The sequence below is a fragment of the Pinus tabuliformis genome, chromosome 9, assembly GCF_031772625.1.
Source record: "Pinus tabuliformis cultivar Carrire ecotype Pingquan chromosome 9, CPIR1, whole genome shotgun sequence".
NCBI lineage: Eukaryota > Viridiplantae > Streptophyta > Pinopsida > Pinales > Pinaceae > Pinus > Pinus tabuliformis.
The window spans coordinates 1678646872-1678791050 of record NC_142307.1 but is presented as its reverse complement, the minus strand read 5'-3'; the positions used below and the strand labels follow the sequence as shown (position 1 = coordinate 1678791050).

Below are 144179 nucleotides of genomic sequence, written 5' to 3'. Positions count from 1 at the left end.
GATGAAGGAGATGCAAGACAAAGGAAGTTGGAAGACCGTAGAGAAAAGAAAGAAAGCTACAACACCAATCTCGCCAAGAAAGACGAGGAGCCAGACAAGTAAAAATTAAGAAAATTGTAGGTCCGATAGACCAATTTGGTCTCAGTGGACGTTAACCATCATCATCATCATCATCATCATCATCATCATATATATATATATATATATATATATATATATGTGGTATTATTAAAAATTATGGTATTATCTATCTATATATATATAAATAAATAATGTTATATCATTTTGATTATGTTTTTAATTAAATTTTAAAGCTTACATTAAAATATAATGAATATTTAAAATTAAAATCTAAAACTTAAAGGTATATCTTTGAGATTTTATTTGTATAGAACTAATGGTGAATGGAAAATGTGCAGGTATGAGTTTAACATGGAAAAACATTGAAAGGGGAATTATTCAAAGTTTATATTGAAATGGGATTATAGAATTTATTATATATTTATTTCTGATTTCATTTCAACTTGGGATTTTATTTCTAATGGGTGAGTATGCATTATTTTTATTTATCATATATATATTTTTACTAATCTTTACGTTTCTTTATTCATGTAGAAATTTTACCATGGGAAATTTAATAATTAATTGATTGAAGATTTGAATGAGAGATTAATGGGAGAAATAAATATATGTTTCATTTAGTTATAATAATAATTATTAATGTAATTTTACTAGAAGTTACGGGAACTAAAATTTAATAATTAATTAATTGAATATTTGAACGGGAGATTAATGAGAGAAATAAATATACATTTCATTTAATTATGATAATAATTATTAATCTAATTTTACTAGAAGTTACGAGATCAAAAAATAAAACGACCTTTCCGACATTCAAAAGATGAGGTAGAAGATTGTTCCAAGGACTTTTTTGGGCACATTAAAGGATGATGGTGCATTGGAGATGAAGACTTATTCATTTTAAGGCCATCATGTACTTGTTATAGTGGTGTTGTTCATTGTGGTTATGAGGATTTTTATAAAATAATATCAATTTCTTTCTTTTCTTTCTGTGTGTTATTTTCATGTGAGGTTTTATTCACTGGTTCATAGTGCATGTTATTGATATAACATAATTATTCAATAATATTGCATGAAATAATGATTAAATACTTTAATACTTATTATTTAAAGTTTTTAATTATATTTGAATTTATTGTTGCAAAATGAAACTTTAAAAATACATATTATTTAGGGTTTTATTTCCACATAAATTTAAATACCATAAAACCTGTACTCTTATTTGTTTTTTATTGTTAATTTATTTTTCATTTTTTATTTCTTTATTTTACTGGTAATATGTGGTGATTAACAATGTTTTGACATGATCAACTTGGTTAATCTCCTACATAGTAAAATGGGTTTAGTTTTTCCAATATTTACTATTTAGAAAAATTAAATCAAATAATTTAATTGTTTTGTTGCAAAATGAATCATAATGGCACTTGATGTCATATTGTTTCAACTACAACATTTATATTAAATGCAGTTAAATCGGTTTTTCCTAACTTCTATCTTTTCATTTTATTTTTATTTTTAATTTTTACAAACATTTATGACTTGTGAGAAATATGATACCCTAATTTAAACCTCATTTAGTTATAATGATATTTTATTTTTAATAAATTTTCAAATGTTATATGCCTACCACCTCTATTTCATAAAAAACATTATTTATTTAAAATATTCTTTATTCTATAATCTAGCCTATTTGTTTGTTAATTAGAAAATCTATTTAATTTATGTTATTCTAAAACGACTATTCAATTTTGATTATCACCAGGGATTACCCCCTCTGGTGGATGGGACGACATTCCTTATAACCTAGAGCAATAGGATCTAGGATCCTCAGTGATGTGGTCTTAGGTTTTCCTCAGTTACCGAGACAAATTGAGCACCAACATGCCCCGATGCATACACAATATAGCACACTGTTGTAGATATTTTAACTTAAAAATAGCAGTGCCATTATTATATTATAAGCATTGGTGTCATCAATTGAACTGAAATCCCTAGTGCTTAATAGAGAGTGGTGCACTATCGTAGCATTATTTTTTATACAAATAAAACAATGATGCACCGCCTATATATGATGCACTAGTGCTTACGCTACTCGATAGCACATGACAAAGGTTAAATTTAAAAAAATTCAGTCATAAAATTATTTTCACCATTTCTGTGTTATATTCACATGAGGCATCAATGTTGTTCATGTATTCAAATGCCTTGGTATGTAAATACCAAGGCATTAGTGCTTATACTACTTGATATCACCAGACAAAGGTTAAATTTAAAAAATATTGGTCATAAAATTATTTCACATTTTCGGTGTTATATTCCCGTGACACATCGGTGTTATTTATATATTCAAATGCCTTGGTGCATACATACCAAGAGCGCGGATATAGGGTTTTATTTATTTTTTAAATAGTGCACTTGGAAATAGTATGCGTCGATGTTGTTACAAGAACACACCAGAACAAGGTTAAATAAATAACTACCAATTGTAAATTTCATTTTTATCAGTTGCAGTATTATAGAAATCTCAAGCACTGGTGTTACTCTTGCCTCACTCAAGCATCCTATCGTCGTTGCTTCTCTTTCTCACCATCCTTTCATCCTGTGCCCAAGGCATGGCCTTTGAATTCTCTCAAACGGTGGTGAATTTTTTTTCATTTACATGTCAACTATGCCTCCCTAACAAGGAAATGCCCAGGTAATGTTTATGTTTCTCTCTAATTTAATTTTCTAGTGGATTAGAATTGCAAATTAGATCCAAAAAACCATTATTTTAAAAAAAAACATGTACGGTGTGTTTGACAAGTTTGGCTCACACTAGTAGCGATGCATCCTGTAAATTTGCAGGGTGCCCCGCCATCCAATGTATGAACTTAACACATTGCATTGTTATCAATGTATTTGGTAAATTAAAATGTACCAAGAAAAGCTATAATTTTTATGTCAATGCATACCGTAAATTTTACTCCCGAAGTGTTTATATTTATGAAATGCACCACACGCATAGTGTTAAAAAAATATAGCTCGATGTGTTTGATAACCTGAATGTCCCATTTCAATGTGAAAAATTTATATGTACTCACCGGAGTGCAATGTTGTCTCGATGCACCACATTGAAAATAAAAATAACCAATGTGTTTGTATGTAGGTAATGTCTATGTTTCTCTAATTTAATTTTATAGTGGATTAGAATTTCAAATTAGATCCAAAAATCCATTGTTTTTAATTTTGTTTTTTTCATGTGTGGCTCATTTAACAAGTTTTTCTTGCACTAGTAGCAGTGCACCCTGTAAATTTAGAAGGTGCACAACAATACGGCGCATGACTTTAATGCACCGCAGTGTTGTCGGTGTCTTTGGTAAATTAAAATGCACTGGGAAAATCTATAATTTTTATGTCAGTGTGTATGGTAAAAGTTACTTCTGGTGTGTTTATGTTTACCAAATTCATTGCACGCATAATATTAAAAAAATATAGCTCAGTGTGTTAGATAACATTAACGCCTTGTTTCTGCGTGAAAATATTATACATACGCACTGGTGCATAAGGTTGTCCTGATGCAACGCATTGGAAATAAAAATAACCAATATGTTGGTATGTATGTGAACCAACAGTGGTGTGTCATATGGATGTATGCACCGTGGTTGGTGCTTTCCTATTAGGTGGCACACGGATGCTGATGCATTTTTATTTTTTTGGCACACAGGGGATGAATTTTTTGGTTTCAATTGAAAGTTATATGTCCATATTTATAAATACATATTTCATTTAATAAAATAAATTATGTTTTATGTATGAGGCTGATGTATTTTATATGTCAATCATGTAACAGAGACATCAATAAAGGGAGCAACAACAGGAGCAGGAGCAAATGGCAGACCAATATAATGTGGTCTGACCATGGGAGGAATGAGAGAGGGAGAGAGATTTATACCCTCGCCCTATTATCACAGCGACCCAAGAGCTCTTGAAGAATGTAGGCCTCCTTAAGTACTATGAGGAGGCTTGTTGGCATAGTTGATCTGTCGATGGGATGTCCACTAACAGTCTAACCATACAAACAAATTTCCCTCAAGCAAGCTAAGAAGGATAATAAATAATCACCCAAGTATAGAAGTTATATATATATATATATATATATATATATAGATACATTGCATTTTTGTTGTTCATGTATATGTACTTAATTTATATGTTGGCGTTAATGTGTATATTGTTAGGTCATGTTAGATATGTTCATTTAAGGATCTTGGAGATATATGCGTATGTGACAACAGTTATTTGACATGAGATGTATATTTGAGCCTAGTGTGTGTGGTGATGATGTTAGATGACAATGCTTGTGTTTTGTTAGATGTGATCACGATGATGATGCCCTAATAGATTATTATATTTGTGTGCTAGCTAATGACGTTTATATGTGTTAAAGGTGTATATAATTAGATGATGTTAGCGAATTTGAATGTGTATTTTAGATGATGTTTATGCTTATTAGATGGTTATCATCATGACTTTTATTTTTATGAAATAGTATTTATTATAGATTATGTATTGGTGAAGTTATATCAAATTTTTATATATGAAATTACATGCAAAACGACTTACTTTAAAAACAAATGCAAAGATATTTTTATAAATTATAGAGTTTAATATGGTTGAAACTATAATTGTACAATTACCATAAATATGTATCTATTGCATAGATAGTTCATATATATTCATTCTAACTTAATTAGTAAAATATTTCAATACTCGCAAGGAAAAAATAATTAAAGGTGAAATAATTTAGTTAGTTCTTAATAAGATGAAAACATGTAATTCATTCATTGTTTAATATAAAATATTAATAATAATAAATTATTCAAAAATATAATTTAAACAATAAAAAATTACACTATGGGTGATCTATATGTAGAGATAGAAAACCAATATAGATCCATCTTAATCACAGTTTTATGAAACACTAAAAGAGATTAAATATTTTGACATGTACATATTTTTTCAAGTTTTGCATTCTAAAAAGAGATTTTCATACAATGGGATTTGATCCTTCTTGGCTCTTAGTAGATCCATTGTTAAGATGGATCTATATAATTCAATCTATTGTTAAATTTAAAAACTTAAGTCAAAAATTTTTATAATTAATTTAGATTTAATATAACTTGAAAAATTATATTTTAATAAAATTTATTTTATCAGTAAAGTTATGAGAGTTTCAAGAAATTTAAATTGAATATTTATAACAACTCTTACCAATTTAAATTATAAATTTCTCTCTCTAAAGATGAGGATCAAGAAATGTAAAATAAGGCTTGTGAAGTTTCTTGTAGTTGGGGATTTGTTCTACTGGAAGTTCTCCGTCAAAGAGGCAAGTGAACTTTCTTCTAGTAATAAAGATATAGCATTTTGGAGTTATTTTGGTTCTTTAGTTGCTATTGTGGTTTAAATTTTTTTTTTTTAAATAATAAATATGAATTAAATAATACAAAATCATGCTATGTTAGATTTAACTTTTTGACAAATAATATATTTGATTATTTTTAATGAACAACTCAAGGAATGCTATTTTCTCCACATACTTATCTAGTCACTAAAATTCATGTTTTCAGATTTCTTCAAGTTAATATTACATAATGTTTACAATGATAACACATGTCTACTTTAACTAATTTACTTATAAATGCATAAAAATAGAAATTTGTTTTACATCGTCTAAATAGGAAAGAAAAATGCATCACCAAGTCTATTAGAAAGTCAAACAAATGCCTCTTAATCACCATCACATTATTTATCATTTAATTCTTAGCCATATTAATTCAACTTTTATTTATAATTACTATTGAAAAGAAAATCCAAAACTCTTCCATTATCTATGAAGAAAAAATTAAAACCTCTCATGCATCCATGTAAGCACATTTGTTTCTCTTATGGTCCATAAAAAGATGTAATCAATAATTTATACATACATAAGACCTCCTTTTAGCTTACATAATGTTGCAAGGACTGGAATTTCAATATAGTAAACATGACTTTACCTCCCATGTCAATAATTTAATCTTACATATTAATACACAGTTTTTTTATTGTTAAAGCCCTCATATATTTATCATTACATGATTTATATTGATAAACCTAAAGAAAAAACATGTGAACTGATTAATAAACCAATAAGTATCTAAATCTAGAATAAATCTTCAATGTTGTTTCCAAATTCCCCATTTTCTCATTTTAGTTATATTCTTCTCATTTTCCTATTTGATAAGGATTTTCACCTTGAATCCTTATTATCATAGATATTATACACCATGTTTTAAACAACATTTATATTTATGGAGATATGTTGTATAGTGAAAATAAGGGAGGTTATTTTACTATATTTAAAAACTTTGACGATGGTTGTAGTAGGCCTTTTAGTACACATATATAACACAAATATGATTTTCCTTCTCCATTTTCTATCACTTTGTGAGTTATTTTAGATTGATACTCCCAATGTCATTTGAGAAAGGAGATAATATGAGTATATTTAGATTGATATCTTAATCAAATATACTTATAAATTGACAACTCATGCTTATAATTACAATCTTTTGATCTATCTTGATGTATATCCAAAGACTATAGAAGAAGTCTACTCTTAATTAGATTTAAACCCATAAAACAAATATGTTAAAATCAGGGAGACCCTCTCTCCCCTTTCCTCTTCGTTATCATGGCAGAAGGTCTTGGCCGAAGCATTAAAAATGCTCTACAATCCCAGCATCTAAGAGACCTTTACTTTCCTAACATACCTGCTTTCACCCATCAGCAATTCATGGATGACAACATGCTGTTTGGTCATCCTTCAGTCCAAGAAGCATGTCAATTCAAATGTCTTTTGATGGACTTCTCGGATGCCTCTAGAGCTAGAATAAATAAAGCCAAATCCCAAATTTTCCTTTTTCATACCCCTGTTGTTACCAAGCTTCCATTGCCTGCATTCTTAGATTCACAATTGTTGCTCTCCCTTCCAAATATCTTGGTGCCCACATGACTAACTCTGCACTGAAACACTCATCTTGGAGATTTCCCTTAGAAAAAATGGAGGAGCGCCTCTCCTCCTAGACTCATAGGGCCCTCAATATAGCCAGTCGTCTAGTTCTAATTAAGGTGGTTCTCTAATCCATGTCGTTGTATCTCTTCTCGATCCTGGCTGCACCCAAATGGGTTCTCAAAGAAATCAAACATCTCCAGCAATCTTTTCTGTGGGGAAATTTGGGACAAAATCATAAATGGGCTCTGGTTAAATGGGACACAGTTTGTCTACCGAAGCTTGCAGGAGGAACTAGACTTCGTGATCCTTATCATAGTAATGTGGTCATGGGTGCTCGCATTTGGTGGAAGTGGCTTACCTTGTCGTTCACCCCCTAGGCCACCCTCTGGATAGCAAAATATGCCAGTAATCGACCTACATAAGAACTAATCCGAATTTCTGAATTCAATTCGAGTTCCTTAATCTGGAATGCAGCCAAGCAACACAAGATCTTAATCCAACAACACAGTTTCTAGGAAGTTAAGGATGGCAACACAGCAAGATTCTCAGAAGATTCCTGGCAGCAGTAACCCAAATTAAAGGACATGATCTTACCTCTTCAAATCCCGAAGCAGGTAATGCAGACATCTAACAAAGTCAATATTTTCTGGCACTCTTTCACAAAACAGGGTTACAGGGAATGGCTTCGCACGGACCACATCTTAAGACATGGAACGGCTTCAGCTCAATAGACTCTTGGTACAAAACTAAAGAAAAGAAGAATACAATATTCAGATAAAAAGGATGTTCTTAGATGGGGATATGAAGAGAAGATCCACTCTAGAACAAACCATCATCATAAAGGAACAAACCATCAAAGGTCCACTCTGGAACAAAGTATGGGACCCCAGTCTCTGGCCGAAAGTTTCTACTTTTCTATGGCTTTTATGTCAAAACAAAATCCTTACGTGGGACAATCTCCGGAAGAGAAACTTCCACGGCCCCTCCAACTGTCCTAACTGTAAACAAGAAGAGGAATCCACTAAGCATCTTATGCATTCTTGTCCTCTAGCACTCAAGCTCTAGGAAAAAGCCAGTTTTAGATGTCAAAAGGATGGACAGATCCAAGGAGATATCATATCCACTATTCACAACTGGGCTCGGAACCCATTTAAAAGAAATATTTTAAACTCCTTATGGAAGCTTATTCCGGGTTTTCTCATGTGGACAATATGGAAGGAGAGAAACCGGCAAATCTTCAAGGACCAATCCTGCCCTTGGAAACTCTTTGGAATACTGTATGTCAAAACATCAAGGAAACTCTATTACTTCAAACATGGCATGAGGAGGACTTTCCCTGCCTCCCTCAGGAATAAAAAATATGGGCAAACTAAAACCTTCAGTGGAATCAAGAGATGATAATCAAAGGTAAAAATCTAGAAAAGAGCAGGACACCAGATAAGTGGCTTCCTCCTCCCCGTCACATGATCTAGCTAAAATTTGATGGAGCCTCTAAAGGGAATCCTGGCAAAACGGGATTCGAGGGGATATTTAGGGATCATAAGGGAGCTCCCCTTCTATCCTACTTAGGCTCAAGTGGATGGGATACTAATAACTCAGCAGAATTAGAAGGATTATGGCAGGGACTCCTTCTAGCTCAAAATCATGGTTTTTTCTCGCTTGTTATAGAAGGCGATTCACAGATCCTCATAAATATGGTCAATAAAATTCTGCAGGAAACACCATCAAGCAAAGTAAGTAACAGTTGGAGATTGGCGAGTTGACTAGAACTGATTGAAATCTAGCTCTCTTCCAATAGAGCGGTCAATCTCAAGAACATACGGCAGGATGGAAATAAAGTGGCTGACCTATTGGCTAATATAAGAGTGGAAAGTGGGAGTATCTCCATACAGGTTTGCTTTCTATGCTAGCCATTGAACACCAAATATTGGAATACAAGGAACTGGTGAAGAATGAAATGGCATAGGAAGAAGAAGCGCACCCGGATGCGGGTGGCCACCGAGGCAATTAATGAAGACTGGACGGAATGGTGGAATTCGGACTAGACATATGGTGGCTAGCGCACCATCCCAAATCCATCTGAAATGAGAGCAGGCCAGCCTGCATGATGCATTTAATGGTCGCTCAAGCCGAGACCCAGACACTATTCGCCTTAACATGGAGCCCTTCAACCCTTCAGCTTTCCCTCCTTCCCTCACCATTTGCCCGCCCCTTGTTGGAGATCCCCATAGTAGAACTGTTACAGGAAGACGTTGTTGGCTACTATGCTGTATCGACCTTGGTAATGGGCATCATTATTCCCATTCTAGGCTTTGCCCTCTGAATCCCGCCCAGTCGCCTTCTGTTCATACTCTGCTATCCTTCCAGACTTTCTCTCCTGCTGAATTCTAGACCTACCACACTAATATGGTCCATCACAAAATGAGGAGCCGTAGAGGTGGTACCCGCGGTGGCAAAAATCGCCCACAGGTAGCACAGAGCTTGGAACCTACCTCTCCACATCCTCCCCATGAAAATTCTCCCCCTTCCAGCTCGTCGCACAGACATTATCCTCAAACACGCAGTGGCCGGGGTCGTGTGCAGGTTTCATCTAACAAGCACAGAGATTTCAGGCTTCATACAGCCACTTTTCCTCTGCACCCCAGTTCGGTCCCTCATTCGACTCAATTCAGGTTCCAAAGCAACCTGAATAGGCCTATCATCATGGCCAATGTCACCATTATCTTCTCGAAAGAGAACGTGCAGTACAACACTCCTATGAGAAACTTTGAAATGCAGCGTCAGGAGGAACATAGTCAGGGAATTGGACGTGACTCTGGGCAGCTCCTGACGGAAGAAGGCAGGGGAATTCAGAGTGGCAGATTGCATGCAGGAGGAGAACACACTGGAGACATTCGACAACCAGGTGGTAGCTTAGTTGGTGCTTCTGTTCTGGTAGCTATGACCAACAGTTCAAGCAACACTCATCCTACGAGGGAGCCACCGGGTGGCGTGGAGGAAGGCGGCATGGCGGAGGCGGACAAAGTTTGGTATCAGTACGCTTGTTGTGTTGTCAAGGAGACCCCTGACCAGGATGAGCCCAAGTGAAGCCATGTGGCATTCGCTGCCACCCACGCGCCAACTCAGGTCTTTGCTGCTGACTGGTGTGGTCCAGTCACTTGATATTTTTGTTTTTTGTCTAATCGATAAGCGGGTTTGTCATACTTTCAGCTGTGTCATGTTATGCTATGTCAAAACTTCTTCTGGTTTCTTTGGTGATTGGGTCCAGGTTATTTGTATGGTTTTTAGTCATGGCAAACTAGTTTCCCCAAATATGGGGTAGTTCAGATACTCCTGATGAACTATGATGATAACGACTGAGGCTGTGGCCTCCTTGTAATTATATTTTTTGTTTCTTTTAATAGAATTAGCCTTACACAAAAAAAAAAAAAATTATAGATATATATATATATATATATATATATGTGTGTGTGTGTGTGTGTGTGTGTGTGTGTGTGTATGTTAAAATTTTAATTTTTAAATTATAAATTACACAATTGGAAATACTTAGTTTTTAAGTGTAAAAATGTTTCCATTGGGAAAAAAACTGTAAAAACATTTTTGAATCTTACTGATTATAAAAATCCAATAAGACAAATAAAAAATAATATTAAAGAAAAAAAATACATAGAACAATAGTATAAATGATGAAATAACACAAGTAAATATCACTCTTTGTTGTCATCACCTTGATTATCTTCCTCGCTTCGCATGATAATACCATTGTTCTCAAAAATATGTTTTGATCTAGGGTCGTGTTTTAATGTGAACCACCAATCCCTATCCAACACATTTTGTAAACAAACACCTGGTTGCATTGTTTGGGAAAACAAAAGGCTCCCTACTTCATGCCACATCTTTCCAAAATTGATATATATCACCCCACTATCCTAAAAACAACACATTAGAACAAAGAGAAGTCCACTTGAATGATCTCTTGTATCTTTCTGACGTAACTTAACATCCCCTAAATTAGGTTTTGATCGTGGTGGCTAGCACAACTAGATTGGTCGAACTCGACTTCACTCCACAGCCTTGTGTCATGCATCCATCATCGACATCCTTCGTGCGAAAATGACATCCATATGTCCACATAGATGGGAACAAATGCACCTATAAAAAATGAAACAATCACAGTGTCATGTATCTAATAACCTAAATAGAATTAAAATATATAATATAGATGTTACAATTTAAAGGTGCACTATGAATTTTAAAAATGTACAGAAAGAGATTATCACTGAGTTGTTGCACCCAATCACTATGTTTAGCGCATCCTCTTCAACACCTAGGTAATGACACATGCACTATATTTCTCTCTAAATTGATCAACAACCTAACTGTTAGGGCATGTTATTGGCATATTTTCTTTTAAATGATCAGTATAAGGCATGATTCTACCATTCAACTGTCTCAATTATTTCTCGTCACTATCCCATTTCCTCCTCTTATGTTTGTACAATGTGACCCACAACTATGTCATTCCCAAATTGTAAAGAATGAATTTGTTTATGGCTTCAATTTCTGAATTCATTGATGAAATAAAACCAACATATATAGTACATATGAGATCAAAGTATGCATTAATATGAAGTTTAATGTGAATAGTTACTGTGTATAAATTTGACAAATAATAAGTCACTTACTCTTTATCATGCACCTTTTTCCATTCATTTGGAGAAGCTTCTCTTCTCCTTTGTCTGCATCCCTTTTGTCGTCCCAATCACCGCACTTGATATTTTTTTATCTTCTTGACTTACTCACTGGAATAATAGAAAGACTCATATGATATGTACCCCTCTGCCATAGACCCCTCAGGTTTTTCCCTTTTTCAAACAAAACCTTTTAGTTTCTTCATGTACCTCTCTAAGAATAAAATCCACTGACAAGAAACCATCCCAACTAATTCAAATTCATCTACTAGGTGAATTAGAAGATGAACCTGCAAGTCCATGAAAATTGTCAACAATCATTTTTCAAAGATACAAACAATCTCAGCTATCTCTTGACGCCACCGTGGAATGGTAGGCATATGAATCTCCTCTCATGTAATCCAATGTACAAATACATATAATTTATATATGGCACGTCGTAGGTCTTAGGGGAAGTCATGGTTCACACATCCATGCACAAGTAGAGGATAATGACATTGCAAAGTAAATAGTACATACAAAAATTAATTATAAAACATCCCTCTGCATAAAAATAATAACAAATAACAAAATAATGTTTTTGACATACGTACTCTTAAAATGTTCGAATGGTCATGTGATATCAACCCCAACAAATGGGCTTCCACAGTGAAGCAACGTTGTAGTTAAGGCCTATATAAAGAAGGAACCCTCACATCCAGTATAAATTCCTTTTCCAAAGAAATATCATCTTTCTTTAAAATCTATGGTGCATCACCTTCCTTGAAATACCAAGAGGGACAAGCCCCTCTTCTAGTTTTTTATCTTGGCCAATGTTTCTTTTTAGTTTTTGAAGAAATAAGATCTCTTATAATAGCAAATGTGTCATTCTCTTTGACAACATGCTTTTTGCTCACCCCTCAGTCCAAGAAGCTCGCCTTATAAAAACCCTTCTTTCCACTTTCTCTGATGCATCCGGAGCCCTCATCAACCAAGTTAAATCCCAAATCTATTTCTTCAACACCCCCGTCACCACTCAAAGAGCAATTAAGCGCATTCTGGGTTTCACCTCCGCCTCCCTGCCCTCCAAGTACTTAGGCGCCCCTCTTACAAGCTCTGCTCTCAAGCACTCCTCATGGAAGCATCTCTTAGAAAAACTAGAAGAACGTCTGTTCCTATGGACCACTCGCTCTCTGAACATGGCAGGCAGAATAATCTTAATAAAAGCAGTACTCCAATCTATGCCTTTGTATCTCTTCTCCATTCTAGCGGCCCCCAAGTGGGTCCTAAAAGAAATCAAGAATCTACAGCGAAGATTTCTATGGGGAGGTTCAGGACAGAATCGAAAATGGGCCCTTCTAAAGTGGGAAAAAGTGTGTTTACCAAAAGATGCAGGAGGAATAGGCCTGCGAGACCCCGAACACAGCAACAAGGCAATGGGAGCCAAAATCTGGTGGCGATGGCTGGCGAATCCTAGTACACCATGGGCATCCCTCTGGACAGCCAAGTACGCCAACAACCATCCATTGGAGGAAAGACTACGCATGACTGAGACAAACTCGGGATCTGCAATCTGGAATGCGGCAATACAAAACAAATCTCTTATCCAGGAACACTGCTTCTGGGAAATCAAAAATGGGAGTACTGCACGCTTTTGGGATGATTCGTGGCAGCAGATGCCAAAAATCAATGACATTCTTCAAGGCATTCCTGACAACGAAAGAGGAATACATCATCAAGCCAAAGTCAATCAATGCTGGACCTCCGAAGCACCTCAGGATTACAAGAAATGGAAAGACAAACATCTGATCCTCCCAAACGGCTCAGAACAAACACATATGCTCCTCGAAACCGAGCTACAAAAAAGACAGATAAGAGTCTCGGATGAACCGGACATCTTGAGATGGGGCCACGGAGAGAAAGGAGTTTTCACAACCAAGGAAGCTTATAACATAATCATACAAGGGCATATGTACAAAGATAGATTATGGGGGAAAGTCTGGCATAAATCAACCTGGCCGAAAATATCCACATTTCTTTGGCTCCTCTGTCATAACAGAGTCTTAACTTGGGACAATCTTAGAAAAAGAAATTTCTCAGGTCCTTCCATGTGCTATATGTGCCGACAGGAGGAAGAAACAGCAATACATTTAATGCAGAACTGTGCAATGGGAAAAAAACTATGGGAGAAGATAGCATTCCGCTGTCAAAAAGAAAGAAGAGTGCAAGACGATCTCAGAGGAACCATAGACAAGGGAAGTCAAGCCCCCTATCAAAGTCCCATTCTCAATGAATTATGGACACTCCTCCCAGGTTTTCTAATGTGGAATTTGTGGAAAGAGCGCAACCGAAGAATATTCAAAGATCAAACGCTGTCGTTGGAAAAACTGTGGAATATAGTCCATCATAACATTAAAGAAACCCTCTCACTCAAGGAATGGCACCCCGAAGACCTTCCGACGCTTCATCAAGAAAAAGCCATATGGGCCAACTGGAAAATGAGCATAAACAATTATTCAACTAAAGACAGATCTCCTAACAAGCACAGGCAGGAAATAAGTTCTTGGAATCCTCCTCCAGCAGGCATGATTCTACTAAACTTCGACGGGGCCTCTAAGGGAAACCCTGGACAAGCAGGGTATTGTGGTGTATTCCGGGATCACATAGGCCATCCTCTAAGCATCTTCATGGGCTCGATAGGCTGGGATACTTACAACTCTGCGGAACTGGAAGGTCTATGGAGAGGACTCAATATAGCACACAGGACAAATCTCTTCCCCCTCATTGTAGAAGGGGACTCGCAGATAATAATCAGAATGGCCACAAAGTTACAGCATGGCTCCCCGGTACATAAAATAAGCAGCAGTTGGAGAATGTCCCAGAGGCTTGAGATGATCAACCTCTGGATATCCAGGCATCAAGCTATAATTTTTAAGCACATCAGGAGGGAAGGAAACAAGTTGGCAGATCTACTAGCCAATCTCAGAGTGGAGGCAAAAGAGCACCACTTTGAAGGCGCTGTAAACAACATTCCGTCCAAAGATCATTTAGGCACATTGAGGGCAATGATCTCTCAGGAAATCGCTCAAATTCCCACTTCGCACCCGGATGCGGGTGTCTCTACTAGCTATTAAGGATGGCATGCGCCATGACACATGGAGGCTGGGAGGACCGCCGACGAATGTACATGGAGGCCGGTACAAAACGCAGTGAATTAATGCAGCAAGTTAATGTTTTTGGTCTGCGGCAAGGGAAGAGGGAAGCAGCATTGATGCCAAGCATGGCTGCTCAGGCTATGATGCGAAAGGGGCAAGGAGGCCAAGGCCTTTCCCCCGTGTTGAGACAGAAGGTAATGCATTATAACGACTTTGACAGACCAGTTATGGCACAGAACGGTTCCATAGTCGCCTTCAGTGCTCGGAGAGAGGGCTTTCAGTTTGCAGGCATCCAAGGGATTACTGCGTGTTTGGGAGCGCTAAGTCTTCAAGCAATGCCACGCAGTCGTGGGGTTCCTGTGCGGGGAGGGAGGTCTGGCACCCGCGTGGTCTTGGAAGACCTTTACCCGGTTGAGCCCATCGCTGCTGAGCCACCATCGTCGCCCAGTTCTGAACAGGAATGCCTGCTCCCACAGGGCACCTACCAGACGTTTAGATTCCGTTTTCCAAGCCACCTTGTGAGACCAGAGGTGGTTGTCACCTTTACAGTATTCATATCTGAAGAAGAGCCCGACCTGTCAAATTCAAGTTCCCCAACTGCTGAATTGGTCCATGAAAGCGATATCCTCCTGGGGGATATGGAAGGATTGGTGCATTGCACTCGTCGACATGTGGTTGCCCCAATTCAATCAGCCCCGGTCCAGCCTGCTCCACAGGATTCTTCGGGTTATGAAGTCTCGGTGCAAGAGATCTTGCCACAGCCCAATTCCAATATGGAGATGGATGTCTTTAGCTCCTGTGCTCCGATACAGGGTATTTCTGGATACGCTGCCTCTGTGCAAGAAGTCTTGCCGCCGCCCAACTCAAACATGGAAGTGGACATCTTCAACGCTTGTGCCCCGGCAAATCAGGGAGAACAGCATCAGAACGAGGACGGGCTGGTGATTTGGCTCGACTCGCCAAGCCCAGACAAAGGCAAGCAGGAGGCTTCTTCAGACCATCCAATCTAGCTCTCGGGTGCTCTGCTCTGCTTTTTCTTTTTGTCATGTTGTTGCAATACTTGTTATGTTTTAGAGTCTATGTTTATGTCCAATTCAGTCCTGAGACTCGGTACAGGCGTCGCTGCAAGTCTCAGGCTTCAGATTTTTGTTCTTTTTGTCAAAAGGTCACTGATGTAAGCTGGCTTGGTTCTGCCAGCCACCATGATTTTTTTGTCAGATTGAGTCTAGGCTGCTTTATGTCCAGGAACTATAATGGACTGTGTCTCATGGCTTGGTTAAAGCTTTTCAGATGGAGGACTGGCTTCGGTCTCCTCGCGGGATGTAAACATCTGTAAATATTTTTCTTTCTTAATTTAGCAGTAGTCTTAACTTAGAAAAAAAAAAAATGTGTCATTCTCTTTCGATGATATGTGCCTCCATAAATAAGATGAAACATTTTTATATATGCATGGGATATAGTAAGTGGGAAATCTTAAGATGATCCCAATATGGGAACTCATAAAAACAGATTTTCTTTTCATCCCAATGGGCAATTTTTCAACATATCTGTTGAAGAATTTTGGATCATCGAACATAGGCTCCCCATTTGAATCTGACATTTATGTAAACTCTTTCTCCTTCACTCTCTCATAAGCTCTAATTCAATTGGTTGGTGTCATTATTGCAGGCCTTTGGGTTCCCCCTGGTTTACCATTGAAAGCGGATGTTTCTCTTTTGTAAGGGTGTCCTTATTGGAGGAATACCCCAGAGAAGTCACAAACTAGCTTTCGTAGGTGGTTGGACCACCTAGCCTTCAACAAAAGTCCACAACATTTACATCCATGATACCCTTTTGTTACATGACTTGCAGAATTATTGTATATAGGGCACATTAGCGATCATGAAGATCAGAACAATTGCAGCAAATTAAATTAATATGCGAAAAAATATTGTTACATATATAAATAAAACAATAAACTTGTAATTTACGATAGCAAACTCCTAATCCTGGATAATCATGTATGGTGCAAGCACATATGCCATACAACGTAAAACTCCTCTTTGTTGCTATGGGTCTTGATACAACGTATACATATATCCATTCCCATAATTCCTTCAATTCGTCTACTAATGGTTGTAAGTATGCATCCATAATTTTCACTTGTCTTCTACTAGGGACTATGAGAGCCAACACAAGATGTTCATTCTTCATGGACAAACATGGGGGGATATTGTTATTGTTCGCTACTACAGGCCAAATAGAATAGTTCATGTTTCAGATGGAATATAGCTTAATGCCATCCATGGTTATGCTGAGTTGTAGACTTCATACTTCATCCTTGAATTTTTCAGGGCATGTATAATCTATATGCTTCATGGCTATTGAATCTATTGGGATTCACATAACTCCCGACTCACTTATGTGTGACACATGTCATCCCTGTAACATAGCTACTTCTTTGCAATGAAATAGCCTTTAAATCATTGGGATTATAGGCATGTGCCTCAATGTCTTATGATGAGGACCATGTGATTTACCCATTTTTTTTATTTATGGTACCTGTCATGACCATATTTCGGACATATCTCTTTGTTTTCATTTTCTCCTCTATATAGAATACAATAATTCAGACATGCATGATATGATATGTACTCAGAACCCAACATTTTCAACAATTTTTTTGCCTCTTCACAGCTACCCACCAAGACATTATCACTCAGAAGAACCTTATCTTTCAATAACCTATATTTGGTGGGAAATATAAATGTACAATGTCAATATTTAACGTTCATAAAATCGATCATTTTTAATGTTGATTGTGTGACAAGATTTCTCAAAATATAAGGGACTTGATCAATTAAGCAAGTCAATTACGTCAATATTGTTGAGAAACATACATTCGACATACCAAACTTTGCTTTCAAGTTGTACACTAACATCATTGTCCTCAGCTGGGTAGACTTTGATTGGCCACTAGGTCCAAAGAGAGGGTTGGTGGAAGCAGATTCCAGACTTTCAAATAAGGTATCAGTGATATGAGCATCATGCCTTAGATTATTGTTTTAGAATGCATATAACAACATTGCCTCCATGGAAATTGTATCTCGTAAGTAATCATCCATACCAACCTCTATTTGATTGCCTCCATTGAAAACTTGTGATGAAGAAATAGTGTTGTTGTATTCATTCCTAATTGGTGAATCTAGACATAGTGGGAATTGAATAAGTGGTTTCTTCAACCATTCTTTGTATGCTTCCTCTCTAATTCTTGTTCTTAATGCAACCTTCTCTCGATTTGACATTCGCAAAAGATGGTAGGTGGGTTGCTCATCATCACTAGAATCCTAATTTCAAAAAATATTGAACATTAGTACATTGATGATACTAGTAACCACAATGCAATTGGTTTTTTGAAATTACATTATACCAAACAATTATTACCATCATTGACCTAGGATGACAGCTGGAAGATGTCATGCTCCAATTGGCAGGGTGAAGCAGTTGTCCATTTTTATCTACCAACTACTTGTGATATGTTTCTCTTGATAAGAGCTTCTAACATTTTTGAAATGGTGGAATATTTTTTGTATCTAAAATTGATTATGAATCAGAATCCTGCAAATTTGGATATATTTTTAGTCAAATTGACATGGATTAAAAAAAAAATGAAATATAAATAAAATTTGAACTCACTGGAGATGGAAAGTGAGAACTCTGCAAAGAAATTTGAGCAATATGGAGTGAGCTAGAATTTGAAGAATTGGCCATGTGATATTATGAAATTTTCTCCCTACATTTGAGAAAAATAAACAATAGCTTTTTGTGTACATACCTAAAATTAATTTCAAGAACCATATAACCATAATTTCAATTTCAATATAGTTTTTAAGCCATTTTTCAATAATAAGGAAACTTTAAACGGAAAATGTATACTATGAACTATTGTAACTGATGTGGATGTGTCCTAAAGGATAATTTGCGATGAATATGTCATTTTGTATGAAAATAAAAATTCAGATATCTTTTAAATACTAATCACAATGATGCATTTAAATACTAAAAGCACCAATGCGTTAAAATATTAACTGCACTAGTTTCTAGGATTTTGAAAACATAAAAAGGAATTCTCTCATATTGGTGATTTTATAAAACCAAGCACATCAATGCGTTTAAATAAAAACTACATCAATCCATCAAAATAATAAACGCACCAATTTCTTGGATTTTGAGAATTAAAAAAAGGAATTCTATCATATCGGTGGTCTTCTAAAAATAACGGCACCAATGTGTTTAAGTAAAAACCACACCAGGGAGTTAAAATAATAACCACATCATTTTCTAGGATTTCAATTTTTTTTTTTTAAATAATATATATATATATATATATATATATATATATATATATATATATATATATATATATATATATATATATATATATATATATATCGGTCCTCTTCTAAAAAATTTAACACCAACAATTTTAAATAAAAACAACATTGATTCACACTTGTTTCCGAGATTTCAAAAATAAAAAAGGAATTCTATCATGTTAGTGCCCTTATAACAATTATTTCACCGACGCATTTAAATAAAAACCGTACCGTTGTGTTAAAGTAATAACTGCACTATTTCTGGGATTTCGAAAATGAAAAAACAAATTCTATCATGTTGGTGCGTTTAAAAAATTTAGTGCACCATTAATTTATCGTAATCGGTGTGTGTTACTTGTAAACTCATTGGTGTTGTTTACTATCTAACACACCAATGTTCAAAGAAAAAAACCAACAACAACAATAACAACGCAAGTTTTTTTTTCAAATTGAAAAATGAGCAGTAATTGATTCTAAGAAATCTAATTTCATAAATTCTTTTAAATAGTAATAAATTATTCGTTATTTCATTACTTTTCCCAAAATTGCAAGGGAGGGATTTGCAAGAGAGACATACCTGGAGCACTATGAAGCTGCAACATACTTTGGAACACCAAAACTATTCAGAAAATTAGAAGTTGAAAGATTTGTTGATTCCATAGAAACCTTTCATAGTAAAAAATTTAAATTTTATTGTTAATTTTACTAATAAAAAAATTGCAATTTCTATTAGCTTTAATTAAAATAGAGTTCATTTGCGACAGAGACATATTGGGTGCACTGTGGAGCAAAAAGATATTATTGAATCGTAGAAAGAACAGAATTTGAAATATATGGTGATCCATTCAAAACCATGCATAGGAGATATTTTAAATTTCACTGTTGATTTTACTATTAAAAATTGTTACAAATTGTGTTAGATTTATTCAAAATTTTGCAAAAGAAAAAAAAAAAACAACAACAACATGAGTTTTTTTTCAAATTGAAAACTGAGCAGTAATTGATGCTTTGAAATATAATTTCATTAAGTCTTTTAAATAGTAATAAGTTATTAATTATTTCATTATTTTCCCAAAATTGCAAGGGAGGGAATTGCAAGAGACACATACCTAGAGCATTGTGCAGCCGCAAAATACTTTGGAACAACAAAACTATTCAGAATATTAGAAGTTGAAGGGTTTGTTGATTCACTAGAAACCTTGCATAGTAAAAAAATTAAATTTTATTGTTGATTTTACTAATAAAAAAATCTACAATTTATGTTAGGTCTAAATAAAATAGAAAAGACATATTAGGCACACTGTGGAGCAGAAAAATATTGTGGAACTATAGAAAGAACAGAATTTGAAAGGTATGGTAATTCATTCAAAATCGTGCATAGAAAAATTTTTTAATTTTACTGTTGATTTTACTATTAAAAATTGTTACAATTTATGTTAGATTTATTCAAAAAAAAAAACGTGAATTTTTTTTTTCAAATTGAAAAATGAATAGTAATTGATTTTTCGAAATCTAATTTCATAAATTATTTTAGATAGTAATAAGTTATTCATTATTTCATTATTTTCCCCAAAATTTCAAGGGAGGGATTTGTAAGAGAGACATACCTGGAGCACTGTGCAGCTGAAAAATACTTTGGAACAACAAAACTATTTAGAAGATTGGAAGATGAAAGGTTTTTTTATTCACTAGAAACCTTGCATAGTAAAAAATTTAAATTTTATTGTAGATTTTACTAATAAAAAAATCTGCAATCTCTGTTAGGTTTAATTAAAATAGAGTTCATTTGCAACAGAGACATATTGGGAGCACTGTGGAGCAGCGAAATATTTTGGTATCATAGAAAGATTAGAATTTGAAAGGTATGGTGATTCATTCAAAATCGTGCATAGCGAAAATTTTAAATTTTACTGTTGATTTTACTGTTAAAAATTGTTACAATTTATGTTAGATTTATTCAAAATTCAGAAAAATAAAAGAATAATATATATAGAAACCTTGCCTAATAGAAATTTTAGTATTTAATTTAATAGTAATTTTGTTTACGATCTCTGTTCCTATTTAGATTTAATTAAAATTCAGGAAAAAAACAAAAAAAATCAAGACTTACCTCAAACCGTTGCTTATTCTTGCTTAAGTGACTACAATATTTCACCTTAGGATTTAACTCCCTCTACCACTTAAAAATTAGGGTTTTTCATTTTAGGCATTTTAGATTTAATGGTTTTGTGTACTTACTATGTATACGGTGTTTAACATGTAAAGTAGGGGGACCACTTATTGAATCGGATCCAAACCCTGTCAGCCCTATCCTTTTTTTTTAAATGATGTCTATTTATTGGTGCACCCTCTATAATAAAATGCACCAGTGATGGTGGTGCCTTTATCGATACATATCTCACTGAATCTTGTCGGTTCTGTACATTTTTTAAAAACAATGCCTATTTATTGGTGTGCTTTGTGTAATACAACGCAACAATGGCATTATTTTTATCATTACATATCACATTGAATCTTTTGGCCTTGTCTTTTTTTTATTTAAACAACATTTGTTTTATAGGTGCACTTTGTGTAATATAACGCATCAGCACGCCTCTACCAAATAGCACCATTAAGTGACTTGTATTTAGTTTTTTATGTTTTTATTATTTCATTATGATGGTTCTTTTGTTAGGCCCCTATACTACTAGTGTAACCCCTTATTGTTATTAGTACAACCCCCTTATTATATTGTTGTACCCATGTAGTCCCCATATTGTTATTATTGTGCCCCATAGAAACCCACTATTGTTATTATTGTGCCCTTACATTATTGTTATGTCGGCTCTGATTATATTATGACCCCTTAGACTCATATATATAGAAAGGAGGTCTTGTCATTTGTATCATCCAAGAATTGTTCATTTGTGTAATCTAAAAGAGGTTGCCCCCTCGAAGACGTTGAATTCTAAGGCATTTATCTTTCTTTTCTATCTTTTTGTGAGCTGGTTTCATAACATTTAGTATCAGAGCTTCGGATTCTAGGGCTTCGCTGTTCCAAATAAGTAGTCGTGGAATTTTCGCTATAATTCTTTTTTTTCTACGACGTTTCAGAAGAGAAAAAAAACCAATTTGAGGCAAAATCGCGTTGAACCTCGGGTCTGAATTTCAAATCTTTTCATGCAATATTTGTGGAGATATGATCTAAGGAAGTTGGTCTTTTTGCAGACTCCTGAATTTCATTCCAAACAGGTGACCTTGGGAAAATCATCATAACTATCTCTCTGGGCATCAGATTGCAATTTTGTAAGAAGTTACAGAAAGAGGACAGACTGTAGTTTCCTATGTATAATTTTCAGATCCTAAGGTAAAAACAATGACACGTGGCACTTCATACAAGTTCGCTCTTCTGAAATGGTATATAATTAGGTCATGTTGGGAGATTGTGCATAACTCTTTCTTGGAGAATCTAAATTCGATAAGACTGGTGACATTGGAAAGAGGATGCAGAGGGATACTGCAAGTCACAATTTCAGAACTTAAAGATCTGAGAGTATAGAGTTATAGTGGTTTCAAGATCAAGCTCCTAAAATCAAGAAAAAGCGAGATGAGGAAGTTTGATGGCAAGGATCCAGTAAATTGGATACTACAGATGGAGAAATATTTCGATCTACATGAGGTGCAACTATTACAAAAGTTACGTATTGCATCTTCATATTTAGAACCAGATCAATTTTTATGGTATAAAGGCCTTTGTTCTCGTAAACCACTTGTTACGTGGTCAATTTTCACAGAGGAAATGATAGCACATTATGAGAATACAAAGAGAAACTCCTTCTTTAGCCAATTGATAAATCTCAAACAAAAGGGTTCAATAGAAAAGAACATTGAGGACTTTAAAAAATTGAATAGAAGGGTAAATTATATTCCAGAGAAACAAATGATTGATGTCTTCATAGGGACTTTAAAGGATAACATTCAAAATGAGGTTCATTTTTGGGAACCTGATTCATTGGAGGAGGCATTCGAGTTGGCAAGAAAAATTGAAAGCGAAATTATGGAAACAAGGAATCCCACCACTCATGACTATAATTATGAAAGTGTTTCTTCTCCTAGCCTTCCACAACCTGCAAGGATTACACCACAACAATTGGAAGAGAAAAGAGAAAAGGGGCTTTGTTATAATTGTGATAGCAAATCCACTAAAGGTCATAAGTCTGTTGAGAAGAAATTATTTTACGTAGAGTATGAAGAGGAGGAAGAAAAGTATCAAGAAACATCAAAATAAGAGGATTTACGCCAAAAACAAACCCCAAAGAAACAAGAAATGAATCCGACCATATCTTATAAAGCATTGACAAGAATTACCACTCCTCAAACTCTCAAGATAGAAGGACATATCAAGAAGAAAAAGGTTCAAGAAGTGAAAGATCATATCGAGAAAGCAGAAATGAATCCAACCATATCTTGTAATGCATTGGCTGGAATTACCACTCCTCAAACTATCAATATAGAAGGACATATCTAGAAGAAAAATGTTCAAGAAGTGAAAGATCACATCAAGCATCAAGAAATGAATCCGACCATATCTTGTAGAGCATTGGAAGAAATTATCACCCCTCAAACTCTTAAGATAGAAGGACATATCAAGAAGAAAAAGGTTCAAGCAGTGAAAGATCACATCGAGCATCAACGACAAGTTCTCCAACTTTTAAAGGATAATGCCACTTTGGTGCAGAATCGAATGAAACAACAAGTAGATCAACATCACAATGAAAAACGTTTTGATGTAGGTGATTGGGTATTTTTACGGCTACATCTCAAGCAAGATATTTATGAGAAGGAAATGTTGGAAATACTACACGCACTTAAGAAATGGCAACCTTACCCAATGGGAAGACACTTAAAGGTAGAAATGGATCATGATAATCTTAAATACTTGTTAGAACAAATATTATCTTTAGAAGAATAGAAAAATGGGTCACAAATATGTTGGGTTATGACTTTGACATCATCTACAGAAAAGGGAAGAAAAATTTTGTTGCAAATGCACTCTCAAGAAAGAATGAGGATGTGGAAGCATTGTTTTGTGCTATTTCTATTATCCAACCAAATTGGATAAACGAAGCAAGGGATGAATGGAAGAAGGATAAAGAAGTGTGGTCACTCATTCAAAAGTTGTAGAATATCCCAATTCAAACAATATTGCCAGAACTTGAAGAGTAAGGAAAAATCATATTGGAACCTCGAGCAGTCACAAAAACAAGAACCCGACAACTAGGAAATAGATCAATTTCAGAGTATCTCATCAAGTGGAAGAACTTGCCCGCTGAATATTCCACATGGGAGGACAAGAATTTTATACAGAAGCATCAAGAACTACTCAAGCATTGAGGACAACACTTTTTGAAGGAGAGGGGCATGTTAGGCCCCTATACTACTAGTGTAACCCCTTATTATTATCAGTACAACCCCCTTATTATATTGTTGTACCCATGTAGTCCCCATATTGTTATTATTGTGCCCCATAGAAGCCCACTATTGTTATTATTGTGCCCTTACATTATTATTGTTATGTCGGCTTTAATTATATTATGACCCCTTAGACTCCTATATATAGAAAGGAGGTCTTGTCATTTGTATCATCCAAGAATTGTTCATTTGTGTAATGTAAAGGAGGTTGCCCCCTTGAAGAGGCTGAATTCTAAGGCGTTCAACTATCTTTTCTATCTTTTTGTGAGTTGGTTTCATAACAGCTTTTATCATTACAAATTGCACTGTCATAATTTAAAGTAATTTCAAAAAATTAATTTTCGTTGTCTATGCTGAACAATTAAAATCTCGGTGTGTTTAATAGGTCAAATGTAGTGGGTCGTTTATGCAAATAACCACACCGGTTAACAGAATAGTTTTTGGCTGAAAATTATTTAATTTATGTATAAAATATATTTATTGGATTTTGTATTGGATGGTACAGGTTGCATATTCATAAAAAGTGTATGAGAAGTTGTCAAGTAACAAAAATACTCATTGGCACAATGATAACACATCCAAAAAAGCATGAAAGGAAAATTCTTTGTAAATTATTTACAAAATTAATATGTTTGAACTATATGTAAGTTTAACTAATATGTTTTGGTTAATGTGTGTCATGTAAAGCCACAAAATGAGTAATTTAGATAAGATTATTTCTAATCTAAGTGCAGAAGAGCGTAAAATACTGATCGAAAAAATGCAGAAGGATGAATCAAGTGAATGGAAAAATACTATTCAATATGAGTTTTTTTTTTGAATTTTCATTAATAATATACTTGAGAATATTACATAGCATACTTCAAACAATATATTAATTCATATATTTTGAAAGTTCTATAGGGAGAAATAATGAAGGAAAAAATCAATGTCATTCTAAGAAAAGAAAAAATATAAAAGATGTAAATGACGGTGAATTGGTCCTTAGCTCATCTAGAGTGGTGTTGGAGGTTAATGAAAGGGGTAAAAAATTTACAAAACAATGAAGTATATAGTGCAATGCACATATAGACGTACTTTCCACTTATAATACAAAAATCAATCCAATGATTCCAAGAATAAAGTTATATCTAAACTACAGGAATTGTTTCTAGAGAAATGGTTAATGAGACCTATTAGGCTTGCAATACAAAAAACATACAATACCAAAAAAGAATCATTCAAAATGTAATATTCCTAATTAAAATAATTTTCTAGAACTACATGTATATATTACTACAAACCATTCATTTATTAATTTCAATTTTGTTATATTTAGTTTTCATAAATCATTATAAAAATAGTGTATTACTTTTTCAGGAAGATTATGAAAATTCTCAAATGATCAACGAGTTGATATGTGAATTATGCTAGTAGGAATGTCCAAAAAAGTGTACAAGGAGATGGTAAAATAAATGGACATAATTACATCACAAGAGGAGCCATCTCAACAACAACATGCTTCAAATGTATGTAATCATTGAATTTGTAGATATAAACAAATAATTTAGCATTAAACACATGGAACTCATTCAACACATAAAACAAGACAACAAGGAAGAAAAGGGTTGATATCAAAGTTTGTGAGTAATTGTTAATATTTCCTTATAACAACTCAAGGTTTCATTTTTGTATATTTTAAGTTGTTTTACAACAACCATCTTTGAATGTCTTCCAATAGGTGCTAACATACAAAGAAGATCCATCAAAAGAATTGATTGACATTGCGTTAAATATGGGTTTTGAGTATATGTTGGCATATCAAAAATTAATTATGGAAATTGTAAGTATTTATGTTGTTTTACTTCTCTGAGCTTACAATTAATAGAACAAAAAAATCCTTTATATTAAATCTATGATTTATAATGGTATATAAAACTTGCAGGAAAAAAGGTATGGAACTATGCCAACAAAAGAGTTGTTGCGACATGGCATGAGACTTGGTTTTCAATCCATGTGTACATTTCATGAGTCACTTCTTGTTATGGCACATTGTTATTCGATTTACATTGATGTATATTATTTATTTCAATTTTCAGTATTCTCACCAATGTAGATACACTCATTACACTTTATTTTCATCTTTGTAGATGGAACATGATCAAGAAGATGAAAATAATCGATGCAATCAACAAAACATTCTTCCAATAACCCAAGTCATGGAAGTAGCTCAAACACTGACAGCAGTTCCAGTGAAGAATGATGATTTATTTGGATATAAATGCAGTTGTATTTTTTGAAATAATTGTCTCTGAAATTCACACATTTTGTTTACTGTAATGGACATAGTGTCCCAATTGAAAGACAAGGGGTTACCAATAATTATCCCATTTTATATGACAAAGATCCTCTTATTCATATATAATAAAATACATTTTAATTTATTTTATTGCATTGTCCAATGTCATTGTGAAATATTACACCACTAATTAAATATATGGATGATTAAATATTGTAATGAAGAGATGTAAAATCTGATGATATAAGAAATTAATCCAAACATCATATACAATTGCACTGATCAAAATTTAATTTATATGAATATTGTTATAAGATATATGTCAATTTCTTGATGAATAACAAATTTTAAAAATCACAATAATTGCACTATCACAGGTCGATGTTTCTAAAACAATAAAATCTCATAAAAAATACCAGTGCATATGTAAAATAAACATGCATTGGTGCGTTAGTTTATCTACAATACCATTACGGAAAGATTTTTGCCTAGTTGGTGCCTTTTCTGAAAACTACAACACTAGGGCTTTCAAAAAATTGTGAGCACTGGGGCATTTAATTCTTCAAACACCGATGGTGTTTACACTTAATGCCCTGGTGCATTGTAATTCTTAAAGCACCAGTGCTTTCATAGAACTAATGCCTCGGTGCTACAAAATATTGTTTCCAACCCCAGTGCATTATTCAAAATAAAAACATTGGTTATTTTCTATTAGTAGTGCATCAGTGCTTTTATACAAATCATAAGCATTGGCACTGCGACTTTAAATAAAATAATGGGGTCTACAATATTATTTTTCTTGCCTTGTCGTTATTGAAAAGTACGACCCGATGCATTTGTTTTATATATATGCACTGGGGTGGTATAAATTTCAGGCACCAGTTTTCTTTGCATTCAACATCATGGTGCTTTATTTAAGTATATAGCCACAATGCTTTTATAGATTTAGTGCATCGGTTCTATTTTTCCATTAAGTGCGCCGCTAAAAAAACTCTCGCTAAAACCTTTGTTCGCCCAGATTTTTTTAGTGGTGATGAAGTTTTGTTATCATCTATACTAAAATATCTGCTACCACCAACGAATGTTGTAGTGGAGGTATTTTTGAGATTTTGTTTCAATTTTATAACACTAAAAACCTTTGTTATAACCTCCGCTAGAAGAAATTTTCCTTGTAGTGATAGGAATTGTATGCCTGCTGGAAATTATTTTCTAATTTGAAAAAAAACATATCATTTTTTTTAATGTGTAGTCACATGATAAGCTAAAATCGTAGACTAAGAGATTAATAAATAGAATGGGGATACATGAAAACTTGGGTAATTGAGGTATGTCTATTATGTTGTATAATTACAGATGAAATGGTTAATTTGTTTATTGAAATAACCTTGAAAATTAATATATACTAATGGAAACTACAATTACTTCTCTTTTATAGTTTAACTTAGTCATCTTTTCAAACAAATGGAGCTACAGTTTCTCAAAACAAACTGTAGATTACATTGTAGAGTAATGATAGTATGATATAATACATATTCATACCATATTATTAAATATGAAAATCTATATGTATGTGTGTGTGTGTGTCTAACAAAGATATAAGGGAAATTATATTACTAAAAGTGAATGTTTACACTATGAAAAACTTTTGAATACCTAGTTAACTAAAAACTATCCAAAATAGAATAATTAATGTCATTGTGTGTAAAATGGAACAAAACAGTTGTATATGAAAAAGTTGAAAACATTTACAAAATCAAGGCACATCTTTATTAATATTTTAGATTAATAGAAATATAACTTTATTTATTGAATAATGTAGGTCTAAGATGACCTCATTAAGTTATAGTTGGTAAAATTTCTAGGTTAAAAGAACCCATAAATAAATTGCATTAATAAGCATGCAAGCCTGAAGTCAAACATATTCCCTAATAAGGAAGAGAATCCTAACAATTTCATCAATATAAAAAACATTACAAACTTGGAGAGTCACTTTAAATATTACAATTTTGGTCAGGAATAACCATAAAGTCAATAAACAAACATTCAACTATATCTGAGGTATGGGATAAATTTTCCCAACCATTCAAATACAACAAAGGCTTAAAGCCTTTTAATGTAGACATCCAAAATAGGAAGTGTGACTAGAGGAAATAAATGAACAAGTGGAAATTAACAACTAAAGACCCTGGATTCTTGTCCTCACATATAGAAGTCATGCTTAAGCAGATAAAAGAATCCAAGGTTTCAGTCCATCTGCCCTGGAAGATGAAATTTGAGAATCCTCGTGATTTGAGAGAGCCTTAAATATTCCCCTTAAAAGAAAAAGTTTCAAAATATCATTTGAGAATGTCGATACCTTAAAGGAACAAGAAAGAAAATATGAATTAGTCCTTATACAATAATTTGTAAAAGAAATAGAATGACCCATGTGAATGTGAGTAATATTCGAAATATGGCTTTTACCTGTAAAGGTTTTCTTCCCAATGGAATCCAAATTCCTGTACAATGTAGGAAGACTATTAATTTCTGGAAATATACTTAGTTTAGATGCAACCCAAAATATTTTTTTTTTCTCGATAAGACTAATTCTATTAAGCAGTAAAATATTGTACAAGAGGATACATTCCAGAGATGCAGGATACCGGCAACCGGAAATGATAGGACTATCAACCTCGGTTCCGGGAAATGAGATAAGCAAACAAGGAGCTACAACTAGTCACTGAAAGCTTAAGAAGCATTGAATGCTACCCAGAAAGAGTAGGGGTTTCAACACGAAGCTTTTTCCCTTTCCTTTTTTTAACTTCAACCCAACCACTTTGGGGTGGATGGGCGATTACAACTTGCAGATTGGGTTCCTCCACAGGGGAACCCTCCTTTTCTGAGTCCGAGGAAGAGGACAAATGGACAAGTTTCTGAGCAATGGCTGAATCAGAGGAAGGTGCCAGGCCCTTGATGGAAGGGGCCACAGAATGAGGGGCCTGATTCAATTCTTCATCGCTATCTGATGCAACCCAAAATATAATATGAAAGAGATATTTAAATAATTGAATTGTAATATAGACCATGTGTAAATTCGTACAATAAAAACTGAAGGAGGAAAATAAATACATGAATATGTACATATACTATATACATATATAACTAAATTTAGAAGATTTGAAAACTATAACGATGACTATTTAACCTTGTGTGAACCTACGATATGCAGAGGGTTACTCAATGTTCATAATATGACATACAATGAGTTGAAAACATAGTTTTAGTGGGAATCAAAGTATTTCAAGTAATGAGAAATATCTACAGTCATATTGAAGGGTTAGGGTTTTTTATAATTTGAAAAACCTTGAACACAGTAATGGTATAAAAGGAAAGAGAGAAAACACAAAAGTTAACCTAATTAAAGAACAAATTATTACTCAAGGAGTTAGTTAGAAAACAAGAATCAAAGATAATGTTATTCATAATTGATATAACCATATATTCTAACTTTTGCAAGGAGTTACATGCCAAGTTAAGCCATGAAAATGGCCACAAGGAATTCCTATGAGAATACCTAAAAAAGAGTAATAAAACAAAACAAAACAAATTCTGGAAAATGAATGAATAGAAACATTTTTTAAGAAAATTTCAGGCAGGAAAAAAATATCAATTTTTTATTACCTTACAATTAGCAACAAGAACACTAAATACTCTCATAGAGTGAACACAACTAACGAGTTTTGTTGGATGAATAAAACCTTAGACAAAATCAGGAAAAACCCCAAATCTACCTATTATCACTCTATAATTTCCTTAGGTTGAGGAGAGAAACCCAAAGGTAACAACAAACCACTTTCAAAGTTGGGATCTAGCCCTTCCATCTTCAAAGAGGGCTCTCTCTGTATGATTTAGATTTCTATTTTTAAGATCTTATGCTAGTTATTTAAGTTGGAGTTGTGCTTTTTTAAAATTTTGGTTGAAAGATGCAGGAAAATTCCATTGGGCATGGAGTCATAAGACTTGTCAGTAATCAACTACAAATTTATAGAGTATTTGTAACAGGGCAGGGTAGGAAAACTCTTGGATCCTTTAAGACATTTATGGTGTGAATGAGATGAATCAGATTTAGGATCAATTTAAATATAGAGCATACACAGATGAATTCTATACTTAAATCTTAGAAGAAAACATTAAGATTGTTCATTAATAAGACAAAGTTGGTTACATTTAAGTAAATTCAACTCTTAATCTTATTGAAACAATCATGGAAGAGAAATTCATATGGAAACTGAGAAAGGAAAACAACTTATGATAAGAGATCACATCACCATTTGTTTGACACAAGAATCCTGGAACAAAACTACCTTTGTATTTCTAAAAATTGATCACTTTGAATACAATCCACAACTTACATTAATGCAGATCTCTTTTCTTTATACATAATCTAACCCTTACTAAGTCTTATTACAAAATATCTATAGACTGTCCCAAATAAATTCGGACTTCAAATCAAACTCATTACGAAAATAATATCTACTAAAAACATGTAGATATTTCTAAAATAGAACTAAATATTAGGAATTCTGGACAAATTTGTTGTTCTGTTGAATATTTAAAGGAAATTTGTTGTTGAATATTTGGAAAAAATAACTAACAATACAATAAAAACTAAAAATAATCATGGGAAAAGTGCAAGAAATCGGAAACTGTTGGGAAAATCTTTAGCCATCAAATCAAGAAATTGGCTCATTAACATTGATCCTATGCCTTGGAATATGGAGTGGTTGTAGTTGTTTTTGCACAAATTTGTTAGTTGTCGATTCCAACTACAACCCCTCTTTTTCTATGATTCAATAGTTTTGACTCATACACATTCAATTCTCTGTATGGTCTTATCGGAGAAGTCTTTGCCTTATTATTTCATGGATACTCAGCCCATTGCACTTTTCTCCTTTGGCTTTTGTTTGTTATATAATCGAGCCAATGACTATCGTGTTAATTCCATATCAGAAGCCCTTTATAACATAACTTAATGTGATTTATGATTTTTTCCTGGCTCCTTTTTCTTTAGCCCCTCCTGCATTTCTTCACCATAGGACCAAGCGCTGTGACCTACCGCTTGGCCTTAAGGTGCTAAGGAATTTTTTTCGCTTCCAAGAGCTATTATTCCTTTGTTAAGTGCTTTAGTGCCTGAGGTTATTTGAAATCTAACGACCATATGCCAGCCCCAATATCGAAGCCCCTCTCATCGGAATATTTACTTTGGAGTTGCAATATTCCTCAACCTTCGATATGTGACCTCCAATATGACATCATTAGTCCACATGGCACCTCGTGAGTGATGACACATGTCACCCAGATTTTCCCCCTTAGTACCCCTCAAAACACCAAATTTGCCTACCACGTGTCCTTCTGTACCGCCATGTCATGATGATGTCATATGCCATGTAGCTTTATCGAAACCAATCATACGTCGCCACACGTCCTGCTAGAGGGGAGAGAAAGGACCCATCCACCTTTGGTTTTGCGATGAAATCCTTGTTAAATTGTTTCAGTGTTCCCCAATGGTTTTAACACTATCAACGTTCCTCAGTGGCTTTAACATGATGTAGGTGCATTAGGTCGAGCACATAAAAATGATAAGTTATTAAGGTTAGACTAAGAGCCTAGCAATGTGATGGATTGATCACATGTCAAGGCTAGAACATTTAAAGTTTATTTGTGAAGAAAATTTGATATTTAGTTAATATTAGTTATGAATATCTAGTTAAAAGAAATGATTTTATAGCTAGTAGGTAGTTAGGGCTAAGGGAAATTGGTTCAGATCCATGAACTCATTTCTTGGATAGTTGTTTTTTAGTTTTTGGAGAGGGAGGGGTAACATTTTTGGGTGCTATAAGTTTTGGTGTGAGATTGAAGTGAATTGAACAACACTTCTAACACCAGTGGATTTTTATATCGGCAAATCGAATTTGTAAGTGTGTGTGAGCCAATTATTTTCATACGGGTTTGTGAGGTTTGTGAACCATAATATTAATATCTGGAGATTGAAATTGATTTGGTCTTTAAATTGTTGTGTTGAATGAGGAATGTTTGCAATGTATTTTCTATGTTATTTACATTTAAATGAAAATCTAGAGAATCATATTTCAGTTAATCTTCTAATCTAGTAATTTTTCATCCAAGATTGTGTATTGGAAAGAGGCATTTTACATTATAGATTTGAGAATACAGAGCACTATGTATCAAGCCAACAGAAGAAAGAAAATTCGTAAAGGAAAATCGTCATCAAATTGGCGTGTCAATTTCTAATCAAAAGTAGACGAAATTTAAAATTCTGGCATATGGGTTTTGTGCAGACCAAGGTATATTTGGTAACTTGCAAGTGATTTTCCAAAAATATCCTTGGTTGGGGAGTTACAAAGGGATCTTTAAACTATGTTTTTACAGACTATGTGGCTCAAAAAATTGATTTGTTGTTCCTCCTGTAACAACATTGTAGTTTGCTGTGAGAGAAATGATTTGTTGTTCCTCCTATAATAGAACTATAGTTTGTTGTGAGAGCAATGATTTGTTGTTCCTCTTGTAACAGCATTGTAGTTTGCTATGAGAGCAATGATTTGTTGTTCCTCCTGTAACAGCACTGCAGTTTTCTGTGAGAGAAATGATTTGTTGTTCTTCTTGTAACGACATTGTAGTTTGTCATGAGAGCAATGATTTGATGTTCCTCCTGTAACAACACTATAGTTTGCTAAGAGACCAATGATTGTTGTTCCTCCTGTAATAGCATTGTAAGTTGCTGAGATAGCAACCATAAATTTGTGTGCCATCAATTTGTGGTATCAGAGGCTTAGTGGTGTTTATCTTTATATTATAGAGAGATGAATAGGCAAGTAGGAAGGGCATGAGGTCATGGAGGCAGACCTGCAATTAATTTAGAACTCTGGGAAGAGATGAGGAGACTGCAAGTTTGGTTAGAAACCATGGAAGTAGGGAGACAACAAGATCCTGAAGGTGGAGATGTTAGTGAGGCCGAAGAGGAACTTGAAGAAGAAGGAGTAGCACTTGTTGAAGAAGCTGTTGAGATTAAGTTGTTGAGAGTAGTATTGGGCTCAAGTTCAAGGCAAAAGCTTGAAATCTCTATTTACAATGGCAATTTGAAAGATGAGAATCTACTAGATTGGATGAGTGAGATGGACAAGTATTTTGAATATGAGGAAATTGATGAGGATAAGAGAGTCAATTTTGTTGTGATAAGGTTGAAAGGCCATGCTGCACTATGGTGGGACAATATACAAGTTGAAAGAAGGAAGACGGACAAACCATTAATCAAGAACTGGGATAGAATGGTGGCAAAGATGAAGAGTAAGTTCTTGCCAAAGGATTACCATCTAACTCTTTACAAATAGATGCAAAATCTTAAACAAAAGAAAATTACAGTGAGAGAATACATCAAAGAGTTTTACAAGGCGAATTTGAGAGCAGGCTATGTAGAAGATACCCCCAAAAAGATAGCAAGGTATATCAATGGTTTGAGGCTAGATATTCAAGATGAAATCAACATACTTTCTCCAAGGACAATAGAGGAATCATACTAGTGCGCTTTGAAGGCAAAAGAAAGGATAGATAGGAAGCAAATCTCTAGCAGAGGACATGGTTTTTCCAAAAGGAAAGGATAGACAAATGGAAGAGGAAAGTTTCCTGCACAAAAGAATGGTGAAGGCAACTCAAATCAGCAAGGGAAAATAGAGAAAGAGGGTGGCAGCAGAGGAGGAAGAACTTACCAGAGAGGTAGAGGTAGAGGAAGATGCAGAGATACTTTCTATCGATGTTACATATGTAACAAATTGGGTCATGGATCTTTTGAATGTCCTGAGAATGACAATACGGGATAGCAAGGTGCATACATAGCTCAAACCAAAGTAGTAGAGGCACAAGTACCTGAGGTAGAGAATGTGCCAGAGATTGGAGAGGTGTTGATGATGCACAAAGTCCTGTTAAAACCAGAAAAGGAGATTGTTGAACTAGTCCAAAGGAAATCCTTATTCAACACAATGTGTAAGGAAAAAGGAAGATCCTACAAATTAGTCATTGACAGTGGAAGTACAGACAATCTAGTTTCCCAAGAAATGGTGGAAAATTTTGGATTGAAAAGATTAAGCACCCCACACCTTATAAGGTATCATGGTTTCAAAAAGGACACCAATTGTTGGTGCAAGAACAAAGTGAAGTTGAGTTTCAGATAGGCAGGTATAAAGACAAGGTGTTATGTGATGTAATGTCAATGGATGCTTGTCACATTCTTTTGGGTCACCCATGGCAGTTTGATAGGAAGGTGACACATGATGCAGAGAGAAATTGTTATAAGTTCAAAAAGGATGGCATCAAGCACACTCTTGTACCATTGATAGAGGAAGGTACAACTAAAACAAGTAGCCCAAAAGCGCAGCTACTTAGTGGAAAGGAATTTCTACAACATATGGAAGGAGATGAGGTAAGCTATGCAGTGATTTGCAATCCAAAGGTAGTAATTTTGCACACTGAAATTGTAGATTTACCTATTGAAGTTCAGGAATTGTTGCATGAGTTTCATGATATTGTAGTTGATGAACTGCCAAGTCAGTTTCCACCCAAAATAAGCATTAGTCATCACATAAACTTGATAACGGGAGCAAGTCTTCTGAACAAGGTTGCATATTGGATGACACCCAAAGAGAATGAGGAAGTGAGGAAGCAAGTCCAAGAATTTTTGGAAAGAGGATTAATAAGAGAAAGTTTGAGGCTGTGTGTTGTACCTATAGTATTAAGTCCAAAGAAGGGTGGATAATGGAGAATGAGCACTGACTCTAGAGAAATCAACAAGATCACCATTTGTTACAGGTTTCCATTGTCATGGATGGATGATATGATGGATTGCTTGCGTGGAGCAACTTACTTCTCAAAGATTGACCTGAAAAGTGGTTATCATCAAATTCGGATCAGAGAAGGAGATGAGTGGAAGATAGCTTTCAAGACCAATGAAAGCTTGTACGAGTGGATGGTCATGCCATTTGGCTTGTAAAATGCACCCAATACCTTTATACGGCTAATGAATGAAGTCTTGAAAGAGTTCATTGGTAAGTTTGTCATTGTTTACTTAGATGACATTTTAATTTTCAATCAAATTAAAGAAGAGCACTTAATACATTTGAAGTGTGTTTTAGAGAGATTGCAGAAAGAAAACTATTGATTAACATGAAGAAGTGTTATTTTATGAAGAGTGAGGTTGTGTACTTGGGTTTTTTCATTTCTAAGGATGCCTTGAAAATGGATCCGGATAATATAGAGGCAAATTGTAAATTGGCCCTCACCTAAGAACATTTTTGAGGTGAGAAGTTTTCATGGCTTAGCCAGCTTCTACAGAAAATTTATCAGGAATTTTAGTGGCATTTGTACACCTATCATTGACACCATCAAGAATAATAGGTAGCCATTTTATTGGATAGAAAAATAATAATAATAATAATAATTAAATTAAAATTAAAATTAAAAATTAACTATTAAAAAAATTAACAATTAAAAAATTAAAATAAAAAATAAATAAATAAAATAAAAAATAAAAAAATCAACTATTGAAGAAGAAGATCACTGAGAATTCGATGTTGAAGTTGTCATACTTTAATCAGCCCTTTCAAGTGAGATGTGATGCTAGTGGGACAACCATTGGAGCTGTACTGAGCCAAGAATATAAGCCCATTGCATATTTCAACGAGAATTTAAATGAGTCAAAACAGAAATACTCTTTCTACGACAAAGAATTTTATGTGATGGTTCAAGCTTTGAAGCATTGGAGGCATTACTTGATGCCTAAAAATTTTTTTCTATACATCGATAATTCTTCCTTACAATACATTATGCAGCAACATAAGTTAAATCATAAACATGCAAAGTGGGTGGAGTTCCTTCAAAATTTCTCTTTTGTTTTGAAGCACATTAGTGGGAAGGCAAATAAGGTTGTCGATGCCTTGAGTAGGAGATGCTTAATCATGCATGAAAATCAAATACAAAATTTAGGCTTTGATTATTTGAAGGACTTGTATGACATTGATGTTGATTTTAAAGAAGCTTTTGTAGCGTGTAAAAATCCAGTCAATAGGGACAATAGTCCACGGAAAGAGTTTATGTTGCAGGATGAGCTATTGTTCAAGAACAACTAGCTATGTATTCCCAATTGCTCAATGAGGGAAAACTTGGTCCAAGAAAAGCATAATGGTGGGCTGGTTAGACACTTTGGTGTTGATAAAACACTTGGGCAATTGAGTCACTTCTATTTTTGGCCTAAGACGAAGGTAGATGTACAAAGGTACGTGAATAAGTGCAGGGCATGTCAACATGCAAAAGGGAGAAGTTGAAATGTTGGACTATACATGCCATTACCCATTCCCAATAGACATTGGGATTCATTGAGTATGTACTTTTTGGTTTTACCAAGAACTCAACAAGGTAATGATTCAATCCTTGTAGTTGTGGGTAGATTTACTAAGATGGCTCATTTCAATCCGTGTTTCAAAACTAGTGATGCTACCCATGTGGCTAGTTTATTTTATGATGAGATTGTTCGATTGCATGGTTTACCAAAAAGTATAATCTCTGACAGGGACACAAGATTCACTAGAAATTTCTGGAGGACCTTGTGGAAGAAAATTGGATGTAAGCTAAATTTTAGCTCAACCTATCATCCATAGTCTAATGGGAAAACAGAGGTTGTAAACAGGAGTTTGGGTAATTTGTTAAGGAGTTTAGTAGGCGACCGACCAAAGTAGTAGGATCATGTGTTAGCCTAGGCTGAGTTTGCATATAATGACTCACCAAATAGGAGCACAGGAAACAGTCCATTTTAGATCTTGTATGGCATGAATCTGAGGGGAATTTGTGACCTAAGAGACTTGGGAAAGCTTAAGCATAGAAGTGTTGATGGAGAGGATTTTGCAATAGCCATGAGTGAGTTGCACGAGTAAGTAAAACAAAGATTACAAGATACAAGCAACGAGAAAATGTACACAAGAAAGAGGTAAACTTCAAATTGGGAGATGTGGTCCTAGCTCACCTAAGAAAGGAGAGGTTTCCAAGGGTAAAATATAACAAATTGAAAATGAAGCAGATAGGGCCCTTTAAGATCATCCACAAGTTTTTAGCGAATTCTTATGAGATGGAGTTATCTCCAGGAATTGGAATTTCACCCATTTTTAATGTAGCAGATTTTTATCCCTACAAAGTTGTTGATGCAGATCAAGCTTCTGGGAATCTTGACCAGGATGAAGGAAATTAACAATCGTGGTTGAAGCAAATACCTGTGGCAAAGAGTTTAGAGGCCAAACAAATTTTAGATACATTTGTTGCCAAGAAGACTAGAAGGAAAGAATACTTGGAATATCTTGTGAAGTGGAAAGATTGTCCGATGGAGGATTCTACTTGGATGGATGAAGCAGCACTATAGAGAGTAGGTCATTCTATAGAAGATCTTATGAGCAGGAGCTCATAAAATTTTCTTTCTTGGGGAGTCTAGTGCAGGTGCATTAGGTCGAGCACATAAAAATGATAAGTTATTAAAGTCATACCAAGAGCCTAGCAATGTGATGGATTGATCACATGTGAAGGCTAGAAAATTTAAAGTTTATTTGTGAAAAGTTTTTTATATTTAGTTAAGATTAGTTAGGAATATCTAGTTAAAAGAAATGATTTTATAGCTAGTAGGTAGTTAGGGCTAAGGGAGACTGGTTTACATCCATGAACTCATTTTGTGGACAGTGTTTTTTAGTTTTTGGAGAGGGAGGAGGAATATTTTTGGGTGCTGGAAGTTTTGGTGTGAGATTGAAGTGAATTGAACAACATTTCTTAGACTAGTGGATTTTTGTACCAGCAAATTGAATCTATAAGTGTGTGTGAGCCAATTATTTTCATATGTGTTTGCGAGGTTTGTGAACCATAATATTAATATATGGAGATTGAAATTGATTTAGTCTTTGAATTGTTGTGTTGAATGAGGAATTCCTGCACTGTATTTTCTCTATTATTTACATTTAAATGAACCTAGAGAATCATATTTCAGTTAATATTCTAATCCATACTTTTTCATCCAAGATTATGTATTGGAACGAGTCATTTTACATTACAGATTCGAGAATACATAGCACTTTGTATCAAGCCAACAGATAAAATAAAATTTGTAAAGGAATATCATCATCAAATTTGCAAGTCAATTTCTGATCAAAGGAAGACGAAATTCGAAATTCTGGCATCTAAGTTTTGTGCAAAACAGGGTCTATTTTGTAACTCGCAAGATATTTTCCAGAAAGATCCTTAGTTGGGGAGTTACAAAAGGATATTTAAACTATTTTTCTACAGACTACATGGCTGGAAAAAAACGATTTGTTGTTCCTCCTGTAACAACACTGTATTTTATTTTGAGAGCAACGATTTTTTGTTCCTCCTATAACAGCACTGTAGTTTACTATGAGAGCAACGATTTTTTGTTCCTCCTGTAACAGCACTATAGTTTACTGTGAGAGAAATGATTTGTTGTTCTTCCTATAACAACATTGTATATTGTTGTGAGAACAATGATTTGTTGTTCCTCTTGTAACAACACTGTAGTTTGTTGTGAGAGCAATGATTTGTTGTTCCTCCTGTAACAACACTATAGATTGCTGAGAGAGAAATGATTGTTGTTCCTCCTATAACATCACTATAAGTTGCTAAGATAACAACCATAAATTTGAGGGCCATCTTAACACTATCATCATTTATATATCGCAACATTTGTGATTCACCAATTGTCGATTGTCGATTCGTCAGTCGCCGATTTTCTGATTGTCGATTCGTCAATAACCAATCGCTGATATGCTTTGGACCAATGATATGCGATCATGATCACTGATTTTCGATTTGCCTCACACCTTTGATGTGCTGGTTCTCCAACATCCAATCGTCGATGTGCCCTGGAACTCTTTTTATGCCTTCCTGTCAAAGGCTTCAAACTCTTAAACTTCAACAGACCATATATTTTAATCCAGGAATCTATTTTTGGACGTCCACATATCATTGGAAAGCTTTTTCATAGCACTTTCTAATGTAGAGGGTTCGATGTAGGCTTTGAGTCCTTTTTCTAATTTGAATGTGACTGCAAACGTATCTGCTCATTTTCTCTTTGGACAGCTGAAATCACACCTAACATTGATGATCCTCTACTTGAAGCCTGTATCTACCATAGGAATCCTTCTGAGCCATGCACTATAGCACACATTCTTTCCATTATGGTTGAAATCAGTGCCATAATTCATGCACAATACTAGCACAACCACCATCAATTGTCCAACATTCATTCATGACAAGACACTCATGAAAACTCACTGATGACCCCTTAGGGACCTTACAATTCAAATCAATACTAATGGACCTCTTTTGACACACATATTTTAAATGAATTAAGAAATTTGAGACCTTAGTACAAAGATAATTTAGACTATAATACCTTGTGAATTTATAGGCTAAACTTTGCGAGCATATTCTCAAAATAAATAACTGGATAAACATACTTTGATTACCTATATTATAGGACCCTAACACTACATGCAACTAAAATAGTGAAAAACATAAACAACTTTTGAGGAATGTTCTAGATATATATATAGATATATATATAACACTTGATGAATCGAAGATAATTTACCTCAAAAGAGAACTCCATATGCACAAAGGAAGTTGCATTTTGTTCCATGTAGACAACGAAAGAAAGAATTGTTGGTCCAAATTACTCATTCCATATACAGATAGGGATATAGAAAAGAATTAAAGGAGGATTATAGAGCATTAAATCTCTTCTTAAGATCTTTCGGATGAGAAAAGGAATGAGTCATTAGTCGTAAGGTCATTTAAGCCACAAACAAAAACCTTAAATAATCACTATCATCGATTTCATAGGGTTTAATTTCCATCATTGATGTCAATGAGAAGGTTATGCTAAAGTGTTATCACCACATCGTAACACATAATCATATGAGATATGATTCATTGACATTGACAGTTCTGGTATCACAACCTAAGTATTATACCACATGATGCATTTAAACAAAGTTTATGGCATATATTATTAAATATGAATCAATGCAATAGTATAACGTGACACAAGTGTGTGTTATATGGTATCAAATGTTGAAGTAATGTAAGGTTATAATGTATCTTATATGTGGTTAGTATATATGTTTATATGTGTAAATATGTGCTAGGTGCAATAATTTTAAAAACATAATAAGTGATGTATTAATAAACCAACATAAACCATCTTTTGAAGTAAAGTAAGAGTATGTATATAAGTATAAAACAATATAGGATGAATGTATTATGAGTATAAAATATATTGATAACAAGGAGGCTTCCTTGAGAACATTAAATACAAAAATCATAATTGAATCAAGGGTATAGTATGTAAATGTATCAACTTTTGCAAATTCCACCATATGGAGAATAATAATTATAAATAAATCTACAAATTATTTCATGACTGGAAGGCAAGGGGTATGGACATAACTACCCAAGTAAGTAAATGAATTAAGAAATTATATATAAGATATCATTCTGTAGAAAATCCTTGAAACCTTGAAACTGCTAAAGAGAGCAAATTGATCTGCAAAAGACACAAGATTTCTCTGCAAAAATTTTGTGGAAAGGAAACAGTGAATAGAAACACAATCACACATAGAAATTTATCTAGGGAACCCAACTGGGAAAAACCCCTCTTGCTTGTATTATCAATTGATCAATATGATCTATTACAAAGAATTTTCTTCAAGCTTGAAGCCCCTACAATACTGATCAACTCCTCACAAGAACTGCCCAACACTTAGCCAAATAAACCTTATAGGAAGTTCTTATTTCCTAGCACAATTCAGTCCCTAAAAAATAGGAATTTATCCTATTTCCTTGTGCAATTCCCAGGAGAAATAGGCATTCTTAGTTCTTAAGCTTGTACATAAAACTTGTTGTACAATAATGAATTACAATTGTTCCTTCATCCAATCCCAATAGGAAATTTAAATTTCATGACTTTCTAGGGCTAATTTCAACTAGTTAATTGAGATTAAGTTGAGTTAACAGAAAGTAAACTACCCAACTAAACTCATAACTATCTCTATTCTAGAACTAGAGATCAGTTAACTGATAGACATTAGAGATAAATCCACTAGTTACATAATTTTAGCCATCAACTGGTCCACAACTCACTGAATGCCATCTAACTTGAATTAACTAGAAATAAACTAGTGATAGACCACATAAAACATGTTAACTGACAACTAACTCAAATTTCTATGATACTGAATCCAAAAAAAAAATCTTTGACTAAGGAACAAGTCAAAAGAAGCCCTTCCTTGCTACAATTTTAACACTCCCTCTTAAAGAGGAAGGAATTCTGGAGAAACCCAATCTTACCTTTTGTGGAACTCAAACTTGCCCCTTGATAGAGCCTTGGTCAAGATGGTTGCATCCTGCACCTTTCTAGGATGTACTGTAGCATCACAATCCTCCTCTCCACACAATCTCTAAGATGATGGTACATGTTGTGTATATGCTTGGATCTATCATGAAACATTGGATTCTTAAAGAGTTTTATGCAACTCTAAGTATCATAGTGGATCAATATAGGATCCATCCCCTGATTGAAGAGTCCTACTAGGATATTCCTCATCCAAATAGCCTTGCATGTTGCCTAACTAGGGCCTCTGTTGAACTGAGTGCAATTGATCTTTGCTTCCTATTGTACACCAAGAAACTACATCTGACCCAATACTAAATGTTGATCCTAAAGTGTTCTTCCTATCTAAGGGAATCCCTTCCAAATATGCATTTGTGAAGCCTTGAAGCCTCACTCCATCAGACTATCTATACCATAATCCAAAATATATTGTGCCTCTGAGGTATCTCAAAACATGTTTTGTAGTTCTCTAATGGACCTTGAAAGGATCCACCATGGATTGACTCAACTGGTTCACTACAAAACAAGGATAATTTTAGGGGCGAATGTTCGCCCTTTGGCGAAATTAAGAGGTTTTAAATTTTTAGTGGGCGAATATTTTGTATCATAGTACATTTTTACAAATCACCTCAAATAGCCCACCTTATTTTAAGGGAGAGTGTAAAAAAGGTAAATTTAGCCCTTGAAATTAGGACTTACAAACTTCCATTCGCCCATTTTCAAGAAATGGTTTTATTTAAGTGAATCCATTCGCCCATTTTCAAGAATAGGTTTTATTTAAGTGAATCCTATGGGCCAAATACCATATTTATAAAAGAGGTATGGTAAATTAATAAAAATATAAATAAATGAGAGGTATGGTAAATAAATAAAACATTTTTATATTTACTCCATAAGTCACCTTATATACATGTAACGGTGTAAACAAATAAAAATATAAGTAAAGTGGAGGTATGGTAAATAAATAAAACATCTTTTTATACTTACTCAAAAGATATGGTAAATAAATAAAAATATAAATAAACTAGACGTATCGTAAATAAATAAAACCTCTTTTTATATTTAGTCCATAACCCTCGTTCTATTTATGAAGGCTCAAGAAAGAGGTTTCATTTAAGTGAATCCTATGGGCCAAATACCATATTTGTAAAAGAGGTATGGTAAATTAATAAAAATATAAATAAACGAGAGGTATCGTAAACAAATAAAACATTTTTTTATATTTACTCCATAAGTCACCTTATATTTACGAACACTCAAAAAATGGGTTATATTTAGGTGAAACCTATGGCCAAAATACTATGGGACAAATACCATGGACTAGATTGTTATTAATACCATGCAAAAAACCATTATTAACCCTAATATTAGAATTAATAAAACTAAAAATGGCACATGGTATTGACCCATGGTATTCACCAAAATGGCACATGGTATTGACCCATGGTATTCACCTGGAATGTAGCCTATTTAAATGGGGGAATTAAACGACCATGTAACATATGCTAAGATATTTAAATGGGGGAATTAAACCACCATGTAGCCTATGCTAAGATTCACTATGACTTTACAAAGTTTTATTATTTAGTGAAAGACTCGCCAAGATCTTACAAGATTTTATAATTGAGTAAAATATTCGCCATGCCTAGTGAGAGATTCGCCTAAAAATTATATATACATATTATATTATTGATAAAATCGCCTTCCATTTTTCCTATATACCATGGAGATTCGCCCATTTATTATATTTATAAATTTAGGGGGGGTTCATAAAATTTTCCCTGCTACAAAATAAATATCATGTCTTTTGTTCACCAAGTACATCAAGGACCCAATCAAATGTTTATAGATTATGCCATCTAATTCATATGTTTTGGATGCAACAATGTAAACTTTGAAACGGGAACTATAAACTCAAAACGAGAACTCTGGCCCAAAAACCCCAAAAAAACCACAAAAACAGTGCTCAAAACGAAAAGTGTGTATACTGGAACGAAGGTTTTTTTTTTTAGGTGTCAATTTTGCGGTTGTTTTAAAAATGGCAGCGACTACGAAATTTTCTACGAAATTTTCCTGCAAAATATAGCTTCAGAAAAAAAGTGTTGATTCTGGAATAATGTTTTTTTTTTTAGGGGTCAATTTTCATACTTTTTAAACAATGCTAATAAAACCAATTTTTTATGTCTCAAACAAAGTTAACTTTTAAGGAAAAACACATTAATGTTTCTGGTAGAATATCATTTTTCTTTCTTAAGTATAAATTTAACATGTTTTCAACCACAAAACTAAAAAAACATGACATTATGAACAAATTATTTCACTGAATGAATTCAAAAGTCTTTATTTGTACACTGAATAAAAGAGACATTATATCTCTAATTTGATATTGCATTGTAGATATTTAAACAATAAGATTTATCATACTTAAGACATAATCCAACAACATAAAAATGCTTCATAACTTCTCATTTAACAAAATATGGAAAACATCCATTTTATTTGAAGATACGATGCATACATCAGTTATATAAACTGTCTTAAACAATTATTCAAAATCACTCATATTTTCTTGCACACCATCAGAATTCACATCTTCAGATGAGTGACTGGATGCTGACGAAGATGTTCCATATTCTTCTCTGTCATCAACTAGTGCCCCATCTGAGTCCACATGCATGCCCAAGATTCCAGGTTTCAAAAGTCTTCTAGATCTACGACTGGTTTCAGCAGAGTCCCATGTCAACACTGTTTCTTCTGGTAACAACCTTTTCAGAATCTCTGTCGTCTTGAAGCGAAGAGTTCCTCTCTTTGTTAAATTGAAGTCATAAACAAGTATGTCAACATCCTTCAATTGTAATATGTCTGTGCGACGGCGATTTATATTTGTACCCTTTCTTTTTCTTTTTCCACCATTTTTTTTGTCAACTACCATCTCTGGCTTATACACACCATTGAATGGGTGTGTATTTGTGGCATACCAATGTACTTCAACACCTGTAACATCCTCATTTTCTGTAAAGACCTTTAAAACTTTAGCAACCCAAAATGGATATCCATTAGGATCTCCATCTGCTAGCACTGCAATCATGCAACCCTCCTTAATATCCTGTACTGAACCCCTATAAAGGTCTTCCATGGCTTCACGTTGTGCACGAGATCTTCTGGAACCTATATACATCTCTCTTTCCTCTGCCTGTGAAGAATTAATAATACCCTGAGATTGTTGTTGTTCAACAATGTTTACTTCCTCATGTTCATTCGACACATTTTGTGGCCAAATAAATGGATTTTTCAAAGGTATATCTTCATTTATTGTTGTCGAAATGAGATCACTTTGATTATTGAAAAACGACTCCCACCAAACTGAATCAGCAATGTCAAAGTACTCATATGTATATCTAATACATTTTTTAATTTCTTCCAGGCAATCAGAATAATTTATAGCCCTGTTCTGTCTACGTGCATTCTGAACTTCACCAACTGATTGTAATGACAATATTTTTGATGCAAATATTGGATGATCTGGAATGAACTTCAAAAATTGCAATCCTGATGACGGTGCCCACTCTGTAGTAGTTGAATACTTCTTGCCCCATATTAGTGTTTTCCCATCAATTTTTTTGATACGAAATTGATGTTGGAAGCTAATGTCATTAAGTTGTTCAATGCATTTCCCCTCACCATATGATCCCAGAATAAACCTTCGCATGTCAACAGTTTCTTCCAACACTTTAAAAGCAGGCTCTGGCATGTATGATTTCTTAATACATTGAATTAGTGATGGCAAGCTCCCAACTTCCTTCCTCCTCAATGTGACTGAAAAACGACTGAACATCTGATCAATATGGTCATGAGTGTGCCCAACAAGAAGGAAACCAACCTTTACCTTTTGAAAAATTCTCAATTCAACAAGCATGTTCAGATACCCAAAAACAATCTGATTTTTGTTTTCACGGCAAGTGTTGTCCAATTGTAGATACAAAACTTCAGGAAGATTACCAGACCAATGAGAAATGACATCATGAATTATGGTTATGGTCAGATTTGCATCATTATGAATATTTGGAGCTGTGAAGTACACCCTTGGCAACATTTTCCCATTGAAGACCATACAACCGACCAAGTGAAACTGAATAAAATTTTCCTCTTGTAGATTTTTGGTGTGCGAACAAAATGTGGTAAAAGTGTTTTCTTCTGGTCCATACCATCAATTATCAAACCCAAATATTTATTTGGATTATCATAACACTTCTTTCGATGCTTGTACAACTTCTTCCTTTCATTTGTTTGTTGTTCGCGATGCTCCTGAAGTTCTTTGACAATTAAATCTACACAACATAAAAGAAATTCATTAAGAAATATGTTTTCATAGTTGATGACTATACAATTTTAAAAGTAAAAGTTATGAACACTTACCTTTTTCTGAGCCTTCACATTTGTCCCTTTTTGATTTAAGAGAAGCACATGTACTGCAAATCCCCATCCTTGTCTTCTTAGGAATACGGACATTATTGAATTCTTTCTTCCATAGCTTCACAAAATATTGATATGTAATAAAATGGCCCTGTCCCTCAGCACTTTCTGCATATTCTTTGTATAAGTTGTAGATTTCTCGTCTTGAAAAATTATCTGGAATATGTATTGTCTCTCTATTTGGCATACACTCTCCATGCTTTGAAAAGAAATCTTTCATCCATGACATTGCAGTATTTGATAATGGCCCAAAATGTCTTTTATAACGTACTTCTGAATAAAATGTGGGATCCTTTTCCAAATTTTCTTGAATTCTCGAGAGACGAAAATTCCCAAGTGAATGAAACATTTTGAAAGCTTTTCTACACAATAAAAAATTCCTAATATGATAATCATAACCTGACAATGTAGATTGCATGCAGCCAACTAAATATGAGTTTTGCATGCTTTTATTCATTGACAAATATCTCTTCCTGCTTTCTAATGCAAATGTGAAATCCATACGTTTCAAGCAATTTTTTTGGCAACATTCACTTGAAATGAGAGCGCTGATAGAACTTCTTCTCGTCAGATATTCTGCTCTACCCCTTGTATAACTAGAATAGTTTGCATTGATACGAAAAGGTCTACTCCTACTCCTTGATACAATATTTCTTGGCAACATCTCCATCATTGGATCTTCACTTTTATAAGGACTTTCATCATTAAGAGGAACGTTATCCACACTATGATCTGCTCTGATTTTCAAATTTTGACTGAGAGGATACCCTTCATCTTCCCCTTCTTCAGTGCTACTATCATAGTCCTTAGAATTCAGACTAAATGGAAAATCTGACTCGATGTTTAATGGATATTCTTCCTCATGTACATTATCAGTGCTGCTCTCATAGTCCATAGAATTAGGACTATGTTGAAAATGTGGCTGTTTACTTATTGAAGATGCTACATCCTGTCCTTTGTCACTGCTACCTTTATACTGATTAGAATTAGGACAAACTGCATCATCATGTTCTTCATCATTGTTGCTCTCATAGTCCTTAGAATCAGGACTAAGAGGACATTGTGATAATCCAATGTTTTGAGAATCATCATCCTGCGCTTCATCACCGCTGCTCTCATAGTCCTTAGAATCAGGACTAAGAGGACATTGTGATACTCCAATCTTTTGAAAATCATCATCCCGTGCTTCATCACCGCTGCTTTCATAGTCCTTAGAATTAGGACTAAGAGGACATTGTGATAATCCAATCTTTTGAAAATCATCATCCCGTGCTTCATCACCGCTGCTCTCATAGTCCTTAGAATCAGGGCTAAGAGGACATTGTGATACTCCAATCTTTTGAAAATCATCATCCCGTGCTTCATCACCGCTGCTTTCATAGTCCTTAGAATTAGGACTAAGAGGACATTGTGATAATCCAATCTTTTGAAAATCATCATCCCGTGCTTCATCACCGCTGCTCTCATAGTCCTTAGAATTAGGGCTAAGAGGACATTGTGATACTCCAATCTTTTGAAAATCATCATCCCGCGCTTCATCACCGCTGCTCTCATAGTCCTTAGAATTAGGAGTAAGAGGACATTGTGATACTCCAATCTTTTGAAAATTATCATCCCGCGCTTCATCACCGCTGCTCTCATAGTCCTTAGAATCAGGACTAACTGGACACTGTGACAATCCATACTTTTGAAATTCATCATCATGCTCATCATCACTGTTGCTCTCATAGTCCTTAGAATTAGGACTAAGTGGACACTTTGACACTCCATTATTTTGAAATTTTCCATCATGCACCTCAAAACTGCTGCTCTCATAGTCTTCAGAATTAGGACTGAGTGGACATTGTGACACCCCATTCTTTTGAACTTCACCATCAAGCTCCTCATCACCGCTGCTTTCATAGTCCTTAGAATTTGGACTAAGCGGAATCTGTGACTCTTTAAATTCTCCATCCCCTCTTTCATCAGTGTTGCTCTCGTAGTCCTTAGAATCGGGACTAAGTGGAAGAATTGACTTTCTATTCATAGTGGAAGGATTCCCACTATATTCATCAATATGAATAGAGTTGTTACGCGATGAAGATGTTGATGGTGTATAAACCGAAACTTCACCATCAGAGCAATCCATCACTTTCAAATAGAAAATGTTGAATGACACAAATGGAGTCTCCTGAGCGTATTATATAGCTTAAAGAATGAAATATTCCCTCCAAAATTATTCCCTCCAAAAATTTTCGCGAAAATATTTCCCTCCAAAAATTTTCGCGAAAATATTTCCCTCCAAAAGTTTGTTAGATTTATTTACCTTTATTATTTTATTCTACAATTGATTGAAAAACATAAACTAATTATCCCACATTAATCGTATGGAAAAACATCTTCGTAATTTTACTTATATAATAAATTTCGCTATCACTATTACTCGCCTCACATCTAGGTTTTCTGAAATTCCTTGAAAGACTCGTGAATTTGTGGAGCAGCGATATTGCTAGAACAATATATACAACGAAGAATTGTCGCAATTGAAAGGTAAGTACAATTATTTTTTTGAAATTTTCATATTAAATTACGCTAATGAAAAATATATTTTTTTTTAAAACCGAAAATTTTCCAAGCCAATTTTTTTTTTTTATACCACATGGTGAATCGGTAACTGTGAATCGGGCTGGGTGGGGCGGGCGGGCCGGGTGGGCTGGGTGGGCCGGGCGGGCCGAGTGGGCTGGGCTGGGCTGGGCGGGGCGGGCCGGCTGGGCTGGGCTGGGCTGGGCGGGCCGGGTGGGCGGGCCGGGTGTGCCGGGTGGGCCCGGGTGGGCGGGCCGGGCAGGCCGTGTGGGCGGGCCGGGTGGGTGGGCCGGGTGAGCCGGGTAGGCGGGCCGTGCGGGTCGGGTGGGCCGGGTGGGCGGGCCGGGTGGGCCGGGCGGGCGGGCCGGGCGGCCCGGTGGGCGGGTCGGGCGGGCCGGGTGGGTGGGCCGGGTGGGCCGGGCGGGCGGGCCGGGCGGGCCGGGTAGGTGGGCCGGGTGGGCGGGCCGGGTGGACGGGGTGGGCCGGGTGGGCGGGCCGGGTGGGCCGGGTGGGCGGGCCGGGTGGGGAGGGCGGGCGGGGTGGGCGAGGGGGGGTGGGCGCGGGGGGAGGGCGGGGTGGGCGGGGCGGGGGGGGTGGGGCGGGCGGGTGTGTGGGAGGACGGGCGGGCGGGGGTGGGCGGGGGGGGAGGGCGGGGTGGGCGGGGCGGGGGCCGTGTGTGGAGGGCGGGCGGGCGGGGGTGGGCGGGGGGGGAGGGCGGGGTGGGCGGGGCGGGTCGGGCGGGTGGGATGGGCGCGGGGGGGGTGGGCGGGGGGGGGAGGGCGGGGTGGGCGGGGCGGGGGCCGTGTGTGGAGGGCGGGCGGGCGGGGGTGGGCGGGGGGGGAGGGCGGGGTGGGCGGGGCGGGTCGGGCGGGTGGGATGGGCGCGCCCATCCCACCTGCCCGACCCGCCCCGCCCACCCCGCCCTCCCCCCCCGCCCACCCCCGCCCGCCCGCCCTCCCCACACGGCCGTGTGGGGAGGGCGGGCGGGCGGGGGTGGGCGGGGAGGGAGGGCGGGGTGGGCGGGGCGGGTCGGGCGGTGGGATGGGGCGGGGTGGGCGGGCGGGCCGGGTGGGGAGGGCGGCCGGGTGGGGAGGGGGGGCGGGGGTGGGCGGGCCGGGTGGGGAGGGCGGGCGGCCGGGTGGGGAGGGCGGGCGGGTGGGGTGGGCGGGCCGGGTGGGGCGGGTGGGGCGGGCGGGCCGGGTGGGAGGGCCGGGGGGGAGGGCGGGCGGGCCGGGTGGGAGGGCCGGGTGGGGGAGGGCGGGCGAGGGGGGTGGGCGGGCCGGGTGGGGAGGGCCGGGTGGGGAGGGCGGGCGGGCCGGGTGGGAGGGCCGGGTGGGAGGGCGGGCGGGCCGGGTGGGAGGGCGGGCGAGGGGGGTGCGCGGGCCGGGTGGGGAGGGCCGGGTGGGGAGGGCGGGAGGGCGGGCGAGGGGGGTGCGCGGGCCGGGTGGGGAGGGCCGGGTGGGGAGGGCGGGCGGGCCGGGTGGGGGAGGGCCGGGTGGGGAGGGCGGGCGGGCCGGGTGGGGAGGGCGGGCGGGCCGGGTGGGGGAGGGCCGGGTGGGCGGGGGTGTGGGAGGGCGGGCGGGCGGGGGTGGGCGGGGGGGGAGGGCGGGGTGGGCGGGGCGGGGCGGGCGGGTGGGATGCCCATCCCACCCGCCCGCCCCGCCCCGCCCATCCCGCCCTCCCCCCCCGCCCACCCCCGCCCGCCCGCCCTCCCACACCCCCGCCCACCCGGCCCTCCCCCACCCGGCCCGCCCGCCCTCCCCACCCGGCCCGCCCGCCCTCCCCACCCGGCCCTCCCCCACCCGGCCCGCCCGCCCTCCCCACCCGGCCCTCCCCACCCGGCCCGCGCACCCCCCTCGCCCGCCCTCCCGCCCTCCCCACCCGGCCCTCCCCACCCGGCCCGCGCACCCCCCTCGCCCGCCCTCCCACCCGGCCCGCCCGCCCTCCCCCCACCCGGCCCTCCCACCCGGCCCGCCCGCCCTCCCCACCCGGCCCTCCCCACCCGGCCCGCCCACCCCCCTCGCCCGCCCTCCCCCCACCCGGCCCTCCCACCCGGGCCCCCCCCCGCCGCCCTCCCCACCCGGCCCTCCCACCCGGCCCGCCCGCCCCCCCCGCCCACCCCCGCCCGCCCACCCCACCCGCCCGCCCTCCCCACCCGGCCCGCCCGCCCTCCCCACCCGGCCCGCCCACCCCCGCCCCCCCTCCCCACCCGGCCGCCCTCCCCACCCGCCCGCGCCCGCCCACCCCGCCCCATCCCACCCCCCCCCGACCCGCCCCGCCCACCCCGCCCTCCCCCCCCGCCCACCCCCCGCCCGCCCGCCCTCCCCACACGGCCGTGTGGGGAGGGCGGGCGGGCGGGGGTGGGCGGGGAGGGAGGGCGGGGTGGGCGGGGCGGGTCGGGCGGGTGGGATGAGCGCGCCCATCCCACCCCCCCCCGCCCGCCCCGCCCCCCCACCCCGCCCTCCCCCCCCGCCCACCCCCCCCCGCCCGCCCCCTCCCACACCCCCGCCCACCCGGCCCTCCCCCACCCGGCCCGCCCGCCCTCCCCACCCGGCCCGCCCCCCTCCCCACCCGGCCCTCCCCCACCCGGCCCGCCCCCCTCCCCACCCGGCCCTCCCCACCCGGCCCGCGCACCCCCCTCGCCCGCCCTCCCCGCCCTCCCCACCCGGCCCTCCCCACCCGGCCCGCGCACCCCCCTCGCCCCCCTCCCACCCGGCCCGCCCGCCCCACCCACCCGGCCCTCCCACCCGGCCCGCCCGCCCTCCCCACCCCCTCCCCACCCGCCCCGCCCACCCCCCTCGCCCGCCTCCCCCACCGGCCCTCCCACCCGGCCCGCCCGCCCTCCCCACCCGGCCCTCCCACCCGGCCCGCCCGCCCCACCCGCCCCACCCGGCCGCCACCCCACCCCGCCCGCCCTCCCCACCCGGCCCGCCCGCCCTCCCCACCCGGCCCGCCCACCCCCGCCCCCCCCCCCTCCCCACCCGGCCGCCCTCCCCACCCGGCCCGCCCGCCCTCCCCACCCGGCCCGCCCGCCCGCGCAGGGCCACCCCGGGCCGCCCCGCCCCGCCCGAGGGCGGAGCGTCGATTCCGGGAATCGACGCTCCGCCCTCGGGCGGGGCGGGGCGGCCCGGGGGGCCTGCGCGGGCGGGCGGGCCGGGTGGGGAGGGCGGGCGGGCCGGGTGGGCGGGCGGGCCGGGTGGGGAGGGCGGCCGGGTGGGGAGGGGGGGCGGGGTGGGCGGGCCGGGTGGGGAGGGCGGGCGGGTGGGGTGGGCGGGCCGGGTGGGGCGGGTGGGGCGGGCGGGCCGGGTGGGGAGGGCGGGCGGGCCGGGTGGGAGGGCCGGGTGGGGAGGGCGGGCGGGCCGGGTGGGGGGCCGGGTGGGGGAGGGCGGGCGAGGGGGGTGGGCGGCCGGGTGGGGAGGGCCGGGTGGGAGGGCGGGCGGGCCGGGTGGGAGGGCCGGGTGGGGAGGGCGGGCGGGCCGGGTGGGAGGGCCGGGTGGGGGAGGGCGGGCGAGGGGGGTGCGCGGGCCGGGTGGGGAGGGCCGGGTGGGGAGGGCGGGCGGGCCGGGTGGGGGAGGGCCGGGTGGGGAGGGGGGGAGGGCGGCCGGTGGGGAGGGCGGGCGGGCCGGGTGGGGGAGGGCCGGGTGGGCGGGGGTGTGGGAGGGCGGGCGGGCGGGGTGGGCGGGGGGGGAGGGCGGGGTGGGCGGGGGGGGCGGGGCGGGGGGGCGGGTGGGATGGGCGCGCCCATCCCACCCGCCCGACCCGCCCCGCCCACCCCCCCCTCCCCCCCCCGCCCACCCCCGCCCGCCCGCCCTCCCCACACGGCCGTGTGGGGAGGGCGGGCGGGGCGGGGGTGGGCGGGGGGGAGGGCGGGGTGGGCGGGGCGGGTCGGGCGGGTGGGATGGGCGCGCCCATCCCACCCGCCCGACCCGCCCCGCCCACCCGCCCTCCCCCCCCCCCACCCCCGCCCGCCCGCCCTCCACACACGGCCCCCGCCCCGCCCACCCCGCCCTCCCCCCCCGCCCACCCCCGCCCGCCCGCCCGTCCTCCCACACACCCGCCCGCCCACCCCACCCCCCCCCGCCCCCCCCCCGCCCCGCCCACCCCGCCCTCCCCCCGCGCCCACCCCCCCTCGCCCACCCCGCCCGCCCTCCCCACCCGGCCCGCCCACCCGGCCCACCCGGCCCACCCGGCCCGCCCACCCGGCCCACCCCGTCCACCCGGCCCGCCCACCCGGCCCGCCCGCCCGGCCCACCCGGCCCACCCACCCGGCCCGCCCGACCCGCCCACCCGGCCCGCCCGGCCCGCCCGCCCGGCCCACCCGGCCCACCCACCCGGCCCGCCCGCCCGGCCCACCCGGCCCACCCACCCGGCCCGCCCGACCCGCCCACCCGGCCCGCACGGCCCGCCCGCCCGGCCCACCCGGCCCGCCCACCCGGCCCGCACGGCCCGCCCACCCAGCCCGCACGGCCCGCCCACCCGGCTCACCCGGCCCACCCACCCGGCCCGCCCACACGGCCTGCCCGGCCCGCCCACCCGGCCGCACAGGGCCACCTCCGGGCCGCCCGCCCCGCCCAGCCCACCCCGCCCAGCCCCGCCTAGCAATTTTTTTTTTTACTGATTTAAGTGTTTTTTTTTTAGGAAAATGGCATCAAGAAAAATTTCTGTGAATCTTTCTGGAGCAAGGAGCCTTAAAGGTGTATCTTCAAAAAGCGTTGGTGAACGAACTCCACCTGAGCTCATACCTACAAAAAACGTTAGTGAACGAACTCCACCTGAGCTCATAGCTACAAATATGACAACTGTTTTAAATGATAAGAAGCTAATATCAGATTGGAAAAGTTCAAAAGAGGTGAAATTTCCATCAAGAGCCTGGTATGTGAAAGAAAGAGAGAGCACAACTGTGAATATATATCTATACATTGATACACGCAATAATACTGAAAATTTGGAGGTGATGGGAAAAGTCATGGATATGTGTTCGGTACCAAACACTGAAGTTGTTTACGTACTTACAAAAACTGCCAAGTCACATGAAAGGATTAAATACCGACTATCATATTCATTTTATGATAGGAGAGAGGTATCTACAAAGTTGTGTAAACAAATCGTAAATGATATGACACAAAACACGGTAAGTATTGTTATTTGTATTTTTATTTTGCGTTTTGAAAATGTCTCGCTATATTTTTTAACTTTGATTATATTAACATATGATATTTTGTTTGGCAGAATTTTGTTGAAAGCTGTTCAATTATGGTGGGAGGCATTCATTACATAGAGAATGATATCATGAACGTTGTCAGCCATTTTTACTCAGTGTCAGAGGAAGATATGCAAAACATGGAAAATGTAGTAATTGATGATGCTACAAAACTACATCCAAAGAATCAGAAAAAAAGGCATCTGGTGGATAAATCTAGCAAGGGTAAACAAGTTACTTTTGAAGACGATGAAGTTGACAATGAAGCATATGTTGCCATTACTGAAGATGACATTGAAATTGTGGAAGGTCGTAAAAGACCAAAAGTAACAATGGCCAAGAATAGATCTCTTCAGAATGTTAAGACGAAAAAAAGTAGAGTTGAAGATCTTGAAGTAGTCATTACCAGCAGTCAAGAACCTAGTGAAACTTCAAAAGAAAGCAGAGAAATCATTACACCAGGAGCTGATTTAGGTGATGGCATTATCAAAACAAAACAAAATGCCATTCGACAGAATATGACAAAGAGAAACCTAGTTGATGGTGGTCGTACATTTCAGTTAAATGTGACACAAACCTATAAGGCAAGTGAAGGACAATGCCAATATCAAGTCAGAAAGCCGCACCATCTGCATGTTCACAACTTGAAGACATTGATGAGGTACAATCCATATGCTCATGTGGTTAGTTATGTGCTTCTTGTTGATCCACTTCAAGTTCCCAACAAAGAAGCATTTGATAAGTCAAAATGTTTTGAATACAATTATTATGTGCTTGGGGGGAACCATTCTGTTGAAGCTCAAAGACAATTGATGGAGGAATATCCTAATAACCCACGTTTTGAAACGATGAAATGTATCATTTATGCTGGTTTAAATGAAACAGAAGCAAAGCTAGTGGCATGGGATCATAATTCAGATAATGAATATAGGATGTCTATGACTTTGGTCCAAAAGGTTAGATTTATTCATAGTGAATTCCTAGAAAAATGTGGTGGGGATAAGATCAATATTACTACAGATTTCCGAAAGGAATGTTGTATGGAAATAGGCTATCAAATCGAAGATAAAGGCAATTCAAAAAATGGAAAAGACAACAGATCTAGCGATTTATTCAGAGGTGTTGATAACATTTTCCAATTGGCATTTAGAACTGGAGATATTTGGAATTTGATTGATGACATTTTTAGCATGTGGGAAGACATTGGCATTAAAAACCAGAAGGTCAGAAAGTCTAAGCCATTGATATGTACCAACAATAAATCAGCGCCTGAACTGAAGCAACTTCCAGACGATATGACCATCACGCCTTGGAGGGCGATGCAAGGAGTGAAAGATGAAAAAATTGTCAAAACAATATTATCTCGTGTGAAGTCGGGGGAATTATCATTGGAAGAAATGTCTGAAGAATTTCAAAAGTAAGTTTGCTGAATTATTTTTACTTATTTCCAGGATTATAGTTATCTTTTAACTAAAACATGGTTATTGGTAGTATTCGTTATACATATCAGTATATTAACTTTTTCTTTATCTATGCAGTCACAAAGTATACATGAAAATTCAGGAACAAATGGTTAAATTGTTGAATGAAGATAGTTGGGATGATGTTGTACGCAACTATCCAGATTCAAGTTCTACATCAACATTGAAAGCTTTTTATCTTGCATTTAAAAAGGTAACTTGATTTATACATTTAGTTTTAATCATCTGTGTACTATTTTTAATTTAAATTAAAACTTACACATACATTTGTTTGTTTGGTAAAAGATGAGGAAAGAAGATAATGGAGCACCAGACAGTTTCAAGACTTTTATTGAAAAAATAAAGATTGAAAGACTGAGAAAGCAACGTATTAAGAATGTTGAACTTGATCCAACTCTTAATCATTTCATTTGGAATGGGCTAGACACTATTCAATATCAAGTAATACAAGGCGACTGTGAAGACATTACGAAACTCATACCAAAAAGGGATTATGCCCTTGTTATTGCAGATATTCCCCATGGTTTCAATATTCCAAACATTTGCTATGATAATGACCCTTATACTTATCAAGCTTTTAATAAAGTGGTGGCGGGATTTAAGGAAGTGACGTCATCACCATTATGGAGATTTGTGACATTTCATTCAGACACACAGTTGGCAATGTTATTGTCAAGCTTCAAGGGGAAAACAAATTCAAGGATGCAGCTTACATGGTAAGATGTTTAAAGGTATATTTGATTAATGTTGAAAAATTAATTTATGTACAAGTTAATTGAAATTTTACTATTTTATGTTACAGGCAAAAGTCAAATCTTCTTGACAATGAAGATCAACAATTTATAAATGACTGTGAGTTCATTCATATTGATAGTTGGGCAAAAGATGATAGCCATATGTCTATGATTTTTAATCGGGTGGACAAAAAGAGTCATAGCCAAATACTGTCTTATGATGCTGTTGTGAGAAAACTAACATATGAAGACAAAGAAATGAAAGGAGAGATAGTTAACATTTATCAGAAACCACAATTATTGATTAACTATCTTATAGACATATGTTCAAATGAAGGAGATTGGGTTCTGGATTTATTTTCTGGCTCAGGTACGTTTTGCCACATGGAATTGAATTTCAATATGTTCTTTTTTTTAATTAATATGTCATTGTACTAATTTACTTCATTATTTTTTTGTGCTTGATAATTAGGTACAACACTAGCATGCTGCCTTCAAAAAGGAAGAAATTGCATTGCAATTGAGAAAGATCCATTACAATGCAATTTCATTCAGCAAATAATTAATGCTCTCCAATTTCTTCCAGATGCAATGCAAGAAATTGGGTTGAAGAAAGGGGACTTTAGTGAATCACGTGTGGCAAAAAAGGCAAAGGAACCCCAACCACCATTACATGGAATGTATGGAAAGACACATATTGGGGGATTTGCAGACATGAAAGACCCATTAGAAGAGGAAAATGAGCAAAATGAGCAAAATGAAACAGAAAATATTGTGGAAGAGGACAATGATGAAACTCTAGAGGACGAAGAGTTTGGATTACGTGACATTCTTGATTAAATTTAAGTTGTGCTTGTAACTCAAGCTTTGCAATGTTTTGACTTTGACATTTTATGAGAAGAATAAACACTCAATTAGGGTTGTTATACGTTCAATATTGGTAATATGTGATTTTTGCATTGATTTTTAAGTTAATCATTTTTTTTGAAAAAAAAGTAGTTATTATTATCCTTTTGACATGAAATTCATAAAAAAAACTATTATTTGACCATTTTTAGTTAATATTTTTGTATAAAATTTGTGATTTTGACATGTTAATTCTAGCAAAAAATTATCAAAACGTTTAGTTTTTTTGTTATATTTATGTTAAAAATGGTTATTTTTTATGTCCATTGTTAAAAAATGTTGTTTTTTAGAAACAATTATTTCATGTCGATTGAAAAATTAGTTAAGGGGGTTGAAAAGATGTCTAAATATGTAGATTATCTAAAATTCAAACTATCGACTTTATAATTTAAAAATGCAAAACAATAAAAAGGCCACTAAAAAAAAATAAAAATTAAGATAGAGAACAAGAAAATATGAATACAATGACGACTTCAAAAACTAACAAATTTAGAAAAAAAAAATTTACATTTCACACACTAGAAAATTTAAAGTCAAAAAATAGGTCTTTTAAAAAAAGGGTGTGATGCAGAATACACACTTTTTAAAATCAGGATGAAAATCACTACCATTCACCGAGCCTCACCCACTTAATGCACATGAAAAAAATTAAAGTTCCAAAAAACATGTTCTTAAAAAAACATGTGTATTCTGCATCAACACTTTTGCAAATCGGGTCATTTTTTTGCCACCTCTACAAAACGGGTAACAGTATCAGTTCCCGTTTCAAAGTTTACATTGTTATGCCTTCTCCTTCCTCCAGTTGGTATCTAGAGTAGTATCCATAGGTTTGTGATAATACATGTGGAATATTTGAAGAATCTCAGAGGTATACTTCACCTATCTAACAAATATTTCCCCATCACCATGCCAAACCTCGAAGCCAAGAAAATAGTACATCAATCCCATATCCTTCATCTCGAACTCCCTTGCAAAGTCCTCCTTCTAGTCCTCGATCAAAATTCCGTCTCCTGTAATAATCAAATCATCCACATAGAGAACTAAGATGAGAAGAATTCCATCTACCATAATGTAGTATAGATTGGCATCTGTCTCACTCTTAGTGAAGCCCAATCCTCTAAGATAAATATCAATGCAAGTGTACCATGCATGAGGTGCTTGCTTGAACCCATAAATAGCTCTCTTCATCCTACACACATGTGTGTCTCTTCTAAACATCTCAAACCCCTCCACCCCATATGTGCAGATAATCCAAGTATGGTACTGATAGAATAGTACCTTACCATTGTGGTAAAGGTCTCCTTATAATCAATCTCATCAATCTGAGATAAGCCCTTGGCCACAAATCTAGGCTTGTACTTATAAACACTACCATCAGCTTCCTAATTCCCCTTATACACACCTGGAGCAAATGAATAATATTCCCTCAGGTCTAGGAATAACCTACCTGTTGATGGTGCTAGACTCGCCAACATGTCAGGGGATCTCCCTAGTAAGAAGTCCCAAGTAGACCTCAAACCGTTTGGAGTAGTATTCCCAACAGTGGGTAGTATGGTTTCACCTTGACTGCGGTTGCGCGTAGAGGTAAGTAAGATATCCTTGTTGGTAGCAAGGGTGTGACCTTGTAGAAAGTCAAGGAAGGTGCATGAAAGGCTCTGACACAAAGAGAGGGGGGTGAGTGCGCCCCTTAGAAACCTGTGATAGCACGTAGCTTGAAAGGGAACACACGAGCAAAAAGACATCACGAGATGGAAAGCAGGATAGTCGATGATCCAAAGTGATGGATTATATCAACAAAATGCTTCGATAAGATTCATACAAACACATACGAAATAGTCCATATGTACATGCATAAATAAATGCTACACATATCATTAAAGTAACCAGGATAACTGAACTACAATAACAATATATGCATCAAACATGTTGGCTCAATTATATTAAAAGAGTAAAAGATCCAATCATACATACAACCATGACTTCCACTAGCTCTAATAGTGGAAAATTACAGTCACTGTCGCCTACTCCTCCAAAGAGATGCACTGGCTCTGGACTATGGAGAAGCCAAGGCTTGTTACAATACACTCCAAGCTTTCTCTAAGTTACACCTATAAGAAGCTTGGGTCCCAAAAGCCTATACAATGAGTTATGAGGTTTTGTAAATAGAAAAGGGTGGAGTGACCCTTGACATTCCCCTTTGTGACTCTTCACCTACCCTCATGACTCTTCAACTACTACATGACTATTACATTCTACTATTTATACTTGGTATTTCACTTTTACAACATGTTTACATTACAATTTGCACATGTTAACATGTGAGACAAAAATAGACTTGAGTAATCCATGCAAGACATCACTAAGACTTAGATAGTTGTGGGAAGAAAAACTCTTCGACATCCTCATGATGATCAGCGGTGGCGAACTGATGCCAAGCTTGGTAGTCTGTTATGGTGTCAGCGTAGTCTATGGTGACATCCTTCTGGAAGCAAACTCTTGCCTCTGTTGCATCTAGGTACACTAATTTGGCACCTCTGTCCAACTCGTCAAATAACATGTGCATCGTAGTCTTTAGTGTGGTGGAACCAGCAACATACTAGTGCATAGTTTCTGTGCACATCTGCAAGTCTGCGCTGGTGGCTATGCGCATCAACTAATCAAAGTACATATCCATCTCTAGTCATACTTGGTTATTTTTCTTCACCTCGGTGAGTGTGCCAATGGATGGGATCACATGTGTGCACCCAATGACATCCATGCTCCTAAACGCTCATGCATGTGAAGCCCATAACCTAGTGATGAGCTGCGGGAGTTCCTCATAGTTCCAAATCTGACTTTGGCTGCGTGCTTTCAACTCCACTACCTTTGGCTTCATCGTCTTTGGCAAGTGCAATGGGGCTCCCTTGTACCTCATTCTCCATATTTTCATGTGATCGACAAAAGTGTGTAGGTCTGACAAGATGCGTGCTCTCCTAGCACAGTGCTGCTGCGAACCGTATAGATGGACAACTAACTTATGCACGGTGACAAACTTGAAGTACAGCTTCTGCATGACTGTCTCAAGAGACGATACTTCATCTAGTATCGCTCTGCTCAACTCTACTCTGCTCAACTCTACTCTAGCAGATGATGTAACTTGTTCTTCTCCTTGCTTGGCCGCTTATAGTTCCTTAGCCATGTGCTCGTTCTCAGCTATCAAGAATCTAACACTAGAGTTGGTGGCTTTGGCATATGTTCATGTAGCATCGGCGAATGTAGCTAGATGTCTGCACACATCGGACACGATCACTTGTTCTTTAAAATATGCAGGAGATGCATGGACATCCAAAGTAGGCACTCTACGTGATTGCACAACTTTGTGTTGTGACTCGTCGAATGATATGTTGTGCATATCTGCTTCCATATTGTCTTCAATTATTTCAGTGTCTCCTTGATTGATTGGGACTTGCTCTGCTTCCATATTAGGTGAAGTCGGTGGGTGACCTCTTGGTTCTAAGGCATGAGGTCAATGTCCTGATCTAACTTGGGTTTAAACATATCCCTATCCATCTGCTCTAGCATCTATTCAATCTTCTAAGAAAATTCTTGCTCCTGCGAATGCTCATCTTGTTTTCTATGTGCCAGCTATTTGAATGAATTGATAACCTCTATGGGTGTAGTTTCATCAGTATGTGCATGTTGCACCTCCTGTTGTTCTTGTTCTTCCCTGAGTTGCTGCTTCAACTCCTACAACTCCTTTTCTGCTTCCTCCAGCTTGTGTTTCTCTCTTTACGTTTGCATGGTCCTTTTGTCTCGCTGTCACCTCTTCTCCTCAATATCCAAAGATACTTTCAACACAAGTGGATCTACTTTGAACTTGCAACTTTGCTCCACCTCTGCATTGTCTACAACCTTCCTCTTGCCTTTGTCAAGCACAGGTATGTTGCCCTCTACTGTTGCAGATGATGTTTCTCTTCGAGATGTTGTTGCCTTCTGCACAACTAACCAATCTACAGCTATTCTGACTGATTCATTGAGCCTGGAGAAGTTATAGAAATATCTTCATGGGTCTTCCTCGGGCCAATGACATGCCCCGTGGAACCAAGGATGATACACTCTCACATAGTGGTCCTTCACTGAGCAATGCAGTTCATATGGATTGAAATTTCTGATGTCGAAGGTGAACCTCTTGAATTCCTCCATCTCGGCCTCCGCATGCTTGAGATTCTGGACCTCATATAACCTGATCTACAATGGAAGAGTGGGCCAAGGTGTCTTCTTCTTCCTATGCAGTCTCACTAACAACCTTGTCGAGATGTGATATGAAACTTCTCGCATGACCATCTTACCCATGGCAAACTCTGGTAAAACATGCGAAGACTTCTACGCGTTCTACATCCGGATGAAGATGCCAAGGGATGAGGCATTCTAATCTGCTATGTCAACCAATGCCTCCATCATTTCCTACAACATGCAAGGTGGATCCTACTCAAAGATCATCCTTTATGTCAGGGTGATGAAATGGTATGATAGTTGTATGATAACTCCATGGAAGTTTCATTCAGAGAAAAGCCTACGATAAGTGTGCAAAGAGTTTTTTGAAGGTGTCCATGCCCAACCCATGCCTAGGAACTATTGATGAGCACATATTTCATCAAGTACGTAAGCGGACATGAAAATATTTGCTTGTTGACCCTTGGGTAGATGTCAGGCTTCTATTACTTGTTCCTTCAACTAGAGATCCTGTTATGCTCCTATACCAATAGGTGTCATATTTCATGATTGACTTGATTAGCTCTGCAATATGTTCATACCTTTCCTTGTTATAAAGGTTTCCATATTATGAAGATTTAAAAAATTAAAAGAGGGTATACCCTAAAAGAAAAATCAAAGAATGAAAAGAGAAATGGTCAAAAGAAAAAATGAAAGAAATGAACCCCAAATAAAAGGAACCAGGAAAGTGTGCAAGTCCAAATGCCACTACTATTTCATTTTCTGTAAATAATGTATCATGTGCAGTTGTTGAACTTTATGTTGTAGTTGATGAATGGCCAAACAGCTTAATCTTGGCCAGTTCATGTTTGAATTTCCTGTTTTAGAGATAGAGAATAAAAAGTTATCCAAATTGTTTAAACTTGGTAGATAAGTAGATAGGTAGAGAAGAAAAGGAGCTCAACTATTTAAACTGAGCCCTTGGAAGAAATAAGGGTAGATTTAGGTAAGCTTACTATGTAAAGAAAAGAAAATTGATGAGGGTTTGCTAGCCTAAATGCACCCATAGAAAAAGAAGAAAAAATGTTAGGTACAGTAGGCTGGGTAGGCAGTTTTAATGTTGCAGAAGCATACTTGTGATTGGTTTTCCCTCTCAAAGATCTTCATCTTACTGTTATCATAAGTACCATTGTAGATATTTGAAGCCAGATCAAGCAAAGCATCACTAATCTCCCTTCATACTATTTCCCTAAAAATCGCTTACTAATCTCCCCCCAGAGATATTGAGATCTGCTTAATATCCCCAAAAACTCCATCTCATTTCATAACAAACTTAAGTAAAACCCTTTTTACTTAGGAAAATGTACGAATATCACAAAAACCCCTCTTTTTCCCTATAGCCTAAGTTTATCACTTAGCGCTTCCCATTTCATAAATCATATTAATTAAACTCTAACTTTATTATATAAATCCCTTGTGAAATAGTACCCTTCCCCGTAAATATGTATATATAACAAAGACCCCCATATTTTAATATTCTTGCCCCGGCTTATTATAACCATAAAACTGTTAAATCGTTGTTTAAATATGGATTAGCAGGTTTATTTGAAACCTGTTAAGAACCATAACCCACCGCGCGCAAGCCATGGGATTAATTAACCCCACGTTAATTAATAACCAATCACCTCGATAACCAATAAAAGTCACCCCGGTACTGTTTTAAACCATTATTTAATACTGGGCCCCCCACGCTGTAACCATTTGCCACCTCCCACGAGAACCCACCGTCTGATCAGCGCCCTCCCATCGGACGGTGAGATGCATATCGCTAGCCCTCCATCTGCCAGAATTTACTACCCGGGGGCTTGGCAGTATCGCCGTCTATACTAGGATGCATGGTGCATTCTCGCGTTGCTCGCATCCCCCCACCGAAACCACATAAGCCCATAAGTGGTGCGGGGTAAAACCACTTACCGCCCTCCCGCTGACCCCTTGCTAACATCACTGCCACGTCACCATCCCGTACCCTCCGCTAAACGACAAAGATGTCCCGCCTGGCTAACATCATCCACTCAATAAATGCCAAAATTACCCGCCAACCTGAAATTCGTTAAAAAGTGACGAAATGTCACTTTCACTGTAAAAACTCTTTGTTCACCCTCCCATGCAAAATAATGACTGAAGCTACTGTACTTGTTTTCAACCGCCACCCGGCCGAGGAAACTGTAGCAACGCGCTCTGCACTCCATCATTTGACCTACAGTCACTCAATTTGTGTCCTTAATCCAGGTATTTACTCGTTTTTCCAGCAACCCTATAAATTCTGCCTTTTCACTGAAAATTCCACCTATGCAAACCAAATTCAAGAACAGTCTGTTTAGCTCATAAAAAGACTCCTAGACCTGCTGTTCAGTCAAATTTTCCGGAAAAATCCCAAATTCCAGTTTGAAAACACAAGAACCAAACATGGAAGCACATACAGCTCTAAATATCGCACCTGTAAATGCACCTCACAAAGATTTGAATTATCTGCCTCTTGCAGACAAAGATTTTCAAATAAAGGACTTAACCACTGACTATAATCATCTTCAGACCTTCTGCCAAATGAGGGACAGTTACAAAAACAACTCTGATATTTTTGGATTGTGGGAATCAAATCTGCCCATGTACTTTCTTCCCTCAGTTCATGTTTTCCCAGATATCATTCACCAATGTTGTGCCAATTATGACCCTGTCCATAGGGCAGTTATGTCACCTTCCCAAACTGTCCTATTTTATATCATTATTGAATCCATCAATGAGATGATACATTTCCATTCCACTGAGCCTCTTGCTCCTCTTTCCATGGGATTTTTGCTGGAAAAAGCCTCTCAATTGCCCAATTCTATTGCTCAGATGTTCATGTCACCAAAGCACCAACCTAAAGGCCCTCCTCCTTATCTGCAAGCTTTTTTCACTGAAATTTGTAAGCTTATTGTTGACATGATATCCTCAGTCTTGGGATTTAGAACAAGTGAATATGTGGATGCTATCACCCTGGTTCTATTATCAATGTTTACTCTAGGACAGCCCCCTTGCTGTAAAGTATGACTATGCCACTTTCATTGCAAACAAAATCCATGCTCAATTCATGAATTTGGAAAGGGAAGGAGTCTTTAAATACACATCTCTTACATACCATCTGTTGTTGTATTATCAGCCAGATAGCTTTCCATTTCCCATCAAAAAATTAGACTCAAAGGGAAATCGAAGGTCTGTGATCTTTTGGAGCTCAGTATTCCACAATACCTATGGGTTCCCTTATACTTATAGTGAATTCATTGACTTGTTAGTATACTCAGCCTCCACTCTATTGATAGGAGCTCCTCCTCCTAGGATCTCTGGTGATATGAAGAAGATTCTGCAACTTTCTAAACAATACAGGATAGGTGACTGGTACCTCTACCAGAATCACACAGAAATCAGAATGTATGGCTGTGAACTCTGCCCCTTTAAGCTGCCCAAATATGTGCCCATGAGGTTATTTGCATTAGAATATTTCAGGCAGATTATCAATGCAGACCTAACTCACTTTTGTAATGAAAAGAAGAAGGCTCAGCTGAGAATAAAAAACCAGTTAGGCCCTTATGTTATCCATTCTAGGGAGGCCTGGAAAGATGCAGAATAGATCTTAGAAGACCACCTCAGATTGAAGAAGAGCTTTGGGTGGGTGCCATATGACCCATGTAGTTTCATAAGTAACAGAAGGGTAAAGTACAGGCTATCAATGTATATACATCATAATATCCCAGAAATTGAACAGTATGCAAATCAGGAAGAATGGGTAGAAGGGACCTTAATTGAAGAAATTACTGAACCGAAAAAAATGGAAAAAGTTATGAAATATCTTGAAAAAACTCTTGACCTGGACTCTTTTAGACAGGTGTCTTTCAAATTGCCTCAACAGTCAGCAATTGGAACATCCTCTGCTAGAACTTCTCAGTAGCCTACACAGAGAACCAGCACATCAATCACAGGCACCTCAAAGGGCAAAGAAGTGGAAACTACAGAGCAGCCAATAATGACGGATCAGCCAGGGGGGTCCAAAGAACAGGAGCAAGTACAAATTCCTCCTGCCCAATCTAAAGCACCAGAAATCCCAGCATTGCAAACTCCTCTAAATGAGGAAAAAGGCAAGAAGAGAGACAGAGAAGAGACCACACCTATTAGTGGACCTGCAGAACAACCGGGTGCAAAGAGGCAAAGATTAGATCCTCTGTTAGAAGAGGAAATCATTGAAGAAACAACAGACATCCTAAGAGGTGAGAGGGTAGTCAGCCAACAGACTTCCCCAGTGGTAGATACATCAACTAGCTCACATAGGCAAGAGCTAGAAAGGCAGCATAGTGTTGAAGTGTCATCTACCAAGCCACAAGGCAAACAACCCTCTGACATCAAACGGACTTTCACAGAGATAAAGACCAAGAATGATGCCGTGAGAATTGAAATTTATAATCAATACTTAAAAATGGTCCCCTCAACCCAACAAAGATTGATGTCTTCCTCTGACATTAAAGAAGGCAAAATGATCATGAGTTATTTTAAGCCAAATGTACAGCAACCCCGGTTTGCAGCAGATTACATCAAAACAAACTTAGAGGTCCTAGCCAAAGACATTCATCCAATGGACCAGATTGAACTCCACAAGCAGACTAGAGAAATGGTTTATTCTACATTAACTGACAAAGTAATGTTGGCCCACCAGTTATAGAGTTCCTTAGACAACACAACAACTCAGTTAGATTGGGAGAAAGCTTCTTCTCTAGCCAAAGATAATAGAATCAAATCATTAGAAGATATCATCATGGAACTGGGACATGACCCCAAGGATGCTAAAGGAATAAGGCACTAATCAAGAAAAAGGGAGAGGAAATTGTTGCCCTGAGGAAACAGCTGAAGCTACCTCCTGCAAGACACCCTCAAACTGCAGAAATCATAGAGCAAAAATCAGAGGAGGACATGATGGACCTGCTCATGAAACTCAATGAAAGATTAACTGATACAGAGTAGGCACTGGAAAAGGCATTAAAATAGAAGCAGGGAGAGTCGACCTCCCAGCCACCTGAGGTAATCCCTACAATCACAACTGCAGTCCCCTCAACAACTGAATCAACATTGGCCCCAAATGTCCCAGTAGCTACAACTCAAGTAATCACATGTGCAACATCAGCAGGAGCAGCACCATGCAGTAGTACAAGTATGACCACAGAAGAATTGATAAAAGCCATGGAGGAACTGAAACTCCAAGTGTCAGAGCTGAAACAAGTAAAGGAAAAATTACAAAAGTAGAACAGAGTTATGATAAATCCAAAATAAGTGTGGCAGAGAAAATAAGAGAGGTTAAAGCATTACAAAAAAAACTCGAAACATTAGAGAAGGATCTCACTATGGAAAAGCCCCTAGCAGAAATCAAAGGAATCCTTTGGACCAACATCACTCAATCCCTAAGTAATGTTTGGCCATCCATCTAGGCAATTTATGAGCAGATTGACTTGGTGAATGTAGCACATGGAGAAATTCAAAAATCAAGAGCTTTATTATGACAAATGCCTGATCAAGCCAACCGACTCATTCATTTTTTGAATTATAGAAACATAGAACAACTGGAACAGCTCGGCATCCCAGACAGAACAGACATTTTGGATATCAAAAGAGTTCTAACCAAGAAAACTTTAATGCAGAATTTAGAGAAAAGATGCCAGGATATGCAAGTAGAAATCAATTCTTCCATGCAAAGATTTACAATTTTGCAAGATAAAGGGCTGCCAAGTATTTTAGGAAATAATGACAGGCTAATGAGACACACAGATTATGCACATAAGTTGAACACATATGAAGTGCTTTACGAGAAAAAGCACTCCCCTTAGGCCAAAGTCTCTATGATAATTTGGAGAACTTATTTTATATTGAAGATGACGTAAAACATCTGTTTCAGCTCCATCCTAATTTTATCAGATATACAGAAGCTGGTGAAACACTGAGGAAACTTCAAAGGCATAAATTGCCAGATCAACAATGGTGGGAAGACATGTTGGGAATTTTGTAAATTTCTCTCGGATAAACCGGAGATTTCGGGCTATTTTTCCATGATGAGATAAATAGAGTTAAACAAGGCTCAAGCAGGTCAAAGCATATCTGATCAAAGTCAAAGAATGTTCGGCCAAGGCGGAATAGCCAGCACAGAGTATCAGTAAAAGACAACCGTAAACCGACTCACAACACCTACCTCTAGTACATCCAATAAAGATAGAACGGCCAGCGCAGCTTCAATTTATTGTTTCCCTGTTTTCAAGACTATTTGTCTCTATCTTTTGTAAAAGAAGAGATTAGTCATCGCTAGATATTATCTCCATCAGATATTTTGTAAGAAATTTTGATATTTTGTATAAATACCCCCCCCCCCCCAAACAAAGTATTTGGGGTTGGTGGGTGTTCATAGTTTTTTACTGTAATACTGAGAATTTTTGGAATAAAAAGCTATTGGAACCATTTTTGTCTAGCCTACTGGATGAGGAATTGTTGCTGAAGACTTGTTACAGAATTCTCGAATCAACTTGTGGATCAATAAGTCCCTTCTAACTTGTGTTTTACAGTTTCAATGTTTACTATATCATCTATGTTTCATGATCTGAATAATAGAGAAAAAGAATAACTCAGAATTTGCTTGATTGCACTTTGTTTTCAGTGTTTATTATTATCAATGTTTTCTTCAGAATTAGGATAAACAACGAATTCCTAATTGCTCTTGTTTCCCCTGATTCTTTCCTCTTGACTATTTGCCAAGGAATTTTTAATTGCTCCTTAACAGTAATCAGCCATTTTCCCTCTGTCAACATGATGAAGGATTCTTAATTGCCCTTCACCCATTGAATCCATTCCATATGATTCCAGCCTATGAATTGGTCCACAGTTGAGTGCCTTGCTCTGTGATGCCATTTTCAGTTAGAAACCGAATCCAAGAAGCCATCCTTCTTTGACTCCATCATGCCCAATGGACTAAAAACTCTTCAGTTTTACCTCACTATTCTATTGAATCTCACCATACAAAACCTAAAAAAAACCCTTGCACTTAATAACTAGCCTAATACATATCAAAAAAAGTTAAATCATAAAAAGAGAGCCCTCTCTGGATACAGATTGGCTAGAATATGTATCTAAAAGATTGGTCTGTGGTTACCTCGGTCGTATTCCCTTTCTTACAACTATTGGGAACAACTTGAGTGATAACATCATTGGCAACTCCACTGGGGATCTGAATAATTGTTTCTTACTATTGTTTATTTCATAAGCTACAGATGGGGCCTGAAGTTTGCCAAGTAGCTTTAGAAACTGCTTTGCTTTGAAATTGCAGAAGTAAATAAATGCTGCTTCAGTCTATCTCCAGTCTAGTTTATGTATTGAACAGTTTTCCCAAATACTTGATCAATTCCTTGTTTCAATAAAATCTTTAGGAAAATTCTAAGCTCTTACATTTAAAACCTCCTAGAAGATACTGTGAAAGTTGTATTGTTGAAATATTCAAGAAAAAACCAAAAATATACTAAGAAACTAGCTCTAAAGAAAAAGATTTGTTACACCAGATCAAATCCTAATCCAAATCCACCACCTGTGTTTGAAAATCCTAATCAGATTCCCACGATCCTTAGAAGAAAAGAGAGTCAAGAACATTCTGCTAGTTCACACCTTGACAAACATCCTCAGAACCCTAGCCAATCTGAGCTTACTTCTAGAAAAACACCAATCCTTTTTGTCATTGCTGCAACTTCTTCAGGTTCTCCATCAACACCTCAAACTATCCTTCCCACTCTTCCATCTACAACATACATTTCCACTGTTGTCCCTGCCCTTCCAATTTTCACTCTTATATCTACAAAAATGACAAACCGATATGCTCCCCTACAATTACCTGCAAATCCAGGGGCTATGCCTCAAGATTATCAAAGAAAAATAACCTATTTTGATGGTACTGGCACTTACATAGCTAAACAACATAACAAGAAAATGACTAATTATTTTGAAAACTATGAGATTGATGATGATGATGTCAAAATGAAAGTATTTTTTCAAAGTTTAACTGGAGATGTCAGAACATGGTTTAGAGCACTCCTGCAAACACTATCAATGACCTAGAAGCTCTTTATTAGACATTCTTGAACAGATGGGAAAAGAAGAAAGATCCTCTCCACATTTTATTAGAATATGAAAACTTAAAAAGAGGCCCACAAGAAACTGTTCAAGATTACTGTACAAGATTTAATAATGTATATAATGTTATTCCTCAGAATCTCAGACCTCCCCTAGATTTGGCCTTGATCAAATTCCCTAATGCATTTGATTTTGATATGGCATACCAGCTTAGGGAAATAGCTCCTCGAAACTTAGAAGAGATGCAGAGTATAGCTGTTAGCGTTGAGGCCAACCTGATTTCTAAACAAGCTCAAGCAAGAGCTGAAAGGAGGACACCTTTCAAAGAAGAACCTTCTACCTTTGAACAGAAATTAGATGCTATTATTAAAGGAATGGATAGACTGGGTGATAGAGTAGAAACAATTGAGAGGAAATCCCCTTGGGATGGTCAACCGAGCAATACTGGGAGAAATCCAAATTTCAGGAAAAACCAGAACCCTAATACTGGAAAGACTGGGCCTAACCAAAACATTAGGCCCCCATTCTAGGAAAATTATGCTGAAGCTTCAACTTCTAGTGAACCAACAGAAGATACTCAAATTAACTTAATGGGCCTCAATAGTGAACAACAAATTTTCTTGACCCAAGAAGACCAAGAAGCTCACACTCTTAATCAATTCCAAACTCAATCAGGTGAATCATTTGATTTTAGGGAGGGATATGATACAACCATCTATGAAGTTCACAAGCAGTACAATCTGAGAAGCAGAAGGATAGATGTCCCTGAAACCAATAAACAGAAAGCTAAGATCAAGAACCCCCATGTACAAACCCTTCCTAGAACAAGTCCTAACCCAAATAATCCAACAGTTGAAGATGTATCAGACAATCAACAACCTAACAAACAGCCTTCAACTTCCACTCCTCCCAAAGGAAATGTGGAAGAACCTCTAGAAATTGACTTGGAACCAACTTTAGCCCATAGCACCACTCCTGAAAAAGAAAAATCCACTGAAAACATAGCAGAAAAAGACAATCTCACGGTCCCAAATACAAAATTTCAAACTGAAAAACCTTTCAATCTTGAGACCAAAGTTGGAAAATTAAAGATAGCTATCCCATTATCAGAATTGGCTAAGCATGATGCCTACAGAGGTCAAATCTGCAGATCACACCAAATTTCAGAAAACAAAGATTCAGTAAATGTCTTGGATGACCAACCTGAATTAATTTTTGGCCCTGAGGTAAATGGAAAAACAGTAGATGGGGTTCCGCCTTTCTATGTAAGTCTGAACATTCATGATAAAATACTTCATAATTCCATGTTTGATTCTAGTGCTTCTCATAATTTAATGCCTAAATCTGTAATGGAGAAATTGGACCTAGATATCACCAGACCATAGAAAGACTTGTTCTCGTTTGATTTAAGCCATGTCAGATGTCTAGGATCGATCAAAGATTTATGTGTATCATTAGTTCAATACCTTGCCAAGACCATTTTAATGGACGTAGTGGTAGCTGATATTCCACCAAAATATGGCATGTTGTTGTCTAGATCTTGGGGTGCGAAGCTCCAAGGATCTTTACAGTTAGAGATGTCCTATGCTACTATTTAGTATTTGGTCCACCAAAGAGATTGTATCGAGAAACTTTAATGAAATATGTGGTAAGTAGTCAGGAGAAACCCCAGAATTTTACCATCTATTCCATGCACTCTGACATGGACTCCTTCATCCTATACAATGTTGAAGTTAATCCTCCAACTGATGTCAAGGTTTTGGCATTAGAACAAGAAGAAATTAGAAACCCAAAGTCTAATCCACAAATGCAAGAAATTTTTGAGAATGATGATATATCAGACACTCAAGAAAAAACAGATGAAGCTCAAAAACCAGATTTCCCTAGCAAACAGATTTTTGAGACTCCCAATACTAACTATGAACATGAGATCCTTTGGTATTTGGAATTTGATGGTTCAGTAAATAAACTAGGGGCAGGAGCAGGAATTTGGGTATACAATCTATAAAATGATCATGCTGAAGGGCATGCTTATAGATTAAAATTTAGATGCACCAATAATATGGCTGAATATGAAGCCTCCTTGCTAGGACTTAAATTGATCAAAATTTTAAGGGAAATTAGGGTATCAGTTTTGGGAGACTCTGATTTATTCATTCAACAAATAAAAGGCAACTTCCTCACAAATGATCCCAGATTAAGATCTTACAGAGGGGCAGCAGTTGAGATCCTCAATACGTTTCTGGAAACACAGCTTGCCAAAATTCCAAGAAAACATAATTTGCATGCTCACAGTTTGGCAACATTTGCTAGCACTTGTAAATTACCATTTGAACCCAATCATCAGTTTGCAACTTAGACTAAACATAGGCCAACAATACCTAACAATGTAAAAAAATGGCAAGTGTTTGACAATGATACTCAGATTAACAATTTCTTGACCCTAAAAGAAGAATTTTCTAGCACTAATATAGACACGGATATTGTTTGTGAGGTTGATCAAATAGACAAAATTGAAACAGACATTTCAGCAGAAACTGCAACCCAAATACTTCACCCAACGAAATTTACCAAGGAAAAGTTGCAAGATCTTAAAGAAATAGACATTGATGAGATTATTGGAGGGGAATCTGAAGTCATTAATTTAAAAGACAATTATTTGCCCACAGGATTAACTCCTTTGGAAGATTTCTTTGATTCTAATGATATCCCAAAGAAACCCAAAATGCAACCTCTAAACGCAAACATTGAGGACTATAATATAGGAACTGAAGAACATCCGAAAATGATGAAATTATCCAAAACTTTGCCTCTTGATCAAAGACTTAAATATGTTGAACTCCTCAAAGAATTTAAGGATTCTTTTGCCTGGAGCTATGAAGATCTCAAATCTTACGACACCTCTGTGATTCGGCATACAATACCCCTCAAATAAAATCAGAAACCATTCAAGCAAAAACTCAGAAGGGTCAACCCTATATTGCTCCCTTTAATTGAAAAAGAAATCAAATGAAGCTGGGATAATTTCCCCTATCAGATTTTCAGAATGGGTGTCTAATTTAGTGTCCACTAGGAAGAAAACATGGGAAATCAAATTGTGTGTTGATTTAAGAAATGTAAATAAAGTTTCTTTGAAAGACCACTACCTGTTACCTAAGATGGGCCACATTTTAGAAAGGGTAGGAGGTGCTTCTAGGATTTCACTTTTGGATGGGTTCTCAGGCTTCAACCACATTCTAATTCATCTTGATGATCAGGAAAAGATTGCTTTTACAACGCCATGGGGAACTTTCAAATATGTCAAAATGCCATTCGGACTCAAGAATGCAAGGGAAACCTTCCAACGAGCAATGGACATAGCTTTTGCAAAATAAATTCATGATTTTCTAGTCATATGCCTAGATGATCTTACTTTGTTTTCCAAATCAGATCAGCAGCATTTAAATCATTTGAGACAAGTGTTTTTAACATGCAGAAAGTATGGTATCTCATTAAACCCTAAGAAGTCGTTATTCGGTCTGGAAGAAGGCAAGCTGTTGGGCCACATAATCTCCAAAGATGGCATCAAAATTGATCCTGATAGAATAGAGGCCATTTTGCAAATACCCCACCCCAGAAATATCAAAGAACTCCAAGCTTTCCTAGGAAAAATTAACTTTCTAAGAAGATTCATACCTAATTTGGCTGAATTAATCAGGTTGTTGAAAAATATGTTGAGAAAAGATTCCAAGGTTAAATGGACATTAGAAGCTAAACAAGCATTTGAAGAAATTAAAATGGCTTTGACTAGAACACCAGTCCTTACAAGTCCAAAGTTTGATAGAGACTTCATAATCTTTTCATTTGCATCAGAACACACCATTGCTGCTGTTTTACTACAAAAAGATGATCAAGGATGTGAAAAACCCATAGCCTTTTTCAGTAAAGCACTTAGGGATGCACCGCTAAAATACCCAATCATGAAAAAACAGGCTTATGCACTTGTGAAAGCTATTAAAGACTTCAGAGTCTACATATTATACTCTCATATAATAGCCTATGTACCAAATGTTGTTGTCAAAGATATCCTGACCCAAGAGGGGATTGAAGGCAAGAGAGGTAAATGGATTGCTACTATATTGGAGTATGATATTGAAATAAAGCCTACAAAGCTTATAAAATGACAGGGATTGGCTAAAATCATGACTGAAACCAATTGCCAAGCCTTGGATATTAATGAACTGGATAATGAACAGGAGATGGTGACTCCACAAATCAGCCAGGCCTTCTTAGAATCACCTTGGTATGCTGATATAACTCATGTATTATTAAACCTGCAAGCTCCTCCAGGGTTATCCAGAACAAATAAAAGGTTTTTAAAAATGAAAGCTTCAAATTTTTGTATTTTATATGGTGCTCTCTTTTGGAAAAATCATGAAGGTGTTCTATTAAATTGTTTAACAAAAGATGAAGCTGACAAGGTACTCAAAGAATTTCATGCAGGGGACTGTGGTGGACATCTTTACTGGAAATCAACTGCAAACAAAATCCTAAGGGTTGGATTTTACTGGCCCACCTTATTTGTTGATGTCAAAATGTTTGTCACTGCTTGCCATAAATGTCAAATTTTTGAAGGCAAGAGGAAACTTTTACCTCTACCCCTTAGACCAATTTCCACTGAAAGACCATTTCAACAATGGGGTTTAGACTTCATTGGGGAAATTCATCCTTCCTCTTCTGGCCAACATAAATGGATCCTTACTGCCACAGATTATTTCACCAAGTGGATAGAAGCCATCCCTTGTAGACAAGCCAATGATACAGTGATCATACAATTCTTAGAAACCAACATCTTATCCAGGTTTGGTTGTCCTGAAAATATTATAACTGACAATGTTGTTGCTTTCAAATCGAAGAAAATGATAAGTTTCTGTCACAAGTACCATATCACCTTAGGCCACTCCACAGCCTATTACCCTCAAGGTAATGGTCTAGCTGAGTCGTCCAATAAAAGCCTGATAAATATTATTAAGAAAGTATTGGAAGAAAACAAGAAAAACTGGCATAAGAAACTTACTAATGCACTATGGGCAAACAGATTAACTACCAAGAGATCCATTGGAACTAATCCCTATGAGCTAGTCTATGGTACTGAGGCTGTATTTCCTTCCTCCTTGGGAATCCCTATAATGAAATTAGTACATGAAGCTCAGGTGGAACCCAATGATATTCAGAGAAGAATAAATGAGACCATCCACTTGCAGCAGACTAGGGAAGAGGTGTACCAAAGATCCCAAGTATTACAAGAAAAACTCAAGAAGATATTTAATAAGAGGACCAAGGCAGAAGATTTTTACCTAGGGGACAAAATCTTAAAATGGGATTCCAGGAGAGAAGTCAAAGGAAAACATGGGAAGTTTGACTTCCTATGGAAGGGACCCTTTATTATCCAGGCTTCACAAGGCAACAATACTTACTTTCTGAAAATCTTGGATGATACAAAAGCAGAAGATGAACCAGTGAATGGTCGGATGCTAAAACACCATTTTGATCCAGTTTTTTGATATATCCTCACGCTAACATGTACATAAGGAAGCTGCAGAAAATTTTGAAAAATAGTAAAGAAACTTTACCATTCTTTGTGCTACTTCATTTCAGTTTATCAGAAATTGCATTAGGAAAACTTGGGAGTAGAAAACATAAGAGCAAACATCCAAGCAGACTATCCAAAAAAGATGTACAGTTGTTTGGAATCAGTTCAGGAATGATGTGTATATTTTACATGAGCCTTTTGTATGGTTTTCTACTTTCAGCAAAGGAAGATTTCAGAGCACAGCAAGAGTTGTTCATAAGGCCATCTGACCTACTGTTCTTGACTTTCCACCAGGAAAATCCATCCCCAAGTGGAGCCAATGTTATGCTCCTATACCAATAGGTGTCATATTTCATGATTGACTTGATTAGATTTGCAATATGTTCATACCTTTCCTTGTTATAAAGGTTTCCATATTATGAAGATTTTAAAAATTAAAAAATGAAAAGAGGGTATACCCTAAAATAAAAATCAAAGGGTGAAAAGATAAATAGTCAAAAGAAAAAATGAAAGAAATGAACCCCAAATAAAAAGGACCAGGAAAGTGTGCAAGTCCAAATGCCACTACTATTTCATTTTCTGTAAACAATGTATCATGTGCAGTTGTTGAACTTTATACTTTAGTTGATGAATGGCCAAGTAGCCTAATCTTGGCTAGTTCATGTTTGAATTTCCTGTTTTAGAGATAGAGAATAAAAATCTGTCCAAACTATTTAAACTTGGCAGATAAGTAGATAGGTACAGAAGCAAAGGAGCTCAACTATTTAAACTGAGCCCTTGGAAGAAATAAGGGCAGATTTAGGTAAGCTTACTATGTAAAGAAAAGAAAATTGATGAGGGTTTGCTAGCCTAAATGCACCCATAGAAAAAGAAGAAAAAATGTTAGGTACAGTAGGCTGGGTAGGCAGTTTTAATGTTGCAGAAGCATACTTGTGATTGGTTTTCCCTCTCAAATATCTTTGTCTTACTGTTATCACAAGTACCATGGCAGATGTTTGAATCCAGATCAAACAAATCATCATTAATCTCCCTTCATACTATTTCCCTAAAAATTGCTTACTAATCTCCCCCCAGAGATATTGAGATCTGCTTAATATCCCCAAATAGCTCCATCTCATTTCATAACAAACCTAAGTAAAACCCTTTTTACTTAGGAAAATGTACAAATATCACAAAAACCCCTTTTTTTCCCTATAGCCTAAGTTTATCACTTAGCGCTTCCCATTTCATAAATCATATTAATTAAACTCTAACTTTATTATATAAACCCCTTGTGAAATAGTACCATTCCCCATAAATATGTATATATAACAAAGACCCCCATATTTTAATATTCCCACCCCGGCTTATTATAACCATAAAACCGTTAAATCGTTGTTTAAATATGGATTAGCAAGTTTATTTGAAACCTATTAAGAACCATAACCCACCGCGCGCAAGCCATGGGATTAATTAATCCCACGTTAATTAATAATCAATCACCCTGATAACCAATAAAAGTCACCTCGGTGCTATTTTAAACCATTATTTAATACTGGGCCCCCCGTACTATAACCATCTGCCACCACCCACGAGTGCCCACCATCCGATCGGTGCCCTCCCATCGGGCGGCTGAGATCCATATCGCTAGCCCTCCATCCGTCGAACTTTACCGCCTAGGGGATTGGTGGTATCGTCATCCGTACTAGGATGTGTGGCGCATTCCCACACTGCTCGCGGCCCCCCCACCGAAACCACATAAGCCCATAAGCGGTGCGGGGTAAAACCACTTACCGCCCTCCCGCTGACCCCTCGCTGACGTCACTGCCACGTCACCATCCCGTACCCTCCGCTAAATGACAAAGATGTCCCGTCCTGCTGATGTCATCCACTCAATAAATGCCAAAATTACCCGCCAACCCGAAATTCGTTAAAAAGCGACGAAATGTCATTTTCACTGTAAAACTCTTTGTTCACGCTCCCATGCAAAATAACGACTAAAGCTACTGTACCTATTTTCAACTGCCACCCAGCCGAGGAAACCGCAGCAATGTGCTCTGCACTCCGTCATTCGACCTACAGTTGCTCAATTTGTGTCCTTAATCCAGGTATTTACTTGTTTTTCCAGCAACCTTGTAAATTCCACTTTTTCACTAAAAATTTCACCTGTGAAAACCAAATTCAAGCTGAGAACAGTCTGTTTAGCCCATAAAAAGACTCCTAGACCTGCTGTTCAGTCCAATTTTCCGCAAAATTCCCAAATTCCAGTTTGAAAACACAAGAACCAAACATGGAAGCACCTGCAGCTCTAAATGTCGCACCTGTAACTGTACCTCACAAAGATTCGAATTATCTTCCTCTTGCAGACAAAGATTTTCAAATAAAGGACTTAACCACAGACTATAATCATCTTCAAGCCTTCTTCCAAATTAGGGATAGTTATCAAAACAACTTTGATATTTTTGGACTGTGGGAATCAAATCTGCCCATGTACTTTCTTCCCTCAGTTCATGTTTTCCCAGATATCATTCACCAACAATGTAAACTTTGAAACGGGAACCCATACTGTTACTCGTTTTGTAGAGATAGAAAAAAAGTGACCCGGTTTCGAAAAGAGGTTATGCAGAACACACGTGTTTTTTAAAGCTTAGTTTTTGGCACTATTAATTTTTTTATGTACATTGCGTTTTATAATGGTAGTGTTTTTTATGCTAATTTAAAAACGTGGTAATTCTACACCAAACTCTTTTTTTAAAAGGTTTTTTTTTTTACTTTTTTTATTTTCTAATGTATGAAATGTAAATAATTACTTTGTAAACTTAATAATTTTTGAAGTGGTCTTTTTCTTCATATTTTCTTGTTTTTATTTTAATTTAATTTTTTTTGTAGTGAGGTTTTTATTGTTTTGCATATTTAAAAAAGAAGGTTGATATTTTGAATTTTCAATATTCTACATATTTATACATTGTTAATTAATTTTTCAATCCACAAGAACAATTGTTTCTAAAAAACAATATTTTCTAACAATTGACATAAAAATAGCCATTTTTAATATAAATATAATTAAAAAACTGCACATTTTGATATTTTTTTGCTACAATTGACATGCGAAAATCAAAATTTTTATATGAAAATTTTAACTAAAAATAGTTAAATAATAGTTTTTTTTATGAATTTCATATCAAAAAAATAATAATAATCACTTTTTTTTCAAAAAATAATGGTTAATGTGAAAATCACGTATTGCAAATATTCATTGCATAACAACCTTAGTTGAGTGTATATTCTTCTCATAAAATGTCAAGGTCAAAACATTGCAAGTATAACTACTTAATAGTTACAAAAAATGAGCTTGATTTCCAAGCATAACTTAAGTTTAGTCAACAATGTCACGTAATCCAAACTCTTCGTCCTCTAGAGTTTCATCATTGTTTTCTTCTTCAATATTTTCTGCTTCCTTTTGCTCATTTTCGTCTTCTAATGGATCTTTCATGTCTGCCAATCTCCCAATGTATGTCTTTCCAAACATCCCATGTAATGGTGGTTGAGGTTCCTTTGCCTTTTTTGCGACACGTGATTCACTAAATTCCCCTTTCTTCAAGCCAATTTCTTGCATTGCATCTGGAAGAAATTGAAGAGCATTAATTCTTTGCTAAATGAAATTGCATTGTAATGGATCTTTTTCAATTGCAATGCAATTTCTTCCTTTTTGAAGGCAGCATGCTATTGTTGTACCTAGTTATCAAGCACAAAATAAATAATGAAGTAAATTAGTACAATGACATATTAATTAAAAAAATAACATATTGAAATTCAATTCTATATAATAAAACTTACCTGAGCCAGAAAATAAATCCAGTACCCAATCTCCTTCATTTGAACATAGGTCTATAAGATAGTTAATCAATAATTGTGGTTTTTGATAAATGTTAAATATCTCTCATTTTGCTTCTTTGTCTTCATATGTTATTTTTCTCACAACAACATCATAACTCAGTATTTATCTATGACTCTTTCCGTCCACCCGATTAAAAATCAAAGACATACAGCTATCATCTTTTGCCCAACTATCAATATGAATGAACTCACAATCATCTATAAATACTTGATCATCACGGTTAAGAAGATTTGACTTTTGCCTATAACATGAAATAGTAAAATTTCAATCAACTTGTACATAAATGAATTTTTCAACATTAATCACATATACATTTTAAACGTCTTACCATGTAAGTTGCATCCTTGAATTTGCTTTCCCTTTGAAGCTTGACAATATCATTGCCAATTGTGTGTCTGAATGAAATGTCACAAATCTCCATAATGGTGATGACGTGACTTCTACAAATCCCGCAACCAGTTTACTAAAAGCTTGATAACTATAAGGGTCACTATCATAGTCAATATTTGGAACATTGAAACCATGGGGAATATCTGCAATAACTAGGGCATACTCCCTTTTAGGTATGAGTTTAGCAATGTCTTCACAGTCACCTTGTATTACTTGATATTGAACAGTGTCTAGCCCATTCCAAATGAAATGAGTAAGAGTTGGATCAAGTTCAACATTCTTAACACGTTGCTTCCTCAGTCTTTCGGTCTTTATTTTTTTAATAAAGGTTCTGAAGCTAGTTGGTGCTCCATTATCATCCTTCTTAATCTTTTATAAAATAAACAAATATATGTGTAAGTTATAAATTGAAAATAGTACACAGATGAATAAAAACGAATGTGTAAATCAAGATACCTTTTTAAATGCAAGATAAAAAGCTTTTAATGTTGATGTAGAACTTGAATCTGGATAGTTGCGTACGACATCATCCCAACTATATTCATTCAACAATCTAACCATTTGTTCTTGAATTTTCATGTAAACTTTGTGACTACATAGATAAAGTAACAAAAAGTCAATATAATGATATGTATAACAAATACTACCAAGAACAACATGTTTTATTTAAAAGAAAATTATAATCTAGAAATAAATAAAAATAATTCAACAAACTTACTTTTGAAATTCCTCGGACATTTCCTCCAATGATAATTCCCCTGACTTCACACGAGATAATATTGTTTTGACAATTTTTTCATCTTTCACTCCTTGCATTGCTCTCCAAGGTGTGATAGTCATATCTTCTAGAAGCTGCTTCAAGTCAAGACCTAATTTATTGCCGCCACATATCAATGGCTTAGACTTTTTAACCTTCTAGCTTTTAATGCCAATGTTTTCCCACATGCTAAAAATCTCATCAATCAAGTTCCAAACATCTCCAGTTCTAAATGCCAATTGGAAAATGTTATCAACACCTCTGAATATATCACTAGGAAGGTTGCGTTTTCCACCTTTTGAATTGGGTTTCTCTTCAATTTGATAACCTATTTCCATACAACATTCCCTTCGGAAATCTACAGTAACATTTATCCTATCCCCACCACATTTTTCTTGAAATTCACTATGAATAAATCTAACCCTTTGGATGAAAGTCATAGACATCCTATATTCATTATCTAAATTATGATCCCATGCCACTAACTTTGCTTCTATATCCGATAAACCAGCATAAATGATACATTTCATTGTTTCAAAATGTGGGTTATTGGGATATTCCTCCATCAATTGTCTTTGAGCTTCTACAGAATGGTTCCCCCCAAGCACATAATAATTGTATTCAAAACATTTTGACTTATCAAATGCTTCTTTGTTGGGAACTTGAAATGGATCAACAAGAAGCACATAATTAACCACATGAGCATATGGATTATACCTCATCAATGTCTTCAAGTTGTGAACATGCAGATGGTGTGGCTTTCTGACTTGATATTGACATTGTCCTTCACTTGCCTTATAGGTTTGTCTGACATTAAGCTGAAATGTACGACCACCATCAATTAAGTTTTTATTTGTCAAATTCTCTCAAATGGCATTTTGTTTTGTTTTGATAATGCCATCCTCTAAATCATCTCCTAGTGTAATGATTTCTCTAATTTCTTTTGAAGTTTCACTAGGTTCTTGACTGCTGGTAATGACTACTTCAAAATCTTCAACTTTACTTTTCTTCATCATAACATTCTCAACAGATTTATTTTTTGGCGTTGTTACTTTTGGTCTTTTACGGCTCTTCTCAGTTCCAATGTCATCTTCAGTAACGGTAACATATGCTTCACTGTCAGTTTCAACTTCATTGCCCTCAAAAGTAACTTGTTTACCCTTGCTAGATTTGTCCACTAGAGGCATTTTTTTCTGATCCTTTGGATGTAGTTTTGTAGCATCATCAATTACTACATTTTTCTTGTTTTCCATATCTTCTTCTGACACTGAGTAAAAACTGTTGACAACTTTCATGATATCATGCTCTATGAAATGAATGCCTCCCAACCTAATTAAACAACTTTCAACAAAATTCTGCCAAATAAAATATCATATCTCAATAAAAACAAAATTAAAAAAATATAGCGAGACACTTTCAAGAAAACAAAATACAAATATAAATGACAATACTTACAATGTTTTGTTTCATCTCATTTACAATTTGTTTACACAACTTTGTAGATACATCTCTCGTGTCATACAATGAATATGTTAGTTGATATTTAATCCTTTCATGTGACTTGGGAGCTTTTGTAAGTATGTAAACGATTTCAGTGTCTGGTACCGAACACATATCTATGACTCTTCCCATCAGCTCAAAAATTCCATTTTCATTCGGTATATCAATATATAGATATATGTTCACACTTTGAATTTCTCTTTCTTTCACATACCATATTCTTGATGGGAATTTCACATCTTTTGAATTCTTCCAGTCTGAAATCATCTTCTTATCATTTGAGGCACTTGAAAGATTTGTAGCCATGAGCTCAGGTGGAGTTCATTCACCAATGTTTTTTGAAGATGCACCTTTAAGTGTCTTTGGTCCAGACATATTCACAGAAATCGAAGTCGCCCGTCTTCACAACGCCAATGGCTTAGGAACTTTTTAGTTGCTCGACCGATAAGGAGAGAAACTTTTAGTTACTCACCTTACCCCGGAGATCGAGGGACGGAGTCGCTCTAAAGACGCAGGAGGGCGAGGGTGAGGGAACCAGACCGCTCTAAAGACCAGAGGAAGAATTGGGCGAGCTTTGATGCCATTTTCCTGAACTTACCCCACCACTTACCCCACACGCCCCCTACCCCTCTTCCCCCTCAACCGACCCACGCCACCCCACCCTGCAATTGGATGGCCATCCAACCGCACACTTACCCCCCTTCCACACCTCCCCCCTACCCCCACGCCATTCCACCGCACCCCCAACCACTTCCCCTCCACCCCTTAGCCCCCCTACCAGCCCACAACCCCAATGCCACTTCACCCCCTTTCCACTCTCCCCAACCCCCAACAACCTACCCTCTTCCCCCCAACCGAGCCACCCCAGCCCACCCTTACCCACCTTCCACCTACTCTGCCTACCCGCCTCGCCCCTAACTGAACCACTCCTCCCCGCCATCGAACGGCTACCCCAGCCCAAGTTTACCCCTCCTTCCCTCTACCCCTTAACCCCCCCTCCCCTACCTCACTTCCCCTGGACTCACCCCTCCTCCCTTCCTCTCACCTCATCCCCCCTACCTCACTTCCCCTGGATTCACCCCTCCTCCCTTCCTCTCACCTCACACCCCCCCCTCTTCCTACCCCTCCTCCTCACTCTCCTCCCCCCCCCCCCACTACATGTGGCCAACCCTACCCCTTGTTCCCCCTCACTCTACCCGCCCCCCTCACCACTCATCCCCCTCACTCCCCTTGTTCCCCCTCACCCCTCATCCCGCTCACTCCCCTTGTTCCCCCTCACTCTACCTAGACCCCCCTCACCCCTCACCACCTCCTCCTTCCCAACCTTCCCTCTCACCCCTCGTTCCCCCCTGCCCCTCTCACCCCCACCTCACCTCACTCTACCTACCCATCCCCACCTCACCTTTCATCCCTCCCCTCACTCCCCTTCTCCCCTCTCTACCTAGCACTCCCCCCTCACCCCTCATTCCCCCCCCCCCACCCCTCATTTCCCCCCTCACTCTAGCTCCTTCTACCCCTCATCCCTCCCACTCACCTCACCCCTCTACCTGGGTCACCCACCCTCCCCCTCAACCCTCCCACCCACCTCACCCCTCTACCTAGGCCCCCTCATTCCCCTTCAACCACCCCAGTCACTCCCTCCACTCCCACTACAAGCCGCCCCCCTCCCCCGAACCCTTAACTCACCCCACCCACCCTACCTCTACCTCCTTTAACACCCTCTCCCCACAACCCCTCGGCACCGCCCTCATCACCCCCCCTCAACCTACCCCTGCCCCCCCTCACCCTTCAACCCGTCCCATAACCTGCCCACCACCCTTCACCCTACCCATAAACCCCCCCCCCCATCCTCACCCCTTAACACCCGCCACCCCCTTCCACCCTACCCCTCCCTTGCCCCCTACCCCATCCTCCCCCCTCAGCACCCCCCCAACCCTTGCGCCCCCTACCCCTACCACCACCCCAAAACCCCCCCCCTCGTCCCCCACACCCATCGTTGCCCCCTCCCCCAACATCTCCCCAACCCCACCTCTTCTCCCACACCTTCCCCTTCCTTCCTCCCCCCCTGGACCCCCCCACCCACCCAACATTCCCCCAAACCCACCCACACATCACCCCACCCGCTACCACCCCCCTCGCCATATCCCCACCCCCTTAACCAACCCACCCATCCCCACTCCCTTAACCCAACCACCCATCCCCTTAACCCCCGCCCAACCCCTTAACCCACCCACCCGTAACCCCGCCCCCACCCCCTTAACCCACCCACCCACCACCACCCGTAACACCGCCCCCACCCATAATGCCGCCCCCACCTGCCTCGCCCCTCCCCCTCGCCTGCCTTCCATCCCTCCTCTGCCTCCTCCCGCTTAGATGGCCACCCGAGCGGGTAGGCAGGCAGCCGGGGTGGCGCGAGGTGGGGCGCTGCTACCCACCCCGCGCCACCCCGGTGGACCGTAGGCACGCTTGGGTGGCCGTCCAAGCGGGAGGAGGTCGGGAGGTAGAGGTGGAGGCAGAGGATGGAGGGAGGGCGGGAGAGAGGGAGGGGCAGGGCGGGGATGGGAGGCGGCAGGTGGGGGGCGGGGTTACGGGGGGCGGGGATGGGCGGGGATGGGTGGGGATGGGCTGGGTCGGGGGCGGGGTTTGGGTTGGATGGGGGCGGGGTTTGGGGGGCGGGTATGGGTTCGGTTAAGGGGTAGGGCTAAGGGGTATGGGAGGGGGGTTAAGGGGGGGGAGGGGTGGGGGGGGGGGGGTTTGGGAGGGGGGTTAAGGTGGGGGACGTGTATGGGTTAGGGGGCGCGTATGGGTGGCGGGTTAAGGGGGTAGGGCGGGGGAGGGGATGGGGTAGGGTTAAGGGGTTTGGGAGGGGGGTTAAGGGGGGGGGGGGGGCGGGTGTGGGAAGGGGGTTGGGGGGGGTGGATATGGGTTGGGGGTGGGGGTAAGGCGGGGAGCTGGGGGGGGTTGCCGGGGATAGGGGTAGGTTTAGTGGGGGGCGCCCAAGGGGGGAGTAGAGTGAGGGTGAGGGTAGGGTCCCAGGGGTAGAGGGGGAGGGCCGAGGGGATGGGGGGGTTATGGAGAGGGGTTGGGGGGGTTATGGAGGGGGGCCGGGGGGTGAGGGGTAAGGATGAGGTGGAGGGAGTGGGGTTGTGGCGAGGGGGTGGAATAGGGATAAGGAGTGACGGGGGGAGTTGGGGGTTGTGGTGGGGGGGTAAGGGGGCTGTAGGGGTAGAGTGGGGAGAAACGAGGGGTGAGGTGAGGGGGAAGGGAAGGGGAGTTGGGTAGGGGGGCAGGTGGGTGGCTCTAGGGGAGTGAGGTAGGCGGTCGGGTAGGGGTGAGGAGGTTGTGTGGGGTAGGGAGGTCGGGCGGAAGAGGGGGAAAGGGGTTGCTGGGTTTGGGGAGGGGCCGGAAGGGTGTGTGGAGGGAGTGGGTGGCCGGCCGATTTCAGGATGGGGTTGCCATGAGCCCACCATGCTCACGTCAAAAATATTTGTTAATTTGGTTGACAAAAAAATTTAAGTTTATAAAAAAAAAAAATCTAGTGGCTAGTCGATTGCAGGATGGGGTTGCCCTAGGCCCACCATGCTCATGACGAAAATATTTCTTAATTTGGTTGACAAAAAATTTTAAGTTTAGAAAAAAAAATCTACTTCGTTAAACTAATTTAATATGAGAAATTTCAAGGAAAAAAATTTAACTAACCTTTCAATTGCGGAAATTCTTCATTGAATATGTTGTTGATCCCAATGTAGCTGCTCCACAAATTCGATCCAAGTCTTTTAACAAACCTCAGCAAACCTTGATGCAACGTGAGTAATAGTGATAATGGAATATATAGGTGAAACTACGGAGATGTTTTATCGTACGGTGAATGCGGGATTAAATAGTTTTAATACATTTTAACATGTTATTTTTTTTATGGCGATGAATGAAAATATGATAAAGCAAACAGTTTGGAATTGTTTTATAACGAGGTGAATGTGGGATTACCTTGTTTACATTTTTCATTAAATTGCATAATAAAATAATGAAGTGAAATATATCTCACAAACTTTTAGGAGGGAAATATTTTGGCGAAATTTTTTGGTTGGAAAATTTTTGGAGGGAAATATTTTCGCGAAATTTTTTTGGAGGGAAATTTTCATTCTCTAAGCTATATAATATCTTTAGGAGACTCTCCATTTGTATCATTCAATATCTTCTATTTGAAAGGGATGGATTGTCCTGATAGTGAAGTTTCGATTTATACAGCATCAACATCTCCATCGTGTAACAACTCTATTCATATGGATGAATATAGTGGGAATTCTTCCACTATGAATAGAAAGTCAATTTTTCCACTTAGTCCTGATCCTAAGGACTATGAGAGCAGCACTGATGAAAGAGGGGATGGAGAATTTAAAATAAATAAAGAGTCACAGGTTCCACTTAGTCTGAATTCAAAGGACTATGAAAGCAGTAGTGATGATGAGCTTGATGACAAATTTCAAAAGAATGGAGTCTCACGGCGTCCACTTAGTCCTAATTCTATTGACTATGAAAGCAGCAGTGATGAAGAGAAAGATGGTGAAGTTCAAAAGAATGGAGTGTCACGGTGTCCACTCAGTCCTAATTCTAAGGACTATGAGAGTAGCAGTGATGAAGAGCGTGATAACGAATTTGAAAAGAATGGAGTGTCAAAGTGTCCACTTAGTCCTAATTCTAAGGACTATGAGAGCAGCAGCGATGAAGTGCATGATGATGAATTTCAAATGTATGGTGTCACGGTGTCCAGTTAGTCCTTATTCTAAGGACTATGAGAGCAGCTTTGATGAAGAGCGGGATGATGAATTTCAAAAGTATGGAATTCCATGGTTTCCAGTTAGTCCTAATTCTAAGGACTATGAAGCAGCTTTGATGAAGAGCGAGATGATGAATTTCAAAAGTATGGAGTGCGATGGTGTCCAGTTAGTCCTAATTCTAAAGACTATGACAGCAGCAGTGGTGAAGAGCGAGATTATAAAATTCAAAATAATGGAGTGTCACGGTGTCCACTTAGTCCTAATTCTAAGGACTATGAGAGCAACAGTGATGAAGAGCGCGATGATGAATTTCAAAAGAATGGAGTGTCACAATGTCCTCTTAGTCCTGATTCTAAGGACTATGAGAGCAGCAGTGATGAAGGACATGATGATGCACTTAGTCCGAATTCTAATGAGTATAAAGGTAGCAGTGATGAAGGACAAGATAATACACTTAGTCCTAATTCTATGGACCGTGAGAGTAGCACTGAAAATGCACATGAGGAAGAATATCCAATAAACATCGAGTCAAAATTTCCATTGAGTCTGAATTCTATGAACTATGACAGTAGCACTGAAGAAGGGGAAGATGAAGAATATCCTCAAAGTCAGTATTTGAAAAGCATAGTTGATCATAGTGTGGATAACATTCCTCTTAATGATGATAAAAATCCTTATACAAATGATGATCTAATGATGGAGATGTTGCCAAGAAATATTGTATCGAGGAGTAGGACCAGACCTTTTCGTATCAATGCAATATGTTCTAGTTATACAAGGGGTAGAGCAAAATATCTGACGAGAAGAAGTTTTATCAACACACTCATTTCAAGTGAATGTTGCCAAAAAGATTGCTTGAAACATATGGATTTCAAATTTGCATTTGAGAGCAGGAAGAGATATTTGTCAATGAATAAAAGCATGCAAAATTCATATTTAGTTGGGTGCATGCAATCTACATTGTCAGCTTATGATTATCATATTAAGAATTTATTTATCTGTAGAAAAGCTTTCAAAATATTTCATTCGATTGGGAATTTTCGTCTCTCGAGAATTCAAGAAAATTTGGAAAAGGATCCCACATTTTATTCTAAAATACGTCATAAAAGACAGTTTGGGCCATTATCAAACAATGCAATGTCATGGATGAAAGATTTATTTTCAAAGCATGGAGAGTGTATGCCAAATAGAGAGACAATACATATTCCAGATAATTTTTTGGGACGCGAAATCTACAACTTATACAAAGAATATGCAGAAGGTGCTGAGGGACATGGCCGGTTTATTACATATCAATATTTTGTGAAGATATGGAAGAAAGAATTCAACAATTTCCATATTCCTAAGAAGACAAGGATGGGGATTTGCAATACATGTGCTTCTCTTAAATCAAAAAGGGACAAATGTGAAGGGTCAGAAAGAGGTAGGCATTCATAAATTTAACTTTTAAGATTGTATATTCATCAAGTATGAAAACATATTTCTTAATGGATTTCTTTTATGTTTTGTAGATTCAATTGTCAAAGAACTTCAAGAGCATCGCGAACAACAAAAAAATGAATGGAAAAAGTTGTACAAGCATCGAAAGAAGTGTTATGATAATCTGAATAAATATTTGGGTTTGATAATTGATGGTATGGACCAGAAGAAAACACTTTTACCACATTTTGTTCGCACACCCAAAAATTTACAGGAGGAAAATTTTATTCAGTATCACTTGGTCGGTTGTATGGTCTTCAATGAGAAAATGTTGCCAAAGGTGTACTTCATAGCTCCAAATATTCATAATGATGCAAATCTAACCATAACCATAATTCATGATGTGCTTTCTCATTGGTCTAGTAATATTCCGAAAGTTTTGTATCTACAATTGGACAACACTTGCCATGAAAACAAAAATCAGGTTGTTTTTGGATATCTAAACATGCTTGTTGAATTGAGAATTTCTCAGAAGGTAAAGGCTGGTTTCCTTCTTGTTGGGCACACTGATGACCATATTGATCAGATGTTCAGTCGTTTTTCAGTCACATTGAGGAGGAAAGAAGTTGGGAGCTTGCCATCATTAATTGAATGTATTAAGAAATCATACATGCCAGAGCCTACTTTTGATGTGTTGGAAGAAACTGTTGACATGTGAAGGTTTATTATGGGATCATATGGCAAGAGGAAATGCATTGAAAAACTTAATGACATTAGCTTCCAACATCAATTTCGTATTAAAAAAATTGATGGGAAAACACTAATATGGGGCAAGAAGTATTCAACTACTACAGAATGGGCACCGTCATCAGGTTTGCAATTTTTGAAGTTCATTCCAGATCATCCAATATTTTCATCGAAAATATGGTTATTACAATTAGTTGGTGAAGTTCATAATGCACGCAAACAAAACAGAGATATAAATTATTCTAATTTCCTAGAAGAAATTAAAAAATGTTTTAGATATACATATGAGTACTTTGACATTGCTGATTCAGTTTGGTGGGAATCATTTCTCAATAATCAAAGTGATATCATTTCAACAAGAACAAATGAATGTATACCTTTGAAAAATCCATTTATTTGGCCAAAAAATGTGTCGAATGCACATGAGGAAATAAACATTGTTGAAAAGCAAAAATCTCAAGGTATCATTAATTCTTCACAGGCAGAGGAAAGAGAGATGTATATTGGTTCCATAAGATCTCGTGCACAACGTGAAGCCATGGAAGACCTTTACAGGGGTTCAGTATAGGATATTAAGGAGGGTTGCATGATCGCAATGCTAGCAGATGGAGATCTCAATGGCTATCCATTTTGGGTTGCTAAAGTTATAAAGGTATTTACAGAAAATGAGGATGTTACAAGTGTTGAAGTACATTGGTATGCCACAAATACACACCCATTCAATGGTGTGTATAAGCCAGAGATGGTAGTTGACAAAAAAAATGGTGGAAAGAGAAAAATAAAGGGTACGAATGTAAATCGTCGCCGCACAGACATATTGAAATTGGAGGATGTTGACATACTTGTTTATGACTTCAATTTAACAAATAGGGGAACTCTTCGCTTCAAGACGATAGAGATTCTGAAAAGGTTGTTACCAGAAGGAACAGTATTGAGATGGGAGTCTGTTGAAACCAGACGTAGATCTAGAAGAATTTTGAAACTTGAAATGATGGACATGCATGTGGACTCAGATTGGGCACTAGTTGATGAAAGAGAAGAATATGGAACATCTTCATCAGCATCCAGTGACTCATCTGAAGATGTGAATTCTGATGGCGTGCAAGAAAATATGAGTGATTTTGAATAATTGTTTAAGACAGTTTATCTAACTGATGTATGCATCGTCTCTTGAAATAAAATTTTTGATTTCCATATGGTGTTAAATGAGAAGTTATGAGTCACTTTTATGTTGTTAGATCATTTTACTAGCATTTTTTTTTAAATTTGAAGATTGACCCTAAAAAAAAAATCATCGTTCCAATATAATCACTTTTTCGTTTTCAAACTAAATTTTGCAAGAAAATTTTGTTTTCACTACCATTTTTAAAACATGTTCAAAATTGTCCCTAAAAAAAAAACCATCGTTCCAGTATACACACTTTTCGTTTTTAGCACTGTTTTTGATGTTTTTTTGGTGTTTTTTGGCCAGAGTTCCTATTTTGAGTTTATAGTTCCCGTTTCAAAGTTTACATTGTTCACCAATGTTGTGCCAATTATGACCCTATTCATAGGGCAGTTATGTCACCTTCCCAAACTGTCCTGTTTTACATCACTGCTGAATCCATCAATGAGATGATACATTTTCATTCCACAGAGCCTCTTGCTCCTCTTTCCATGGGATTTTTGCTGGAAAAAGCCTCTCAATTGCCCAATTTAGAGATAACTCGTATTGCTCAGATGTTCATGTCACCAAAGCACCAACCTAAAGGCCCTCCTCCTTATCTGCAAGCTTTTTTCACTGAAATTGGTAGGCTTATTGTTGACATGATATCCTCAATCTTGGGATTTAGAACAAGTGAATATGTGGATGCTATCACCCTAGTTCTATTATCAATGTTTACTCCAGGACAACCCCTTGCTATAAAGTATGATTATGCCACTTTCATTGCAAACAAAATCCATGCTCAATTCATGAATTTGGAAAGGGAATGAGTCTTTAAATACACATCTTTTATATACCATCTGTTGTTGTATTATTAGCCAAACAGCTTTCCATTTCCCATCAGAAAATTAGACTCAAAGGGAAATCGAAGGTTTGTGATCTTTTTTAGCTCAGTCTTCCACAATACCTATGGGTGCCCTCATACTTATAGTGAATTCATTGACTTTTTTGTACACCCAACCTCCACTCTGTTGATAGGAGCTCCTCCTCCTAGGATCTCTGGTGATATGAAGAAGATTATGTAACTTTCTAAACAATGCAGAATAGGTGACTGGTACCTCTGCCAGAATCACACAGAAATCAGAACATATGGTTGTGAACTATGCCCCTTTAAGCTGCCCAAATATGTGCCCATGAGGCTATTTGCATTAGAATATTTCAGGCAGATTATCAATGCAGACCTAACTCACTTTTGTAATGCAAAAAAGAAGGCTCAGTTGAGAATAAAAAACCAATTAGACCCTTATGTTATCCATTCTAAGGAGGCCTAGAAAGATGCAGAACAGATCTTAGAAGACCACCTCGGATTGAAGAAGAGCTTTGGGTGGGTGCCATGTGACCCATGTAGTTTCATAAGTAAGTGAAGGGTAAAGTACAGGCTATCAGTGTATATACATCATAATATCCCAAAAATTGAACAGTATGCAAATCAGGAAGAATGGGTAGAAGGGACCTTAATTGAAGAAATTACTGAACAGGAAAAATGGAAAAAGTTATGAAAGATCTTGAAAAAACTCTTGACCTGGACTCTTTTGGATAGGTATCTTTCAAACTACCTCAACAGTCAGCAGTTGGAACATCCTCTGCTGGAACTTCTCAGCAGCCTGCACAGAGAACCAACACATCAATCACAGGCACCTCAAAGGGCAAAGAAGTGGAAACTACAGAGCAGCCAATAATGACGGATCAGCCAGGGGGGTCCAAAGAACAGGAGCAAGTACAAATTCCTCCTGCCCAATCTAAAGCACCAGAAATCCTAGCATTGCAAACTCTTCTAAATGAGGAAAAAGGCAAGAAGAGAGACAAAGAAGAGACCACACCTATTAGTGGACTTGCAGAACAACCGGGTGCAAAGAGGCAAAGATTAGATCCTCTGTTAGAAGAAGAAATCATTGAAGAAACAACAGACAACCTAAGAGGTGAGAGGGTAGTCAGCCAACAGACTTACCCCGTGGTAGATACATCAACTAGCTCACATAGGCAAGAGCTAGAAAGGTAGCATAGTGTTGAAGTGTCATCTACCAGGCCACAAGGCAAACAGCCCTCTGACATCAAACAGACTTTCACAAAGATAAAGGCTAGGAATGATCCCATGAGAAATGAAATTTATAATCAATACTTAAAAATGGCCCCCTCAACCCAGCAAAGATTTATGTCTGTCGATGACATTAAAGAAGGCAAAATGATCATGAGTTATTTTAAGCCAAAGGTACAGTAACCACGGTATGCAGCAGATTACATCAGAACAAACTTAGAGATCCTAGCCAAAGACATTCATCTAATGGACCAGATTGAACTCCACAAGCAAACTGGAGAAATGGTTTATTCTACATTAACTGACAAAGCAATGTTGGCCCACCAGTTACAGAGTTCCTTAGACAACACAACAACTCAGTTAGATTGGGAGAAAGCTTCTTCTCTAGTCAAAGATAATAGAATCAAATCATTAGAAGATATCATCATGGAACTGCGACATGACCCAAAGGATGCTAAAGGCATAAAGGCACTAATCAAGAAAAAGGAAGAGGACATTGCTGCCCTGAGGAAATAGATGTAGCTACCTCCTGCAAGACACCCTCAGAATACAAAAATCATAGAGAAAAAATCAGAGGAGGACATGATGGACCTACTCATGAAACTTAATGAAATATTAACTGATACAGAGCAGGCACTGGAAAAGGCATTAAAAGAGAAGTAGGGAGAGTCGACCTCCCAGCCACCTGAGGTAATCCCTACAGTCACAACTGCAGTCCCCTCAACAACTGGATCAGCATTGGCCCCAAATGTCCCAGCAGCTACAACTCAAGTAATCACAGGTACAACATCAACAGGAGTAGCACCAGGCAACAGTACAAGTATGACCATAGAAGAATTGATAAAAGCCATGGAGGAACTGAAACTCCAAGTGTCAGAGCTGAAACAAGTAAAGGAAAAATTGGCAAAAGTAGAACAGAGTTATGATAAATCCAAAATAAGTGTGGCAAAGAAAATAAGAGAGGTTAAAGCATTACAGAACAAAGTCAGAACATTAGAGAAGGATCTCACTATGGACAAGCCCCTAGCAGAAATCAAAGGAATCCTTTGGACCAACATCACTCAATCCCTAAGTAATGTTTGGCCATCCATCCAGGCAATTTATGAGTATATTGGCTTGGTGAATGCAGCACATGGAGAAATTCAAAAAGCAAGAGCTTTATTAGGAAAAATGCCTAATCAAGCCAACCGACTCATTCATTTTTGTCTCTATGATAATTTGGAAAACTTATTTTATATTGAACATGAAGTAAAACATCTGTTTCAACTCCAACCTAATTTTATCAGATATACAGAAGCTGGTGAAACACTGAGGAAACTTCAAAGGCATAAATTTCCAGATCAACAATGGTGGGAAGACATGTTGGGAATTTTGTAAATTTCTCTCGGATAAAGCGGAGATTTCGGGCTATTTTTCCATGATAAGATAAACAGAGTTAAATAAGGCTCAAGCGGGTCAAAGCATATCTGATCAAAGTCAAAGAATGTCCAGCCAAGAAGGAATAGCCAGCATAGAGTATCAGTAAAAGACAGTTGTAAACCGACTCGCAGCACCTACCTCCCATACATCCAATAAAGATAGAACGACCAACACAACATCAATTTATTGTTTCCCTGTTTTGAAGACTGTTTGTCTCTATCTTTTGTAAAATAAGAGATTAGTCATCGCTAGATATTATCTCCATCGAATATTTTGTAAGACATTTTGATATTTTGTATAAATACCCCCCAAACAAAGTATTTGGGGTTGGTGGGTGTTCATAGTTTTTTACTGTAATACTGAGAATTTTTGGAATACAAAGCTATTGGAACCATTTTTGTCTAGCCTAATGGATGAGGAATTGTTGCTGAAGACCTGTTACAAAATTCTCGAATCAACTTGTGGATCAATAAGTCCCTTCTAACTTGTGTTTTACAGTTTCAATGTTTACTATATCATCTATGTTTCATGATCCAAATAATAGAGAGAAAGAATAACTCAAAATTTGCTTGACTGCACTCTGTTTTCAGTCTTTATTATTATCAATGTTTTCTTCAAAATTATTATAAACAGTGAATTCTTAATTGCTCTTGTTTCCCCTGATTCTTTCCTCTTAACTATTTTCTAAGGAATTGTTAATTGATCCTTAACAGTAATCAGCCATTTTCCCTCTGTCAACATGATGAAGGATTCTTAATTGCCCTTCACCCATTGACTCCATTCCATCTGATTCCAGCCTATGAATTGGTCCACAGTTGAGTGCCTTGCTCTGTGATGCCATTTTCAGTTAGAAACCAAATCCAGGAAGCCATCCTTCTTTGACTCCATCATGCCCAATGGACTAAAAACTCTTCAGTTTTACCTCACTATTCTATTGAATCTCACCATCCAAAACCTAAACAAAACCCTTGCACTTCATAACTAGCCTAATACATATCAAAACAAAGCTAAATCATAAAGAGAGAGCCCTCTCTGGATGCAGATTGGCTAGAATCTGTATATAAAAGATTGGTATGTGGTTACCTCGGCCGTATTCCCTTTCTTACAACTTTTGGGAACAACCTGAGTGATAACAGATCCAACATGTAAGACCAGTTGAAAGGTCTCCCTTCATTCACCAGTTGATCCAACGCAATCACCCAACTCTGCGGGGAGGTTTTTGTACTCTCTTGGTTGTATAAGCGGCATGCGAGGATGACCAAGATCTGATATCCCTTCCGTAGTATCCTTTTCTTTTACACTTGGTTGGGTGTCATCCTAAAATTATATGTATCTTTCACCTAGCTCTTTGATATGTCTCTTGATTTTTCACTGTTGATGGGTCTGGTGAAGGGTGTATCAATCATGAAAGTCCTTTTCCTTGAAGGTAGAAAGTTTTGTCCCACTGACACTGCTTAACACCATCGTCTCTCGATCAGTATGCGAGACAATGTAGTGGATCATGTCCATGCATGGAAACACGGGATACCTGCATGCAATCTAATATAAGCTAGACTTGTGTATGTTGACATAGAACCTACGATATTTGAGATTCTCCTCAAATGTGCTTGAAAATGTGCCATTGATCCAGCCATTTCATCTTAATCTCCTTGTTTGTGAACATATTAGTGTCTTCATAGATTGGAAATCTCATAGACACTTACTTGACTACATTTCCAGTTGCACTCTCAATGGTGTCCTTTGACCCTTTTCTCCTGGAAACCATTGTTCCTATACTACTGAGAGACTACTGAAAATTTGTGATACCTAGAGACAGAGCAACACTAACAGAAAGTAATCTGTCTATTGAAAACCAAAAGCAACTTAAGGATTGACATGAAACACCCCTGGGTGACTAACTGGAAGATTTGCGCAATTTTCACCGAGAGGATAGGAGACTGACTACCAAAACTATGCAAAACACAATTTGGACTGTCAGTGGGTTGACTGATTTCTAAAACTGCGCAGAGCACAGTCCGGGTTGGACTACTGAGGACTAAAACTCCGCAATGCATAGTTTCATTCAGCTTGACTGCAACCTGGTCAAACTACATTTGTGCAATTTCAAGGGCCAACGGGTCACTACCTCTCATAATTTCGTAGAGAAAGATTGGAATTCCAATGTTGGGAAAGCTCTGTGCAATTCCTAGGAGGAAGGTAGAGCCTTCACTCTTAGAAATGCGCAGTGCAATCTGGCCCATCCAAGGTTCGGGCCAAGGCAGCCCAAACTTGCCGAAAGGTGACTAAAAATAGAAAAAGGCTAAATTCATGTGCGAAGCTAAGTGCAAACATGATTGAATGAACATGCATGAAATCAATGAGTGCATGATTCAGTAAATGGGAAAACAGGTAGGTGTGTGAAGCGAGTCATTGCAACGGTGACCATTAGTGCAGAAATAGTGTCATGCATGTGACAAGAAGGAGATGTAATGAAAAACTTGAAATAGTGCTTCTACAAGCTAACATGCATTAAAACGATAGCAAGCATTCAAAAAATCCAAGAAAATAGCACTCACACAAACCGAAATACAAAAAAGCGATAGAAAAGTAGGAAAATACATGAAAAGAGGACTTACCCAGAAAAAGTTGAGTTGAGAGTGACAAATTCTCCTAGATGCGATGTGGGATGCCAAAGTTCCAATATCGAAGTGAATAATGAGCTCTAAAGTGTCAAATAAATAGTTTTGATAAGATCGAGGTTTATGACGTGTGTGCCACAAATCTAGGAAAAAGCGACACTTGGCGGGAGGTTTCTAAAATGGATTTTGTAAGTAACCTCCAACTGCTAAAAATGGATCCCTAAAATCTAGGGATGCTTCTTGCTTTTTTCTTTTTCGGGAAAAACATCCCATGCATGAAAATCAAGATTGCCGAGTCCTGGAGGGAACCGATCAAATTTGGGATCAAATGCAACAGACTGCAAGCCTTGGAGTGACTTCTGTGTAGTTTCTAGGCTAAACTAGTCAGATTTCCCCTCAGGCTTTGGGCAATTTCTAGATTGAAGCCTAGGATGTCAGCCAGATCTGTTCGAATGTTGAGAGGAAGCCCAGTGATGGGATGCTCTACGCAATTTCCAGAGGGAAGGCTACCTACTTTCTCTGCGAATTTCTGGAGAGCAATAGGTTGCCTTGATGGTTTGCGCAATTCTGGAGAGGAAGTTTGGTTCCCCTCTAGTTATGTGCAATTTTCCAAGTGAGCACAACAGCCAAAATATGACCAAGTTTTGGGATGTCAGCTTGCTGGTGGAAGGCAAACAAGCTAGAAAACACAAGCTCATAAGCCACTGAAACTCAACTGAAGGATATGTACCTAGACAGTGCAAGATATGTTGTTGAGGATGGTTGGTAGGGAGGTTCCAAAACTAAGCGAAGGAAAAATTTTGGAGGGTGGTTGTAGCTACTACAACACATGGTGACACAATGGTAGAACTCCAGCTCTCTGAATGGACCTTGTTTCATGAAAATCAAGTCTAACTCCTCTGGAAGTATTGTTCGATTCTCAGATTATCGTGGTTTCCACTCTAGCTTGAGTGAAAGATGTAACCCCTGCCATGCTCTTGATTGGTCAGCACACATTCCAAGCCAAGCCAAATCAGTTGTTTCAATTGGGGATGAGGGGTATATTGGTACACAAGCAATATGACTGTCAGAGTTTAAGTTTCATCTCTAATGTTGCTCCACTTCTAGCAAGCCTTGACAGTACCCTGACGGAGTCATGCAGGAACACAAGAATCGCTCCACTGCCAGCGAGCCTAGTTAGTACCTCGACGGAGTTACTTGCATCACCTCTCTTGCATAGGAATCCTTTCTCTTCTTTCACCTTATTTATTTTTTTCAAAAAATTTCACATTTTCACTTTTTCATTTTTTCATTTTTTTAGGAAATGTGCATAGGCACATATTGAGAGCAGAAGAGATTGTTCCTTCAGAGAAGTATTTTGTGTATACCTATGACATACTTGTTAAGGTTTTCACCCTCACCTTACTCTATTTAGCTGATCTGACAAGGGTTAACCCAAAAACAACCGACTAGAGTAGGTGGTACTAGTTAGAGTGCAAGCATTTTGTTTTCACCAAGATTCACTTCGAATAGAAAAAAATTTCCATTTATGTATCATTAACTGTAGACAAAAAGTTTTGCATAAAGAGAATGGATGATAGATAAACAAATGTTGGTAGCTTTACAAGTCCTCTTTTACTTCACCCTTCTTGTTTCAATAGTCATAAACGGTTTCATGCGAAATTAACCTACGGATGTAAAGAAGCAAACAAAACAAAACAAAGCAAAGAGAAGAAGCGAATACAAAAGCAAAGCAAGTAAGCAAATCAAGTAGGCAAACAAACAAACAAACAAACAAAACATGCATGCAAGCAAACACTACTCTACTCCTAAGCTAACAGTTCATAGATCTACCCACATGAAGTGATACTCCTAATGCAGCCATCAGCACATTAGTTGGCCCATGTTGGTAAAGACACAGTTCACGAAAATCACAGTCTAGCGAACTAGCAAACATGAAAGATATAACAATGAAGATAAACACACTCTGAGTTTAAATGCATCCATAGAAAAGAAAATAAAAGAGTGAAAGCACACAACAAGAACTCTATGGACTTACCATGGTGATGTGATACACTGTATGCAGATGTTAAGCATATGCACTCTCTTAACTGTGACAGGCAAGAAAACATGAGAAAAAGAGACAACTTAGGTCTTGCAAGTGTGTTTGTTGTGTATGATTCCTCCAATGCATGAGTGATAGGATCATGTGGTTCGAGTGGAGGAAGTGAAATATGTGTGTTAGATTGATCTTCAATGCATACAGATGAGTGATGAGGAGCCTTGAGTAGTTCAACAATTTCCTGATCAGAAGTGAAACTAACCTCATGACAATGAGGGCCTAACATAACTACCAGCTTAGGCTGAAGTGCCACGATAGCCTGTGGGGTTTCGACTTCATCAATAGATAGATCATCATAAACAAGTGGCTTTGAAAGATCAACAGTGTTAGAATCAACATCGTGATCAAATATAGGATTAAATAGATCACAACAGCTATGATCAGAAAAATCAGTGAGTTCATCAGCATCCTCATGATCTAATGAATCAAATAGAGGGGAAAATGAGAAGAATTCATGTTCACCCTCTGTGTTTCCGGAAAAGGAAGATGAAAAATCAAGTGGATTTTCAATGAAGAATTTGTGTTGTCTGTTGTCAAATGATGTACTGACATCGGGTGTATTCTGCGAATGATCGGAAGTATATGCATCGGGGGATGACTTTACACCAGGAAAATCAGAGATAGCAAAATCACCAAAGATGTTAGGAAAAAGAGAAGGAGGCACAAACAGAAGGAGGTCATCCTTCACTATAGGTTCATGTTCAGATCCCCAGTCATACTCATCATAAATGACAGCACAAGTTGATTCTGCAATATCAACTCTGTCAATGGCTTGATCCTCATTCACAATAGGTGTAGATTCTGGAACGAAAGAACACAAGACAGTGAAATCCAAAGGATCAACAGAACGTGAAGATGGAGGTTGAGGTAACAAGTGTGTATGACAACCCATGGGCTTCCCAACCAAATCTGTGCAGAAATTAAGAGTGGTGACGGTGGGAGGATGTGACAGTTGAACAAAAGTGTGTGCATGCTCTCCCACATCACTCTGTAGGGGTGGAGTGCTTTGATGAGGAGAAGGCAGACAGTCACTTGTTACAACAACTATGTTTTCTTGTGATTGTGCAACTCCATCACCGAAGTATGCTGAGAGGGGTTTGAACTTTAACTTCATTTTGGGACAGAGTGATTTGGTAAGACAATATTCAAATCTGTCCATGAGATATTGGAATTCCATCTGAATTTTCGAAGCTTCAAACATGAGTAAATGGAAGCGCTGCCAAAAATCCATAGGCGATTCATGCATGACCTTCCGTTGTTTTAAAATTTTCCTGTCAAGAGCTTCAGGATCAAAATGATGTAAAACAGATTCAATTGGATCACTGAAATACTTAAATGAGTGCACGCAACTGTGAGGCAAGTTACGACACCATTGTTGTGGAGATTCGTGAAGTGTGGTTGCAAGAATCATGATGACCTCTCCGTCATCAAACTCCCCTCATTCCCCAAGAATGCAAGGAAGTCATGTAAGTGCTCAAGCCAGGCCACTTCACCTTCACCATCCTACATGATTTCAAACAAGTGATCAAAAAACTCCTTCGTGATTTCAAAGGAATGTGCATTGGATAGACATCGCAGGGGGTTAACTACAATGATATCCATGATAGATGTGTGGAGATTGAAAACACGATGTGAGGACTCTGCTTTGGATCTGGCCCTCCTTCTAGCACCAGAAATGCTGACGGTGTTGGACCTGCCAACATGTCAGGGGATATCCCCGGTAAGAACTATCAACTAGACCTCAAACCATTTGGAGTAGGATTCCTAGCAGTGGGTATTATGGTATCGCCTTGACTGCAGTTTCGGGCAGAGGTAAGTAAGATGTCCTTTTTGGTAGCAAGGGTTTGCCTTGCAACATGTCAAGGAAGGTGCATGAAAGTCTCTAACACACAAAGAGGGGGGTGAGTGCGCCCCTTAGAAACTTGTGATAGCACGCAGCTTGAAAGGGAACACACGAGTAGAAAGAAATCATGTGATGGAAAGCAGGATAGCTGAAGATCCAAAGCGATGGATTATATTAACAACACGTTTTGATAAGATTCATACAAACACATATCAAATAGTCCACACATACATGTGTAAATAATAGCTACATATATCATTAAAGTAACCAGGGTAGACAAACTACAATAACAATATATGCATGAAACATGTTAGCTCTATTATATTCAAAGAGTGAAAGATCCAATCATACATACAACCATGACTTCCACTAGCCCCAATAGAAGAACATTACAGTCATGGCCGCCCGCTCCTCCAAAGAGATGTACTAGCTCTGCACTATGGAAAATCCAAGGTTCATTACAATACACTCCAAGCTTTATCGAAGTTACACCTATAGGAAGCTTGGTTCCCAAAATCTTGTACAATGAGTTATGAGGTTATATAAATAGCAAAGGGTGGGGTGACCCTTGACATTCCCCTTTGTGACTCTTCACCTACACTCATGACTCTTCAACTACTACATGATTGTTACATTCTACTATTGACACTTGGTCTTTCACTTTTACAACATGTTTGCATTACAATCTACACATCTACCCATGTGAGACAAAAATAGGCTTGAGTAAGCCATGTAGGACATCACTAAGACTCAGACAGTTGTTGGAAGACTAAATCTTTGACATCCTTGTGATGATCGACGATGGCGAACTAATCCCAAGCTTCGTAGTATGTTATGGTGTCTGCGTATTCTATGGTGACATCCTTCTGAAAGCGAACTCTTGCCTCTATTACATCCGAGTACACTGATTTGGCACCTCTATCCAGCTCATCAGATAACATGGGCATCATAGTCTTCAGTGCAGCCGGACCAGCAACAGCGCATAGTGTCTGCGCTCATCTGCAAGTCTATGCTAGTGGCTATGTCCATCAACTAATCAAAGTACATATCCATCTCTATTCGGACTTGGTTCTTTGTCTTTTCCTCGGTGAGTGTGCCAATGGATGGGATCGCATGCATGTGCACAATGAAATCCATGCTCCTAAACACTCATGCATGTGAAGCATGTAAGCTGGTGATGATGTGGGAGTTCCTCATAGTTCTGGATCTAACTTTGGATGCGTGCTTTCATTTCCACTGCCTTTGGCTTCATCATCTTTGGCAAGTGTAATGGGGCTCCCTTGTACCTCATTGTACATATTTTCATGTGATCGATAGAAATGTGTAGGTCTGACAAGATGTGTGCTCTCTTAGCACAGCGCTGCTGCCAACTATTGAGATGGACAATTGACTTATGCATAGTGATGAACCTGAATTACAGCTTCCGCATGACTATCTCAAGAGACAATACTTCATCTAGTATCTCTCTCCTAACCTCTGCTCTTGAAGATGCTGTAACTTTTTCTTCTCCTTGCTTGCCCACTTGTAGTTCCTTAGCCATGCGCTTGTTCTCATCTATCAAGAAACTAACACTCGAGTTGGTGGCTTCGACATATTCTCTTGTAGCATCGGCCAACGCAGTTGGACGTCTACACACATCGAACATGACCACTCATTCTTAAAACTGTGCAGGAGATACACGAACATCTAAAGTAGGCACTCTGTGTGATTTCACAACATTGTGTTGTGACTCGTCGAATGATATGTTGTGCATATCCTCTTCCATATTGTCTTCACAGATTTTAGTGTCTCCTTGATCGCTTAGGACTTGCTCTGCTTCCAAATCTCGTGAATTCAGTGGGGTGACCTCTTGGTTTTGAGGCATGAGGTCAATGTCCTTATCTAACTTAGGCTGAACCATATCCATGTCCATCTACTCTAGCATTTGTTCAATCTCCTAAGAAAAGTCCTACTCCTGTGACAACTCACCATGTCTGCTATGTGCCAGTTGTTTGGATGAATCAATAACATGTATGGGTGCAGTTTCATCAACATTTTCATGTTGTGCCTCATGTTATTCATGTTCATGCTATGCTTCCTTCTCTCTTTTGCACATCTCTTTTTCTTCCTTGAGTTGCTGCTTCAACTTCTGCAAATCCTTTTCTGCTTCCTCCAGCTTGTGTTTCTCTCTTTTCCTTTGCGCGATCCTTTTGTCACATTGTCACCTCTTCATCTCAATCTCTAAATCTACTTTCAACACAAGAATATTTGCTTTGAACTTTTAGTTTTTCTCCACCTCTGCGCTATCTGCAACCTTCCTCTTGCCTTTGTCAAGCGCAGGTCTGTTGCCCTCTCCTGTTGTTGATGATGCTACTCTCTGAGATGCTCCTGCCTTCTACACTGCTAACCACTCTACAGCCATTATGACCAGTTCCTTGAGCCTGCAGAACTTATAGAAATATCTCCATGGGTCTTCCTCAGGCCAATGACACGCCCTGTGGATCCAAGGATGATACACTCTAGCACTGTGGTCCTTCACTAAGCAATGTGGGTCATATGGATTGAAAATTCTGGTGCCGAAGGCAAACCTCTTGAATTCCTTTGTCTCGGCCTCATCATGCTTGAGATTCTGGTTCTCAAACAATCTAATCCACAAAGGAAGAGTGAGCCAAGGTGCCTTGTTCTTCCTATGCAGTGTAGATGACAACCTTGTCAAGATGTGATATGAAAATTCTTGCATGACATGCTTATCCATGGCAAACTTCGGTAAAACATGCAAAGCCTTCTCCACGTTGTACATTTGGATGAAGGTGCCAAGGGGTGAGGCATACCAATTTGCATGTGTGATCTCCTTGTTGGTTTTTGGATGCATGGTATATGAATTTGGTTCCTTGGTTATGTGTTTTCATTGGCATGGAGATTTGCCTGGATTGACAGTGGTTTCAGCCTTGCCTTTCCATTTCCTAGATAGCCATGATGTAGTGGGTTCCCCATTTGGTTTTATGATTGGTTCTTAGGTTTCCTATGGTTGTGGGTTGGGAAAATTTATCTAGAGCCCTGAAACAACTTGGGTTCCCTGGAGGTTGTGGGTTGAGATGGGAGATCTCTAGAGCCCTATAACAACTTGGGTTCCCTAGAGGTTGTGGGTTGAGTTAATAGTTTCTAGAGCTGTGGATATCTTGGGTAAAGACCAATCAAGTTGATGTTAGTGATTTTTGGACTATATAGGTGAGATCATTGTGCTTGAGGGCTGAGGTGGTTTGGCCTTTGGAAGCCCTGTTTGGTTTCATTTTGGCTTAACCATTATCATCTCGCATTCATGCTTGGAATATGGCACGGGGGTGATTGGATGAAAGAGAGATTTGGTTCAGCCCGACCTTTATTCAGGTGGTACGTGGAAGTCCCTGATTTGATTGGAATTTTCATGTGTTAATATGAATTATTTTCCTATTGTGATCTATGAGCACTTGTACTAGTTGTTATGGTGATCTTATGGATGATTTGTCATAGTTTCCATTCTAGTTATATGTTGGTTATATGCCTAGTTTTATGATGTGATCTAGATATGGATCTTGTTCATGATTTCATAAGTTACTAAATGGTTGATGAATGCATTGGATAACAAGTTTTGTTATAGCTAACTAAAGAGGGCATAGATCCTTCTTGGATATTCTTAAATGAAGTTCAAAATTTTATGATTAGATATGCATACTAGCCTATAGCCTATATGTTTACTATCTATTTAGTGAAATGTATATGTGGTATTAGGAATGTCTAAGTCAATATATTTCTCAAGCTTTGATTGTTTAAAATTGTTATCATTGTTGTCATAATTCTGGAAAGCTAAAAGTATTTCTAGATAGTGTTCTGGAGGCTATCCTGGAAAAGTGGCATAGATCTCGCGACCGCGTGCACAAAACAGGGGATTTTGGGTCATAACCGCATGGAGATGGGTTTTTGGGTGCCGTTATAGCCTCCCAACCACATGCCTAAAGTGTTTTGGGTGTGGTTGGGGAGGAAACCTAGTGGAAAAGAGTTCCATCTCGGGGATTGATCACCTGGGGTGGTTGGTAGGCTCCTGAGTGATTTGTAATCTTTGAGGATGTCAGTTTACTTTCTGTTTGTAGGCCCCACTTCCATAACTAGAACTTGGAGGTCGGATCACATCATAGTGACACTTAGCTCATGTTTACCCTAGAGAGCTTGTCAAAGTGGATAAATGTGGGAGGGGTCATTACAAGATGGTATCAAATATTTTGGGTACAAACAAACAGACTGGATGGGCTAAATGCATTTTGTTATGTATGCATGTTAATTGTATGTGTATCTACTATGCATGCTTTGTGATGGTTATGGTTATCATGCATGTGTACATTATTGCAGTTTTATGTTATCATGCATTGACATGTTGATGTCATTATGTATCTATATCATGCTAATCTGGATTGATTGTGCAGATGAGATAGCCTCACCTGAAACACACTGAGGTGTGATTTTGTTTATGTCTTTATTTGGTTTATCTAACATGGTATGATTGAAAGAAATAGAAGATCAGATATGAAGAGTAGAATGGTGGACTATAGTTCACATGACTCCCCTTACCTTCCTGACGTATATTCTATGGAAATGGAAAGGTCAATTAGGCAGCAAGGAGAAGAGTACTCTCTTGATTTAGCAGATACGTTGATGAGTCTAAGGGCAGAGATTAGAAGTTGCAAGGCATATAATAACATGTTGATTGAGGCACAGGAAAGACTTTCCATAGCTCAAGAAAATCAATTTGAGGTTAATGCAGTGATCCTTAAAAGCCTTTTAGAAGCAGGGACAATTGGGAATGACTCATGAAGATAGGTAGGAAGAAAATACTATTGGTGTAGATACTAGCAGGTTACAAAGAAGACACAGGTTGGACAGAGATGATATACTCAGAGGTGGAAGATATTTGGATACACCTGAAAGGAGGGGTATAACTTATGGATTTTATTCTAGCTCTAGTTCCAAGAGGCATCATCATCATTTCCAACATCCACATATGAATGAGAAGAAGTACTTTCCAAAAGAGTTCAATAAATCCTAGCCTCCTAATTTGATAGGGATCTGAAGAAATCAGAAGATGCAGAAGCATGGCTACTTGGGATGAAGAATTTCTTCAAATTGCATGATTATTCAAAGAACACAAAATCCAAAATATTTACCTATAGTCTTAAAGGTAAAGCAGACATTTGGTGGGAAGATGTTAACTGTGTCAGAGGCAGCAGAGATGAGGAGATGATTTGGGATGAGTTTGAGAGACTCTTTAGGAAGAAGTAATTATCTAAGGGGTATTATGACAAAAGGGCCAAGGATTTATATGATATTAGGATGCAGGTGATAAAGAAAATGTAGCTCCATATAGAAAGTTCATTGCAGCTAAGAGAGGACATGGGTCTCAACCTGTGGAGTAGCAGAAAAAGGGTGGTGGCAAAGAACCATTGTGATGTAAAGATTGTGGTGGAGATCATCACAAGAAGGATTTCCCTTTGTATCCGAGCAGCACAATGGATGCGTGGAAGGCCTCAGATATATAGTGCATAACAGGCACGAACAATTGGGGATGCAGGTCAAATAATTCCCCAGATTTATGCAGTAGTGTATAATAGGTAGGCAGATCATCAGGTTTCCATCATTGAGGTGGAAGTGGAACTAGGGCAAGAGTTCTATGAAAAGCCTCAATGAATCTTGTAGCGGAAGGCGATCATGCTCCATGACCGAGAAATATAGCAAGTTCAAGTGCATCGAATCCCTTTGGTTCGAGGTAGCTACATTGAAGATGGTTGATCAGATGCAAGCATGATATTTGGTTTCTAGTTATAGCTAAATTCATCAAAGGAATTGGAATCCCTTGAGAGCTGATATGTGTAGGTGTTTAATTGAAGGGAAGTGTTTTAGGTACAACATAACAAGGTAATTGGTATATTGTTATATTTATTTATTCATTGATAGTTGTGTGTTTATGGCAATATGTTGCAGGGAATGACATGGAAAAAGAGACTTCGATATATCTTGCTTGGGTTGAGTTTTCCCTTGGAATCACTAGGAACCATGGGGAATGAGTCATCGTGTCTATTGAAAGTTTTGTGCTTTCAATGTTTTTTATTATTTGTGATTTATTTTTTGTTTTGATTGTGTCTAGTGCATGGTCAAGCCACTTTGTTTGTGGTGTTGTATTGTTATTTGGTTTTCCTTGTTTTCTTTATATTTCCTTCTTTTTCTTTCCTTTTTATGTTTTGAGGGGCTTGGGAAGTGGCTGGGTAAAGAATAAAGTTAATGGAGCTTAGGGAGAGCTGAATGAAACCCAATAAGAAATATAAGACCCAGATGAAGCTTAGTAAATGAATGAAGTTCATATGAAGGCAAGAATATGACAACCAATTGGGTTGGTTGGGTCCATTGGGATAAATGGAAAGTGGAAGGATAGTCATGAGAAAGGTAACAAGAAAGGCAAAGTAAATGGATTTGAGGAATCATATACCTTGGTTATGTTGGGAACTGTTGTTCTCAATGTTGTGCATGCTTTGCATGAATAGAATAAATGAAATTATCTTAACCTTGTGTTAGCGCTCGAATTTGCCTCAGGCTGAGGAAGGAAAAACTCAAGGCAACATCAAACCAAGCTCAGCCTCGTAGCTAGTCCTATGAGGATAGGAGAGGGCTCTCTCCAGTCAATCTCGATAAAATGAGCAATAGGGTGCGAGATGACTTAAAATGGGAATTGATTTTAGGCTAGTAAATAGATATAAAATGAGGTTTTTAATAAATGATTGGGTTTTCTGGGCTGCATGGGGCAAATACAGCAAGAGCAGAGATTTAATAAAAGGCACAGATTATTCCATAAAGTGAGGTAGGAGTGAAGTTTAGCAATTAACTTGGAAATAATATGGGATGAAAAGACTATTTAAAGAGCTAAAAAGGGCATTAATCAATGAGTCCTTTACAGACAGAAGACAATTACACAAATACTGAAACGCTCTTTCGAGAAAGAGCAAATAAATTGGGTTCTACCTCCCACACTGTAAAGCATTCAGCTGGAAATGATAATGAATGAAACTATGAAACATTACAAAGACATATGACACAAAAGAAAAACATATGCTAAACTTTCACACCACAAAAATCTTACAAATCAGAGTTGTGCCATTTAATTATTTTCTCTGTCAGTCAACTGTACAATAAAACTCTATATTTTTCCTCTCCCAGCTTTCAGAACTCTCCCTTTACAAATCATTTGCAATACAATAAATAAACTCTCATGTTTCAAAAAACAGATCGATCCAAAACAAGGGATCCGTTTTATCATTATTAACAAATAAAACTAAAAAACCAACCAACTTTTCTGAAGATAGAATAGCGTTCCTTCTTCTACTCGAATCTGTTGATGAAAAATGAAAGGGCGGAAACTGTAGCTAAAGACCCTTTAAATTTGCAACTGAAGACCAAAATGGGCAATCGAACCTATCTTTCTACAGCGGTGGATATCCTTTGTTTAAATTCTGGCTTTGACTTTGACCTAGACGTAAGGTGGGAGATGATGAACCTCTTGGGCCATACTCATGAGCCAGTTGTAGCTACCCCATCACCGCCTCCAACGTTTGTCCGACATAACTAATTTGTATTCAAAAGATGATTGTAATTTCTAAGAAAACCCGTCATCTGGTTTATGATGCATGTTAACAAATGGAAGCCATCTAGTTTATAAAATTCCTATTTGTAAGTCGTGCAGCCCTCCGACTAAAATAGCCTTGGAAAATACAATGTTTCAAGTGAGTGGAGAGCTAATCCATCATGTGAATGAAATTTCCGGCCATCAGGACCAACCCATGATGTAGCTGCTTTTGTATCCGAGTGATGGTGATCATGGCCATGGTCATCATCATGGTGATCATGGTGGTGGTTGTGAGAATGAGCAGGCCACATTGTAATATCTTCGGACTCCATTGATCAAAGCTCGTTTGACAAAGCTTATTGAAAGCGTAGGCAGTGAAATCAGCTCTCCTATACCAATTTCTTGAGAGTAGATTGTTTGCAATAACAAGAATCTCCAGCTTGCCCGAATTTCATACCATATGAATCATCTATATTGCCTTCACTGACATGTATGCAAACTGCAATTTCAAGAACCAGAGGATTCTGTCGAAGCTACATTTCTATGGCTTGCAAATGAGAGGTATACGTTCCAGGCAAGAGCAATAACAATGGTTGTAAGAACCTGAAGTTGCCAGTGCGTAGCGCGCTGCAAGTGCGTAGCGCGCTTGAGATTTTACACAGGCTGGGGAGGCCATATGCGTAGCGCGCTTTATATGAGTAGCGCGCCTCCTGTGTGAGTGGCGCGCCTCTTACACCTCCAGTCTTCAGTTTTGAAAACGAGCTTTCACCCTTCTAACCTGCAATTCGACCTCTGCTCCAAATTTAAATTCGAACTCTTTTTGAATTATGTATTGAGAGCTACATAACTATCATGTTACCACAGAGTTCACCACTCACAATAAACATGAAAAGTAGGAATTCTGTAAACTTGTTTTCTAGCAATCCATGCAACATGGTTCCAACAACTGTGAATTCGGGGCTTCAGTTAAGTGAGTTCTCCTTGTTTCTAAAGAGTTTTCTTTGTTGTCTTTTGCAAGGATGGTGACTTGTCTTGGCTCGGCACTTTTCAACATTAATACAAACTCTACCTTTCAAATTCCCTTTTTGATTTTCTGAGCTTGATTGATGGCTCTTCTGTTGATTGTTTTGTAGGTGCTAACAAGATGACAAGGGCTGCCTGAAGAATTGTAAATTTGGAACACCTTATATATCGTGTTTTAAACAAACTTAATGATTTCTTCTTCAAAACAGAGTTTTGAAGAAGAAATGTCCTTCAGCATTATTAATGATGAGAACTCTTGAAATAAGAAACTTATTGAACCTTCCTCTGGCCTGCACATGTTATTGAAGCACTTCTGAAGACAAAACCCTGGGCTCAAGAATTAAAATGACTCTTTTCTAGACCACAGTAACATCAGTGACTACAAATCAAGAGAAATGAATTTTGGAGAATTTGCTTTTGACAAGGGACTGACAGGACCGAGTCTAACATTGGCTCCAATGGGGATGGCAGTTGTCGCCTCTTGGAGGTGCCAAGAACAACAGATCTTTGGGAGAGCAGACAGTGCCTCCATCCATTAGGCGATGGAGTCATTATTTGACAAATCGACACGACTCTTGACTCAATTTTTAAACTGAAACTGAACTCAAACTGATTCGATCTCAAGACTAAAATAACTGAAAAACTGACTTAACAAACTTCAAACTAAATCTGCAATGGAACTGGAACAAGATGCTTCCCTTTGGCTGCTTATTTATTTACAAAATATACCCTACTTTGCTGCAAAAACAATAGATTAGGTAATACTGTAATGCCAGATCAACCATTCAAGTAAATCTGAGAAGAACGCTGCTTGAGAGTGCTTCAACCAGATCACGGATGCAATTGCTGGCAGCCCTACATGCACATAATGAGTCTGATCATGTAAAAGACAGTTTGATTTGTCAATCAAACTGAAAAACATTTCCATGTACATCGCAATAGGATCGAGAAACCTAGACTCTGTTGGCTGCCCCAAGTCTGCAATACATACAGCCAGCTGCACACTGTCAATGCAAACATCTTTAGGCAACTCTATTGTTTCTTGGTTTGAAGAAGGGAGCGTTTCCAAGAACTTTTTTGGATCCGGAATTCATAAGACTGGATCTGATAATTTAAACACTGAATTTCCTTCTCAATTCTTTCAACAACTAACGCACAGACACCAGTTTTAGCTTCAAGAGGAAACTTCGGAGATTTCAAACATTGAAGCAAGGCACTGAAAAAAATCTCATTAATTTCAAAATATGCTAACCGATTTCTTACTTCTTTTACAGCTTCACATAGTGCAGGGTTTGCCACATACCCTACCATTGAATGAGTGGATCATCGAGCACTGGAATCTCTAGATCAAGTTGGAGTCGCCAAGTGAATGTTTCAGCCTTCATATGTGTCTAACTGTTGTCCACCATCAGCATCAGATCTGAACTTTGTTATCCTTTACCGGGGAGGATTCCCCAGTATGGTCGCCACTATGTTAGTGCTTGAATCTGCCTCAGGCTGAGGAAGGCAAAACTCAAGGCAACATCAAACCAAGCTCAGCCTCGTAGCTAGCCCTACGAGGACAGGAGAGGGCTCTCTCCAGTTAATCTCAATAAAATGAGCAATAGGGTGCGAGATGACTTAAAATGGGAACTGATTTTAGGCTAGTAAATAGATATGAAATGAGGTTTTTAATAAATGATTGGGTTTTCTGGGCTGCATGGGGCAAAGACAGGAAGAGCAGAGATTTAATCAAAGGCACAAATTATTCCATAAGGCGAGGTCGGAGTGAAGTTTAGCAATTAACTTGGAAATAATATGGGATGAAAAGACTATTTAAAGAGCTGAAAAGGGCATTAATCAATGAGTCCTTTACAGGCAGAAGACAATTACACAAATACTGAAATGCTATTTCGAGGCAGAGCAAATAAATTGGGTTCTACCTCCCACACTGTAAAGCATTCAGCTGGAAATGATAATGAATGAAACTATGAAACATTACAAAGACATATGACACAGAAGAAAAACATATGCTAAACTTTCACACCACAAGAATCTTACAAATCAGAGCTGTGTCATTTAATTATTTTCTCTGTCAATCAAATGTACAATAAAACTCTGTATTTTTCCTCTCCCAAATTTCAGAACTCTCCCTTTACAAACCATTTGCAATACAATAAATAAACTCTCATGTTTGAAAAAACAGATCGATCCAAAACAAGGGATCTGTTTTATCATTATTAACAAATAAAACTAAAAAACCAACCAGCTTTTCTAAAGATAGAATAACGTTCCTTCTTCTACTCGAATTTGTTGATGACAAATGAAAGGGCGGAAACTGTAGCTGAAGACCCTTTAAATTTGCAACTGAAGACCAAAATGGGCAATCGAACCTATCTTTCTGCCACAGTGGATATCCTTTGTTTAAATTCTGGATTTGACTTTGACCTGGACATAAGGTGGGAGATGATGAACCTCTTGGACCATACTCGTGAGCTAGCTGTAGCTACCCCATCACCACCTCCAACGTTTGTCCGACATAACTGATTTGTATTCAAAAGATGATTGTAATTTCTAAGAAAACCCATCATCTGGTTTATGATGCGTGTTAACAAATGGAAGCCATATGTTTTATAAAATCCCTATTTGTAAGTCGTGCAACCCTCCGACTAAAATAGCCTTGGAAAATACAATGTTTCATGTGAGTGGAGAGCTAATCCATCATGTGAATGAAATTTCCAGCCATCAGGACCAACCCATGATGTAGCTGCTTTTGTATCCGAGTGATGGTGATCGTGGCCATGGTCATCGTCATGGTGATCATGGTGGTGGTCGTGAGAATGAGCAGGCCGCATTGTAATATCTTCGGACTCCATTGATCAAAGCTCGTTTGACAAAGCTTATTGAAAGCGTAGGTGGTGAAATCAGCTCTTCTATACCAATTTCTTGAGAGCAGATTGTTTGCAATAACAAGAATCTCCAGCTTGCCCGAATTTCATACCATGTGAATCATCTATATTGCCTTCACTGGCATGTATGCAAACTGCAATTTCAAGAACCAGAGGATTCTGTCGGAGCTACATTTCTGTGGCTTGCAAATGAGAGGTATACGTTCCAGGCAAGAGCAATAACATTGGCTGTAAGAACCTGAAGTTGCCAGTGCGTAGCGCGCTTGAGATTTTACACAGGCTGGGGAGGCCATATGCATAGCGCGCTTTATATGAGTAGCGCGCCTCCTGTGTGAGTGGCGCGCCTCTTACACCTCCAGTCATCAGTTTTGAAAACAAGCTTTCACCCTTCTAACCTGCAATTCGACCTCTGCTCCAAATTTAAATTCGAACTCTTTTTGAATTATGTATTGAGAGCTACATAACTATCATGTTACCACACAGTTCACCACTCACAATAAACATGAAAAGTAGGAATTCTGCAAACTTGTTTTCTAGCAATCCATGCAACATGGTTCCAACAACTGTGAATTCGAGGCTTCAGTTGAGCGAGTTCTCCTTGTTTCTAAAGAGTTTTCTTTGTTGTCTTTTGCAGGGATGGTGACTTGTCTTGGCTTGACACTTTTTCACATTAATACAAACTCTGCCTTTCAAATTCCCTTTTTGATTTTCTGAGCTTGATTGATGGCTCTTCTGTTGATTGTTTTTCAGGAGCTACCAAGATGACAAGGGTTGCCTGAAGAATTGTAAAATTTGAAACACCTTATCAATCGTGTTTTAAACAAACTTAATGGTTTCTTCTTCAAAATAGAGTTTTGAAGAAGAAATGTCCTTCAGCATTATTAATGATGAGAACTCTTGAAATAAGAAACTTATTGAACCTTCCTCTGGCCTGCACATGTTATTGAAGCACTTCTGAAGACAGAAAGCCTGGGCTCAAGAATTAAAACGACTCTTTTCTGGACCACAGTAACATCAGTGACTGCAAATGACAATAAATTAATTTTGGAGAATTTGCTTCTGACAAGGGACTGACAGGACCGAGTCTAACACCTTGATCTTATGAATACAGGTAATTATGTTGTGATCATGATTATGTTGATGTTTTTGTGTGTGTGTGTGTGTGTGTGTGTGTGTCTTTTTTTGATAGGATCGTCAGGGATCATAGAATGATTATTTTACATAGGTGAATGGCATGAAAAGGTTCCTAGTTTTATAAGGAATCAAGTGGATAGAGTAGCTCTACAAGATTTATGATGTTAGTATCATGTGGATATAATTTTGATATTATGTGCTTATATTATGCCTATGATTATGTTATGGATAGGAAATGTTGAAGGATACATCAAAAGAATGAGAGTAGTGTGATCTACGGCATGCTAGGACAAGCATGGATAGTCAAAGGAGCTACAGACCCAAGAATTTAGTTGTGGATGCACTCAGTAAGGCATGGGAAAGGCACTAGAGGCAAGGTTTCCTGGTAGATATGGTGTGGTCTCTAGATGTGAAATATTTTTGTTGTGTGCATGTTGTACATGGTGTACATGTGGTGTTGTGTACATGACATACATGCTGTGTTGTGTACATGCGGTATTATGTATTCATTGTATTATGACATGTGTATTGGTTGTGTTGTACTAAGTGTATGTATATGTTTTGTGTGGTACATTGTGTGTAGGTGTATGTGTTGTGTTATATAGTGTGTGTGGGTGTATGTGTTGTGTTGTACACTATGTGTCTGTGTATGTGTCGTGTTGTACACTATGTGTATGTGTACGTGTTGGGGATTGGTTCTCTAGATCCTTGGAGGTTGTGGGCTAGAGCCCTATAATAGCTTGGGTTCCTTGGAAGTTGTGGGTTTGGGCCGTGTAAGATCTTAGGTGCCTTAGCGATTATGGGTTGGAGCCTTGTAATAGCTTGGGTCCTCTAGAGTCTATGGGTGGAGCCCTGTAACATATTGGGATTCCTTGTAGGTTGTCGGTTGAGATAGTAATCCCGAGAGCCCTGGACATTTTGAGATGATACCAGCCTTTATTTGTTGATATTGAGGGTAGAGGTGGTATAGTCTTTCGATTCCCTTGTTGCTAATATTGAGGGAGGAGGCAATATACTCTTTGGATTCCCTTGGTTCTTTGGACAAGAAGAGAAGAGAAGGCACTGGGCGCTTTTTGGGCTAGCAACTGATTTAGTATGTGCACGTGGTTAAGAGAAGAGAAGGCATTGGGTGCTTGCTGGGTTTGGAAACTGATTTAGTGTGTATAGAAAAGATAAAGAACAAAGGCAGAAGCAAAGAATGATTTAAAGATAAGTAAGAGTGTTTTATTTCATTTTTTAATTATGCACATAATCTATGATTTTTATTTATGATGGCCCAAGTTTTGAGATAACTAAATGTGATATGTTTATACGTTATGATTTTATCAAAGAGTTAATTTTACTTGTTGTGACGGGAAGTAAATAGAATTGCAAGTGAACCTTATTGATGAGCTACCAATGAGATATGATTTGAAATTATTTCAATTCCTTTTGAGTCTAATGGAAAAAGAGTTCAATAAAGAGTTCATAGTTTCCATTCTAGTTATATGTTTGGTTATATGCCTAGTTTTATGATGTGATCTAGCTATGGCTCTTGTTCATGATTTGATAAGTTACTAAATGGTTGATGAATGTGTTAGCACCTAAATTTTCCTTAGGCTGAAGGAAGGAAAAATTCAGGGTAACCACAAACCATGCTCAGTCTGGTAGCTAGCCCTACCAGAATAGGAGAGGGCTCTCTCCGGATCACACTCAGGAAAATAAACAATAGGGTCTGAGATGACTCAAAAATGGATACTGATTTTAGGCTAGGTAAATGAATATGATGGAGATGTTTGAAGAATAACTTAGTTTTCCGGGATGTGTGGGGCCAAGGAATAGCATGAGCAGAGAATTTAACTCAAAGACGCAGGTTATTTCGTGAGGCAAGATAGGCGGAAAGTCTAGCAATTAGAGTTGAAAAAGTGTGAGGTGGAGAGATTGTTTGAGAGTGTGAAAAGGCCATAAATACATGAATCCTTTTCAACAAAAGAAAACATGGAACATGAAAATTATCCCAAGGCAGAGCAGTGCACTGAATTCTACCTTTTTTACTTCGAAAGCTTTCACTGGAAATGAATGTGAATGAAAATATGAAACATAATGAAATACATATGAAACATAAAGAAGATACATTTGCTAAACTCACGCCATAGGAATCTCATGAACCAGAGCTGCAATCTTACATTAATTCTCTGTCAAAATGTACAGTGAGTGACTGGGTTTCTCTCCCATAGTTCCCAGAAATGCCAACCAACCCTTTGCAAATGGTTTTTGCATACAATAAATAGACTATGCCATTGTGAAATAGAACGACCCACAGTTGGGGAGTTTTTCAAATCATTACAAAATGGAAATGGAAAGCCAACCATTAGTGACAGGTGCAGCATTACAAAAATGACAAATTGCTTGGGTGACTGCTCGCCTTCCTTTGCCACTTGGATAGAAGCCAACCTTTAGTGAAAATATTCTTTAAACTTTGCCTTAGGTGCCGAAAAAAGTGTAGTGTAAATGAGCAGGCCCACTTGGAGAAAGTCGCAAATCAAAATTTCGCGGAGCGGAAGTGATTTTGGCCTTTGGGTCTATATGTTCCACGCCCAAAAACTGTATGCGTCGCACTACTTTGGAGCTGGTTTTGAGGCCCTTTCCAAAGCCCAAATTGAGCCCAAGTGTGCTTGTTGGAAAGCCTTGCCTCCAACCCAAGTGGAATTTCTGAATTTGCTGCCCAATTTCCCCTCCAAAATTTCAATCTCCCAAGACTGCTTCCTGTGTGTGAAATTAGGGGTAGAGAGGTCATTTTTTGGGTGTTTTTGACCTCTTGGGGACTCAAAACTTGCCCAAAATTATTTTCCATGCACCAGCAGTCATGATTTTTCATGTTGAATCCAAAAATGCAAACCATTTGTGATTTGGAGCTCCCAATCCTAAGCAGGGAGAAAAGCCCTTTTTTTTGCACAAAAATTTCCAAAACACCAAAAATGCCCAAAATTTCTTGAAATTTGGGCTGGAGCTTCCTTATCAAGTGTTATGCTGGGCCAAAGAGGCTTCAGCCAATATCTGAAGTCGATCGAGTTCCCTTTGCCTCTTTTTCTTCTTGATTTCCTTCCTCAATTTCGCCTTCAAATTCCTTATCCAAGCCTTGGAACTCATATTGCGTGCCCTGTAATGATAAACCATATGCCTCAATAATGCTTTGTCCTTGTTTCTTTCACCAACAGCTTCTCTAAGTGGATGTTCATCCTCTTCAGCCAAATCTCTCGATCAGCCTCTATCTCCTGCTGAATGGGTGTCCTCTCGTTTAGGTTTCGTTGGGTAGCCTGCTGGTATTCACGGATGTTTTGCCACCTCTATGAGGCCTCCTGGTTGCATGTACCTCTATTGGCGAATCACTGTGTGTCTCTTTTTCCTGATCATATGACGGATCAAATGTCATGTCTGCTGGTGGACAAACTGTCTTGGACAAATAAGTGTTGATATGTCACACTATCTTGTAATGCCTTTGATGATGTACTTGACCTTTGTCAGCAAGAGAAAATAATGACATGAGGGACAGTAAGGGGAGGGAAAAATAGTGAGGGATTAGGGACTATCGGGGAAAGATTTGTTTGGGAAATATAGGAGGGTTTGAGGGGTCTTATGTGTGGGATAGGGTTTAGGGTTTCGCCTTTGAAAGTTTTGGGAAATGGAATTCAATATAGGGTTTAGTAACATTAGGGGATGGGGAACAAAAGGAATTAAGGACAAGAGAAATAATGGAAAAGAGTAACCTTGGTGGCGAACAAGTTTTGAAACCCTAGGCAGCAGTTTACATGTGAGGAATTCAAAATGAGAGGGGTTGAATTTTTGTTTCAATCATTAGCATCCATAAACCACCATACCCTAGCACAAACTTGGATGAAACACCAAAATGGAGGCTTTACCTACTTTTGGAATGAAGCATTTGCAATTTGGAGGAATATTTCAATGAATTTCAGGCCTTTTAGCCCTGTGCGTCGTGCCTCCCAAGTGCGTCACACCAGTGTAAATTTACACTGGAAAATTTCTCCCAGTGTGCCGCGCTCCCTCTGTGCACCGCACCTTTTTTAGGGAGCCTTTTGGAGGCCTTTCCAATGTCCAAATTAGGTTCAGGATAGATCTTTGGAAAGGTCTTTGAGTCTACTTTCCAACCCAACCAGAATTTTTCAATTTGGAGTTCATTTTCCCTATCAAAAATGAAATGTTCCAAGACTGGTCAAAATGTGCCAAAGGAGGCTGCCTCAAGGTAGAGTGCTGTTACAATCAACTTTTGAATGCCTTTCTCAACTCCAAACTAAGCTCATGATATCTCATTGGAAATATCTTTGTGTCTAGTTATCATTTAACTCATCAATAAAGTCATTTGGCCAACCACACTAGGAGAAAACTTGATTTTCCCAAGGTCACTTCAGAGGTGCATCAATTCTCCTGAGGCAATTGTATTTTTGAAATTTCTCCACAACCATGACACTTGTGTAAAAAGTGAAGGATTTTTTTCTTCCTTGACTTATTTTTGATAAAAACCTCTCTCAGTTTTCCCAAATTCATCTTTTATTGCTCAGAAACATCATTGGATTAAAACCTATCCCGATGTGTGGAACAAGAGATTTGTCGAAATGAAGCGAAATGAAGGGGATAAGCAACTTCTAAATTCTTGGGAAAATTCTTGGAAGTAGGGAGGGATGTTAAGAAGTAGGGGAAAGTGGAATTTCAAAGATTCAGTGAGGGGAAGGGGTCCAAAAAGGCAAAACACATGTCCAACCTAGAAAATTTCCAGGTTGTAGCAAGAAACTAGGGTTTGTGCAAAAATGAAGAATTTGGGGGATCTCAGTGATGGGAAGTGTCTGATAAGGTACTTTAAGGATAGGGGAAGGTGTATGAACATCAGGATACAATTTTTTTCCGATGATTTGACCGTCCAAGAGAAATTTCCTTCAAAACCCTAGGAGAGGGAAATGACCTTACCTAGGCGCAACTAAAGCATGAAGAAGGTGTAAAATGACCCAGTGGAACTTGACATCATAATGACAACCCTCTAAATGATGGTACACTCAGCTGAACGGTGACATGGACTGAAATTTGGACAACTTTGACAGGAATAAAATCAAACCCTAGATCTAATGCCTAGTGACCAAATTTTGCTTGAAGACTTACTGAAATGACAAAATTTGACCTTGACACTCTAAGACCACTTTGTAAGAGCATATTTGATCACTGGAGGAAGGCTGCAAAGACTTACACTAACAGAATGCATGGGCTAACAAATGTTGTTACAGCTAGCTAGAGAGGGCATAGATCCTTCATGAATATTCTTAGATGAAGTTCAAAAGTTTATGATCAGATATGCATACTGACTTATAGCCTATATGTTTACTATTTGTTTAATGAAATGTATATATGGTATTAGGAATGTCTAAGTCAATATATTTCTCAAGCTTTGATTGTTTAAAATTGTTATCATCGTTGTCATAATTCTGGAAAGTTAAAAGAAGTTCTAGTGATCTAGATTTAAACAGGAATGCAATAACCTATATAGATAACCATAAACACAGAGATGCAGCGGAAATAATACTTCATTTCATTAATGTAAAATACTGAAATATGTTTACAAACAGAAATGGAAATAAACCAGCTAGGGTGATGGTAGCTTATCTCTGAGAAGAGATTTGGCAGCTACATGCCTCTAAACTGCCTTACAATGAGGCTCAAGGGCCTTTTTATTATTGAACAATAAGAGGAAACCCTAAACAACCAAAACCCTAATCCAAGGAGATGTAACACCAAGAGTTTATGGGCCCGGTTGGGGTGAGTTGGATAGCCAACTTCCCAAGGTCATGACTTGGTCATATTATCTCCATTTGACATGCATGATAACCCATTGGAAAGATCTCTCTGAGGACTACAATGGAAAATACGATTTTAGACAAAAAATCGTTGGCAGTAGATTTCCAAAAAAACGTTGTTTAGGGCCTCAAAACGGCTCCAGAAGTTTAGGACCCAAAAAACTACTAAAAATAGTAGATTGTGCTACAATTAAGGAAACTGAAAAACTGAAAGCAATGGTGGGGATCCAAGTGGAATTGGTGGCTGGACACCAATATCTACCTAGATCACCCCCCCAGGAAGCAATGGTCTCCATTACATTGAGTTCCTCCATGAGATGAGGAAACTTCTGCTGAACTTGGTCCCTGGTGAGCCACTTGCCCTGGTGAAGGAGTTGGCCTGCTTTGACAACTCGATACAGTTTGATATTCTGCTGGAAAGTGTGCTAGATTTGTGTGTCCATGATCTGATCAGTTGCAGCTTGTTCCATGCAATCTGGATTCAACTCTGTGGGTGTGAGTTGTTCTACAATGTCGGATGTGTCTAGTAATGGTGGAAAGTATGGTTGAAGGTAGTCCACATTGAACACTGGGTGCAAGCAAAGGAATGGGGGAATGTTGAGCTCAAATGCATTGTCTCCTACAACCTTGGTAATGGTTTAAGGACCATATCGGAGTGGCGTGAGTTTCTGATAAGCTCTGGTAAGGTGTTCCTTTTGCAAATGCAACTAGACTTTGTCGCCCACTTGAAACCTGTGTGGCACCCGATGTTGATCATGTTGCTGCTTGTACATGGCATTTGATTTCTCTAGAATGTCATGGACCTGCTGGCGAATATGTTGGAAGTGCTCAATGAAGCTATTTGCCTTATCTGTTTCGGACTGGACATGAGCCAAATCTGCATGAGTAGCTACTAATGGCATGGCCATGTCAATGGGACATAGTGGCTGGAATCCCAATCCCACCTGAAAAGGGTTGTGGCCAGTCGAGATGTGGAGAGCCTAGTTATAGCTGTGTTGAACATAAGTGAGGCTCTCATGCCATGTGTGTGGATGCTTTGAGTTGTACATGCGCAGAATGAGTATGATCATCATGTTGACAACCTCTGTCTGTCCATCAGTTTCAGGATGGAAGGCTGTGGACTTAGTGAGTTTGGTGTCCAGCATCGACCAAAGACTGGACCAAAATGTATTGAGCAACCTATTGTCCCGATCTGAGATGATAGACTGTGGGATCCCAAAGTGTACCCACACTCTTTCAAAGAAGAGTTTAGCAGTGGCTTCTACTGTGATATTGTTCTTGCAAGCTGCCATAATGGCCATCTTCAAGAACCTGTCGCCGACCACAAGAACACAGTTGCTTCCATGCTTAGTCGAAGGAAGGCCTGACATGTAATCCATAGAGATGGATTCCCAAGGTTGACTAGGGGTAGGCAACGGGGTATAGAGGCCTTGCTTCTTGATGATCAGTTTGGCAATGGCACAGGCAGTGCATGATCTAATGTACTTCTCGACATCCTATCGAAGATTCAACCAATAGAAATAGTTCTGCAGAACTGCCACCATTTTCTTGACCCTGAAATGCCCAGCAGCCCGAGTGTAATGTGCTTCCCAAATCATCTTGGCACGCTCGCTTGAAGGAACACAAAGGTGGCCTAGGTGGCATAACAAGGCATCCTAGAGGTGGAAATCTGGAACATGCTGACCCTCAAAGAGTGTCTGGTATGTGTGGCCAAATTCTGGGTCGCTTTTGAAGAGAAGTGGCCAGTCAGAAGCCTCGTGCCGACAAGAGTTTAGTATGGTGGTTAACGCCATGATCAATGGTCGACTGAGGCAATATGCAACATTATTGGTGTTGCCCTTCTTATACTTGATATTCAAATGGAACTGTTGTAGGTATGTGGACCACTTCTAATGGTGATCATTCTAGAATTTCCCTTGGGTCTATATGAACTGCAAAGGTCGGTGGTCTGTGTGGATGACCATTTCCTTCCCCAAAATGTAATGCTTCCATTGTCAGCAGGCCTACATAATGGAATACATATCTTTGTCATAAGTGGAATACCTTTGGACTGTGTTTTAAAGTGTCGCACTGTGATATGCCAATGGATGCCCATGTTGAGTAAGGACTGCCCCAATAGCATAGTCAGAGGCATCTGTCTCGACCTCAAATGGTTGTTGCAAGTCTAGTAATCCAAGCACTAGTGCCGAGGAGAGGCGATCTTTTAGCTCTGTGAATGCCTTCTGTTGAGATTCAGACCAAAATAATTTTTCTTTCTCTCCTCCCTTGGTGACTTGACTCAAGGGCCAAGTGACATGAGAAAATCCCAACACAAACATGAGGTAGAAGTTGGAAAGACCTAGAAAGCTGCGGAGCTCTGTTAGAATAGTTGGAGATGGCCAATCCCGAATGACTTGGATCTTGGCTGGATCCACATGCACTCCCTGTTCATTAATAACGTATCCCAAATATTGAACCCGGGTCATGCCAAAAGTGCATTTCTCCAAATTGGCACATAACTTGTGTTGCCGCAGTGTTTGGAGAACCTGTCGGATGTGGTGGAGATGCTCTTCCCAACTCTGGCTGAAGATCAGGATGTCATCCAAGTATACCACTACAAATGATTTGGTGAATGGCTGCAAGATGTCATCCATTAGCCTCATGAAGGTTGCAGGAGCATTCGTCAATCCGAAAGGCATAACCAACCATTCAAAAAGGCCCTACTTGGCTTTGAAGGCAGTCTTCCACACATCGGAGGGTTCAATTGGTACCTGGTGATATCCTGACTTCAAATCAATATTGTTGAAATATTTGTCTCCCTTCAATTAGTTTAGGAGGTCATCAATCCATGGGATTGGGTACCTATTATGAATAGTGATCTTGTTCAGCGCCCGATAGTCAATACAGAGTCTCCAAGTCCCATCCTTCTTCTGTACCAACACGATCAGGCTACCACTAGGCGATGAACTTGGATGGATGTGACCTTTCTGCAGCAACTCCTAAATCTACCTCTTGATTTCATTGTTCTCTAGAATGGAGTGCCGATAGATTGGTCCATTGGGCAACGGCGCACCTGGGGTCAAATCAATGGAGTGCTTGACCTGACAGCGCAGAGGAACCCCTGCGGGGGAGGTGAAGATGTCCTCATAATCCTCCACAACCTTGTCCATCTGTAGTTGTCATCTTAAGGGGCCCTGTCTAGATGTCGTGGACACCGTCTTCTTCTTTCCTTAAGGGCATATCATCAGGAAAACAAATTTCCCGGTTTTGGAAATGAGCTTACTGCATTGTTTTGCAATAACCAGAGAGATGGTGGTAGACGGTGCTACCTCTAGTATCTTGTACAACTTATTTCCCAAAGTAATAATAACAGCACAAGGCCTAGATTCATACATAGCATGTCACTTCCACAAGTATGGTTGTCTTAATAATACATCACAAACTTCAAGGGGTGCAATGTCACACAATACCTCATCCGTGAAGAGCTTGATGTTGTATGGAAGGTGACACTGCTGGCTCACACGAAGATCTTGTCCTTGGTGAAGCCACCTGATGGTGTACAGTTGTGGATGTGTTGTTGTCAGTAAGCCCAGCCACTTCACGACCTCTGTCGAAATGAGGTTATTTTGGCTCCCGCTGTTGACAATGAACTGTAGCAGGGAGCCCCTTACCCACATCTAGGAGTGGAAGAGACACTCCTCCTCCTCTGGATCTTTGGATTCCTCCTTCTGGATCTTCATGGTGGCAACGGTGGCATTGGGCTCCGCATCGATAATCTAGTTTCCTTTGTCATTCCCCTTGTCGGGTTCTGACTCAGAGTCAGAATATGCATCTGATTCTGAAACCTTTAGCTCATCCACCAGTGACTGCTTGGCCCGACACTAACTTGTGTTGTAAGTGGAGCTCTTATGGAACTCACACCACTTTCCTGTGTCCTTTTTTGGATTCACGACATTGTTCTTTGCTTGCAACTTTGGCGGTTTGTCTTGTGCCACCCCGCCGTGGCTTTTTCCTTTGTTTTGTGGTTTGGGGGCACCTTTCCCTTGCTTCAAATTCACAGATCAAAAGTCTCGCTTCTTCTATTTAAACTTTTTCTCGACCTTAACGGCATATTGGTATATCATGCCGAGCAAGGAGATGTTCAGGAATTCTATTTCTTCCTATATGTACTTGTGTAGGCAGCCGTAGTATTTGAGTACCAAATGGTGCTCCAAATCCTTGATACCCAACTTTGTGCAAAGGGTATGGAAAATATTGGTAAACTCTGGCACGTCTTGGTCCCTTCCCTGCCACAACATAGTCCACTTTATGTATTGATCCTCATAGCTTCCGACACGGTAGTACTGGTCCTTGATGGCATCCCGGAATGAATTCCAAGAGGGTGTGGCTGAAAATAGTAAGCCTATAATTTCATCCTTCTAATCACAGTAGGTTTCCCACCAGTCCTTGCCGTGGAGGGCTGCTTTGAGAAGAGCGAAAATAATATTTTCCCTACTGGAAAAATCATGAAAAAAAAATAACCCTCTAGCATATTTAACCATTTATCGATGACATCTACATCTATCTGACCATCGAATATGGGGATTTCAAAATTAACTTGTACCTTAAACGATGCGGCGTTTCCAAAGTAGCTGTTGGAAGCCGATGTGTTGCCCCTGGGTAGCCGCTGAAGGATCTGGGAAAAGTTTTCAATCATCGCGTTCCTTTATCGCTCGAGGGCTTCTTCGAGCAAGATTTTGATAGGATCTCTTGCCCCCTCGTCTTTCTTTTCATCTGCCATGGGAGGTCATTGGGATTTGGGAGGCTGGTCTTGCAAAGGTCCAACGAGTTCAAGCCCTAACTCCTTATATCCCGACCTTGTTGGGGAGTGGCAAAGAGAAACAGAGAAAAAAAAAAGAAAACCTCTCTGATACCATTGATCCAGATTTAAACAAGAACGAAACAAATTACAGAGACAACCATAAACACAAAGATGCAGTGGAAATAATACTTCATTTCAATAATGTAAAATACTGAAATATGCTTACAAACAGCAATGGAAATAAACCATCTAGGGCGATGGTAGCTTATCTCTAAGAAGAGATGTGGCGGCTACATGCCTCTGAACTACCTTACAATGAGGCTAAAGGGCCTTTTTATTATTGAACAATAAGAGGAAACCCTAAACAACCAAAACCCTAACCTGAGGAGATGTAACACTAAGAGTTTATGGGCCTTGTTGGGGTGAGTTGGACAGCCAACTTCACGGGGTTGCGACTTGGTCATATTATCTCCATTTGACATGCATGATAACCCATTGGAAAGATCTCTCCAAGGACTACAACGAAGAAGATGATTTTGGACAAAAAATTGCTAGAATTAGATTTCCAAAAAAACGTCATTTAGGGCCTCAAAACGGTTCTGGAAGTTTAGGACCCGAAAAACTGCTAAAAATAGTAAACTGTGCTACAATTAAGGAAACTGAAAAACTGAAATAAGCAATGGTGGGGGTCCAAGTGGAATTGGTCGGTGGCCACCAATATCCACCTAGATCATCTAGGCAATGGTTGGAGGCTATCTTGGAAAAGTGGCATAGATCTCACGACCGCGTGCATAGAACAAGGGATTTTGGGTCATAACCGCATGGAGATAGGCTTTTGGGTGCGATTATAGCTTCCCAACCACATGCCTGAAGTGTTTTGGGTGTGGTTGGGGAGGAAACCTAGTGGAAAAGAGTTCCATCTCAGGGATTGATCACTTGGGGTGGTTGGTAGGCTCCTGAGTGATTTGTAGTCTCTAAGGGATGTTATTTTACTTTCGGTTTCTATGCCCCACTTCTATAACTGGAACTTGGAGTTCAAGTCATATCATAGTGACACTCATCTCATGTTTACCCTAGAGAGCTTGTCAAAGTGGATAAATGTGGGAGGAGTCATTATAGGGTGGTATCAAATATTTTGGGTTCAAACACTCAGACTAGATGGGCTAAATGCATATTGTTATGTATGCATGTTAATTGTATGTGTGTCTACTATGCATGCTTTTTTATGGTTATGGTTATCATGCATGTGTGCATTATTGCAGTTTTATGTTATCATGCATGATGTTGACATGTTGATGCCATTATGTATCTATATCATGCTAATCTAGAATGATTGTGCTGATGAGATAGACTTCCCTCAAACACACTAAGGTGTGATTTTGATTATGTCTTTATTTAGTTTATCTAACATGGTATGTGGTGGGCCCCAGTATTGTAGCAATAATGCTACAACTCCTGGAACTCCCTTCTTTAATTTTATCAACCCGGTAGTTCGTAACAAACTTGGAAGCGACGGTGCTGTATGCACAAGTACTAGCTCTTGCCGCAGCTGTCACTTGGTCAGCTGGCACAAGTCCGCTAGGGGCTCAAGCCAACTTCTATGAGCTCTTAGAAGAAGCTTTTTAACTGATGGATGAAAGCTAACTCAAAGGAAGCTAATCTACTTGCGGAAAGAAACTGAAAGCCAAAAAGAAATACAAACCCTAGCAAACCCTAATTCTACCAACTAGTCCTACTGATGCAAAAATGAGAATGCAAACTACGAGAAGAGATTCCATTACTTCTAGGAAGGTAAAATTCATGTGTCTAAGTTATCACTATCTGAAGAAAACATCTTTTTGTTTTTTTGATTAAGTTATTAGAATTATCATGCATGTGCTTTTAACTAGCTTTTCACTGTGCAGAGGTGGATCAAGGAGGAGAAATGCATGGAAGAGGTTTGGAAGGTTCAGAGAGGGTCTAAGGGTTCCCTAACACCCTTCCAGAGAGTCTCACAAAGTTTCAATTCCATGCAACCGTGTTTATGAACTTCTACAGGAAGTCTGCAGGGGTTTCTACAGGAAGTTCTGAAGTTCTTCTACAGGATGTTTCGAAATGGGATTTTTGAGGATGGGTGATTGATGGAAGATGCATGGATGGTTATGGAGGTAGGATGGGGGTCTGAAGTGACCCAGGAACTGATGGATGGAGTGGTGAGATGATATGTGGAAGGCTGATTTGGCTTTAAGGTAGTTGAGACAACAATGGAGAAGAAGGTAGGGTTACATGGGCAAGAGGATGGGTGTGAAGCGAGAAGCCTAGATATGGGATGAATCAGATGGCTCTGATGAAGCTTGACCATGTGAGTGAGTGATAGAGATGCCCTGCACAATGCACATTCAACCGAATCAATGAATTCTTGCAAACAAACTAAGTCCTAGCTAACTTAATCTAACTGTCAATGAAATGAATAAACAACAGCCTCGTTTGGAAAGAGAACCATGTACATCACGTGAGCAAGAACATTCCGAAAGATCTAAATGCATGACAAACTCCTACCAATCGATTCCCAAACATAAAAAGCTACTTTAACCAACAAAAACAACCAAAATAACAAAGAAAGATCTAAAGAGCAGATTTTATTTTAAGAACGCAGCAAACACACATAAAGATAAACAAGGGAGGTACTGGGCGCTTGAGATGGGCCCAACCCCAAGAGCTACAGCCTCCCAAGAGAGATTTAGAGCTGGTGCAAAGCTGGATTCATCTTTATTAATCAAGAATGAAGAGTTACATCAAAACTGTCCACAAGGAGAGCTTGAGAATGAGCTGAAAGCAAAGCTAATCCATGGCCTACAAATCGAATTACAAAATGACTACAACAAGGCTATGAAATGACTAACTACTAGCTACTATTTACTGGCTAACTAGCTAACATCCACTGGCCAACAAAATGACTAACTGGCTAACCAAAATGAGGCCCTAAGCCTTCTTATTTATACAAATTGAGGACCCAACAGTCCTCCTAAACTTTAAGGACTCGGCTGCCCAAAACTTGGAGTTAACAGCAGTCCTACTTGACTTGCTTGGCTGCCCTTGTGCTGATTGATTCGGTGGCCCTTGAACTCCGAGCTGATGGTGGAGAATTCGAGGTAAGGGCCCATAAATGAAGGGGACACCTTCCTACAAATCCTCTAGCTTGTTCTCCCACGAATTTGGCTGTCAAGTGCTCATTAAGACCTTCAATTTTGTCTCCAAGTTGACCAAAAAGGCTACACAAAGCACCCATTAGACTTGTTGGCATAATGACTAACCAAATTCACTCTATTAACATAAAAATAATCAAAAACATGCAATAAACCAATGAGAATGGTGGATTAAGTCAACTTAGGAGGTTGAATGAGCCCAAATAATTGTCCATTTTTCTGGCTCATCATCACCCCCCTATTGAAAGTGTTGCTCATCCTCTAAGCAACCAATCTCTCTCCTCGTCTTTGATGGCCCTGGTGGCTTCTTTGGCTAACATCTCGGCTGATTTCTCCTTTGGCTTCCCTCTTTTCAAACTTCCTGTAGAAACAGTTCTCTGTCTTCCTGTAGAAACAGTCCTCTGTCTTCCTGTAGAAACAGAAAGCACCACCGTATCTTGCTTGGCTGTGGGCGATTTTCCTTTCAGCTGGGTTGTGGCAGCCTTCATCTTCTCCTCCTTTCTGCTCTTCTTCCCCACTGCCTGCTGCTTGCAACTCTGAGCTAGTGTGATTTGATTAAGTAATATTTGAATGAGTGAGGATTTAATGAGGAGGATCTATCTCCTATAATCTCTCCTCCTTGTCTCATTCAAGTTTCTGCTCTTAATTAGCCAAAATTGCCATGATTTTCTCCCAAAAACTCAATGACGAGGCTCATCAATATGCTGATAGGCCTGATGGATATGCTGAGAAACAAATTGGTGGTGGGGTAGAGGCTGGTACTTGAGGCCTTGGACTATGATATGTTTGCCATGCAACTGAACCTTCTTCCATCTCTCTTTATACCATTCAAGCTCTGTCATGCTACTTTGTTTTACGCTTAATTCAATAGCTAGCTTATCAACATTTGTGTTATACCCTTTTTCAGTTTCGCCAGCTTTTCGTAGGGCCAGCTGTGCATGATCATTCTGAGCTCCAACGTCAATAGCTTCAAGCTGCAATAAAATACCCATCTCGTAAGGGGATTCTGAATTGGAATTCTCTATTGATCGTATCCCTCTTATGGAGTTTTGCAAAACCTCCTCCAAAACAGGATCATACCTTATGTGCTCTGAAAGACAGGCCTGTACAATCTCATCAAAAGAAGTTTGTTGGCTTCACATAGTCATCTAAGCATTTCCAAAACCGTCTGAGCATTTTGAATACAAGCTACACCATTGCCTGAGCAAAGCATGTAAGTGCCAAAAGGTCTGTATGGGCTGCTTGGAGAAACAAAGATCTGTTTCAGAAGAGTCCTACAAGCATCTTGAATTAAAGAATCAGGCACATTTGTGCCCTGCCAATAAGGAAAAATGGTAGTCAAGGAGTTAGCAATGGACTCAATCAGTGCAAGGAGCATCCGAGGAACAATATCATGCTTGGAAACCATTTGACAAAAGTTTCCTCCCCAGTTCTCACGGCCAACTGCTTCAACAAGCCTTCCATGTCCGACCAGAGGGAAACCAAACGTGATACAAAAGGGAGAGCTTTGCCTTAGCCTTTTCCCAGAACCCATAATGTGGCCAAGGTTGCAACTGCCCCTCCTATGGAGTGACCCACAAATATGATGGGCTTGAGTTCCTTTTGTTTGAATTCCGTGTAAATATGCAACTTTGCTTGGAAATCTGTTTTCTCGATTATATGGAGAAATAGCATAAGAGCTCCTGGATGAATGAAGGCTGGTTCACCATCATCACCCTTGAGGCATTCAGAGGAGACCTTTTGAATAGTTGTTATATTGTCCTCTCCACGTTTACTCTGGTTGACAATGAAATCTTCTACTCTTTGAAGCGAAAGCGACACATACGAAATCTTCATGCTCATTCACAGTAAAGCCCTCTGAATTGCTTGCATGAAGAGACTCTTCCCAAACCTTGGGCAGTAGTCCATATGAGACAAGAAAAGTTGCAATCTCCTGACCATCAGTGAACTCTGGAGTTTTCGTTTCTGACTCCATGGCCTCCTATTGCTACTGGATTTATTCCACAATGGTGTCGGATCTCAGAGCTTTCTTCAAGCTCCAAACTGGATGAAGAACCTTAGGCTTCTCTGCTCTGGAAGACTCTGCTGCACTTTCCTGTAGAAGACCCCACCCGTTTCCTGTAAAATGTGATTCTGCCTTTGAGTGAGCCCGATGCACGAGTGAAATTCGAGAACAGGTAGGAAACTCAGCGGAGGATGATAGGTTAACTGATTGTGGGAGAAGAGGATGCATCTTCAGTTGAAAAGGTTGCAAGTGCAAGTTGAATAACTGTCCATGAATTTCAGCGGAGCGCTCATTAATTTCTGCGTGATTTTTGGTGGAGTGAGGCGGCAAAGACGTGTGCTGGCCCATGAACTGCAGTGGTATTATGAACTGCATGTTCTACTTATTAACCGTATGCTTTCTTCTTGATCCGCTGCACTGGAGTTCAAGCAGCTGACACTAACTGTTTTTTTTTTTTAATTTTCACGTGAGTCACCTGTCCACATGTACTGCGTGACTGCCGGCTGACTTCTAGAGAAGACAATCAGCTTAAACTTGATAATTCGTGGCTTAATCCCACCATTCCATTAATTCGTGCAGTTTTTAAATTAAATTTATGTAATAGAAGAATGAGTTTCAGTCACATACCTCGAAGTTGAATGGCTGTCGTGAGCTGCTGTGGCCTGTCATTGCTGCATGCATTGGTTTTTCTTATTGCATGTGGCTTGGCTACTAATATTTGATTGTTTTTTTCCTTATGCAGGTGTCCTCTGGCCAGATCTAAGCTGCATGCAATTGTTTCCACGTTCAGACCTACACCTTCAAGCTGCTGCTGCTGCATGGTCACAAAACCAGAACTTGTTTTCACCATTACTCTCAAACGGTAAACCGGATTGATCTGAAACTTGGTGAGCATGTTCCTATCATCATTATGCACCTCCCATAGCAAAATCGTGATCAATGGATGCATGGATTTCGAGAAAAATGGAAAATGGCTGAAGATTTTAGAGCTCGATTTCTCGGAAACCGTACATCAGAATTGGTTGAAACTGCTTGGGTAGGTTACCATCACTCACATGCATATCCCCATGAAACAGGTTTTGTAACGGATGCACGGATATGGAGAAAATGCAAAAATGGCTGATGGTGATGGAGGCTGATTTCTTGGAAACCGTGCACTGGAATTGGCTGAAACTGCTCAAGCATGTTGCCATCACCCTTGTACAATTCCCCATAAAACGGTTTGTCAATTGGATGCATGGTTTTCAAGTTATGGCAAAAACAAATTTTGTTCTATGGATTTTTGCTTCAAGGCCTTTTTGCAAGTGTTTGCATGGAAGGGAAAAATGAGCTTGGGCTGTGATGCAGGTATGGAGATGATGGGGGAGGAGTTGGAAGATTGCATGAGGACTTCTGAACCCTTGAGGAAGCTACCATGTTCGCCAAACCACTTGTTGAAATCCATGTCTAGTTTCCCACAATTTCTACAGGAAGTTCCTGTAGAAGCATAATGAGAAGCACAATGAGGTGGAAAAAATGATGGAGAAAGGAAAGGGATGGCCACACAAGTGCTTGCAGGTCTAATCAACAGATTCCCACCATTAGATTCACTTTTGAAATTGGATTTGGCTCGTCCAAAGGTTCTACAAGATGTTTCCTGTAGAAATACAGAGCTTCCTGTAGAAGGCACAAAAAAGATTCCTTTAACCTTGATTTGAGTGCTCCTCCTGTCATGAAACATCCTTCTTGCAACCTGCAATGTCATTGCTGCAACATGAAATTATTCAATGGAGATTAGCTTTATTTTTCTTTTCCTTTTTCTCTTTGTTTTTTTTTTTTTTTTTTTTGAAAAAAACAACTAGGGCGCCTCATGGAGGTTTTCACCCTAATTGCCTGCCTTGGGCACATCCAAGGGAGGTTTTCACCCAAAGATCTTATTCTATTTTCTCTTTTTTTCCAACCCATTGACCGCCTCATGGAGGTTTTCAATCAATGAGCCAATCTAAGGCGCCTCCGAGGAGGTTTTCACCTTAGATTTCTATTTTCCTCTTTTTTCATTTTTTTTCCTTTTTCTTTTTTCTCTTTTTTTCTTTTTTTTTCTTTTTTCTACCCTACCCTACTTGAAAAACAAAATCATTCTCAAGTATAAGAATACTTCCAATGGAGCCATGCGCACATCGAGATTAGAGAAAAAATGATGTGAAGGCTCGAAATGCATGCTTTGATAGGTATCCAGATCTCAGAGACCAAATGATCTGACCTTGAAGGGATCAAACATAGCTGAGGAAGAGAGTATTGCTGCAACTTAGTGACTGTCTGGAACCATATCTCAATATAGCTTTGATATCCTTGGTCGCCTTGCTGATTTGGATCATTCTTCATGTCACCTTCTAGCATGACCTTCTGATCTTCCTCTTTTTGTTGATCTTTCTCTTGAGTACATGGAGGATTTGATGATAACCATGAGGGAACTCTCTCGATATCTGATTTAGATCTCTTCTCTTCATCAAGTGCAGCCCATGGTTCTTTGATCTCCTCTTTGGAACCTTCTTTTTCTTTTGGTCCTTCAATGTTGTCAATAGATTCTCCCTTTTGCAACACTCTTCCTGAGCTTTGGTGAACATCATTGAGCTCAAAAGGAGTCATTTGCACATGTTGTGTCTCAGCATTGCAATTTTGTTGAGCTACTCCAATGGATAAGTTTGGAAATGGTGGTATGGGTAGCTCAGTGGGGGTGTATATTTGAGATGGATGCGGATGGGGTTGTGGTTGGGTAGGCAGTTGGGGTTGCCTTGGTGGAGGAGGAGGTGATGGTTGTGGATGAGCAGGTGGTGGAGGAAAATGAGCGGGATGAGAGTTGTACTGGGGCCTCCACCCCTGATGAGGTGCATTCCACTGAGGCTGTGGCTAAGCATAAGAGTGAAATGAATGATCAACTGGTTGGGCATAATATGGATCTGTGAAGGAACAAGGAGGAGGTGTGAACCAAGAAGGATGAGCAGGGGGACCCCAAGAAGGCATGAAAGTGGCTTGATAGGGGTCATAATAGGTCTCGGGTGTCCCTTGCAGTTCCTGCTGGTAAGATCTAGGTCCATGCGGCCAACTTTGGTTCATGTAATAGAGTGATTCAGTGGCTCCTTTGGCTCTCTGATATGCAGCTTTGATTCTAGGTAAGGAGGGGCACTGATCTGTAGGATGGTATTCTTCACAGATGAAACACACTTCAAGGGAGTGCATTGGACATTCGTTCCTAGGATGCTTTCTAGTGCACCTAGGAAAAAAGATGACCAAAGCCATCTTGGCTTCTTCTTGCTTCTTTTGGATCCGCAAGGTATCCAGTTGCATGGCAAGAAACTGCCTCATATCACTCTTGAAATCTTCTATCTGATCTTCAAATTTGTCTTTGGACAAGGGACTGCTCCCAACATTTCTGCTTGTAGCCATTTGCTCCAAAGGAATGGTTTCTTCTTATTCTCCCCTAGAGGTTCTTCAGATATGTCTTGATGTCCACCCAGGGGTTCTTCTTAGTCACAGCCATCGAAGAAGAGAGAAGGTTGGCCGTGTGAAGCAATGGGGGGTGTTGTGAAATCATTTTTCTAACTTATCTCTACTCCTACAAGGCATGAAAGGAAATCTTTTTGATTGATTTTTGTATTTTTCTTCTTGTACCTGCAAAACTAGAATAGATTGAACTGCATCTAACTATCTTACTGAAATGAAAATGCGGAATTGAAATGAAAGCAGGAAAGGACTAATCTATTTTTCTCAAATGAAATTGCAGGAATGAAATGCTAGGCTACGCTTGCGAAATTGAAATGCTAATCTACGCTTGCAGAAATGAAATTACGTTATTGAAATGCTAATCTATGAAAGTGGGAAATGCTAATCTACTTTTGCATAAACGAAATTGCATAATGGAAATGAAATAAACTACTTAGCAGAAGATTGTAGTGGAAAATAGAAGAAAAGCGACAATCACCAATACTCTGACGCTTCCCCGGCAACGGCGCCAAAAAGATGGTGGGCCCCAGTATTGTAGCAATAATGCTACAACTCCTGGAACTCCCTTCTTTAATTTTATCAACCCGGTAGTTCGTAACAAACTTGGAAGCGACGGTGCTGTATGCACAAGTACTAGCTCTTGCCGCAGCTGTCACTTGGTCAGCTGGCACAAGTCCGCTAGGGGCTCAAGCCAATTTCTATGAGCTCTTAGAAGAAGCTTTTTAACTGATGGACGAAAGCTAACTCAAAGGAAGCTAATCTACTTGCGGAAAGAAACTAAAAGCCAAAAAGAAATACAAACCCTAATTCTACCAACTAGTCCTACTGATGCAAAAATGAGAATGAAAACTACGAGAAGAGATGCCATTACTTCTAGGAAGGTAAAATGCATGTGTCTAAGTTATCACTATCTGAAGAAAACATCTTTTTGTATTTTTGATTAAGTTATTAGAATTATCATGCATGTGCTTTTAACTAGCTTTTCACTGTGCAGAGGTGGATCAAGGAGGAGAAATGCATGGAAGAGGTTGGGAAGGTTCAGAGAGGGTCTAAGGGTTCCCTAACACCCTTCCAGAGAGTCTCACAAAGTTTCGATGCCATGCAACCGTGTTTATGAACTTCTACAGGAAGTCTGCAGGCGTTTCTACAGGAAGTTCTAAAGTTCTTCTACAGGATGTTTCGAAATGGGATTTTTGAGGATGGGTGATTGATGGAAGATGCATGGATGGTTATGGAGGTAGGATGGGGGTCTGAAGTGACCCAGGAACTGATGGATGGAGTGGTGAGATGATATGTGGAAGGCTGATTTGGCTTTAAGGTAGTTGAGACAACAATGGAGAAGAAGGTAGGGTTACATGGGCAAGAGGATGGGTGTGAAGCGAGAAGCCTAGATATGGGATGAATCAGATGGCTCTGATGAAGCTTGACCATGTGAGTGAGTGATAGAGATGCCCTGCACAATGCACATTCAACCGAATCAATGAATTCTTGCAAACAAACTAAGTCCTAGCTAACTTAATCTAACTGTCAATGAAAGGAATAAACAACAGCCTCGTTTGGAAAGAGAACCATGTACATCACGTGAGCAAGAACATTCCGAAAGATCTAAATGCATGACAAACTCCTACCAATCGATTCCCAAACATAAAAAGCTACTTTAACCAACAAAAACAACCAAAATAACAAAGCAAGATCTAAAGAGCAGATTTTATTTTAAGAACGCAGCAAACACACATAAAGATAAACAAGGGAGGTACTGGGCGCTTGAGATGGGCCCAACCCCAAGAGCTACAGCCTCCCAAGAGAGATTTAGAGCTGGTGCAAAGCTGGATTCATCTTTATTAATCAAGAATGAAGAGTTACATCAAAACTGTCCACAAGGAGAGCTTGAGAATGAGCTGAAAGCAAAGCTAATCCATGGCCTACAAATCGAATTACAAAATGACTACAACAAGGCTATGAAATGACTAACTACTAGCTACTATTTACTGGCTAACTAGCTAACATCCACTGGCCAACAAAATGACTAACTGGCTAACCAAAATGAGGCCCTAAGCCTTCTTATTTATACAAATTGAGGACCCAACAGTCCTCCTAAACTTTAAGGACTCGGCTGCCCAAAACTTGGAGTTAACAGCAGTCCTACTTGACTTGCTTGGCTGCCCTTGTGCTGATTGATTCGGTGGCCCTTGAACTCCGAGCTGATGGTGGAGAATTTGAGGTAAGGGCCCATAAATGAAGGGGACACCTTCCTACAAATCCTCTAGCTTGTTCTCCCACGAATTTGGCTGTCAAGTGCTCATTAAGACCTTCAATTTTGTCTCCAAGTTGACCAAAAAGGCTACACAAAGCACCCATTAGACTTGTTGGCATAATGACTAACCAAATTCACTCTATTAACATAAAAATAATAAAAAACATGCAATAAACCAATGAGAATGGTGGATTAAGTCAACTTAGGAGGTTGAATGAGCCCAAATAATTGTCCATTTTTGGGGCTCATCAGTATGATTGTAGGAAATAGAAGATTAGAGATGAAGAGTAGAATGGTGGAATATAGTTCACATGACTCCCATTACATGCCTAGCATAAATTCTACGGAATTGGAAAGGTTAGTTAGGCAGCAAGGAGAAGAGTACTCTCTTTATTTAGAAGATACACTCAGGAGTCTAAGGGCAGAGATTAGAAGTTTCAAGGCATATAATAACAGGTTGATTGAGGCACAGGAAATACTTGTCATAGCTCAACAAATGAAAGTTGAGGCTAATGCAGTGATCCTTAAAAGCCTTTTAGAATCAGGGACAATTGGGAATGACTCATGAAGATAGGTAGGAATAAAATACTAATGGTCTAGATAGTAGCAGGTTGCAAAGAAGACACAGGTTGGATAAAGATGATATAGTCAGAGGTGGTAGATCTTTGGATACACTTGATAGGAGGGGTAGAACTTATGCATTTTATTCTAGATCCAATTCCAAGAGACATCATCATCACTACCAGCATCTGCATATGAGTGAGAAGAAGTACTTTCCAAAAGAGTTTAATAAAGCCAAGCCTCCTAATTTTGATATGGATGTGAAGAAATCAGAATATGCAGAAGCATGGCTACTTGGGATGAAGAATTTATTCAAATTGCATGATTATTCAGAGAACATGAAATCCAAGATAGTTACCTATATTCTTAAAGGGAAAGTAGACATTTAGTGGGACGATGTTAGCAGTGTCAGAGGCATCAGATATACAGTGCATAGCAGGCACAAAAAATTGGGGATGTAGGTCAAAGAATTCCCCATATTTATGCAGTGTTGGATAATAGGTAGGCAGATCATCAGGTTTTCATCATTGAGGTGGAAGTGGAACTAGGGCGAGAGTTCTAGGAAAAGCCTCAATGAATCTTGCAACGGAAGGAGCTCATCTTCCAGGACCGAGCTATATAGAAATTTCAAGTGCATGGAATCACTTCAGGTCGAGGAAGCTACATTGAAGATGTTTTATCAAATGCAAGCATGATAGTTGGTTTCGAGTTTGTTGCGGCTTCAAAATTCTACTGCCGAAACATGGGGGATAACCACTCAATCCAAACCTTAAGACATCTCCTTTTCTGTTTGAAGTGGTGGCTCCAACTGGGGATAATGGGACCAGTTTCCCAATGTGGGTTTTAAGATGAGAGTGGGTGGTTTATGAATTTTTTGCAATAGAATAATGATAACCTAAGTGACTCATTATATGATGCAATCTCTTTAACTTAACTTATTCTAATATAAACCTAGGAGTTCTTGCATGGTATGCGATCTACAAAGATATCCTTTTAACATGTCATAATAGAGATTGAACACAATTAAATGGAGATGATAACGTAAAATATAATTCCTTTGACTAAATAGTTAGTCAAAGGAATTTATAAAATATATCGCATGTCTAATGAGTTATATATGAAAATTAAAACCTCAATTATGGCATCAATACAGAAGTGCAATTAATGCTTCACAAAAACAATAAATCTCACATATAATTCATGAAAAGAAAGTTTTGCCACTAATTAAATGTTAACAAAATTATGCATACACGATAATAGTACCAGATGTATGAAGTCCTACTCATTTGACGAATGACATAGACCAAATTCTTCCTTCAAATCAAATTATCTCCCAAGAATACAGAAGTGCATCAACAAAGGAAAGTAGTCTGATATCTAAAAGAAAATATCATGTTCCATCATTTCACCAAAGCATTCACAAACTTACAATAGTGCATTCTTTGCAAATGTTTTTGATAAAATTCTAGACCCTTCTCTAAATGCATGAGAAGGGTATAAATACTATTCTAACTAAGTATGCAAAAATAGATTATACAAAATTTGAGGAGGTTTCAAACAACCTTCCTCATTCATAGGTAACTAACTCCAAAAATAAACAGAGATCAACTAAACAAAACTAAGAGGATGACTTTTTGTCTACCAGCTTGTCCTTTAAATCACAAATATCGATCATCGGTTGAATTTGAGGAGGTGGCCCAAAATGAGATTTGAGTTGTCCTATAAAGATCGCGTCAGCAAGAGGTGGCAGCATCTTTTGAGTTGCATGGAGGGAACAATTGAGGGTCATGATCTGGCTATGCGTCTTGACCAAATACTTCCAATATGACTCCCAGTTAGTCATAGTTAGTTTCGTAATTGCATCTCTCTGTTTTCCCGCTTTTTCTTGCCAGTGTTTACTCAGGGCAATTAAGTCAGGAAGTTCTTTCGAATTACCCTCCTTCATGAGATTAGTAGTGAACAGGGTATGATTTACTACCTTAATGATGTTATTTTATACTATATCTATCCTCGCGACTGCCAGCTCAACCTGTTTTATCCTAGCATCCCAATCAGTAAAGAGGATGTCTTTGTGAGTTTCCTCAATCTCAGGTAGATTGGCCTTCTTTCCTTCTTCTGATTCCTGCCATTCAATGAATTTAGAGATCTTGGTGTTTAAATCATTAAACTTCATTCTCTGTTCAATGGCTCTATCTATGAGCTGGTCGCTAGTAATCAGGTAGGGAGTGAAGTGTGACAACTTTTGGCAAAAATACTCTTGCTGCTTGACTAGAAGAGAATTTAGTTTTAGAGCCTCTCTAATGAATTCCTCAACAATGGGAACATCCTTGTACCTATCCAAGGATTTTTGTAATTCTTGGAGCTGCACATTTTTTGGACGATAAGTCAGCTTCATGGCTTATTTTCAAGACTTCCATGTCCTGTTGCAATTGTGCAAGCTGCTCGACTGCTTGCTTGTTTGTGCTTCCTTTTTCTATCTCGAGCTCTTGTTAGAGCTACGCAATTCTTTTATCCCTTTCCTTTAGCAGAGTAGAAACCTCAGTGGCCTTATCCACAATGGCCAATGCATATACTCATGTGAACTGTGATAATCTAGTCAAGTTCTCAGCCGAATTAAAAGGCATGTCCTTCCAAACAACGTCCATTAGCTCATCTCCAGGTGAGAATTCGGGTGCATCTACCCTTCTTCTTTTCATTTGACTTCGAACTACAGCCTTATGGAGAGGGATATAGAATACGTCAAGTGCAGGTATCTTCATCACTTTCAAAACAATTTATGATGTGCGAAAAGCAAGGATGATTTCAGCATTCTGGGATTTTGTTGCCTCATGATCCATATGTGTAGACCGTTCGCCGACAGGCTTGGGATCTATATCTTGATGAATTTTTTGCGGGGTCTTGAATTCCTCTATTTCTTGAGTATTTTGAGCTTTGGGGGTGACTTGCAATTTCTGATTGAATTAATCCCATTCCTGCTCCAAACTAGTGCCTTAGGCTTCTGAACTTGTCTTTGTGGCCGGAGTGTCTATCACCTATTTTTTGGCTGGCTTCCTACTAGACTTAGTTGTATTGTCTACATCCTAAACTTTCCATGTGTCTATTCTATTCTCAGTGTTCACCTCAGAATCCTTTTGAGAGATAGGGGTTGCGCTATCGATAATGTTACTCGGGGTAGGCTTATCCTCTGGTTTTAGTAAATGCATTGGAATGACCCAAAGCCTCTCATTCCTGAATTCCTAAAATCTTTGAAAATATTTAGGTTTTAGGTTAGCCTTTGCCCATTCAAGTGCTTGCTCAAAATAAACTGCTGACTGCAACAAATCCTCAAAGTAATTTTCCCCATGATTGTATGCCTTGAGCTTTAGTCCTGTAGTGACATTGTATGCCACATTGTTTGGATCAAATTTCCTTGTAGGCAATGTATGAAGCTTGAGGGCTTCCATTTGTGTTGATTCCTTAGTAGCATGAACAAAATTAGCTAAAGTAAAAGATCCGCATTTGATAGGTAAAGTAGGCCATAGTGACTTCTTACCATCTTTAAGGACTTTGGTCAGGCCTTTACCCACAGTCTGGTAGGAAATCTCTCTTGCTAATAGCTTATCAGAAACATATAAGGGAAGGACGTGTGGATCAGTAGTGCTACCAAAAACCCTAATGTAGGTGAACCATTCCTCAATGAAATACTTGCCTACAGCAAGCAGGTCTGCTGTAGCTTCTTGGGAAAACCTAAGGGCTTTTTTATTGAAAATCATTTGGTGTAGGGGCAACACGATAGAATGAAATATCTTGTAAAAGTGAGGTATATAATGCGATTCCCATATTTGCTTATGACTGACATGGATTGGGTAAGGATTTTGTATGGTCCATTTCCAACCCATGGATCATGCAAAAGCAGATAGCATCCATAATATAAGCACAGAAATAGAATGGAGGGAGATTATCTAAAGAGGAAGCTTTCTTTTGTCGATATTCGGTAATGGAGGTGGCTAAGTTGTCAGATAGGATAGCAGGCCAATTCATGATATAGGAACTAACACAAACATCTATCAAGGGAATCCATTCTATTGAAAACTTAGTGTTTTTTGGCAATCCATACAGTCTACATAACTTTGATGCTCCATAATTGTAAGGGTTTTCCAAAGAGGCTATTGCATACATACCCGATTTGTCATACTTGAATTTGTTGTCTAACATTCTCCAAGTCTGAATTAACTTGAAGGGGTCTAGATTAATCTTTGCGAAGTTAGCCACAAATGTGTTGTCGTAGATTTCCTGTGGGTCAGGTATGTGATACATAGCCTTCAAGTCTTCTGCCCTGAACGATCCTACAAGCTCCATCCTTGAATTCTTGAACTTCCTATCTTCGATGATAAGGTTTTCGTCTACCCATTTAGTCATGTCTGTGTAGGGAAGGATTTTGGCTCTTGCTCCTATCCTATGAAGGAAAGAACAGGAGGCATCCTTGCATTGAGGTCCTTAAGGCTTTGTCGACCCAGTTGTTGCTCTCGTAATAGTAATTTTAGGATGCACGTCCTCCAGTCTGTTGTAAATTGCTTCCCAAGCTGTTTTGCCTCCAGCTACATCACAGACTGTATCAACAAAGATAGGAGCCATCTTTGTTTGCTCTATCTCAACAATAGTCTTCTTAGTTTTCTTCTGCATCACCTTTCTTAAGGACATGTCTTTTGTAGCTTGCCTGAAACAGACAAGAAATATCAATGCACACGATATCAAGTAATTAAGACTGAAATCCTTTGTGAAATGAATTTGGATCATGAGAAAGGTTTTTATCGGATACTCAATTATAACTACCCATAACCTGAAGAATGATTATCCTCCCTTGGGCCACTAAACATTTAATAACTTGTCAACTCATTTGTTCTTATTATTTAAAACGTAATTATTCTGCACGCTTTACCTCCTTAATCATATATCATGGTCTTTAAAGGGGTACCGTGTAGTGCTTATCAGATATTGGGCAAAATGCGATTGTGAAATTCGCAACATCGCATTTCGCAAATCGTTAATGGTTGTCATATGGCATGTTCAAGTTTTTTGCGAATTTCGAAATGTGATTGCGCAGTGACGAGATGAGGTTATCGCAGTGGGAGACCTTTTCGCATATTGCAATTTCATAAAGGATTTATAAAATAGTGATGTGAAAAAGTGTGATATGCGATGTGTGATATAAGTTTCCTCTTTAGCTCATTTTGCAAGGTTTTGCTAAGTTTTTCTTTAGAATTAGGGATTATTCTCCTAGGCTTAAAATTTTTAAAAGGGTCTTCATTTATAACTCAACTGCTAACAATTGTTAGATAAAAATGGGGGGGTTATTTCGTAATACAACAATTGGCGATTTACTTGGGAGAACCAGTTATCTCTAAGTAGTTTTCTAAAATTTCTAAAGACTTTCAAATTAATTGGAGTTATAAGAATAATGATTTCATGAGTTATAAGGTAAACAACATTTCTCTTGAACTGCCATTACTTTCTCAAGCCCATCCACTTAATTAATTCACCCCTGAAGTGATAGAAATATAAATGTTAGCATCAACCAATAATAGGGTTTAAAATAATATAGTAGGTGCCTCCTGCAAATTAGTTTTTTGGTTTTATACTCATTTATCATAGATAGAGCCTCTGCTGCCAATAGGCGTTCATAGCCTTGACAGGGTTACCTTTAAACAAAAAATGATCCATTATCCCATCTATATGAATTTTCAGATTTCAAAATGATATTCGTTTGAATTGAATCTCTTTTGGACTTTGTCCCTTCTTTTTTACCTTTTGAGTGTAAGCCCTTAAAAGTCATTGTCTAGGCGTGGTAACCTATTGATGACAATGTCATTCACTAGTTGTAAATAAACTGAACAAGTTGGCTCTTGATGAGACCCCTTGTCTTTTGATCAAGAAGATCATTAGCTATTACCCTATTTTGATATGCAGTATTGGTAATATCAGTTTTAATTACTTCCCTATGAACATGGTAAATAAGCTCGTGATGAGACTCTTTATCTTTTAAGTTTTTTATATTTTAGAATTACACTCTGAAAAAAGAAAATTTTAACATATGGGGTGGGCCATTGGCCTTTTTAAGGGTCTTGGGTGATAATGATAGAGTTTTTTAAGATACTGATCTGCAGGAAGTCCTTTCTAGGTTAAAGATTATTTTCTTGACTGATAACAAAACCTTCATATCCTATAAAGATAAGAGTTTTTTGTAAATAAATGTTTTTTAGCAACATCAAGTTTTTCTAGAGGGATGAAGTTTATTTTAGTATTCAAATGTCCTAATTGTTCCATTAAACTCCAACTTTCTTATAAAAGAAAAAAATCAAAAATGTTATCAAAGACTTATTTTGAACAACCAGGAGTAAATACTAGTTTAACCATTATTTTCCTAAAATAAAAAATATAATGCAAAACTGGAAGAGTTTATCTCCTAAGAAAAGTACTTTTTCAACATTTTCCCATTGACGGGCAAAGAATCTTTCCTACCGGACAAATCTTGTAAAAGAAACGTGATGGTCCGATTTTTTCAATAATATGAAAAGGGCCAAGCCATAGTCTTTGGAATTTGGTATGTCTACCCTTTTCCTCATGTTCCTTGTCCCATTTCAGGAAGAAGTCACCTACTTCAAGTGATTTTTTACTAGAAGAAGTCGTATCAAAAGAAGCTTTGACTATTTGTTGGTGATGGAAGTGAGCTGCTTTAGCCTTTTCTCTTTCTTCTTCGAGTTTGAGAATTTGAAATTGTCTAGCCTAGAGAGAAGATGAAGGGTTTTCATTAATAAATTGTACTAGGGCAAGAGATGGTATTGCTACTTTTTTGGGAAGAACAACTTTTTTCCCATAAACTAAAGCAAAAGGAGAAGAACCAATAGAGGCTTTCTGAGTAATCATGTCTGCCCATAGAGAAAATGTCAATGCTTTATGCCAATTCCTATGATTTTGATCAATATTTCTTTTGATAATTTTGATGAGGTTTTTGTTTGTTGATTCTGCTAATACATTACCTTGAGGATAATAATTAGCTGAATATTTTAACTTGAAACCTTGCTTAAGATTGAATTCTACCATTGCATTCCCAGAAAAGTAAGATGCATTGTCAAACATGAAAGCTAAGGGTAAGCCAAACCGGGTAATTATGTACTGATCTGTGATGTTTTCCATATTAGCTATCTTTAATGGGACAGATTCTACCTACTTATTCAAGTAATTAGTAGTTGTGAGGATGTACCTATGCTGCTTGGAAGAGTTAGGAATAATCTCACATATTATATCTAATCCCCATTGTTCGAATGGTTTCTGGATGTTAACTGGTTGTAAAGGGAATGTTGGCTTTCTTTCTCTTCTGGGTGTAATTTGACAAGTTTTTCACTTCCTTGCATATTCATGTGCATATTTAAATATTGTTGGCCAGTAATATCCTACATGCAGGATTTTATGAGCAATAGTATTTCCTCCAAAATGTCCACCAGCTCATCCATCATGTAATTCTTGCATGACCCTCTCAGCTTCAGGTTTCTCTAAGCATCTTAACAATACTGAATCATAATTCTTTCTAAACAATACATCATTGACTAGCTCATACTGATTTGACTTTAATCTTAAAGCTCTCTTTGTTTTATAATTAAGGTGCATAGGAGCATATCCATTTTTAAGATAAAATTTCAAATCAGCATATTGTGATTGCGTATCATTGAGGCTTACCTCTGATATTTGCAATTCATTACCTTGATCTTCTTCTGATGGCAACTGCAAAACTCTTGTTAACATCCTACAAAAACCTTGGCCCCTGACAATTTTAGCTGGCCGGATTTCTACATCATATTCTTGGAGTGCAGTTACCCAATTAGCTCTTTTCTCCCCTACTTCTCTTTGAATTAGTAGTTGTCTTACTACAAGGTAGGGTACAACTATCTTTGTATGGGTTTTAAGAAGAAAAGGTATGAAATGCTTCAGAGTTTTAAAGACCACAAATGCTTTCTTTTCTATAGCTGAATAATTTAATTCAGTGCCTTGTAAGTTAGAACTAAAAAAGGAGATGGGTGATTCGATGTTTTCATCATTCAGCTGTGTCAAAAATGCAGCATATGAAGTATCAGATGAAAAAGTATATAATACAAAGGTCTTAAGAAAGTTAGGAGTTGTTAATGAAGGGGCATTAATAATGGCTTTCTTTATCAACTCAAATGATTCTCTTTCATCTTTTCTCCATCTGAAAATTGCATTTTTTCTTATCATGGCTTGAAGGAGTAAGACTATTTGTGAAAAATTTGGGACGAATCGTTTAACAAAATTTATTTTGCCTAGGAATGATTGCATGGTTTTCTTATTGTGTGGGAGGGGCATTTTTTCTATTTCTTGGACTCTATCAGGATCGATGTAAATTCCTTTCTTGGATACTATAAACCCAAGGCGTTTTCCTTCTAGTAAAGCAAAATAATATTTTTTGGGGTTTAAGGAAATGCCATATTTCCTGCATCTTTCAAAGATGTGCTTGAGGTCACTTAATTGATTATTCCTATCCTTGGAATAGACTATGATATCATCCAAGTAAATAACAACTGATTTATCTATTAGACCTCTAAAGGCAATGTCCATAGCACGTTGAAATGTAGCACCAACATTTATGAGTCCAAAAGGCATTTTCTGATAGGCATATGTACCCCACTTGGTCCTGAATGTTGTATTTAATCTATCATCTAGATGCACAAGAATTTGATTATATCCTAAGAATCCATCTGGAAACGACATTAATTCGAAACCTGCAACTGATTGCAGTACTTGTTCCATAGTAAGTAGAGGAAAATTATCCTTTTGGCAAGCTTTGTTTAGGTTTCTAAAATCAATGTAGATCCTAATATCATCATTATTTTTCCTCATAGGTACCATGTTTGATACCCATTT

The 144179-nt window shown here is 39.2% G+C and overlaps 1 protein-coding gene across 1 annotated transcript; it reads left to right on the top strand.

Moving 5' to 3' along the window:
• The first annotated feature begins 35283 nt into the window (after positions 1-35283).
• On the top strand, positions 35284-35826 carry LOC149155336 (uncharacterized). Its single transcript, XM_089444398.1, has one exon. The coding sequence runs from the start codon at positions 35284-35286 to the stop codon at positions 35824-35826; it is 543 nt and encodes a 180-aa protein (XP_089300524.1).
• Positions 35827-144179: the final 108353 nt, after the last annotated feature.

What these genes read in the sequence shown, in the direction of transcription:
- LOC149155336 (XM_089444398.1), top strand. Translation starts at nt 35,284, where the DNA reads ATGGATGCTTGTCACATTCTTTTGGGTCACCCATGGCAGTTTGATAGG.